General features: G+C 40.2%; 6 protein-coding genes and 2 long non-coding RNA genes across 8 annotated transcripts; 4 read left to right on the top strand and 4 right to left on the bottom strand.

Moving 5' to 3' along the window:
• The first annotated feature begins 1,912 nt into the window (after nucleotides 1-1,912).
• Nucleotides 1,913-3,836, top strand: LOC124271441 (acetylcholine receptor subunit alpha-like). Its single transcript, XM_046706593.1, has one exon. It carries the CDS (start codon nucleotides 2,035-2,037, stop codon nucleotides 3,190-3,192), a length of 1,158 nt encoding a protein of 385 aa, XP_046562549.1. The 5' UTR covers nucleotides 1,913-2,034; the 3' UTR covers nucleotides 3,193-3,836.
• Nucleotides 3,837-7,123: 3,287 nt separating this feature from the next.
• Nucleotides 7,124-16,194, top strand: LOC124271440. The gene is made up of 3 exons (XR_006897037.1): nucleotides 7,124-7,292; nucleotides 8,578-8,585; nucleotides 16,184-16,194. It is a non-coding gene; the product is annotated as an uncharacterized LOC124271440 (long non-coding RNA).
• A 2,742-nt stretch (nucleotides 16,195-18,936) lies between these two features.
• On the bottom strand, nucleotides 18,937-20,106 carry LOC124271432 (neuronal acetylcholine receptor subunit alpha-7-like). Its single transcript, XM_046706585.1, has one exon. The coding sequence runs from the start codon at nucleotides 20,104-20,106 to the stop codon at nucleotides 18,937-18,939; it is 1,170 nt and encodes a 389-aa protein (XP_046562541.1).
• A 3,929-nt stretch (nucleotides 20,107-24,035) lies between these two features.
• LOC124271439 (acetylcholine receptor subunit alpha-1-A-like) lies at nucleotides 24,036-25,622 on the bottom strand. Its single transcript, XM_046706592.1, has one exon. It carries the CDS (start codon nucleotides 25,424-25,426, stop codon nucleotides 24,269-24,271), a length of 1,158 nt encoding a protein of 385 aa, XP_046562548.1. The 5' UTR covers nucleotides 25,427-25,622; the 3' UTR covers nucleotides 24,036-24,268.
• An 11,565-nt stretch (nucleotides 25,623-37,187) lies between these two features.
• On the top strand, nucleotides 37,188-39,903 carry LOC124271438. Its single transcript, XR_006897036.1, has 2 exons — nucleotides 37,188-37,217; nucleotides 39,188-39,903. It is a non-coding gene; the product is annotated as an uncharacterized LOC124271438 (long non-coding RNA).
• Nucleotides 39,904-46,185: 6,282 nt separating this feature from the next.
• On the bottom strand, nucleotides 46,186-46,662 carry LOC124271431 (extensin-like). The gene has a single exon (XM_046706584.1). The coding sequence runs from the start codon at nucleotides 46,660-46,662 to the stop codon at nucleotides 46,186-46,188; it is 477 nt and encodes a 158-aa protein (XP_046562540.1).
• A 2,224-nt stretch (nucleotides 46,663-48,886) lies between these two features.
• On the bottom strand, nucleotides 48,887-92,487 carry LOC124271430 (ARF GTPase-activating protein GIT2-like). The gene is made up of 18 exons (XM_046706583.1): nucleotides 92,111-92,487; nucleotides 86,500-86,633; nucleotides 82,689-82,801; nucleotides 82,036-82,135; nucleotides 81,494-81,580; nucleotides 80,409-80,539; nucleotides 77,548-77,642; nucleotides 71,985-72,088; nucleotides 68,011-68,196; nucleotides 67,168-67,291; nucleotides 60,123-60,280; nucleotides 55,104-55,181; nucleotides 54,587-54,799; nucleotides 54,046-54,114; nucleotides 53,365-53,477; nucleotides 52,854-53,060; nucleotides 51,754-51,817; nucleotides 48,887-50,025 (listed from the first exon to the last, which is right to left on the bottom strand). The coding sequence occupies exons 1-18, from the start codon at nucleotides 92,160-92,162 to the stop codon at nucleotides 49,828-49,830; spliced, it is 2,226 nt and encodes a 741-aa protein (XP_046562539.1). The 5' UTR covers nucleotides 92,163-92,487; the 3' UTR covers nucleotides 48,887-49,827.
• Nucleotides 92,488-92,683: 196 nt separating this feature from the next.
• On the top strand, nucleotides 92,684-115,350 carry LOC124271429 (ankyrin repeat domain-containing protein 13D-like). The gene is given in 14 exon segments (XM_046706581.1): nucleotides 92,684-92,862; nucleotides 93,439-93,574; nucleotides 98,570-98,694; nucleotides 100,355-100,400; nucleotides 103,773-103,826; nucleotides 105,133-105,222; nucleotides 105,669-105,856; nucleotides 106,687-106,845; nucleotides 108,728-109,004; nucleotides 109,789-109,844; nucleotides 109,846-109,948; nucleotides 110,758-110,855; nucleotides 112,385-112,464; nucleotides 113,183-115,350. Coding segments are annotated over 14 exon segments (1,722 nt in total). The 5' UTR covers nucleotides 92,684-92,766; the 3' UTR covers nucleotides 113,397-115,350.
• Nucleotides 115,351-117,966: the final 2,616 nt, after the last annotated feature.

Genomic DNA, 117,966 nt, shown 5'->3' with positions numbered 1-117,966 from the left:
AATTAAACCAACAATTGGCTTACACCTACTTGGGTTGTCTGTACAGATTTGAAGAGGTTATATTAAGACGATGTCGTATTGGCCATTTTAGTGGTGGTGGTTGAATTGGGTTTAACGTCGTGCTTGAGAATATTTCGCTCATATGACGATGCGTGTGTATGTGTATGTGCGGATGCTTGTACTAGCCCAGACTGAAGCTGGTTTTATAGTGCTAGCCCACTGAGATACAATGCCGCAGTGAAGCATGAATACCCCACTCAGACACATTATACTGACTCCGAGCCGACCAGTCCTTGTTGTACCCATTAATGCCGAGCGCCAGGCAGGGACCAACAAGTACCATATTTTAACGTCTTGTGGTATGACGCGTTCGGGGATCGAACCCGCGACCTTCCGCTCTCCGGGCTGACGCTCTAACCACTACACCACGGAGGCGGTCATTGACCATTCTAGATATACACATATACACAACAGGATCCTCCATTCTGTATTCCTTGTGATAAAGGAATCCTTTCAAGCATGTTCTTCTTGAATGTATTGATATTTCCATCACAAGGGATCGATTTTTTCCTCGTTTAATTATAGAGTTTGTAAAAGAAATTGAATTATTTGATAAATTTTGAAATGTATTGTAATTAGACGGCGATTTTAAGTTGGTAAAATAATTAACTAATTATAACTATGATTATTAGTGGCTATACCTTCAAAGGGGGTTGAAGTAGCGTAAAATAATTGTCCCCTGAGAGTCCCATTTCATTCAAAGTAGTGTTCATTCTCTGAATTTTAATAGTAGCACATTTGTTCTTTTGAAGTAGTTAGTTAGCTAGTTTGCCAAACAATTGCCAACACCTAAAGGTATGATGTAAATCCAGCTAGGGTGCATGCACGTAGAAAAGTACCGTAAGTCCCCATGGACATTAGCATGGTGATCTACCTTCAGTTGTTGGCGATCCATAGCCCGTTTATTACCTTATCTGTGATACTCTAGTATATTTACTGTCCATCGTCAACGGGATTTTAAATTTATTGATCTTAAATATGATAATTGATAGTTCTCGTCACGATATGGCTGAAATATTGCCGATGTGACAATAATATTAACTCATTCACTCATTTCAGAATAGACGTATTATTTCCCTCTATATGATAGTTATCACACAGGTGTTCAGCAGCGTCAGATACACCAGGTGAAGTCAACCTGACTGATATTGCCCTACACCTACAACAGAAAATACATGTCATAGAAACAGTAAGACGTATTGTGTCTAACTTCTGAAATCAACTGACAGACTTCTATAAATAATACTGGGCGACATTCAGCTGTGTCAATGACAAATGAGACAACACTGATTTAATACAGATACCCTTGTAAGCACGACAATACCTCGTGTATATTAATATTGTATTGTAGATCGATGGCCTCTATTACTGAACCGCTTTGTCTTTCTCGGAGACTTGATTGTTTGGTTTGTCTGTTTTTCAGCATTGTTCTACACACAAATGTACTGCGACAGTGTCTAAATGGTCCCAGAACAAAGGTAAATGTATTGCAGAGAGACAAAAGGTTCAAATAACGAATTCGTTGTGATCTATTATTACATAGTATGAACAAGTGAGGCATCGATTGTTCCTACACAGGCTGTGTCCCCAGGCCTTTGTAAATCTCTCCCATGCGTAACGTTATAAAACAAAGATAACAACCTCATTGTGCCCTTCAGACGTATATACAGAAGTCATGTCCCAGGACAATGGTCACACATCTCGAGGGTATTTATTCACAGCCAGTGTTTCGTTGGTTTAGTAATATCTCTTGAAACCTTTAACTCAAACAGGATAAAACAATTACGTTGTGGAACCATGGTCACCTTCAGAAGTTGCCGTTGCTCCATCAATCGCTTGTCTGGGTATTTCCTCAATGCAGAGTGATACAGATCATTTCGACTGCTTATTCGTTACTGTCTGGGTGTAGTCTCACGTCTGGAATTGACTTACATCACATTTCTTGAGGCAACCAACGCGTTGATTCGTTCAAGGATGTGGTGGGTTTATCTGATGCTGACACTGAGTGTATGTAACGGGGCATCCATTCACGATGCGAGACGTTTACAAAGTTCCCTGTTTTCAAACTACACATCCGAGCTCAGACCACTGACCAACCAGAGTGAAACAGTTAAGGTGTCTGCCACTGTTTACCTGTTAGATATAACTGACTTTGACGATGTGAAACAACAGTTTATCTGTAATGCTATATTCTACGTCAAATGGAAGGATGAGTTCTTGGTCTGGAATCCTGAGGACTTTGGTGGCATCAAATATTTCACGTTCAACAATGGCTATAAGGCATGGTTTCCGAGCATAACGGTGACCAACACACTGGAAAAGCGAGACGTTTTCAAGAAAGATACTCAGCGCATGACAGTTTTCAGTAACGGGACCGTGCTGTGGTTTCCGTCCGCCATCTTGAAGACGTCTTGTCCACTCAATATCCACATGTTCCCCTTTGACGTCCAGGAATGTTCCATATACCTTATGGCCGTGCATTACACGGTCGAAGAAGTGGAATTTGTGACTGGAAGTGATAAAGTCTACGTTGATCGATTTCAAAGAAGTGACCAGTGGGATTTACTGGACACCAGTTTATCATCAATCAGGACTGGTGATGTGGACAAGTGGCGTATTACCCTCAGATTTCAGCGTCGACCGTTGTTCTACGTCCTCAACGTCCTCGTCCCCATGGTCATTCTGTCCATTCTCAACGTTGCCGTTTTTGCTGTCCCTGTTGAATCTGGTGAAAAACTCTCCTTTGCCGTCACAGTGCTTTTGTCACTGGTCGTCTTCATGACGTTTGCAAGTGAACGCATCCCGAAGACGTCGACAGGGATATCCATGTTGACGGTGTATCTAACGACGGTGACAGCTTCTAGTGCCGTCAACGTCATAATGACCATTGTTGTTCTCATCCTTCACAACAAACCGAATACGGAAGAGATTCCAAGGTGTTTTCAGAAACTTGTTTCCTTAGTTCGTAAGGTATCTTGCAGGAGGATTTATGTCTTGGACGCCACGACCACAGAGAGGTCCATGGAATGGAAGGATGTTGCTGATGCACTGGAGTATTTCTTCCTGAGAGTGTTTCTGGTCATTGTGATTGTCTACACTTCCGGATTCTTCATCAAACTTTTTCGACGGTAAATATATCCAATGTAACTTAGGGTTACAGTTAAATAACTTAAATTTTCCAAATTTAATTATTATGCTGGTGCGATATAGGTTATCATAATGGTTGTTTGATAATGATCATTTGGAATTGGAACACAAGATGGGATAAGATGGGAAAGTTGCCACTTTTGGATCAGCAGCGCATACTACCGTGTTGATTTGTGTAACATTGGTTCACTCGATGAAGCAGACTGCTATAAGTCTCCCAACGGCGGTATCAGGAAGTTTGTCTCACTCCTTTTGGAGCGCTTGGATTAGTTCAGACAAAACTGTCAGCTGCCGGTGAAGTTGATGCACACGTTTTCGGCTTCGGGTCAATGTACCCTGTTGACAAAAATAATTACCCGCAGAATAAATCAACCGTCCTTGAAAGTATAAAAGTCAGGAATGACACCCTGTGCATGTTTGTTGTTCTACAGTGTACGGCACATGTAAACGAAAAGATGTGTTTCTGTGTTCCGTTTTTCAGATACCAACATTTTTTACAAAGGATGCTTGACACTCCTCCATTGCTACTAACACTTGTATTGGTGTTAATACTTCATGATACCTACTTAAGAGTGTATATTTTCTAAAGTAGAAAGTCAAACATGAAAGGAAAATTACTTGCTGGTCTGTATTGGGCAAGAAACATATGTGGATATATGATGGTATTAAAACATATGTGGATAGTTGATGGTATTAAAACATATGTGGATATTTGATGGTATTAAAACATATGTGGATATTTGGTGGTATTAACGGCAACAGTTTCCCATCAAGGTTCTGTATCGTATTCAGATACTTTTGATAAGGCCTCTGATGTATGTCTGTGAATATTTCTAATCGGTCAATCATCTTCAATACTATGCACACTTATGTATTTATGATTGTGATTTATGAATTACCTGAGTTTGATCACCTCCACTTTGTCATGCATTGCCTCAGTGTGCATGATCGTTTTCTGATTGACAAGCAATTACTATAATGCTTTACTATAAGCCAGATTCCCCATGGTCCCTAGTATGGTGATCTACCTTCAGTTGTTGGCAATCTATAGCCTGTTTTTACATGGTCTTGTCTTCTATTTAACATGTTTTAGATTTAATTACTAGTTTTAAATGGATATCTGGGATAAACTTGTAGTTTTACTGTTCTTCGTCAACAGGTTTTAATTTCTAATTTTATTGATATATGATATAATTATTCATTTTTCTCGTCAGATATGATATTCCTACAATCGACAGAGGCTGAAGGGATGGTGTAAATCCAGCTAGGGTCCATGCAGATAGCAAAGGCACTGTAAGTCCCCATGGTTCGTAGTATGGTGGTCTACCTTTAGTTGTTGGCGATCTTTTTTTATTGATTAAATTCTTGTTTATATTGTAATTCATTAGTTTCTGATTTTTGTTTAACGTTGCCAGTGTTAGGTCAACTTGTGGCCTCACTTATTTCCAAGGAGGAGAAGAAAAAAGACGAGAAGGAGATATATATTGTAGCTCAATGCCAGCAGCAGAAAGGAAAGGTTTGGCTCTTAGTCCCAGAGGCGGAACAAGAGAAGACTTCTTGTACAAATCCTGATAGAGGGGATTGAACGCATAGTCATATGCAGGATTTGTTTCGTTAGAATATAGTTTTGTTATATACTGTAAAGTTGATTTTATAGGGCGTTGATATATTAAGAAATGGCTCATCAGCCTCGACGTAGAGACTGTCAACAAGTGAAGATCTAAAGGACCCCAGACAAAGTCTTAGACCTTGGTGATGGAAAGAATCTATAAGTTTTAGGTTGCTTTGACAGGCTCCACCATATACGATGGAGCCATAATCTAGTTTCAAACGGATGACTGATTTGTATAAGTGTAGGTGGGTAGTATGATCCCCTCCCCACTTTGAATTAGAAACGACTTTCAACAAGTCAAGTGCCCTCAGGCACTTAATTATTAGGTATTTGAAATGCTGAGGTTAAGTTAAATGGGCGTCGAAAATCAGACCCGAAAACCTGGTCTCTTTGACAGCTTTGATGGGAGTGCCGTTTAAAAATAGTTCTGGGTCTTTACGAGGTTTATATTTACGGCAGAAATATATACAATTAGTTTTTGATGTTTTGATTTAAAGCCGTTTTCAATTGACCATTTATGAATTTTATTCAGACAAAGTTGGAACTGTCTCTATTGTATGCATATTTTTAGGAAGGAAATGTTTAGATCATCCACGAAAAGTGAAAAATTAACTGACTCATTTAAAACCTTAGAAAGGCTGTCTATATTAATACTAAATAATGTTACAGACAAAATACTGCCTTGTGGGACACACTGATCCTGACTAATGATCGGACTTGAAATTCCTTGTCTGTTGAAAATCCTTGAAAATGCCGTCTCGTAGAAAATTGAAACTACATGTTGTTAAGACACTGTGGCATTCTTAACAAAAGATTCTAATCTTACTATCAATAGGGGATCTAGTCAAATTGGCCGAAGGACAAAAGTGCCAAGTCAAATGGGCCGATGGAAAAAATGTCAAAAGGGACTTATTCTTAGTCATATGGACCGAGCAGAAAGGGGTAAACAAATGTCTTTCATTTTTTATTGATATATAGCAGTAAAACATAATATCATAACAATAACAAAATGGTAATTGCCAAGCACGTCTTTGCATTTAATTACAGTACATATAGTTCATAATATAAAGTTCTTAAGCACTAAAGTTTAGGTTCATTCCAGCATGTCTTTGCATTTGATGGCAGATTCATTGTTCATAATTTAAAGCACTAAGGTATCTGATCATTCCAGACCTGGTATATCCGGTTCAGGTACTACACTACTTTCAGTTTCTCACACGTTCATTCAAACACAGTTGGGGCATACACTCTTGAACACATCGTCAGAAACGCAGTTGGGCTCAGTTGTCCTTCTCTAAACAGCCGCCAAGCAGCGAGGATTTCCGACTGGTCAGCTGATGCAGACTTCACAAATCGGGTGAGCTTGCCATCATGGAGGAGCTGGGCGTGGAAAGACTGGCTTCTTTGTGAAGAGCGGGAATCAACTTGTACAGGCCCAATTGTTGATGTCCTGACATTCTTTCGGCGATGGCAACCTAAAATTTAAAAATATTTGTTACATATTATATATAGTTTGTTCGATTTGACATTTGAGTATTGATTTGATTCAATATTATATTATACACATATATATAATTTTATTTTAATCCTTTTCGATTTAATGACAGTTACACACACAACTTTATATGTAACTATATATACCTTCAACATTGTTGTTGGTGCGGACTGACTGGTTGAAGACTGACCAACTGATCACTGTGAAGATGGACGGATCCATCCACTGTCGATCCATGTAGTCACAGACCTCAACCAGCTTCTACGACAACGCCCTCATCTTCATCTGGCGGAAGGCCGGTCTGATGTGTACCCCTGGAAGGAAGGCCAAAGCGTCGTTCTCGCGATACGCTCTCTGCTTAATAATATGATTATGTGAATATGAAGAGAATATGAAGGAAAGATGACTATGAAAAGAATGTGACTATATGAACATGATGAATATATGAATAAATGAATGCCCCATCTACAAACCACTGCTGTGCTATAGATAACTGAGCTAATTGCCGGTCAGTAGCAAACAAGAGATGCATCTCTCCCTTCACCCTGACGTCAGCGCACACGAACCCTTCAGGCAGGAAGCTCTCGACAAGCTGCAATCCATAAAATACACATATAAATACAAATAAGATGTGAAGCTACAGAAAGGTTAGGCTATAGCCATCAATATAGTTAAAGAAGCTTTATCCATTGACAGTTTTACAAATACCATAACCTTTTCTGTTCTTTATGAAATAACAATTCTGTTATATACCAAGATGACATTTACACATCAAGTAAGCTTTAATTATGCATAATCAGGAGGAACCCGAATGTCAAAGATTCAGACCTTTTTCCAACAATCCAGATTGCTAATTGACAAAAAAATGAAAAAAACATTAATAAGATATTGGAATAAATCTTTTATGGTTTTTAGTTTATTGTATTGAATAACCACTTCTCCTTGCCGGATACTGATAATTACGGCTAAAATCTGTTTGTTTTGTTTGTAAAGCAACTGTTACTGCATTTTAAAATTTTTCTTTTTTTATTTTGACTGTAACTTTTCCGAAATCTTAGTTTACAAACTTTCATCCATTCACAATAAATAACGAATGTATAGGCCACATAACAATCAATTATTACTTTCACTTTTCAAAATAAGGTAGCTTGTTTTAGGACAGAAAAGCACCTGTTTTAAATATAGGCAATTATCCTAATTAAATTACATGGTAATTTCAATGATGTTTTCGTTTTTGAAATGTTAAATGCTTGCTCTACCAAATTATAAAGGTTATTTTTTGGAAAGAGTTTAGCATTTCATTTCAGACAAAGTTATTTGGTAAAAATACAGGGTGGTGCTTATTTTATGCACGGGTGTATATTTTGTGGTACTTAGTTTATTTAATTCATTAACTTAAATCAAATAATTAAATGTAATGATAGAAAAGATATGTAAAAAAATGACCTCAAATGGCCTAAGTTTCTCTCTACACCTGGTGGCGATACCAGACAGCTTCAACGTCGCCCACCATCTATGACATCTACGACCGCTTGGGGAAGATCGACGCCCTTGCGGAGCAAACCTCAACGATGTTGTTGGCTCGTATGGTGCAAACCACGACTATGCTAGTCGGCATCATGTCTAGGGTGGACAACGACAAACTCCCGGGAGAAAATAGAAAATGTCGAGGAGGAGCAAGAAACAACCCGTCTTGATATCCGGAAGGTGGGACCGGGCCTGGAAGCACAGCACACCGGCCCACATACCGGTCGACAGACAGGCCGACGAGAAGACAGAAACGGCCAAACCAGTATATAATTTATTGAGACTCTCTTTCGTGCCTTCAGGCTATTAACATCTTTCTTGGAAACATCCACTTTTAATTGAGATTATTGAACTATAATGATCTTGTAACTGGCCAATACGACATCGTCTTCTGTTGGTTACCCAGCCATGTTGGTATTTCTGGCAAAACAATGGCTAATTTTGCTGCAAAGGCAGCACTCAACAAATCTGTGACACCACTTCGTATTCCATATACCGATTGTAAAGCCGTTATTAGATCTTATATCCGTGATCTAATGCAAAAGAAGTGGGACACTCAAGTAGGTATAAATAAATTACATGATATAAAACCCTATATTGGTAACACCTACTTGGGTTGTCAGTCCAGATTTGAAAAAGTCATTTTAAGACGATGCCGCATTGGCCATTCTCGATACACACATGAATACCTGTTAAAAGGTGAGGATCCTCCGTTTTGCGCCCCGTGTGATGAGAGATAGTATTGTTAATTTTCATTTAATCATCAAAATTTTAAAAGAAATAGAATTATTAGATAAATGTTGAGGAATGGTTTGTAAATAGATGAATATTTTATTATTGGTAGTTTAGATTAGTAACTGAGTTTGCTAGTGGCTGTATTCTCAAAGGGGTTGAAGTATTGTAAAATTATTGTCCTCCTGAGAGGGTAAGTAAGTCCCAATACATTCAAAGTAAATTTAAACCTACTACTATACTGAGTCAAAAAAGAAACTTCACATTCTTTCATCAGGGCACTATAAAAGAACAAGAGATGGTAAGATGGTTAAATTGGTATTATTTCATTGCTGAGATCTGTGTGATGTACTCGATACACTGACAGTGCCATAATCAGTTCCATTAGGCTACACCGCCGTTCCAAAACATGGGTATACAGAATGTCAAGTCACAAGAATAAAAATGCGAAATTTCTCAGTTCAGTATCGTGTATGGCCGCCCCGCGCATTCACCACTGCCAAACACCGTCTCCTCATCGACTGCCTGATGCTTGTGAACACGTGGTTGGGGATTCTGCGCCATTGCTCTTGCAATTATTAACATTATTGACAAAGTTCACTATTTGTTACGAGGGAGGACTGCAAAGAGAGGAACAGCCAGGTGTACGCGTGCACAAGTGCCGACAAAGTTATTGAATCATTTACCTGTGCTGTGCTGTCTCCACCCTTTCTCGCACAAGAATAGGTTTTCTCTCGAGAATAGCTCCAGTGCTTCGTCCACTAAATCGTGGCCATTTCGGCATTGGTCCTGTGCGCGTACAAAGAGACCTCTATGTGAGTACAACCTCCAGCCTGGACATCTGGATGGAGAAAGTGAGTGAGTTGGGTTTTACGCCGCACTCATCAATATCCCAGCTATATGGCAGCGTTCTGTAAATAATCAAGTCTGGATCAGACAATCCAGTGATCTGCGCAATTGGGAACTGATGACATGTGTCAACCAAGCCAGGGAGCCTGACCACCTGATCCCGTTAGTCGCCTCTTACGACAAGAATGGGTTACTGAAGGTTCGACCGCCTCCGTGGTGTAGTGGTTAGAGCGTCCGCCCGGAGAGCGGAAGGTCGCGGGTTCGATCCCCGAACGCGTCATACCAAAAGACGTTAAAATATGGAACTTGTTGGTCCCTGCCTGGCGCTCGGCATTAGTGGTTACAACATGGACTGGTCGGCTCGGAGTCAGTATAATGTGTCTGAGTGGGGTATTCATGCTTCACTGCAGCATGGTATCTCAGTGGGCTAGCACTATCAAACCAGCTTCAGTCTGGCTAGTACAAGCAGCCGCACATACACACGCATGCACGTCGTCATATGAGCGAAATATTCTCAAGCACGACGTAAAACCCAATTTCACCTCACCTCACTGAAGGTTCATTTTAGCCCGGACCATCACGGTTTCAAGTCTAATTGTATACATTTCAGCCGTAAATATGTACCTCATAAAGACACAGAACTATTTTTAAATGGCACTCCCATTAAAGTTGTCAAAGAGGCCAGGTTTTCGGGTCTGATTTTCGACGCCCATTTAACTTAACCTCAGCATATCAAATACCTAATAATTAAGTGCCTGAGGGCACTTGACTTGTTGAAAGTCGTTTCTAATTCAAAGTGGGGAGGGGATCAAACTACCCACCTACACTTATACAGATCATTCATCCGTTTGAAACTAGATTACGGCTACATCGTATATGGTGGAGCCTGTAAAAGCATCTGTCCACCACCAAGTTCTAAGGCTATGTCTTGAGTTAGAAGTTAGAAAATATATCTCCTACCTGCATTCTTTCTTCTCCTCCTTGGCAATTCGTGAGGCCACAAACACTGGCACCGTTTAAAAAATCAGAAACTAATGAAGTACAATATAAACAAGAATTTAATAAATTAAAAAGTAAACTATTAAATAAGACCTAAGAAATAAGGTCGCGAGCTTTCTCCAATAACACATCCTGAATGACTGATACACTAATACAGTGGAATTGTAGAGGACTTGGGAAGAATTATAATCAGATTCTTTTGTTGATACAGGACTTTAAACCGTCAACATTGTGTCTCCAGGAGACATATCTGAAACAAACTGATGTTTTTAACTTACGACAATACAGTTGTTACCATTCATTTTTTCCCCAGGGGGACAAAACGACTGGAGGATCTGGTATCCTGGTCAGACAGGACATGATTCATAGCGCCGTTCAGCAGAGATATCAGAAACAACAGGAAAAGTCAAGAATTAGTTTTGATTCAAATAACGGTGAAGACTATAATGAAGTTTTTCATTACATGAGCTTCATACAGCTCTTGAGCAAGCTCATGATACTGCAGCGGGTGATGACACTATTCATTATCAGCTGTTGAAACACTTGCCTGAATCATGTCTAGAGACACTTTTAGATATATTTGACAAAATATGGACGTCTGGACATTTTCTTCCTTCGTGGCGTAATGCAATTATAGTGCCCATACCAAAACCTGGCTGGGATCTCACAGATCCATCAAGTTACAGACCGATTTCTTTAACCAGCTGCGTCTGTAAAACCATGGAACGAATGGTAAATAACAGATTAATTTGGTATCTGGAAACCAATAACCTCATTACAAATATTCAATGTGGTTTTCGGAAGAATAGAAGTGCTATTGATCATTTAGTACGGTTAGAATCCTTTGTAAAAAATGCTATTATAACCAAACAACACGCAGTATCAATATTCTTTGATCTTGAGAAAGCATATGTTACTACTTGGAAGCATGGAATTTTAAAGGATATGCATGATTTTGGTTTGCGAGGTCGTTTGCCTCTTTTTATATCGCAGTTTTTAACTGACAGGCAATTTCAAGTCCGAGTGGGTTCAACCCTGTCTGACCATTACAATCAAGATCAGGGTGTCCCACAAAGCAATATATTGTCTGTCACGCTATTTAGGATTAAAATAAATAGTCTTTCAAAGGTTTTAAATGATTCAATCGATGGATCCCTTTTCGTGGATGATTTTAATATTTCTTGTCGTGGTAAAAATATGCGAACTATTGGGAGACAATTACAACTTTGTCTCAACAAAAGTCATAGATGGTGTCTGGAAAACTGCTTTAAATTTTCGAAATCCAAAACCAACTGTATATATTTTTGTAGGAAATACAAACTCCATAAAGATCCTGAATTATCATTAAATGGCACACCCATCAAAGTTGTCAAGGAAGCTAAATTCCTTGGTCTCATCTTTGACTCGCATTTAACCTTTCTGCCACATATCAAACATCTAAAAGCCAAATGCCTGTAGGCACTCGACTTGTTGAAAGTCGTTTCCAGTTCAAAGTGGGGAGGGGACCAAACCACCCTCCTTCATTTGTATAGATCACTGGTCTATCGTATATGGTGGGGCCTGTAAAACCAACCTCAAACTACTTGTTTCTATCCATCACCAGGGTCTAAGACTTTGTCTTGGGTCGTTCAGAACCTCTCCCATTGACAGTCTCTACATTGAGGCCGATGGGCCATCTTTAAAACTTCGCCGTATCAAATTGTCTTTACAATATATCACGAAGTTACATTCAAATGAATCCAATCCTGCTCACAACTGCGTTTTTCATCCTCTTTATGAGGATTTGTACAATAAAAAAACTTCACTTGTTCCACCTCTTGGGATAAGAACCCAACAATATATTTCTGCTGCTAGCATTGAGTTGGAGAATATATCTCCTTCCCGTCTTCTTTCTTCTCCTCCTTGCCAATTGGTTAGGCAATATAAACAAGAATATAATCAATTAAAAGGTAAATATAATACATATAAATGCTTATTTACAGATGGGTCCAAGGATGGTGGCGCGGTGGCTTGTCATTGGATCCAGAACAATATCTTCTCGTTTACCGCATAACAGTCCTATTTTTACAGCTGAAGCAAACGCCATATTAACAGCCTTATTAACAGATATATTAAAAAACACCCTAAATACGAACAATATATAATATCTTCAGACTCTCTTTCTTGACTTCAGGCTATTAAAAATCTTTCGTTTAATAGAAATTATTGAATTATATAATGATCTTGCTACTGGCCAATGTGACATCGTCTTTTGTTGGTTGCCTAGTCATGTTGGAATCTCTGGTAACACAATGGCTAATTTTTCTGCTAAGGCAGCACTGTGACACCACTGCTTATCCTATACTCTGATTACAAATCTAGCATTAGAACCTTCATCTATGATCTGATGCAGAAGAAGTGGGACAACCAAGTAGGTATCAATAAATTACATGAAATAAAACCCTATATTGGTTACACCTACTAGGGTTGTCAGTCCAGATTTGAAGAGGTCATCATGTGACGATGTCGCATTGGCCACACAATATATACACATGAATATTTGTTAAAAGGCGAAGATCCTCCATTTTGCATCCCTTGTGATGAGAGAATCACGGTCAAGCATGTCCTGCTTGACTGTATTGATTTTTCCATCACAAGGGATAAGTATTTCAATGTCAAAACATTGAAAGATCTTTTTTACAATGTCAATAATCATTTAATACTTGAATTTTAAAGGAAATAGAATTATTAGATAAATTTTGAATAACATGTTTTGTAAATAGAGAAATGGTATTTTAAACATGGTAGTATGAATTTGCAACTGCGATTGTTAGTGTCTGTACCCTCAAAGGGGGTTAAAGTATCGTAAAATTATTGTCCCCCTGAGAGGGTACGTAAGTTCCAAAACTTTCAAAGTTAAATTTAAGCTTACCAGATTTTTAATCGTAGTATATTTGTTCCTTTAAAATTCAGCTAAACTTTCCTACAATCGCCAGCGGCTGAAGGGATGGTGTAAATCCAGCTAGGGCCCATGCAAGTAGCAAAGGTACTGTAAGTCCCCATGGTCCCTGGTATGGTGATCTACCTTCAGTTGTTGGCGATCTATAGCCTATATCTATATTGTGTTGTCCCCTATAGTTAGAAATGTTTTAGATTTAATTACTAGTTTTACATGTATATCTGAGATATTCTAGTTGTTTTACTGTCTTTCGATGATAGGTTTTTACGTTATTCATTTACTGATTTTCCTATTGATATCAACTGTTCTCCTCACGATATGGCTGCAATATTGCCGATGTGACGTTAAATTTAAAATCACTCACTCACTGTCCTTCGTTGACAGGTTTTCATAATTTAGCTTCAATTATTCTTCAACTATAATTTAATTTGGTCACCATATGACTGAAATATTGCCAAAGTGACTTTAAATTTTAACTCACTCACTCACTCACTCCATACTCTGATTACAAAGCTATCATTAGACCGTACATTTGTGATCTGATGCAAAAAGTGGAACACCCAGGTAGGTATCGATAAACTACATGAAATTAAACCAACCATCGGTTACACCTACGTTGGTTGTCAGTCCAGATTTGAGGAGGTCATTATTACGAATACTTATGAAAAGATGAGGATCCTCCGTTTTGTATCCCTTGTGATGTAGGAAACACAGTGAAGTATGTCGTGCTTGACTGGTTTGATTTTTTCATCACAAGGGATAAATATTTCAATGTCAAAACATTGAAGGATCTTTTTATAGTGTTAATTGTCATTCTATTATTGATTTTTTAAAGGAAATAGAGTTATTGGATGAATTTTGATTAAAATGGTGGAAATGGATAAATATTTTATAATTAGTAGTTTAAACTAACAACTGAGATTGTTAGTGGCTGTATCCTCAAAGGGGTTAAAGCATTGTAAAATAACTGTCTTCCTGAAAGGGTACGTAAGTCTCAAAACATTCAAAGTTAATTTAAATCTATTGCTATTTTTTAATCGTAGTGTTTATGTTATTTTTATTTATGGTTAGATTATCTCAAATTCCTAACAGGTGAAGCGATGGTGCAGCCAGGGTCGATGCAGGAAGCAAATGTACTTAAGTCCCCATGGTCCATATGGTCCCTAATATCTACCTTCAGTTGTCGGCAATATAGAACCTGTTATTATATTGTATTGTCTTCTAGAATTAAAATATTTTAGATTTACATACTAGTTTTATAGTCATATCTGTGATATTCTGGTTGTTATTACTGTCCTTCGATGACAGGCATTTTATAATTTACATGTGTTTATGGTAAATTTAAAACTTGTTTCAGTCGCGATATGGCTGAAATACTGAAGATGTGACTGTAAATCTTAACTCACTCACTCAGTGTTCATGGTTCCACAACGTGACTTCCGTGTTATTCACAGTCTCCAGTCCCATGTGACATATGTCCACAAGCTACATTGTACAGTACCAATCGATGTCATCTCCATTACAACTTTGCTGTGCCATTCCCCAGTGAACATAAACAATTTGATGAGTAGTTACCTGATGTCGGATAAAATGATTTAATTCCAAGGGCATTCTTGTATCAGATCAGTCTTATATCTGATATGTTGTAACATATTTCGGTTAAAACGTACATAGAGTATGTTCTTAGCTGGTATTATATATGCTTACAATCATTGTGTCCCTAGTATGGTGATCAGCCTTCAGTTGCTGGTGATCTATAGCCCGTTTTTTTGTTGTATTGTTGTCTATAGTGACATCTTTTTATGATAACGTACTAGTTTTAAATTCAGAGCTGTGATACTTTAGTAGTTTTACTGTCCTTTGATGACAGATTTTTATGTTATAAATTTATTGATTTTAATGTTGATATAAATTGTTCTCGTCACGATAGGGCTGAAATATAGCCGATGTGACGTTAAATATTAACTCACTCACTCACTTATAATCACTGTTACACAATAATTCACTTCAAAATGTAAATAACTGTTTTCGACTTAATCTTTGACAGATATTCACCATCGTGCAAATCCGGTGGTGTATTTGTAGTAGTTGACAACGTAATAGGATGTCTAATCAATATGTATTTACTACCCGGTTGTGGGGTTGTGTTTACAATTCAATCACCGCCGATTGATTCACATTTGGAACACATTAACGCATAAAAAGTTTGTCATTGATTTTTGTGGTAGCAGAACGCTCACATGTTCCACCATTAGCGACGAGGTGTTTACGATTCAGAAACGCTGGGGATCATTACTGTTTGAAAGTCACTTATAAACACCTGCTCGTCATATTCAAGAGTGGATCAGACAAATTATATGGCCGATAGTTCAACCAACCATCCACATTCGTTCATCTTCGAAGACGCACAATCACCCATATTACCATATCAATCAGCCAAGTGATATCGTTGTACACAGAACCCTTAAATGTATTATTGTGTGTGCCCTTCAGTGACGATTATCTTGGAAACTGGTCTTGGTGTCATCCTTAACATAAGAAAATGCAACGAGAAGTGGTGCATAACATCCTCCTTATTTACATGGCATTTCTTCGTATCCACAATCTGCGGAATATAATGCATTTAGTTGGTAGCCCGGTCATAAGCGGCAGATTTTGGACAACCTTTGTCTGAATGAATATTTAATTCTAAGGGTGATTGCAATGATTCACTATAGATCCCTGAGGTACTGTACATTGGCTGTCGGCCATGCTGAACGAGCTGTGCAACTTTGTCTTTTCTCTTGGTTTCTATTCTATGCATTTATGAACCAATGCGTATCAGATGACCTTGGATATATACTCAAACAAAATTAGAAACTTGATAATGAAGTTATTGTTGATTATTATGAGGAGGTTTGTGATTTGTAGTTTGTTGTTGTCCCATATGCACGGCAATGACATAAGGACTGTCTTGACAACCGACGGGAAAGATGTGGTCATGAAGCCTGATAAACGACAATCACGTGCATCGTGTCACGCGATCACCTCAGCCACTCATTGGAAGACCAGTACAGCTTGTTCGGCTTGACCTGATCAAGTGAATACTAATGCATTGCGTGACTATGTGGCCTTGTGGTTAAAGTGCTCGCTCGTCACGCTGAAGATTCGTGTTCGATTCCCACATGGGCAAATGTATTAAGCTCATTTCTGTTGTCCCCCGCCGTGATGTTGCTGGAATATTGCTAAAAGCGGCGAAAAACCAAACTCACTCACTCACTCTCTCACTCACTATTGCAACCGTCCTAGGGGTCACACTCGTCGTGTACTTCATCTCTTCAAACAGTCATATCAGAGTGAAGTTCGCCGAGGGGGTTGCATTTTTTTTTCAATACAATGATGCCATAATCAACTTTTTGTCGTTTGCGCGGATGATAGCATCTATTTTCGCCATTTTAATGCTGGTTTGTGTACATGAAATAATTACACAGCGCAAACACGCATCTTCGGAAACATAAATACATGTTAACGTTCGAAAGTGTCAACTTGCATGAAAATGTCATGGAGAAAAAGTGATTCAAAATATGCATAAAACTAGCGTTTTGCATCTTCAGGGCAATTTAACTGCTATTCAGCACAGATACGAAATCATGGTACTGGTCACTAATCGCCAGAGGGCGTTGTTTCAGCAAAATAATGCCAGGCCTCACACAGTACATGCCACTATTCAGTATCTTCAGAATGAGAACATTACAGTACTTCATAGGGGGGTGCAGGGGTGAAACTCGGATGAAAATGACATGTGCACCCACCCTTTTCTCAATAGTATGCAAACACACACACAGATATTGAAGAGAGCGCCCAGTTGGGAACGGACGCCTTCACTTCAACTTTTTCATAAGCTATATATGTTAACAGACATTTAATCTTTTATACTGTGAAATTTGGTTGCAGCTGATGTGTTATCTTACTTTTAAATTAGCAGATTTAATGCTTGAAAATACCCCTATGCGTTTCTTTCTTGAGGGAATATCTGTAAGTATAAGTCTACCTGTACAGAGTAAAACTTGTATCTACTGACTCTGTGTTTTCAGTTCAGTTCAGTCTACTCCATCACACATTACCTACGCTGCGGCAGTTACTCGCTCTGTGGCAGTGTCCTCTACTGCGTGTCAGACTGACTTGACCGGGTCAAGTCAGAGAAACCTAGTTCGTCAGCTTCAACCATTAAACCTACAGCCACAGTCACTCAATCTACGTCTGGTTCTCAGACTGATGAAACTGAATCCGAGACATCATCGCAAACGTCTGTTTTGCAACCAGCCGTGTTGATGTAAATCCAGCTAGAGCCCATGCAGGAAGCAAATGTACTGTTAGTCCCCTTGGTCCTTAGTATGGTGATCTACTTTCAGTTGTTGGCAGTATATAGCCTGTTTTTATATTGTATTGTCATCTATAGTTACACTGTTTTAGATCTAATTACTAGTTTTAAATTCGAATCTGTGATAATCTAGTTATTTTACTGTCCTTCGTTGACAGGTTTTTACAATTTACCATTAATTACTATTTATAAAGTTAATTGTTCTCGTCACGATATGACTGAAATATTGCCAATGTGACGATAAATGTTAACTCACTCACTCACTCTTCATCTTTGTGTACCTGTGAAGGCCCGGGTTAGAATATTGCTCTTTAGTAACCCATGCTTGTCGTAAGAGGCGACTACGGGATCGGATGGTTAGGCTCGCTGACTTGGTTGACATATGTCATCACCGGTTCTCAATTACGCAGGTCGATGCTCATGCTGCTGATCACTGGATTGTCTGGTCAAAACTCGATTATTTACAGACCGCCGCCATATAGCTGGAATATTGCTGAGCGCGGCGTAAAACTAAACTCACTCATTCTTTGTGGGTACCCCTTATTTATTTCTGAACATGTCAGAGTAATACTTTACTGGTTCCCACTTTTGCATGCATCAAACCGGTTACTGAATTTTTCATATTACACTTCTCTAATTTACTAGTCGTATCATGTAAAACAATTGCTACAAAGGTGGATTTGTCTGGATGCCTTGATAGATTTACCTGGAAACGTTTTGTAATGTCATCAAGCAACGATAAATGGATACATCTGTCCAAATTCTCCAAGCCATTTATTATCCATGAGTAAATTGTGGTTGCATGCAAAAAAGGATCTTGTCCACTTTTATGTTTGAATTACATTTAGACCAACTGTATCATATATCCGATTAGTTTAACTCAAGGTGCATTTTGTAATGTCTTTAAGGAACCGTTAAAAGAGATATGTGTTCAAAATGTTGTCAAACAATGTATCATCCATGACTAAACTGTGGTTGTTTGGGGAAGAAATCAAGCAGACGTTTATGTACGTATTTTATTTCATCAACTGCATCATACAGACAGGATGCAGATCAACATGTTACGTGAAAAATGAAACAGGTTACAAAATAGTTAAATGAAAGAATTTGAAATTATTGAAAAAGGAAACATAGTTTTAATTTTCAAAACGATTACCATTTCTTACCTTAAAGTCCAAGGTAGAAATTTTAGAGTATAATTAAAATATCGGCCAATCTCAGAACACCGTTAGTGCGACAAAGAACGAGAATGTGTATATAACCAAAATAAAAAGAAACACTCTCAGACAAAAATATTCCAGTGCATCAGCAACATCCTTCCAGTCAAGCGAGCTCTCTTTGAAGGTCATGTCAAAGGGATAAATCTTCCTGCAAGATACCTTAAGAGCTAAGGAAACAAGCTTCTGTAAACACCTTGGAATCTCTTCTTCATTCGGTTTCGGTTTGTTGTGAAAGACCAGAACAACAATGGTCAACATGACGTTGATGGCACTAGAAGCTGTCACCGTCGTTAGATACACCGTCAACATAGCCATCCCTGTCGACGTCTTCGGGATGAGTTCACTTGCAAACGTCATGAAGACGACTAGAGACAAAAGCACTGTGACGGCAAAGGAGAGCTTTTCACCAGATTCAACAGGGACAGCAAAGACGGCCATGTTGAGAATAGACAGGATGACGATGGGGATGAGGACGTTGAGGACGTAGAACAACGATCGACGCTGAAATCTGAGGGTAATAAGCCACTTGTCCACATTACCAGTCCTGATTGATGATAAACTGGTGTCCAGTAATTCCCACTGGTCGCTTCTTTGAAATCGATCAACATGGACGTTATCACTTCCAGTCACAAATTCCACTTCTTTGACCTTGTAATGCACGGCCATAAGGTATATGGAACATTCCTGTACGTCAAAGGGGAAAGTGCGGACATTGAGTGGACAAGACGTCTTCAGGATGGCGGACGGTAACCACAGCACGGTGCCGTTACTGAAAACTGTCATGCGCTGAGTATCTCCCTTGAAAATGTCTCGCTTTTCCAGTGTGTTGGTGACCGTAATGCTCGGAAACCATGCCTTATAGCCATTGTTGAACGTGAAATATTTGATCCCACCAAAGTCCTCAGGATCCCAGACCAAGAACTCATCCTTCCAGTCTATAGTGAACAGAGCATTACATATGAACTGTTGTTTCACATCGTCAAAGTCTGTTATATCTAACAGGTTAACAATGGCGGACACCTTGACTGTTTCGCTCTGGTTGTTCAGTGGCCTATGCTCAGGTGTGTAGTTTGAAAACAGGTAACTTTGTAAACGTCTCGCATCGTGAATGGATGCCCCGTTAGAGACACTCAGTGTCAGCATCAGCACCAGACAAACCCACCACATCCTCCATCAAAATACAGCGATGCTTGCCAATCCTTAGCTTGAGACTCCACACACACCAAGACAGTCCAATGACGTCAGCAAATACCCACACGGGTCAAATGCAAACGTTTCTGAAAGTGTTTCTTTTTCCCACTATGTGACTTCCGAGTTATTCACAGTCTCCAGTCCCATGGGACATATGTCCACAAGCTACATTGTTCAGAACCAATCGATATCATCTCCATTTCATCTTTGTTATGCCATTAACGTTTGATGAGTGGTAAGTCACTACTGTGACTACCTGATGTCGCTTAAAATATGAGTATGCATTGATACCAGAAGCACCATTTGCAAACCAAACCAATGATCTATTCAAGTTAAAACGTACAGAAGGTATGTTATTTTTTGTCAGCTCAATTGGTCTAATGGTGTATTTGTAGTATCTGAGGACATAATTGGATGTATTTAGATTCTACCCATTGGTGGGGTTGTGTTCACAATTCAGTCATCGCAGATTGATTCGCGGTTTGGAACACATTAACGTTTTAAAACATTGTCATTGATCTTTTAGATGGCAAACATCATTACTAGATGTTACTGTTTCACTGATGCGAGAGCGGAAGGCTCACAGGTTACCCCATTGGCGAGTGTTTACGATTCGGGAACGTAGGTTGCCATCACTGTTAGTTAGTGATTTTGAACACCCGCTTGTGATACTCAAGTTTGTTTCAGACAAATCATAGGGCTAATGGTGCAACTTATGATTTACACTCGTCCATATTCGAAGACACACAATCACCTATATCAAACAGCCAAGTGATTATTCAAAACAACACCGTGATATCGCTGTACACAGAACCTTGAAATGTATCCTGTAAGCATGTTAAGGACAATTGTATGAAAACTGATATTGGTGTAATACTTAACATAAGAAAATACGCCTTAGACGTATTCTCGTTATTTACATGCCATCAGCAATCTCCAAAATATAATACATTAAGTCGGTGACTGTGTCATGGCAAGCGATTTCGTTCATTTGCAAGAATGAATATTTGATGCCAAGGGCAGTTTACAATAACTAACTACTAATCCCCGCTGTATTGTACCATCACTGTCGGCCATGCTAAACAAAATGTGCAACTTTGTCTTTTCTCTTGATTTTTATTCTATGTATTTATGAACTAATGCGTGTCAGATGACCTTGGATATATGATCAACAAAATTAGAAACTTGACTGACACATTACTGCCAATATGTGTGTGTGGGAGGTAATTCTTTTTTAGTTTCTTGTTGTGCCATACGCCCATCAATTATATGTGGGCTGTTTGAACATGGTCTTGGCGGCAGACGTGAAAAATCTGGTCATAAAGCGTGCATTTACGTGCATCGAGCCATGTCCCAATTCACAACTTAGCAACGTCAGCGTAAGCTCAATGCTGGATAATTTACTCCAGCAGTTGCACGAGCCCTCAGCTGTAGTAATCACACAACAGAACAGGCGGATTTCGGGGTCGGGAATCAAATCCGAGTCTTCGGCGTGACGAGCGACCGCTTTAACCACTAGGCTACACTACCGCCGTTGGAAGAGAGAACTTGGGCAAGCACTCGTCGACCAATGGCGATGTCTTGCGGTAAGAGTGCTTCCGACAAGTTCTTCAGACCATGAGTAGACCGTCCAAGAGGTCACACTCGTCGTTTACTCCCTCATTGGTACACATGTGAAGTTTGTGGGGGGTGCCTTTGAACGTCATACATTATTTGTTTCAATAAAATGACGCCGCCATCCACGTTTCATCGTCTGTATTGTTGCCTGGAAGATAGTATCTATTTTAATAATAATGCACACACTACGTCCATTGTGGGATTCAGTTTAACAGCTGTCAGGTGGGTGAGTATAAAGCAGTGTATAAAATATAGTTTGAACTTCGTGTTGAACTTCGTTTTCTTTCTCGTTTTCTTTTCAACATCTGTTGATTTTTTTCATTGTTTTAGTTTTTGGGACTGGCTGTGTTTGTTCAGGACGGGTCTATTTTTTGGACAGCCAATCCTTGGACAGACCACATTTCAAAACTATTTTATACACTGATATAAGCGATGGACCTGAGATTAAAGAGAAGAAAGTTCCATCCTCAACTAGCTGGTGTCTAGCTAGGTGCGCCGTGGCACAACGACCAACACCTACACTACTACCACAATGCCGTGACCTGTCACATGGTGCTCCCAGTAAATATGTAGGTATAACTCTATCTGGACAGAGTAAAACTGTTATCTACTGATTCCATGTTGAGAGATCTTACAGAGCCTTGTACACTAAACTATTGCACATGGGCGGATCCAGGAATTTTGAATGGATGGGGTTCAGGGGGGTTCGAACCCCCTGAACCCCCCATTGGCTCCACCACTGTTATATATGAGAGTATGCGAACAATCATTAAAAATGTTGTAATTTTTTTCTTTGTGTCATGTCTAAGTAAACTTAGGGTCAGTATTATTTGTTACATTGCTATACTGAGTCTAACAAAACCTTGTGGAAGGTGCGTGAGGTAACCTTTTCAATTGACCAATCAGAACACAGCTTACCAAATCGCGAAAGTTGACATTCGCACATACCTTTTGAACTTTTACCTCGAAAAAGTTTTGTACCCGAACGATTCCGAATGCTATTTTCCGTACGATCGCTTCCGAGTGATGCACATGGAGCACACCACAAACGTGAGTAAACAGTCGCTGAAAATGGCATTTTGTCAGTATTCAAGGATGTCAGCTTGCGGAAATATTAGCTTATTATAACCATGTCAACAGAAACCCAAAAAGAGCATATTCCGCAGGTCATATATCTGTGTTTTATGCGGGTTTTCATTTGTTGTGAGATCAGTGTTGGCGACCGCGGAAGAGTCACTCTTCTACCCAGAGTTCCATGCGGCAAGCTGAGAAAATATCCAAACACATGTAACACTATTTCGATTTGCGTAGCGATTCTTTGTTTACATAGGTTGTACGGCTTCACGTGCTGTCATCGAAGCTGATGGAGAGCAAACGATGCAGCCAGTTTGATATCTAAATATGTACTGTCATAAACCTTACTGTCGTAGTTGTAGAAAAATATATATGTAACAATGTAAAACATAATGAAGAGAGCGCCGTAAAGCTTTCGTGAGTCCATTCTCTTCTTATTAATAATATGCGCGTTTGATTACAAACAAGAGAAAAGTCCGGTCACGTGATATGCAAATTAGCCTTTGGCAGTGATGTTATGTTAAGTCATCGCTGTGCCGGAGTGTGGGGAAGAGTAAATCCATTTTGAAAGTCCCGCCGAACCCTAAATAGTAGCCGTTGTCTGATTGGTTAAATCCGTTCCGTCGTCTCTCGTTTGATTGGATGGTCATAGGTCGCTCAAAGGTTTCCTGACGCGACCTTCCATAAGGTTTTGTTAGACTCAGTACAGCAGTGTAACGAATAATACTGAGCCTAAGTTTACTTAAACTGTCTTTGGGTCCAACAAATGCCATGTACTCCCGTTACTTTTTTATGATCATGGTCGGTACCCGTTATTCATTTCTGAACACGTCAGAGTAATACATTACTGGTTCCAACTTTTCCATGCATGAAAGTCCTTGTTTTGATACAAATGCTAAGACTATTACAGTGTCCGAAAGTTGCCTAACGATGTATCATCAATGATTAAATTGTTTGCGGAAGAAATCAAGCAGACTTTTTTGTACAATTTTATTTCGACCAGCCGCATCATAAACACTGTATACAGATCATCATGTTACGTGAAATATTGAATGAGTGCCTGAGTTAAAATTTAACGTCACATCGGCAATATTTTAGCCATATCGTGACGAGAACAATTAATTTTATGCATAGTAATTAATGGTAAATTGTAAAAAATACTGTCAACGAAGGACAGTAAAATAAGTAGATTATCACAGATTCGAATTTAAAACAAGTAATTAGATCTAAAACAGTTTAACTATAGATGACAATACAATATAAAAACAGGCTATATATTGCCAACAACTGCGTGAAATATTGAAACAGCTTGTTACAAAAGAGTAAAATGAAAGATTCTGTAATTATTGAAAAAGGAAAAATAGTTATAATGTCCAAGACCATTACCATTTCTTACCTGAATGTCAAAGGTAGAATGTTTAGAGTTTAGTTAAAATATCTGCCAATCTCAGAACACCGTTAGTCCGACGAAGAACATGGTTGTGTATATGATCAAAATAACCAGAAGCACTCTCAGACAGAAATATTCCAGTGCATCCGCAACATCCTTCCAGCCCACCGACCTGTCAATGGTCGTGGGGTCCAAGGGATAAATCTTCCTGCAAGATACCTTACGAGCTAAGGAAACAAGTTTCTGTAAACACCTTGGAATCTCTTCTTTATTCGGTTTGTTGTGAAGGATGAGAACAACAATGATCAACATGACGTTGACGGCACTAGAAGCTGTCACCGTCGTTAGATACCCCGTCAACATGGATATCCCTGTCGACGTCTTCGGGATGAGTTCACTTACAAACGTCATGAAGACGATCAGTGACAAAAGCACTGTGACGGCAAAGGAGAGCTTTTCACCAGATTCAACAGGGACAGCAAAGACGGCCATGTTGAGAATGGACAGGATGACGATGGGGATAAGGACGTTGAGGACGTAGAACAACGGTCGACGCTGAAATCTGAGGGTAATACGCCACTTGTCCACATCACCAGTCCTGATTGATGATAAACTGGTGTCCAGTAAATCCCACTGGTCGCTTCTTTGAAATCGATCAACGTGGACTTTATCACTTCCAGTCACAAATTCCACTTCTTTGGCCGTGTAATGCACGGCCATAAGGTATATGGAACATTCCTGGACGTCAAAGGGGAAAGTGCGGACATTGAGTGGACAAGACGTCTTCAAGATGGCGGACGGAAACCACAGCACGGTCCCGTTGCTGAAAACTGTCATGCGCTGAGTATCTTCCTTGAAAACGTCTCGCTTTTCCAGTGTGTTGGTCACCGTTAGGCTCGGAAACCATGCCTTGTAGCCATTGTTGAACGTGAAATATTTGATCCCACCAAAGTCCTCAGGATCCCAGACCAAGAACTCATCCTTCCAGTCTATAATGAACAGAGCATTACATATGAACTGTTGTTTCACATCGTCAAAGTCAATTATGTCTAACAGGTTAACACTGGCTGACACCTTGACTGTTTCGCTCTGGTTGTTCAGTGGCCTGTGCTCAGATGTGTAGTTTGAGAACAGGTAACTTTGTAAACGTCTCGCATCGTGAATGGATGCCCCGTTACATACACTCAGTGTCAGTGTCAGACAAACCCACCACATCCTCCATCAAATAACCGCAATGGTTGCCTCACGTAATCTGATGTAAGCCAGTCTCTATACCGAGACTCTTCACACGCCCATGTAATGCTTGAGCAGTCGACGTGACCTGTATCTCTCCGCAATGAGGTCAGGAACTACCCACACAAGCGAGCGATGGGGCCACTGCGAACGTTATTCATAAATGTTCGTTAAAAGCTGGATCGAGTTACATGTGATATGTGTCTGCTTAGTATACTGCATTCCATGCGGAACCAGTCGATATCGCCGCCATTTCAGTTTTATTATGTCCTGTCCTGAATGTTGGTGAACGTTTGCGTGGTGATATGTAATTACTGTTGTCCTCTGATGGGATGTTCGTGTAATGACGGTGTATTTGCTTCCCGAGGCTTTGTTTGTACATTTAGTCACCGCATATTGATTCACGGCCTGGAACACATTAACGTACTTTCACTGATAAAATATCAGAAAGCTCTACGTTATCCCATTTGTGACAAGGTGTTTACATTTCGCCAACATTACGCAAAAGTTATAAAACTTATTAAGTTTTGGGGTGGCGAACTCCATAGATGATGACTTCCACTGGTTGGCGACGTGGTGTTTATGATTTACAAACGCCGGGTTTCGCCACTTTTCGATAGTGATTAATACTCACCTGCTTGCGACATTCCAGTCTGGATCGGACAAATCATATTACTAATATTGTAATCAACGATCAACCCGACTTCAAAGACACACCATAACCCATGTCAAAAAGGGAGTGATTATGAAAAAAAGAAAAAGATATCGTTGTACACAAAACCCTAAAATATATTCTTGTCACCGTGATATCAGTGTACACAGAACCCTCAAGTATATACTTGTCACCATGATATCGGTGTACACAGAACCCTCAAGTATATACTTGTCACCGTGATATCGGTGTACACAGAACCCTCAAGTATATACTTGTCACCATGATATCGGTGTACACAGAACCCTCAAGTATATACTTGTCACCGTGATATCGGTGTACACAGAACCCTCAAGTATATACTTGTCACCATGATATCTGTGTACCCAAACCCTCAAGTATATACTTGTCACCATGATATCGGTGTACACATAACCCTCAAGTATATACTTGTCACCATGATATCGGTGTACACAGAACCCTCAAGTATATACTTGTCACCATGATATCTGTGTACCAAAACCCTCAAGTATATACTTGTCACCATGATATCGGTGTACACAGAACCCTCAAGTATATACTTGTCACCATGATATCGGTGTACACAGAACCCTCAAGTATATACTTGTCACCATGATATCGGTGTACACAGAACCCTCAAGTATATACTTGTCACCATGATATCTGTGTACCCAAACCCACAAGTATATACTTGTCACCATGATATCTGTGTACCCAAACCCTCAAGTATATACTTGTCACCATGATATGGGTGTACACAGAACCCTCAAGTATATACTTGTCACCATGATATCGGTGTACACATAACCCTCAAGTATATACTTGTCACCATGATATCGGTGTACACAGAACCCTCAAGTATATACTTGTCACCATGATATCGGTGTACACATAACCCTCAAGTATATACTTGTCACCATGATATCGGTGTACACATAACCCTCAAGTATATACTTGTCACCATGATATCGGTGTACACAGAACCCTCAAGTATATACTTGTCACCATGATATCGGTGTACCCAAACCCTCAAGTATATACTTGTCACCATGATATCGGTGTACACAGAACCCTCAAGTATATACTTGTCACCATGATATCGGTGTACACATAACCCTCAAGTATATACTTGTCACCATGATATCGGTGTACACATAACCCTCAAGTATATACTTGTCACCATGATATCGGTGTACACATAACCCTCAAGTATATACTTGTCACCATGATATCGGTGTACACAGAACCCTCAAGTATATACTTGTCACCATGATATCGGTGTACACAGAACCCTCAAGTATATACTTGTCACCATGATATCGGTGTACACAAACCCTCAAGTATATACTTGTCACCATGATATCGGTGTACACAGAACCCTCAAGTATATACTTGTCACCATGATATGGGTATCGAGAACCCTCAAGTACACCATGATATGGTGTACACAGACCCTCAAGTATATACTTGTCACCATGATATTGGTGTACACAGAACCCTCAATTATATACTTGTCACCATGATATCGGTGTACACATAACCCTCAAGTATATACTTGTCACCATGATATCGGTGTACGGAGAACCCTCAAGTATATACTTGTCACCATGATATCGGTGTACACATAACCCTCAACATATACTTGTCACCATGATATCGGTGTACACATAACCCTCAACATATACTTGTCACCATGATATCGGTGTACACATAACCCTCAAGTATATACTTGTCACCATGATATCGGTGTACACATAACCCTCAACATATACTTGTCACCATGATATCGGTGTACACAGAACCCTCAACATATACTTGTCACCATGATATCGGTGTACACAGAACCCTCAACATATACTTGTCACCATGATATCGGTGTACACAGAACCCTCAACATATCCTTGTCACCATGATATCGGTGTACACAGAACCCTCAACATATACTTGTCACCATGATATCGGTGTACATAGAACCCTCAACATATCCTTGTCACCATGATATCGGTGTACACAGAACCCTCAACATATACTTGTCACCATGATATCGGTGTACACATAACCCTCAACATATACTTGTCACCATGATATCGGTGTACACATAACCCTCAACATATACTTGTCACCATGATATCGGTGTACACATAACCCTCAAGTATATACTTGTCACCATGATATCGGTGTACACATAACCCTCAAGTATATACTTGTCACCATGATATCGGTGTACACATAACCCTCAAGTATATACTTGTCACCATGATATCGGTGTACACAGAACCCTCAGCATATACTTGTCACCGTGATATTGTTGTACACTCAACACCATGAACACAATCTGTTTCATTGGGCAATGTAGCCGTGGTGTGTTCTCTCATGGACAAATACTGGTGAGATATGTATTGTGGATATGTCCCGAACAGAGTGAGTGAGTGGGTGAGTTAAAATTTAACGTCACACCGGCAATATTTCAGCCATATTGTGACGAAAAATGTTTTACATAAACAATAAATTTAAGTTACTAAAAATCTGTCATCAAAGAACTTAAAATAACTAGAATATCACAATTACAACTAAAGCTAGTGTGGAAAGTTAAAACTGATAGCACTATTTGGACAACACAATATAAAAACAGGCTATAGATCGCCAACAACTGAAGGTTGATCACCATACTAGGGACCATGGGGACTTACAGTACCTTTGCTACCTGCATGGACCCTTGTTGGATTTACACCATCCCTTCAGTCCTTGGCGATTGCAGGAAAATTTAGCCAAAATTAAAATCACAAAAATACTACGTTTAAAAAATCCCTGTAAATTTAAATTTTCTCTCCGGAGGACAATATTTTTACGCTACGTCAACCCCCTTTGAGGGTACAGCCACTAACAATCTAAGTTACCAATCGAAACTGCCAATCATTAAAATACATCTATTTACAAAACATATTATTAAAAATTCATCTATTAAATTGTCCCGAACAGATCGGATATGTCGCTGTTAGTAACAATGCCGCAACGATGGCAAACATCCTCTGTGAGTTCCGAGAAAGTGAGTGAGTGCATTTAGTTTTACGCTGCACTCAGCAATATTCCAGCTATATGGTGGCGGTCTGTAAATAATCAAGTCTGGACCAGATAATCCAGTGATCAACAACATGAACGTCGATCTACGCAATTGGGATACAATGACATGTGTCAACCCAGCCAGCGAGCCTGGTCCCCGATCCCATTAGTCGCTTCTTACGACAAGCATGGGTTACTGAAGATCAATTCCAACCTGGAACTTCACGGGTCGAGTTCCGAGATAAATAAGTGGTTCGTCTTTGACTGTGGTTTGTGCTTTTTATGTTGCCAGTCAAATGTTATAAATGTCATATATTCTGCGTGTAATATTTTGGGTCTGTTTACAAAAATAATAAAACAATACGTAATTAAAACAATACGAATACATGTTGCCCGAAGATTTATTCTTTTGCCGTAAATACCTGAATGGTCGAACAGACGCAAGTGTTGCTGTTGATGACGCTGGACTCTGGATGCTGGGGTTCAGTTGTAACCCCGAATCAGACTGCAGACTGTATTTGTATGCAAGCTTTTGAACTAGAAAGATTCCCACTGACCATCGATCGCCACATAAACATGATCAAATACTGGGTAAAGCTGGTGAAAACTGAAAACTGCAGCCTTAATAGCGCTGATCCAACAGCGAAGAATGAACCCCTCAGCTGGGCGAAGGAGACAGAACGCATATTGGAATACAACGGTTTCGGGTTCATCTTATAACCTGTACTATTTTCTGAATTCATTCCTCTTTTAAGACAAGTGATCTACCTTCAGTTGTTGGCGACCTATAGCCATTTTTGATATTGTATTGTCCTTATTTGAAATGCAATTTTAAAGGGAGATGCTAGTGTTATGTCTTGATACTGTGATATTCTAGTTGGTTTACTGTCCTTCGATGACAGGTTTTTATGTTCTCAAGTTATCGTTTTTAATAGTGATATGAAATAAATTGTTCTCGTCATGATATGGCTGAGATATTACCGATGTGACGTTAAATATTAACTCACTCACTCACCTTTAAGACAAAGAGTGAGTGAGTGAGTTTAGTTTTACGCCGCTTTTAGCAATATTCCAGCAATATCAGGGCGAGGGACACCAGAAATAGGCTTCACACATTGTACCCATGTGGGGAATCGAACCCGGGTCTTCGGCGTGACGAGCGAACGCTTTAACCACTAGGCTAGCCCGCCGCCCGTTAAGACAAAGACTTCAGGACAATTATATAGCACTATGGCAAAGTCAATTACGGCAATCTGCTGGTACAAGGAATGTACAATGTTACAAAAGTTGAAGATTATCTGATCAAAGTTGGAAATAGTAAGCAAGGAAGAGTCGTAAGTAAACTCCGTCTTTCATCGCACACTCTACACATTGAGATAGGGAGATACGGCAGCAGTCGAGCAGAGCGGACTCGGGGAAGATGCATAACATGTAACAGCGGTGAAATAGAAGACGCCGCTTTTAGCAATATTCCAGCAATATCACGGAGGGGGACACCAAAAATGGGCTTCACTCATTGTACCCATGTGGGGATTCGAACCCGGGTCTTCGGCGTGACGAGCCAACGCTTTAACCACTAGACTACCCCACCGCCCCGAAGCATGAATACCCCACTCAGACACATTATACTGACTCCGAGCCGACCAGTCCTTGTTGTTCCCAATAATGCCGAGCGCCAGGCAGGGACCAACAAGTACCATATTTTAACGTCTTTTGGTATGACGCGGTCGGGGATCGAACCCGCGACCTTCCGCTCTCCGGGCGGACGCTCTAACCACTACACCACGGAGGCGGTCGCGGTGAAATAGAGGTGAGGTGAGGTGAAATTGGGTTTAACGACGTGCTTGAGAATATTTCGCTCATATGACGACGTGCATGCGTGTGTATGTGTATGTGCGGCTGCTTGTACTAGCCCAGACTGAAGCTGGTTTTATAGTGCTAGCCAACAGAGATACCATGCCGCAGTGAAGCAAGAATACCCCACTCAGACACATTATACTGACTCCGATCCGACCAGTCCTTGTTGTACCCATTAATGCCGAGCGCCAGACAGGGACCAACAAGTACCATATTTTAACGTCTTTTGGTATGACGCGGTCGGGGATCGAACCCGCGACCTTCCGCTCTCCGGGCGGACGCTCTAACCACTACACCACGGAGGCGGTCGCGGTGAAATAGAAGAGGATATTACTTCATTATAGAATGTTCAGTTTACAGTGATCCCAGAATTAAATAGTTAAAGGAATACTAATTTTAACCACCTTCAGTTTACAAATTTCTACCATTAATTTCTAATAATAACGTTAAAGAATTAAGAAACTTAGCAGCATATGTGTATGTTTATGTACTAGAGTATTCAAGGTAACCATGGTTACCTACTAAAATGGTTTGAAAATTGTTGGAAAGATAGAGCCCAGTGAGTTGTAATTAATGGACATTTATCAAATCCTAGACCAGTATAAGCAGGCGTCCCTCAAGGATCAGTCTTGGGACCCCTAATGTTTATAATATAATGACTGACTAATGTTTATAAATATAAACATGATATTGTAGATGATATTGATAGTGATATTAGCCATTTTCGCAGATAACACGTCTCTATAGGCTGTTACTTATATCCCCGACATAGCTGAAGACTGTTTAAATAATGACCCATTAAGAATTTCAAATTGGGCAAAAATTGAAGGTTTCATTTAATCCCAACAAAACGAAATCGAACAGTTTAGTAGAAAACTAAACAGAAGCATCAAACCTGATCTTATAACGAACGGTGTGATAATTCAAGACGTAGAACATCACAAGCATCTTGGCTTGACCCTTCAAAATACAATTAACTGTTACTGGGATACTCACATAAACTCTATGATTAAGAAAGTTAGTCCATTGATTAACTGCTTAAGAAGTTTGAAATGTCGCCCAACGCGTAAAAGTTTAGAATTACAATGTATCTATAAATCTTTCATGTTACCGATTTTTGTATTATTGCGGCCACATTTGGGACTCAGGAACAATCCATCTTACTAGAAAAATTTAATCTAGACGCATTGCGATCAATATGTGGTGCAGTTTGAAGAACAAGTCACAACATGATATATGTAGAAACTAACCAAAAACCGCTGAAAGAACGTAGATATATTTCTAAGCTGACAACATTTTATAAAATGAAGAATAATCTCTCGCCTCAATATCTCTTACCTACAATACCCAATACTAATGATTAGAAACTTAGTGGAAATTCATCACTGCGAACAGTTGAACGGCAATATATGCCAGATCACTTTTATCTGATACAATAAAACTATGGAATTCACTAAGTCCTGAAATTCAAAACAGTGATACTTTTTCCCGATTCAAAAATTGGTTGTGTAGACTTAATAAGAAAACTATTATCTTTGACCTTAACTTTGGCTCCAGAATATACCATATTATCCATTCTCGCCTCAGGCTCCCTTGTAGTGATTTGAATGCCTATAGGTTTGATAGACATATCATCGGGAGCGCCTCGTGCTCATCCAATCGAAAGGCTGTACGTTATTTTTTCACATACAATAAATACATGAAATTACGACAAAAAATATCTATTCAAAGGGATTTAGTATCAACATGGTATTAACGTGGATGTGCATCGCTCACTAGCAATGATCTACACAAATTATTGAAATCTATTCATGTTTACATAATACAATCTGATCAATTTGATGTTTCATAAATACTTCAATATGGATTGCCAAACAAACAAATCGATATTTATGCATTATCCTTAACTTGATTGCTGATAAATAAGAATTGTATCATGATTGTGTCATCTGTTTCTGTATTTACTGGTATATGTATTTGTATAGGCCTTAAAAATATGTTGTGGTTCCGATTACCCGACCGACCCTTGAATTCTGGTGCCGACCCTAATTTGTTTTTAAGCGGAATGATTATAAAATGAGCTTTCAGATGACATTGTTTTTTTCTGGCACCAACAGATATCGGTCATTCTGATAGAGAAAGTCGATATGATGACCGCAATCTTGATTGAATAAACAATTACACATTGATAAATGTGTTATTAGGTTGTACTTTACTTCTAATAAAATCTGTAAAAAAAATAATTCCGACCTACCTACCCTAAATTTTAGAGGTGTAATCGGAACCACAGCATTTTTTTTGTTTGGCCAATTATGGGAGAGGCCTTCAAATGAGCTCCTCGATCGGAGCTTGTTGGCCAACCCATTCATGATCTTTATGTTTTCATGAATAAAAGTATGTTCAAATCACATCATATGTTTAGGAAGCCTTCCAGCGACGATATTATTAATCTGCAGAATAAGCTTAATATTTGTTACATCCTCGCTATAATGACAGGATACCAAAACATCATGTACATGGCCAGAGGCCATTTATTATGGCTTGTGTCAGTAAAAGTTTCTCTCTGTCTGTCTTTAACGGTAGGGGTACAAAAGGTTAAAACATTCCTTGTTATTGCTTAAATTCTTGTCAAGCACATTGTTGAATACATGTACTAATCGGAGATCTAGCATAATCTTGATTTTGATTTAAAATATATAATTCCATTTAACAAAATAGACTAAAATAATTCACCCGTACTACGTTTTCTTTGACAAAAATTATGCCAAGACCTTTCACTGAACTTAACATTAATACTAACGGTTCTTTGGATGAGGCAACTGTTCAACGGTAAACTTCAAAGTAAGCGCACCTGCTTGTCGGCTCTCGTAATTGACAGTTATTGACAGATATTGGCATGTTTGCCTGCACGTGCACAGACAGTAAGATGGACAGTCAGGTGACTATGAGATTACGTATAGCGGTAGTGACCATTGTCCGAGATATTGATTGACCTGTGACTGATCGCGGTGTTGACGGTGATGACCGCTAGCCTGGACAGGCTACCATAGCTGGATGCTTCGTAATTCTAACGTAAATATTACACGGACAGGCTGTTTGATGTTGTTTCAATGAAGTTCATTAGCTGGTTTTAATTACTGTTTGGATACATGATATAGCTGATGGATTGATTGCAGACTGTTGAGCACTTTGAATGGACAAACGGGTTTACTAAGGAAGTTCTTTAGCGGATGGGGTTTTTCTTCGCAATCGACACTTTGATTTGAAGAAAAGAAACTACGGTCGCATTTGTCAGAACTGTACCGGTGTTCCATCTGGGAACTTTGATAGATGCGAACGATTAGGTGCATCTAACTTACTTTGAAGACATGTAGTGTCAGATATAATTAAATCAGTTGGAACTGTTCAATATGCTCACTTTAAAAATACAGCATACTACATATATTTTGTTCTATATATTTAGGTGTGTGTGTAGGGGGGCGAGGCGAGGCCATGAAACTAGACGTTTTTCACCATGAGTACTATTTATTCAATTGTTTTTGTGCGTATTTCTTGGTGGTAGTTAAAATAAATATTAAAAGTTAAAACATTCTGTAATTAGTTAATTCAAAGTCTGGATTGTCTAGTGGAGACTCTAACATTTACAGAACCCACCATGTACCTGGAATATTCCTGAGTGCGGCGTTAAACAACCAACCAACCAACAAACAAGTTCATTCCAAACACTCCACTCTGTTACCATAATAGCCGGGGCCCCGCTTCACAAAGCTCTCGTAAGCCTAAGATCTCGTAACTTTTCTCGCAGCATTTGAACCTTCTATACTGTAACACAGAATGAATACTTCGAGAAAAGTAACGAGATTTTAGGCTTACGAGAGCTTTGTGAAACGGGGCCCAGGTTCATGTGTTACGTCATTCGTGATGGTCGTTGTCTGACACGCCCACCTGACACTGGTAAGATAATGACATCCACTTGAAAAGCTGGTTTACATAATTTGCTAATACGGCGTCGAAGTTTACCGTGCAGGATAAAGGGTGATTTCCTTTCACTGTTATATTAATTACATCAGTTTAAGGATAACAATGCAGGACTACATCCACGTAACGTCAATCTTACGCCCTCACCCTGGACACGAAAATCATAAACGTCTTGTTGGTTTGGGTAAAGGCATGAGTAGATTCCAACCCGTTCCAGATATTTCAGATCGTTCTAAATATCAGTTGTTGTGACTTTGTATTAGCATAAAGAAACTACTTTAATAGCCAGCTTATTCATATAAAGCCAAAGGTATTCGAATTCGTTTTGAAAGTGCTTTTCTGCAAAATAACAATATCCATTAAAGTTGTTTTTAAGTGAGACAGTTCTCACAAACGTCGACTGAATATTGTTCAACGCCGCACCAGTCATATTCAGCTATTCGCGGCTACACACGAGTAGAAAACATGCTGCTTAACATTTATATAACCTTAGTATCCACAAGGGAGGTACATCGTACTGCATGTTTGGAGATGGTCGTGTACAAATGGGATGTGATTTGAGCAAGGCAAAGGGTGTATATTAAGCTATTTTCAAGTAAATATTTTTAAAAAAGTAAACGAGGAGTAAAAGAATTCCGTTTTATCAAACATTGCACAAAGCGTTCGAATCACATCCGAAGCCGACTGAAAACCACTCGGACCCACAGCTTCTGTTTTCTGCAGGTCATTATGGCCGACAACTCTTTCATTCCCAATTACTGACACCCCCTGTCTGAACATTCTGATTCAGACTTTTCAGAAGACTTGGATCTTGACATGGATGTTGATTTTGTTGTAAATAAAGACTAGTCACTCACTGGAGTTTAATTAAACTCTTTAACTCAGTTTGTTAGTTTGCAGGGATTTCCTTATATTGTAGCTGGCCCGTGAAGATCCGGGTTAGAATTGATCTTCAATAACCCACGCTTGTCGTAAGAGGCGACTAACGGGATTGGGTGGTCAGGCTCGCTGACTTGGTTGACACATGTCATCGTATCCCAGTTGTGTAGACCGATGCTTGTGCTGTTGATCACTGGATTGTCTTATCCAGACTCGATTATTTACAGACCGCTGCCACATAGCTGGAATATTGCAGAGTGTGGCGTAAAACTAAACTCACACTCACTCACAATCTTGTAGCTAAAATATAGGGCCTACACATTCTGATCAGGACCCACAACTTTTTATGGTTCTGGCTAGCTATTCTCGTTCGTAGTCCTACGAACTTCTTAAGCCCATTCTTAACACACTGGCTACGATCAAAGTTAAGAATTCTTAGGGCTACGAACGTTTCGAGAATAAGAGCCCTGGGTCCCTAGGGCCTGCAGCATTTCAGGGTTAAGGGCAAACACTGATTGCACAGATAGTGTTTGTGTTGAGAAAACTGCACGGGAGAATGTCAATCATTCTTGAAGCTTTGCTTCTTCCCAAATAAAATCATTCATTGTATACAATTCTAAACAACCTCAGAAAGGGATATTGTGTTAATTCATTCTCACGACAATCGGGAGAAAACAACGTGTATAAATATTTAATTTGTTTATTATGAAGTGAGACTTAACATGAGTGAGAGCCAGCCCAAGTCGCATCATTTCCAAAACAGCCAGTCAGCTTTGTCCCTTCGTTAATTTTTGACACTGAATATTTCTATCATCTGGTGAGTATTATACAACGTATGGATTTTAAGTCCTTCATATCATACAAAAGTTCGTAATTTTGTCAATCAATATTTAGATAACCGCTACATGTCCATCCAAGTTCATAAGGATCACCGTATCGATCCTTTGGCACCTCCTGTGTCACGTGACCCATTGATCAGGACAACGATGCCGTACTTGCGGTAACCACTAACTTGATGCATGACGGGAACAGTATGCCTCGTACTATAACATTTGTTAAAAACAGAGCATCTTTTCTTTCAAAAAGTATGACACCTGAGATGTGTGGTGTGGATTCGGATGTTTGCGAAGAATACCGAGAAATGGCGAAAAGGTTACGGAAGATTGGAGATGAAATATGGAAAACACGTGACGGAAAAAAGATGAAAATACTTCAAAGAAGTTCTTTTCGATGTGGATTTTCTGTGGGACATGTACTTTTCACGTGTGCTTGTATATTACATTGCCTTTGATCCATGCGAGGGAGCTGTGTGTGAGAGTTCTAGTGGTAAGTTGTGGATATTTTACTCCGGAATACTGGTACGGTTGTGGGTGGGAGAACTGGTGGGTGCTGAAGTAGAAAACCAGTCCTAAAAGTTTGTTATTTAAGATATGAGCGACATTTGGTTAAATATTCTTAAATCCCGAAACAATAAATATTTAAACTATTGAATAGATATAGCCGATATTCAATTCGGATCAGTTAGCTGATATAAGGACATGTATAAACAATGGTGTCCTCTCATTCTGCCTACAGCTAAAACAACACATGCAAGTCATGGTTTGTTGGTCACAACTGTGTAGACAGAATGAGAAAGCGATAGATAGTACTTGATCCTACCTCCCCACAAGAAAACATGGAAGAATTTGTTTTGGTTTTTTTTTTGTCTTTTTTTTTTTTTAGTGTGTCTTCGGTTTTTTGTTTGAGTTGAAAGACCACATTAAGTGGATTATTGTTTTTGCCTTTCAAGCCAAATATAATATTTTCATGAGAGAACTTGATATTCCCTTCGGATAACATGTGAAGCCAACTGGATACTTCCTTTCATATGTCTGTAGGCAGAATGAGATGTAGGCAGAATGAGATGTAGGCAGAGTGAGATGCAGGCTAAAAGTGAGAGTATTAATGCCCGAAAAAATTCTTGACTTGACTCATTTTTATTTTCACAATAGAAAAATTCAACTTTGACTCAAAATGTGCATGATTTTTTTACACTTCTATGTTTAGATTTTCTATCGGGGAAGAGGTGTAAATTTCCACAGAAATCAAAGGGTTTTGGACACAAAATAAAATAACATGTAAAAACAAAATGTGATGAGAAACAGGAATATTCTTTATGTGGCCTACTGTAATGATGTCTGGTCAAGGAGGGAATCTGATGCTGATTGTTTCTGAAGTCCAGTTTCTTTTAAATGATTAGAAACTGAAACATTATTTATTTTTTTCATAATGGTTCTGCAACCTGTATCGGATATTTCTAAAAGATGCAGGTAGTTGTTTACAAATCCCGTTATTCACACATTAAAAAGTGGAGATAGAAACATCAGAGTCTACAAATCTGTTAACGTTAAGCTTTCAATTTCTGAAATCCTGATATTTACATATCCCATATTGTAAAGATTGTCAATAAAGGAAATCCATTTGTTGCGAAAAGTGTTTGCCATATATTGTGCATTATTCATTAAATGTCTAAAGGACATGTCCTTAATGTATTCTAATGTTCATTAGGATCGATATTTCAGGGCAGTACTCCCGCTACCCCATATCACATCAATAACCATGCATTCTTTCCTATTTATTTTTCAAATCTGATTTAACTGCGCTGAAATCGTTCGAATATTTCAATATTTTCAAAGCCCAACCCTGCAGAACAGGATGACAGTAATATTACTGTGACCAAGATATTTTCTGGATTTTTGCTTCTTATTCTTTCCCGCACAATAAGAGGCGACTAACGGGATCGGGTGGTCAAACTCGCTGACTTCCCAATTGTGCAGATCGATGCTCATGCTGTTGATCACTGGATTGTCTGGTCCAGACTCGATTATTTACAGACCGCCGCCATATCGCTGGAATATTGCTGAGTGTGGCATAAAACTAAACTCAGGTGAAGTCACTTCATCTGATGAAGGGATCTGTAATGATCCCCAAACGTTGTGTGGGAAAGAATACAGAAGCAAAAATCCATAAAATATCTTGGTAATCTGTAACAACTTCTAAACGCCTCTAAAAGACATAATATTACTGCGGTTTGATGTTGCTCTCGTTTCAAAATATCATGGTCGAAGAAACTTTAAATCAAGATCAATGTCAATTTGAAACTTTTCAACAACAAAATATATAATAATTCTTGCACTTTTTGTATGTAAAGCAGTTTAATATTTCATCGAAATTATGACGCATATGTATAAAGGTACAATGTATACAGAAACATCGGTTAGACTACATAGTACAGATATCTTTTCAATCTCTTCCAGACTAGATGGATAAAGGCTTAACAGAACATCGTTGGTTGGGAAGACTGATAACACGGGTATTGCCAGTTCGACCACAGGTGACAAAAGTATCATGTTAACAGGGGACATGGCTGTCGTACTGGACATGATGGGCAGATTCAAGCAGGAAATCTTATATATTTCGTACTCAAGGCCGAGTAGGAGTTAGCTTTGTGCTGTGAAGATTCGCAACACTAAATGGCTTGGTGGACCAGTGTGCGAAATACGCATTGTGTCGGAAAGCGCACATCGCCAAATCATCATCATCGAAAACACGAGATCAAACCCCCGTTGGGGTTCAGCGAGGCTATTTAACTTCTTCGCGTCGGAATACACATATTTATTATTAGCCCAAACATTAGGACTTTTAAACATTTTTCATTGTCAGTTTTGTATCGTGTATAAAAAGGAGAAAACTTGACTGAGGTCGGAGTTGTGTCAGTTGCCTTAAACTGGAATTCATCAATATGAACTCACTCACTGCTGTTGTTTATTTTCTCGGACTTCCAAGTGATGGTTGCGTGACACGCACGTGAATAACGGACATTTGTGAACGCTTTCCTCCACCCAGCCGCACGAGGTTTACATGCAGCATGCATGTCACTTGTGACGTTTTTTTCACAGCCGTGCCGGAATCAGAGAAACAAATGTGGAGATAAAATGTGTGCGTATCGGAAATATACGTCAGCTAATTGTAATAATTGTTGTTAGTTCTTGTGCTGGTGCGTTTGTTATTCAGAGTGAGTGAGTTTGGTTTTACGCCGCTTTCAGCAATATTCCAGCAATATCACGGCGGTGGACACCAGAAATGGGCTTCACACATTGTACCCATGTAAGGAGTCGAACCCAGTATTCGACCTGACGAGCGAACGCTGTAACCACTAGGCTACCCACTGTCCTTGTTTTTCAGGTCTAAGCGGAACAATATATTCATGGACACTTGGTAACAATCTTTCTTGGCCGTCACAGTTGTACATGTAGTTTGACATACATTATTATACCCCACATCCTTCTTTACATTATGGGAAAATACTAACGCAGGTGAATTGTATATGTATTTATTCCTCTAGAATACACATACTACATACAGGTGGTACAGTTGAGCAGCCATGTTGTGCCTTAGATGTGTTACATATATCTGTCTCAAATATGCATGCAAAGTAATTCAAAGGCTGCAAGCTTCTCAAGACTCTACAGGATCCGCTGACACCAGGCTAGTGGTGTTCGTGTGACTCAATAAGACTATATGTGATTTCCCAAATGAGTAAAAATAAGATCGGAGAGTGTCATAAAATCCTTTGCAATAACTGACCATTTACGAAAATTATTTTTACAAAGAAACAAAATCGCTGTAAAAAAGGTGTTTTCCCAATGGGATCCAACTAATTGTTTTAAGTGGAGGGGGTGGAATATTTTTTTTAATAAGACCATGATTTATTTAAACGTATTACGTTTGACCCGCATTGTAGGAACAGAATTAATTCCCTTACAGATAAATGCCTAAAACAGGCAACTATCCATGTTGGAAAATATAACTCACCTGAAAATTTATCAAAAATGGTAATCTCAAACCAAAATGCCCCAACCCCCCCTCCTAAATGGTTACACTCTTAACAGGTAAATGGTGTGCAAATGGTCTAGATATGACGTAATTGCTTCAGAAACGATTGTTACGCATGATATGCCGTGTAAAGGTTAGTGAACGTTCAGTACGGTCAGATACTGCTTGTTTGCCCTATCGGAGTTGGGTTTCATACCCTTGGAATATTAGAAACATAAAAAAACTATTTGAGTGTATTTTGTTTGGTCCAACGGTAAATGTGTGTCTGAAGGCCTGACTATTGAGAAACACGACATTCGTCAACACTCGGCTCTTTCCATAAACCACAGTCGACATTCTTATTTTAATTGCCCATCTTTAGCTGCAAGACCGGAATGACACGAGTGGTCACGAATGTATACGATTGTTTGTCATAAGTATAAACATATAAGAAAATTAAGAAAGCAACTTCATTTGAACTTGTTACTAAAACAACGTATGAACCATACAACTGATTAGTACATTTGGTTAAAATACCGTCGTTATTGACAAGCTCTGTGAATTAAATCAAATTCAAAGAATTTGAATGACGGTGGTGTCCATTCACGGCTACGTGCAACAACTAATTATTTTTAACAAAAACGTATACCATCTCTACATATTTAGACGAATTTGACGTTTGTGTGAAAGTATGTACAAAGTGGATGAGGTGAGATTAACTGATGTGGAAGGTGAAAACATGCAGCGACGCCCATAGAGATATTACATGGAAGTTCAGATTCGATCGAGGACAGAAATCGCTGGCTATTACTATCAGCGTATCATCCAACAAGACCCGGCTGATTGATGTTAACTTTGAAAAGCCTCCCCGCAAACAGGCGTGGTGATCTCAATCAGGTCAACGTCAGTAAAAAATACAATGTATTGTGTGAGCTACATTAAAACGTGACGTCATGAGAAGTTATTACATAGATTATTATTCAATATTATTTTTACTATTATTATACAATGCTGAGCTATGGGGTATTGTTTTTAGGAGGGTATATTTGTTAGATTACTAAATTACTATTGAACGTAAAAAATACATAATGTTACTGTTATCACTTCCTCGTGTTGAGTAATACCTAGTGGTGATTCATTCAACTATTTCCTCAAATGACAAGATGTACACACAATCATTAATGGTGAAACAATTAATGTGCTTGATGTGCTTCAAGTTTTGGGAGTTTTTTTAGTTTTACGCCGCACTCAGCAATATTCCATCTATATGGCGGAAGTCTGTAAATAAAGAATCTGGACCAGACAATCTGATCAACAGCATGAGCATCGATATACGTATTTGGGAAACGATGACATCTGTCAACCGAGTCAGTGAGTCTGACCTCCCGATCACGTTAGTCGCCTCTTACAAGCATGGGGTGCAGAAGACCAGGGTCTTCACGGGTCTGATTTGTTTCAGTGAGTGATTGAGTTTAGTTTTACGCCGCTTTTGGCAACATTCCAGCAATATCACGGCGGGGGGCACCAGAAATGGGCCTCATACATTGTACCCATGTGGGGAATCGAACCCGGGACTTTGGCGTGACGATCGAACGCTTTAACCACTAGGCTACCTCACCGCCCCGATTTGTTTCAGAGCAACATCGGCTAACATTGACTATTTACTTTACAACAAATACCGATGGCATGGAGAGCCTGTAGGTTGTGATACAGTGTTATAACGTTAGAAGTGGGCACCAGCACACTGAGACACGGACAGTGGACCTCGTACTTCTACATACATATTTACATAGAGATGCTCATGTTATTGTGGCGCATGAAAACTCCACACTTACGGCAACAAATCAACAAACAACTTATTGAAAACAACAACAAAACAATCCAATGTGTACAACCACAATACAGAGACTGTTGAAAGCGGTTCATCATTCATAGGCGCAGTTGAGCTGTAAGTTCCCACTTTCAGCTTTAACGTTTCGCGAAGACGTCCCTCGTACCACCATGCAATTCGTAGGTAAGGTACAGTTTCACAAACGAGCAAGTGGTTTGGTTTCCCCCGATGCTCTCACTCTGGGCGTTTCAAGGTGACAGCCCTCGCATCTACATGAAGTTCGTATGCAAGGTTTGGCTTCACGACCAAGCTGTTTGTTATATACCGACTTGCTATTGTTTTACATAGAAACATAAGTCTGCGTTGGGCATTCATATATAGTATATGCTCATATCTACATTTCTGTTGCAGATACCCAAGAATACGTTGTTTGCTAACAACCGTTATACATTCTTTGGCTTCCTCTCAAATATATGCGGTTAAGGAACAGCAGATGTGTACATGAAATACATGACATTATATTAATGTGATTAAAGAAACAAACAGTTTTTGTGTGTGTTGGGAACTGAATATATTTTTCAGAAAGACACCAAAACGTATTTTTACTCAAAACATGTTTATCGATCAATGTATTTTGGGAGAGTAAAAATTGTGTCCTATTGTTGGCAATTACAGATAGAATTTGACTTTGTACAGGGTCTTAGGTAAGGCTATTTTCCCCCTTGTATATAGTGGTAATCGGATAAGGTAAGATGTTAGTGACAGGTGAAGTCACTGGCGGTGATTACAGTGCACAAACACCCTGGGACTTCCCATTGCACCTTCTCAATTCACAATCGTGCACTGATTAATACGCACGTTCTGCACGGGAATACGAGGTAGACTCGACAACGCCTGCCATGCTCGGATGTGTTAGCACATGCTTCTTGGGTCGCGACTAAACTTCATGAATTTCGTGCAATGATCTGCACGTGCTCCACGAGGATTTGGGACGAGGACTTGCCTAACGTAAACACAAACATATACTGAAAGTCGTTGACATTATCGACACGCTGAGATCAAGAGAAACGTTCAAGTTCATGCAGAATCTGTTTAGGTGGGAAAGTCTATCTAAGACAGGGTGATCGATGACACTATTGGTTCTACCAATAGCTACATTCTCAATCAAGATGCACACCTTGCAAGGAATCGAGCTGCACTTAGAAAAAGAACATGACATATTAAAATGTTATGCTTGTTTTATTTAGTTTACACATCAATTCAACAAAATCATATTCTCTACAGTAACTTGAACAACACAGTAGAAATATACAGGGAAACGGGACAAAATATAACAAACATGCTATCTTCATGCTGTTGCTTTCACGCCTTAGATTCTAACTGAGGCATAGTATTATCTAGCTTCACCAACACAAGAGTTACACAACATCCTACAGTGTTCAAACTTGCACTTAGCTAAACGACTATAAACATCACAGACCAAAAATGGTAAGACACTCCATAAAGCTGACAATCTGCATTAAACTGGAAAATATGTCACATAATGTTTCTATCTTTTAATGGCTAAGGCAATTTGTCTTTTCAAAATAGATATAAATATATCAGGGATGGCAACATGAAATCTATTTTCACCTGAAAACTTATTGGTTATCAACAGGTGGGTGGGGTGTGTTTCAGAATTGATCAATATGTAATAAGATCAGCAGAAATCCGCAAATCAGCTGAAAATTGCCATCCCTGATGAATACATATTCAAAGCTTAAATATGCAAGCATCTTTAACTAGAATTGTTTTTCTTTGTTTGTTTTTAAATAATGTTGCAAATATATATCTCAAATATGGTAGAACCCCTATGTTTTGACATGTTTCTCAAAACTATCAGTACACTTGCAGGTAGTCAGTCAGGTGTATCCCTATAAACACAGTAACAATTTGATTTGTTGAGTGACAGTGAAGCTACATACACCATGCAGTCCGCTACTGACATCACAAGATATGACATTGCACTTGACACATGCACAATATCAAGAAATACACAAGCAGGGGAGTGAAATGGATCACACTTGACCGACTGAGATTACCTCCCTTTGCTCCACAATATCTCAAACAAGTTTAGTCTTCAACATAAAATCTAGGCAACAGTAGTGAGTGTGTGTTTTTTTACACCGCTTTTAGCAATATTCCCGCAACATTATGGCGGGGAACACCAGAAATGGGCTTCACATTGTACCCATGTGGGGAATCGAAGCCGGGTCTCTGGTGTGACAAGCGAATGCTTTACACCACTAGGTTACTCCACCATCCTTACAGTAATGCGAAGACACTGATAGTTATTTACACTGATGATCTACTCGTCATCAAATATATCTTTCTAATGTAGTTGTATCCCGAATTAAAGAAACTGTGATTTTGATTACATGAACTGAAAAACAACATTATTAATGTCAATTGTTTGCACTGGTTATGAAATGAAGATGGCTATTTCGATGATTGAAATCAAATTCCTGTGACCTTAAAAAACAATCTGTGACAATATGTTATAAACAAGCTCCAAACCTGAAGAAAGAAAAAATATACAATCTTCTTGGAATGAAACTTTTGTTATAAAAGCGATTGAAATAGGCATACTGAGACTTCCATGATTTCTCAATGTAAAACATGTTTCGTACCTTTGTAAATGATAAGATTTTGAGGTACCTGTTACCTGACGAATATTTTCCAGGTTATTCATAAATCTCACATATATTTTGAATGTATAATTATTATGAAATCAATACTTGTCAATTTCACGTCATTTTCATGTCAGTTTCAGTGTGATCCATGTCCCCTCCCACCATGTATGACTTCCAATATTATAAATACAAAGCACATTACATGTAGATTTGCACTAGGTGTCTACTGAGTATCACAAACTACAGGCAGGTGCTTGCTGTGCACTCCAGCAGTTGCAAGCAAATCATCATCGTTGAATGGATTTAGCTCAATATTGAAGGATGGGAGGAAACTGATCATTATGAACATGGTATATACAATGGCTAACTCCGCAAATACAAGATTGTAAACGAAGGTGACGACAGTTTCATCTTATGATCACATTCAGTACCAGTCTCATTATGGTGGGTGTGGGGAGGGGTGGACATGTTTAGGCAGATTCTCTGGTGGGGAGGGGTGGACATGTTTAGGCAGATTCTCTGGTGGGGAGGGGTGGACATGTTTAGGCCAATTCCTGGTGGGTGTGGGGAGGGGTGGACATGTTTAGGCCGATTCTCTGGTGGGGAGGGGTGGACATGTGGACATGTTTGTGGGAGGGGTGGACATGTTTAGGCCGATTCTCTGGTGGGAGGGGTGGACATGTTTAGGCCGATTCCCTGGTGGGTGTGGGTGGGAGGGGTGGACATGTTTAGGCCCGATTCCCTGGTGGGTGTGGGGAGGGGTGGACATGTTTAGGCCGATTCCTGGTGGGTGTGGGGAGGGGTGGACATGTTTAGGCTGATTCCTGGTGGGTGTGGGGAGGGGTGGACATGTTTAGGCTGATTCCCTGGTGGTGTGGGGAGGGGGTGGACATGTTTAGGCGATTCCCTGGTGGATGTGGGAGAGGGGTGGACATGTTTAGGCCGATTCCCTGGTGGGTGTGGGGAGGGGGTGGACATGTTTAGGCCGATTCCCTGGTGGGTGTGGGGAGGCATGGACATGTTTAGGCCCGATTCCTGGTGGGTGTGGGAGAGGGGTGGACAAGTTTAGGCTGATTCCCTGGTGGATGTGGGGAGGGGTGGACATGTTTAGGCAGATTCCTGGTGGGTGTGGGAGGGGGTGGACAAGTTTAGGCTGATTCCCTGGTGGGTGTGGGGAGGGGTGGACATGTTTAGAGCAGATTCTCTGGTGGGAGGGGTGGACATGTTTAGGCCGATTCCCTGGTGGATGTGGGGAGGGGTTGGACATGTTTAGGCGATTCCTGGTGGGTGTGGGGAGGGTGGACATGTTTAGGCAGATTCCCTGGTGGGTGTGGGGAGGAGGGGTGGACATGTTTAGGGAGGGGGTGGACATGTTTAGGCGATTCCCTGGTGGGTGTGGGGAGGGGGTGGACATGTTTAGGCCGATTCCCTGGTGGATGTGGGAGGGGTGGACATGTTTAGGCTGATTCCCTGGTGGGTGTGGGAGGGGTGGACATGTCTAGGCTGATTCCCTGGTGGGTGTGGGGAGGGGTGGACATGTTTAGGCCGATTCCCTGGTGGGTGTGGGGAGGGTGGACATGTCTAGGCGATTCCCTGGTGGATGTGGGGAGGGGGTGGACATGTTTAGAGCTGATTCCCTGGTGGGTGTGGGGAGGGTGGACATGTTTAGGCCGATTCCCTGGTGGGTGTGGGGAGGGGTGGACAAGTTTAGGCTGATTCCCTGGTGGGTGTGGGGAGGGGTGGACATGTTTAAGGCTGATTCCCTGGTGGGTGTGGGGGAGGGTGGACATGTTTAGGCAGATTCCTGGTGGTGGGTGTGGGGAGGGGTGGACATGTTTAGGCAGATTCCCTGGTGGGTGTGGGGAGGGGTGGACATGTTTAGGCTGATTCCCTGGTGGATGTGGGGAGGGGTGGACATGTTTAGGCAGATTCCCTGGTGGGTGTGGGGAGGGGTGGACATGTTTAGGCAGATTCCCTGGTATGTAAAGGTGTGATATGATGTCTTTTGACAGTAATACAACATTCATATTAGTTAATGTTACTAATGGAAAATTATACTTAATGTCAGTTATTATGACTGTTTTAATGATATAACTGACATCAAACTTCATCCTAGTGATCTCCAAACTGTAACTCTACACTAGTGCTAAACCTTTAAATCATATTACAGACTCAAACTGTCATCAACTGTTTTTCTTCTGAACACACACAATAACATGTCAACCAAAACTTGAGAACTTGAGCCAGGCACAAACATATCCTCGTCACTAGAAAGGAACAAGTTTCCATCATTAGACGAGAACATGTTCCAGCCTTGTTATCATATCAAGTCCTCCTCAGCAGACAAGAACATGTTCCCATCTATAAACACAATGTCCCTATCAACAGAGAAGAACATTTCCAATCATAAGATATGAACCTGTCCCCCTCATAAGATATGGACATGTCCCCCTCATAAGATATGAACCTGTCCCCCTCATAAGATATGGACAGGTCCCCCTCATAAGATATGGACATGTCCCCCACATAAGATATGGACATGTCCCCCTCATAAGATATGGACATGTCCCCCTCATAAGATATGGACATGTCCCCCTCATAAGATATGGACAGGTCCCCCTCATAAGATATGGACATGTCCCCCTCATAAGATATGGACATGTCCCCCTCACAAGATATGGACATGTCCCCCACATAAGATATGGACATGTCCCCCTCATAAGATATGGACATGTCCCCCTCATAAGATATGGACAGGTCCCCCTCATAAGATATGGACAGGTCCCCCTCATAAGATATGGACAGGTCCCCCTCATAAGATATGGACAGGTCCCCCTCATAAGATATGGACATGTCCCCCTCATAAGATATGGACATGTCCCCCTCATAAGATATGGACATGTCCCCCTCATAAGATATGGACATGTCCCCCTCACAAGATATGGACATGTCCCCCACATAAGATATGAACTGGTTCCCCTTATAAGATATGGACTGGTCCCCTCATAAGATATGAACATGTCCCTATCATAAGATATGGACATGTCCCTATGAAAAGATATATGTTCTCATTATCTTTTGAACCTGTTCAGTCCTCAGGCTCAAACACATCCTCACCAGACAAGAAAATGTCCCAGTGGTCAGACAAGAACACATTCTCATCATCAGACAACAGCACTTCCCTATCATATAAGGATATCAAACAAGAACATGTCCACAACAGTCAAGACCATGCCCCTATCAGACATGACAATGTCCCCTAAACTCTGCCCATTACTTAAACCTCACCCTTCATCAGGGATCTCAGGGACAAGCAGACACTATACAGGAAGAGACAACAGCTGGTGAATTTTAACGCCAGATTTTGTACACTTTAAAACGCATGTGGTATATGCATAGAGATATAGTACAAGATTTCTAAGTACAAATAAATACAAAATTGGCACAACATTAAAGATGAGACTTAGCACTGTTGCAGGGTTTCCCACATGTAATATCCCTCCAGGCAGTGTCCAAATCCCAACACACCCCAATGCTACACGAGGAAGATGCCTGCAGTGTTGAGGATAGGGTTCTTTCTCGCTAGTATGACAAGTTTTGTCACATCTCAAGGTTTCCAGCAATACCCCATGGTACACAAATTGACTGGTATGTTTAAGCTAATGTTTCTTTATTAGGTTTACCATGGAATTGTTTAAGAAAATAGAATTGAGCAACATATCTTAACTGGCTATTTCGGTCCAGAAATGGACTTCAGCATGATACAGAATTTCAAATTACACCATTGTTTGCAACTTCATTTGATCATTTTCTATGAACGCTAAGAATGTTGATATGTGCACTTTACACAACGCATTGTATATCGTTCTATAGTGCAGCTTGTCATACAAGAAAAGGTGACTTCTTTGGACTGTAAATGAACCCAGAAACTTTGAACAGGTGGATCAGAGATTAATGAATGGTATCTCCAGGTTGAGGAGTATCCACAAACAAGCAATTTTCTCATCAATTTCCGACCAAACCTTCTCATATGTCACGCAGCTAAACTGGACAACATAATGCAGTTTAACTGTCAGCTGGTGTTAGTAATGTAGAATGCTTCAATGACATGACGTGAATTCTCAACGTTGTGTATCACCACACATGAAACTGATGAAAGCAACAAAGTCCTCTGCATGCAATGTAGGATTCTAAAATCTGCCAATGGTACTCATGACAGTCAAGTAATTGTGCATGACACTCAACTGTGCACAAATGTGACCTCCAGAGTCCTGTCCATCAAAACCTTCATGCATATCACTGGGTGAGATGGATGTACCATGCTGTCCATCTGGAACTCATCATGCTCGGTAGAAAGGATGCCTTACATCCTGATGAACACCAGCTCGCTAAATCCACCAGTCTCACCATGCACCTTCAGTCTCTACCTCTATCACAAGTCGCACAATAGGTACCTCACTAACAAGTCATGCATGCCATTTTACAAGTTGCAAGTCCAGTTTCGTGTAGCTTTGAGAAATCAACCTGGGTGATAGTCATCTATTCAACAGAGGCCAAAAACCAAGTCTGTGTGCATGTCTCACTGAAAGAGTGTCACCAGTTGTTTAGCCGCTTTAGCAATGTCATATGCGAACTGTATGATTAGCTGTGTTTTGTGAGCTGCCTCCACTTCCGAGTCCTGATCTTGCTGAGCGCACTTCCGGCACTCTTCCTGAAGCCGAGCGGCACTCATGGTGAGGAGTTGTAAGGCTGCATTCACTGTGTCAGGCCTCACAGGCTGGAACAAAAGACCATAGTCACATACTAATGGATCTGCCAGGAAGGAAGATCATCTCAACAACATAAACATAAAACAGGCTGAATTACACAGGCAGTGTTCGAAATTAATGTCCATCCTTAGGCCCGAAGCTGACTGAAACCACTCGGACCCACAGCTTTTGTTTTCTGCAGGTCATTATGGCCGACAGTCCCAATAACTAAGAGTATTATTTTTCAGAAAATATCATTCAGTAATTTCTAGCCTTTATCTCAACCAGCAGCTGTTGTCTGTAAGTGAAATGACTATCATTTTCGAGGAAGCAATTTGGATTACTGAGATATGATCTTTTAACCTCAAACAAGTTATCCAATGCATTGCAAAGACTAGTCAGTCACTAGAGTTAAATTAAACTCTTTAACTCAGTTTGTTAGTTGGCACATTTATTGTTTGCTGGGACTTACTGATATTGTAGCTAAAATAATGCCCCCAAATTGCTTAACGATGGGCCATTATCATGCCCGTTGTTAGGTGACGTCATAAGGACCTCAGCTCTTGATGTTCAACCACCTACGGTTCGTTTGAACTTGGGTTCAATATTGACGATATATCTGACTCACATTCGTCACATGTACCTGTGCCATTATGCACTTCCTTGCCGGTGCCAACCTTAACAATTGTACCATAAATTACAACATGTAGCAATAAAAACATCAACTGGAACTCTAACGTTGTTCAGCATTGAAAAAAATGGCGGCTGGTAGTATGGGCAAAGGTCAAGGTCGAATGTCGTCACTCGCAATAGTGACGTCATCTTGTTTGTTCTGTGACGTTTCCATGTTTGTAAAAAGTGTGTCAGTGACCTCCGTCGTTTGTTGTTAGCAGTAAATGCTTCAAAACCAATACTGTTGTTTGCTTTTATCTTATTAAAAATTCTATCCATTTTAGCTAAAATAACGGTAACGCTATTTTTCAGGGCATTATCCTTCCTCAGGCAGTTAATGAAAGACCTCAGGCTTCTGCAACTGATAATGCCCTGAAAAAATGTGTTACCCTTATAATACCCAAGTAGAAGGTCGTGTCAGCTAACCTTTGAGCGACCTATGACCGCCAATCAAACGTGAAGCGGTCGAACGGATTTAACCAATCAGACAACGGCTACTATTTAAGGTTCGGCGGGACTTACAAAATGTTTTTTTTAATATATATTCTCTTCCCCGGTCGCTGACACTGATCTCTCAACAAACGAAAATCTGCATAAAACACAGATATTTGGCCTGCAGTATATACACTTAGGGGTTTCTGATGACATGGTTACTATTAGCTTATATTTTCGCAAACTGACATCCTAGAATATTGACAAAAACACTAATTTCAGAGACTGTTTATTCATTGTTGTGAATAATGGCGTCCTCCACGTGTATCACTCAGAAGCAATCGTGTGGAACATAGCATTCGGAATCATTCGAGTTTTCGAGGTAAAGATTCAAACTGTATGTGCAAATGTTAACTTTCACAATTTGGTAAGCTCTGTTCTGATTAGTCAATTCAAAAGGTTAGCTGATGCAACCTTTTACTAGGGTTTGTTAGACTCAGTATAGCAGTGTACAAATGATACTGAGCCTAAGTTTACTTAAGACTGTTTACCAGCCCTGAACCACCCAAATGGAACTGAAGTGTCAGGTCAAGCCCTGATGAGTGGGTTGAAGGAGCTGTGGTTCCTCCATGTAGGTCCACACAGACACTCACCTGTGGAAATAGTTCCGCCATGTCCACAACAGCAGAATATATCTTCTCAGAGCATGGTCCATAGCTGAAATAATAGAATCGACAGTTGGGTAATACAATATGTCACTGCATACCAGCTTTCAAAGATATGTTTAAGTGATGTAAAAGGTAGGCAATGCCTCTGTGGTAAGATAAATGGAGCATGGGTATAGGGCTGTCGGAACAAGCAGTTTAACTATGATTACGTTGGAGTCTAACCCCAGATCTATAGTGTAGTTTTGTTGACCAGAAAATGATAAAAGTATCACCACAGCACTGTTATTCATGAGGTACTTCCTAAACTGGAATACATGCAAAATCAGAAGCAGACCCATCCCAACTATTTCCTGAATGCCCAAAAAGATTTCCATCAGCAACATTCATCATGAACCATTAATTTTGACTTGATGAGATTAACCCCATCTTGTGACAGCTGAAATTAACTCATTCATTACAAAGAACAACTTTGGAAGACAAAGGCTATCCCTCTGCTTCCTCATAAACAAAGCAATTCCAACATCAAGAACACTTGGCCAACAAGGTACAACTTTGAAACAGAAAATACAATGCCTCTAGATACCATCAGCTTAATGAATTTGACCTTAATATAAGCCATGAATTGACTGTTGATCACATATCAGTGTAAGAATACTTAGGCCCAGTATTATTTGTTACACTGCTATACTGTAGTCATAAAACAGTCGTACTGGCAGTGTAACATATAATACTGAGCCTAAGTCTACTTAGACTGGATTACGTATTGAATGTTTCTTCAAACTGCAATTATGAATGTTCAAGATAGTGTGTGAGCACAAGCTGTTTGGGACATTACCTTCTGGAGTGACCTTGACCTGCCCCATCATCCAATCACATGTGAGGACATTACATTTTTCAATTTGTCAGAAAAAAGATGACTCCATACCATACAAACTATACTTCCTGAACAAAACTACCAACAAGGGAACGGCCTTCAAAGTATGATCAAAGTGACATCATGGTCCTGCATAGCTTCATTTATATATTAAGCTCTCCACGTCTTTAGAGCACGAAGATTAAGATGGAAGCAAGCAACAGGTACTTACCACTCGGAATTGTTTGCTTGCGCTGTTAATAATAATTCCTGGATTTTCTTGGTTATTTTTTCTGTCTTCTTTACAACATCTTCCTGCGATGGAAGTTCGGACAGATCTTCCTTCGACAGTGTGACTGAAGCGAATGCTGTAGCTTTTGGTGTGGCACCTTGTGACGACATGGAATCGGTCATCTCGGAACACGGTCGGGAGGAGGCACTGCAACAAAACATTGACCAATTGTAGTATTCACTTCAGCACTTTTTCAGTTTTGTATGTTTATTATTCATCATTATATGTAAGCTATATCACAGAAACCTGTATGTTACTGAATTTGGACTAGGTAACTCAGTGGTTGATATTATAATGACCAACATGTGACAGCTAGATATTTTTAGTCTCCTCTTATGGCAAGTTGTCATGGTTACTTCAGACGAGGAATCATGTTATCGGATTTCACTCTTAACATATGGCCATCACTCTGTTATGTCATATTTCAGATCTCTCAGCCCTGCACACTCACCAAGCTACATCCTCATCATTTGGCATATCATAGTCGGGATCTGGGACGATGTTGGCGTTAGCGACATCTGGATCAATAGGTTCACTCGGTAATGACAGCTCCATGTCACCCAGCTGTAAACACAAACTCATGATTAGTACCACACATGCTGCTTGCTCAGCATACTGACTGACACACCTTACACAATTCTTCATTGAACGCTTCAATGAACATAATTTATATACAATTCAAGACACCTGTATGAAAATACATAATTATTAGGCCTTATTTTCTTATTTAAGATAAATCTCAAATCAATTATGAATTAGATTAATCAGAATCTTTTCTTCATGAAAATTTGAGTCAAATATGAAGTGAGGTATCACTGGGTTCTCATTCAGCTGACATGAAGAGACAATCCAGAAAAGGATCATAATTTCTTAAAGATAAACCTTAAACAAAATTGTGATTCATTATCTCTAATTTGTATAAAATGACAAATCCATGTTGGGCCAAATATTTACTGGGTTTACTCCCAAACATGTTATCTCCTGCAAAACATGACAACACTGTTTCATTGACTTAGTATACAGAATACTGATTAACCAGTTACTTGATGAACTGCTCTGCCACTCCAGAATAATGCCCAGAAGATGATGATCCAGGGTATCTGCAGTGTTGAGATACAGTAGACTCACTTACCCTCTCTCCATCATAACGGATGTTGGCTTCAGACAGACAGGTTTGGAGTTGATCTTCTCTTGACTGACTCTGAGAAAAATATGCACAGTTTATTATAAGGTGAGTGAGTGAGTGAGTTTAGTTTTACGCCACTCTCCAGCTATATGGCGGTGGTCTGTAAATAATCAAGACTGGACCAGACAATCCAGTGACAAACAGCATGAGCATCAATCTAAGCAATTGGGATACGATGACATGTGTCAACCAAGTCAGTGAGGCTGACCACCCGATCCCGTTTGTCGCCTCTTACAACAAGCATGGGTTGCTGAAGATCAATTCTGACCCGTACCTTCACGGGTCTGCATGGCTATGGTGCTGACAGACAGCAAAGCACAATTCGGGATGAAGCAGGATTTGAACTCATGGTTTCTGGCATGCCCAAGGGATGCAACTCTGGACAAAGCATTTTGTTTATGTAAACTCTGGTGCCAATTCAGTAATATCAAAGTATATCAATATTATCATCACACGGCAAGATGTCTAAATGTGAGACAAAACCCACCTTTTGTAATGAGGTTCTGGGCTCAAACATTGACTGTGGTCGCATATCCCGCACAGGCCGTTGTGGCACTTTCTCATCCAGTGAGTCATATTCGGGGTTACCAGAGTTACTCCCCTTGCTGGCCTCGTAGCCGTTCTGCAAAACCTGAGCTTCGTTCCTCCGTTGCATGTTGATGCTCTTTAGGGCACTGTTCTCCTTAATCAAGCTGTCAATCTGTCAACAAGTACATGTTCACTCATGTTTGATAAGGGTTAAGGTGAAATATTAAACATGAGTTTGACCTTAGCCTTTTACCAAAACCTATTCAAAGCAGAACTCCATACTGAAGAAGGTATATCTTTAGATAAAAACGATAAAACATTTTGAGAAAAGTACCCATGAAGTTTTGACCTTGACCTTGAAACATTTTCCTGACATGGGCAAAACATGCACCAGACACATAAGGAAGAACTTCATAAATGAATATCTTTTGCAGTCCGATAACACCTTTAAAAATCCTGTTCCTACGGGCTGCTACTAGTGCAGTCAGGTACTGGCCGGCCGCCACGGTGCCTCCGTCACGTTCTGTGCCTCTACATAATATAGATGTGGTGCTCTGTAATATAGACTCAACCAGTCAACCACTGCTTCGAGGACACGATCCTTACCGAGTCCAGGTACTGCCACATAACCATACTGCATTTTCAAGGAAGACATATAGTGAATGTCAAACTTTGCACACTGAACAAACAGTAGGTTTAACTCATTCTACCATAATATCAAGTGGAATAAACGTACACTACTCAGCTAACATCTGACTGGCTCAGAAACAATACCTCCTTCACATAGATTGGGAGGGGTTGCCAAGTCTCCACACGGAGTGTTATTGTGTTGGAAGTAAAAGAACTGATTTAATGGAGAGAACCATTTTCCTAGTTGAGAAAAGGCTAATACATGTAGTAAGAATGGCATGGGTAGAGTTGGTTTTCAATATGAATTATGAAATCATAAAAAATTGCATAAAAAACAAACCCTTGCCATTTTTATCCATAAGACGAAGGTATCAATAATTTGTAACTTTGCTAATTTCAATCAACAGGAGTCCCTGAAACTGAAATCTACCATCCAAACATCTCTTAGGTTCTTCAGCATAGTGCCTAAGTGAATTTGAGATAGGAAAATGACAAAATTTGAGCTCTCTTCCTAAAACTCCATGTAGTATCTGAATCAAATTTTTGTGATTTCTACTCAGAATATACTGATACACATCCCATTCTAAGAACTGCAGTCTAAGAAATCTGTACTTTCCAATACAAGTTGATATTTGATTTGAAACCAGCATTTGACAAGCAACAAACTGCATCACTGTGGTACAATGACATACAATTAGCCAGGTAATAGATGTCATACAATTAGCCAGGTAACAGATCACAACTTGTTTGTAGTCTTCTACTATGGGGGCACTGGAAAGCTATTCTCACATGGAATCAGTACAGGGTGATTTGTTTGTTGCTTAACGCTTACTCAGCAATATTCCAGCTGTATGGTGGCAGTCTGTAAATAATCCAGTCTGGACAGACAATCCAGTGATCAACATCGATCCATGCAATTGTCATACAATGACATGTGTCAACCAAGTCAGCAAACCTGACCACCCAATCCTGTTAGTCATCTCTTATAACATGCATGGGTTACTGAAAAACGTTTCTAACCTGGATCTTCATGGGTTTTGCTACAGGGTGAAATAAATGTCTTAGACATTACTGATTTAAGAGACATTTTCATGCATCATGTACATTCTATGTTAAACACTTTTTTCATGCAAAAGCATTATCATGTTATCTGACTTCCTAAATCTATCCATCATGCCTGACCAGAAAATGACATGCTTGCCTCATCTTAGCAATTATATGTTCAGGTCTTCTGTGTGTCTATTTCTAACTGGTTGATGAAAGATGGAATGACTAACTGTATTCTGGCACTGAAACGGAAAACATACACATGGCATCTTACCCGTTATCTTCCATCATGTCAGTTTGTGTTTTAGATGCAGACTCAACAAGGCTTGCTATTCTAAACTGATACTTGTAACAATCACACGTGCCAGTTTTAGATAATTCCAAGTGAAAGTGAAAAAAGTGCATCAGGGAACAGTCTTAGCTTGGCCCTATTTTCAAAAGTTGCTGTGGTGCAATTTGAGCTCTGAATAAGCAACGGGTAGCTTATATCACTTCAAGAGGAAGATTCATCACCCATCTGGGTGACAAATAGATCCACACATTGTGAAACTCCCTGGATATAATCTGTCACTTTGAAAAGTTCAGTGAATCAGGAGTAACACCTTTTAACTCACTACTGAAGTATTTACAATGCATTGTTGCAAGGGAGCTTATTGTGGGTGCAAAACACAGAGTAACAGAACAGTAAAGGTTGACAATTCTGTTGAGGAGCAAGACTACTGTAATGATGGTCATGGTGATGAAAGCTGAATATCAGGAAGCATCTTCACATCTAGATATTAGGATTGACAACCACAATCAAAACTCCATTTTGTGAACAGCATTGAGAGCATTCAACTCAAGGCAAACACAAAACATCCTGCTACTCCTTCTGAAGTGAATGGGGTGATGGGGTAGCCTAGTGGTTAAAGCGCTGACTGCCCCAGGTTCGAATCACCACATGGGTACAATGTGTTAAGCCCATTTCTGGTGTCCCCCGCCGTGATGTTGCTGGAATATTGCTAAAAGCGGCGTAAAACCAGTCAGTCAGTCTGAAGTGAATGATGTGAGTGAAGGTTGTAAACTGCCAGTCAGCAGTATTTTTACTGTCATCTATCAGTAACTGAATCTGTACCAGGCAAACATGTCATGCATTGACATGCAGTCAGAAGAGCTAGCCCTCCTGATCCCCTCACAACCAACCACAGGGATCTGGAGATGTGGACCCAGCTTGTAAACACTGACTTTCTCCTTGTAGAGAACATAACAAAAGATTTCCATGCAAACTTCTAACAACAAATCCTCTGTAGCAAGAGGTGTAATGCCTAACAAGCAACCACAAACTCAACTGAGACGGTCAAACCAAAAGCACTCATTAAAACATTCTGTAATGCTAGAACTTCATGCAGTGAAAGTGAAAATTTGATTAGAGATCAAGTTGGTTGGGTTACTTCTCACAGGTCATATGTGTGTATCACCATGGATGGTGAAGCCAGCAAGCCTGGTTATCATGACAACAGGCCAAAATGAAAAACAGAGTATTGGGACACACACTCAAAAACTCATAGTACATAAATGAGTGGGTGGAATCAGGGATTAAAAGTTTGGTGTAATGCTGCTATCAGCAAGGGAGGGTGAGGTTACCAGTAGTCTCCAATGGAAGGGGATGAGAGTGAGCTGGAGGAGGGCAACCAGGAAATAACAGGAACCTGTGACAGACAACTTAAAGTTGTATTCTCTACAATGACAGTTTTCTTGTCACACATTAATGTGAACTTCAGGGTGAGGGTTAAGGTCTCCTGTACAATGACAGTTTTCTTGTCACACATTAATGTGAACTTCAGGGTGAGGGTTAAGGTCTCCTGTACAATGACAGTTTTCTTGTCACACATTAATGTGAACTTCAGGGTGAGGGTTAAGGTCTCCTGTACAATGACAGTTTCTTGTCACACATCAATGTGAACTTCAGGGTGAGGGTTAAGGTCTCCTGTACAATGACAGTTTTCTTGTCACACATTAATGTGAACTTCAGGTGGAGGGTTAAGGTATCCTGTACAATGACAGTTTTCTTGTCACACATTAATGTGAACTTCAGGGTGAGGGTTAAAGGTCTCCTGTACAATGAGAGTTTTCTTGTCACACATTAATGTGAACTTCAGGGTGAGGGTTAAGGTCTCCTCCAGTTTTCTTGACAGTTTTCTGGGGTTAGGTCTCCTGTCACACATCAATGTGAACTTCAGGGTGAGGGTTAAGGTCTCCTGTACAATGACAGTTTTCTTGTCACACATTAATGTGAACTTCAGGGTGAAGGTTAAGGTCTCCTGTACAATGACAGTTTTCTTGTCACACATCAATGTGAACTTCAGGGTGAGGGTTAAGGTCTCCTGTACAATGACAGTTTTCTTGTCACACATTAATGTGAACTTCAGGGTGAGGGTTAAGGTCTCCTGTACAATGACAGTTTTCTTGTCACACATTAATGTGAACTTCAGGGTGAGGGTTAAGGTCTCCTGTACAATGACAGTTTTCTTGTCACACATTAATGTGAACTTCAGGGTGAGGGTTAAGGTCTCCTGTACAATGACAGTTTTTCTTGTCACACATTAATGTGAACTTCAGGGGGTGAGGGGGTGGGTAAAGTGTAAGGTCTCCTCTACAATGACAGTTTTCTTGTCACACATTAATGTGAACTTCAGGGTGAGGGTTAAGGTCTCCTGTACAATGACAGTTTTCTTGTCACACATCAATGTGAACTTCAGGGTGAGGGTTAAGGTCTCCTGTACAATGACAGTTTTCTTGTCACACATTAATGTGAACTTCAGGGTGAGGGTTAAGGTCTCCTGTACAATGACAGTTTTCTTGTCACACATTAATGTGAACTTCAGGGTGAGGGTTAAGGTCTCCTGTACAATGACAGTTTTCTTGTCAACTGCTATTTTCTCCCAACCGCCTGCTCCCTCTACAGCTCCAAGATGAGCAGTGCACACATTAATATGAACTTCAGGGGGAGGGTTAAGGTGTTCTGGGGTTCTCTACCACTGAGCTCCACATGCTGAGCTTGCTCACCTCAGTAAAGGAGATAATGGACATGGGAGTTTGTCGCCTCAGTGTCGAGTCCTACGACAAATGAAATAAACAGGTGCATCATGTACAAACAGAAAAGAACTAAAGTTGAGAGAAGATAAAAAAATTATGAAAATACAGAAAAGAAAACTGAACTGATATTACATCATGTCAAACGACATAAGACAGAAAATTAAATGATGAAAATAATTTACATTAACATGACAAAGAAATTATCGCGACTTATGCAACAGCATCACAAAATGGACATGACAGTGGAGGCAAAAAGACATACAACAGTAGCACAGTGGAAAAGATATAATTATATGATATCCATGGAGAAGAAGTTTGTACAATGTTATTAATTCCTCATAATTATGAGAAAATGCTCCCATAACTTTGAAACGACATGAGGACATATATGATAGCTATTCAACTAAAAGTCACTTTCAACAAGTTTAACAAATATACACCTTAAGGTCAAACACAAAAGGAATCATCAATGCAATTAAAGGTTGATGACAAAATGTACTATTAGTGGTAAATATGTCAGCATTGCATATGTTAATGATACCAACGGTTACTGACATATGTCTTGTCCTGAAAGTTACTGAAGTTACTGAAAACTACAGATATTATATCAGGCTATATTTGTGATGTTTTGAACATCAGAACACTGCCACTTTCTTTACCTAGGTATTCCCCGTGCAGGCTGCTGAGATAAAGCCCAGTATAAATGGTGTATATCTTTAAGCATAAATGAAACAAGTACTCACATCGGCTGGCTTATCTCTCCTCATCTCCTCTCGCATACTCTTAATGCTTATAGTATCAATACTGCTGTAGTCCTCGTCCGATGCCACGCTGTCGTACAGAGGCTCGTCGTCACTGAACGCGCTAACTCCTTTCGATAGGCGGGCATGTAGGTACTTGTCTGTAAAAAATGAATACCAATAAATCAAGTGAGTCAAATTGTAGTCTGTTGACACAGTATTTCATCCATATGAGCAGGACCAACAATAAGTGGTACCAACACTAAGTTAAACACTTTGTACCCTTGTCAGGAGATTCGAACTCAGGTCTCATGTTAGTATCCCGACACCACTCAACCACTACTTTGTGGTTAAAAGAGCCTCTAATTTTGAGACTGCTAAAACACACACACAAAAACACCCCTACAGAACAAAATGTAAAAAAGTAACCGATTTGGACATCCATACCTATCCACTTCACAAGCTCAAGCCACCAAAGTCAACTCAGAAAGATATACTTCACAAACAGTGAGTAGCTAAATCCTCCTGAAGAATAATATTGAACTTGTTCATATACAAACAAAATAATACTCAATACCAAATGCTGTAGGTAGATTAAAATATATTCAAGGACATTGACGAACCATATCTAAACCTGACATAGAGACAGTAAGCAAAGCTCGCATAATTACCTGTTCATTTCATATGCAAGCTCAGCCTTCACTCCAAGAAAAGGTATACATGTCACAGCTGGTAGATTGACAGCGTCACAAGCATTACGACAACCAACCCTAACACTCCTGTAGCATTCACATAATCAGCATTCCTAATGATAACCTTTAAATGTTGTCTTACACCACAACCTGCAGTGTCCCACAATGTATATGGGGAAATCACTGGTGCAGAACAGGCAGTTCCCCATACAGGCAACTGTGAGGTGAGCATCCGAGACGGGGGCAGTCTAGTCCCACATTAAACCTGAATGCATCCGACAATAGTCTACTTAATGGAGGAGTCTGTGTTTTCTCAATCCAGACACATGCTGCAGGCATAGTCTATTTAGGGTCAGTTTGATGATGTGTTACTCCAGCTGTTTGTACATGGATTAGCCATGGGTAAAGACACATAGTGTCTAAACACAGTGTAGGTCACTCGCTATCAAGCACATTAAAGGCAGATGGGGTTTATTTGAAAAGCAGTCTTAGTCAAAATGATTAAAAAAAATAAAAAAATAATAAAAAGACAGAACAACAACAACAAAAAAACCACCCCATAATTCTGTTCCTCCTACATCTGGTAAATTTTCAAATTCAAAAGTCATACAAAATCTAAATTGCAACCCTAACATCCCATTCAGGTTGTCATATCTTTTGATCAAATCAACCCTCTTTCAATCAAACACTAAGTGGCTCGGTGGTCACCTGTGCAAAATATGTACTGTATTATGTTGGAAAGCACATGTAAATCTCCAAATCATCATCATCATCATCATGATCATCAAATTTATTCATCTGAATACACGACATCACTTCATGTGAACTATCAAAAAGGTCTATGAACATGAAGGCCACAAGTCCAGAGAGACAATGTCTCCGACTACACTATTTATGTCTGTATCTAAACTGGAATGAACACCAACTGGAACAAAGTCCCTCGTTAACTCAGTGGACCTTTCCCAGATTCACCTGTGTCCACATAGTTTAGCATTAATACATATGTCATGAGGTCTCTTTCATAAAGTCCAAAGTATTGCTTTTGAGATGTAAGAATGAGTGAGTGAGTTTGGTTTTACACCGTTTTTAGCAATATTCCAGCAATATCAGAGTGGAGGACATCAGAAATGGGCTTCACACATTGTGCAGATTTGGGGAATCGAACCCGGGTCTTCGGCATAACAAGCCAATGCTTTAACCACTAGGCTACCCCATCACCCCAGAGATGTAACAAAACCTCAAAGCATTGTTGGGGTGTTGTGAAACACAGGATCATTAGTCAGGGGTGGAAATAACTTTAAAATTGATAGTGTACTCCGGTACAGTGGCATATGTAAAATCACTTGCCCTGATAATTTTTCCACTATGCCGGCCGTTTTCTTGTTAATTTTTTAAATAAACAACATAATTAACATTGGAATATCAACTGGACGCCGGTACAGTGTGATATACAAATTTGGGCGTCGGGCAATGGGTTATTTCCACCCCTGTTAGTATATGTGTTCAGCAATATTCTAGCTCTTAGACAGCGGTCTGTATGTTATGAATACTGGTCAAGGCAAACAACATAATGTTTAAGTTGAACATGGTCACTGAGTCTGATGAACAATCCCTTAGGTCAACTTGTACATCAAGCATTGGCTGTTGGGAACCAGTTCAAACTAAAAAATCTCAGTGAGAACCAGTTCAAACAAAAATCTCAGTGAGTGAGTGAGTGAGTGAGTGAGTGAGTGAGTGAGTGAGTGAGTGAGTGAGTGAGTGAGTGAGTGAGTGAGTGAGTGAGTGAGTGAGTGAGTGAGTGAGTGAGTGAGTGAGTGAGTGAGTGAGTGAGCAGTGAACACCAGGAATGGGCTTCACACACTGTAGGTAATCCAACCATGGTCTTCGGCATAACGAGCGAATGCTTTAACCACCAGGCTACCCCACCGCCCCAGAGATTTCAAGATAAAACTGTCCTAATCCAAAATACAGAAACATCAGAAAGCATCATTTCTTATCCACAACAACGGATTACCATCCTCTGTATTCTCAATCTACCTGAAACATCCAGCTTCTAAGATTAGATGTGAACATTCTTGGAGCTGCATTCAGAAGCTGGTGCAGTGACCAAGGACAAGTTCTTGTGGATCCACAGCTTGTTGCCTCATCAGATGGTGTGTATATTCATGTCAGCCAGCCCACAGTAAGCAGGACCTGCCTGTTTAACTAAGGAGTCCCGCTCCCCTGTGATTATTTACCTACTGACTATATACCTACAACAGCTGGAAGAAGCACTCAGTAGCTGTCACATGTGTGAACTACTGAGGCATATTTGATTTAGTTTCTAATTCCACAAGTCTTGTTTCTTAGTTTACAGAATATTGTGTGAAAGTTTGGATAAAAATTAAAATTCTGTGTTTTAGGACATTCTTGGAATACCTTGTCATGTGAAACAAACAAAAAAAGATATTTTCACAATGTGCATTTACTGGGATGCAGGGAATTTGTCCTGCTACTGAGTAAATTATTTTGCCCAATTAAATCAAACTGTCATAATGCTGGTTCAATCATACTGTCCTGATACTGGGTAAATCAGATTGTCCTGACACAGGGTGAATCACACTGCCCTGATACCAGGTAAATTATACTGTTCTGATACTGGGTAAATCATACTGCCCTGATACCAGGTAAATCAAACTGTCCCAATGCTGGTTGAATCATACTGTCATGATACTGGCAAAATCAAACTGTCCTAATACTGGGTAAATCATACTGCCCTGATACAGGGTAAATCAATCATACTGCAATGATACAGGGTGAATCATACTCTCCTGATACTGGGTAAATTATACTGTCCTCATACCAGGTAAATCAAACTGTCCCAAAGCTGGTTGAATCTCACTGTCCTGATACTGGGTAAATCATACTGTCCTGATACTGGATAAATCATACTGTCGTGATACAGGGTAAATCATACTGTCCTGAAACTCGGTAAATTAAACTGTCCTGATACTGGGTAAATCACTCTGTCCTGATACTGGGTAAATCACACTGTCCTGATACTGGGTAAATCAGATTGTCCTGATACAGTGTAAATCCGAATGTTACGATACTGGGTTAATCAAAATGTCATGAAACTGGACATATCATACTGTCCTGATATTGAGTAAATCATACTGACCTGATACTGGGTAAATCATACTGTCCTGATACCAGATAAATCAAACTCCCCCAATGCTGGTTGAATCATACTGTCCTGATACTGGGTAAATCATACTGACCTGATACAGGGTAAATCATACGGTCCTGATACTGGGTAAATCACAATGTCCTGATACTGGGTAAATCACACTATCCTGATACTGGGTAAATCATACTGTCCTGATACAGGTTAATCATACTCACCAGATAAATCAAACTCCCCTGATACTGGGTAAATCAGAATGTCCTGATACTGATCATAATGGGTCATAAAATCAAAACTTGGTGTCATGAAACTGGAAATCAAATGATACTGGGTAAATCATACTGTCCTGATACTGATAAATCATGAGTTGATACTGGGTAAATCATACTGACCTGATACTGGGTAAATCATACTGACCTGATACTGGGTAAATCATACTGTCCTGATACCAGATAAATCAAACTCCCCCAATGCTGGTTGAATCATACTGTCCTGATACTGGGTAAATCATAATGTCCTGATACTGGGTAAATCATACTGACTGACTGATACTTGGTAAATCATACTGTCGTGATACAGGTAAATCATACTGTCCTGATACAGGGTAAATCATACTGTCCTGATACTGGGTAAATCATAATGTCCTGATACTGGGTAAATCATACTGACCTGACACTGGGTAAATCATAATGTCCTGATACTGGGTAAATCATACTGACCTGATACTGGGTAAATCATACTGTCCTGATACCAGATAAATCAAACTCTCCCAATGCTGGCTGAATCATACTGTTCTGATACTGGGTAAATCATACTGTGATAATACAGGGTGAATCATACTGTCATGATACAGGGTAAATCATACTGTCCTGTTATGAGGTAAACTAAACTGACCTGATACTGGGTAAATCATACTGCCCTGATACAGGGTAATAAAAATGTCATGATACTGGGCAAATCAAAAGGTCTCGACACTGGGTAAATCAAAATGTCATGATACTGGGTAAATCAAAATGTCATGATACTGGGTAATTCATGTTGTCCTGATAGCAGATAAATCAAACTCTCCAAATGCTGATTGAATCACACTCTCCTGATACTGGGTAAATCACACTGTAGTGACACTGGTTAAACCACACAGTCCCAATACTGGGTAAATCATACTATAACTATAAGCTTTTCTGGTTTGTTGACATCCCTTCCTGCACAATACAAAACCAGCCCTTCCAGCTGTATGCACTGTCTGTTACATAACCATGGCCCTGCACTGCAGCTAATATCATGCATAATATTGTCAAGTTGAAGAAATGGATGCTTTGCCTTAAACACTAATACAAATACCAAGGGTTGGTTTAGTACATATGTAAGTAGAACAACCATATTAATGATCAATCCAGTAACCTTGACCTTCAAAAAATGTCGCACTCAAGCATACTATTTATCTCCATCCTATAGATGAACTGAACTCAACAGCATCCAATTACAATGAACACTTATTGAGTTATCTTGAATGAGTGAGTGAGTGAGTGAGTTTAGTTTTACGCTGCACTCAACACTATTCCAGCTATATGGCAGTGGTCTCTGAATAATTAAGCCTGGACCAGACAATCCAGTGATCAACAGTATGAGCATCAATCTACGTAATTGGGATAACATGACGTGTCAACAAAGGCAGCGAGCCTTAATCCCTTCAGTTGTTTCTTAGGACAAGCATGGGTTGCTGAAGATGAATTCTAATCCATATGTTAAAGGGTTCATTTGGTATGGATTAAGGGAAAATAGATGTGCTTTGCTATGGTTATACTATAAGTAGGTACAAGAATAGTTCAGGGCACAAGTGTACATCATTAACAGTGTTCATGAATAGTGTCTGACCCTCTGACAAATCCGGCAGATTCGGCAAAGGTCTGATAGAACTGTACAACCCATCGGCCCCAGTGTCTGACTGTATATTTCACGATGACTTTGACTGAAGTTGTTATAAGTGACATGTGACACTTGTTTGCTGTTTATAAATCTTATGTTTGTTAATAATTTCAATGCCAATTATAAGAAATGTTAAATCTGAAATGTGTGTTTAATTTTATTCTTTGGGTCCTGTGAATTTTCAACGGGTCAGACAGACATCTGAAGCTTACAGGACCCAATGTCCTGTTACTGTGAAACACCATTCACGAACACTGCATTAACATGCAATTTACCACAATCATGGACCTGAGAGTGCATTATTATACTTCAGGGCATAAATGTGATTTTTCCGCAGTTCTGGGTACAAGTGTGCATTATTACAGTTCACTATACCGATTCCTGGCATATATTGACATAATTACAGTTCAGGGGAAAGTGTGTACAGTAATCGGGCGTAAGTGTGTATGGTTATAAATTCAAAGCATATGTGATCATTGTTATAATTCAGGGCATAATTGTTCATGATTCCAGTGCAGGGCATAAGTTTTCCTTACAACATTGAAGGGCATGAATGTGAATGATTACAGATCATAGTATATTACATGTATTTGTGTGTGTTATTATGATTCAGGGTATCATTGTGCATTATTTTATTTTATTGGGCATGTGTGTGCATTATTTTAGTTGAGAGAATACAAGTGAATTATCACAATTCTGGGCATAAATGTGGTAAATCACATGTATGCCCTGAATTATAATAATGCAATGCCCAACCTCCCCACTACTCAGAATAGTCTGACGGCTCCGAGAATTAGAATGATGTGTGAGCAGTGGTCACGTGGGGAGCGTGCTGCATGCCTCGCATGGATTGTGATAAGTAGTCCATTAGCGAGAGCAGCACGGAATACACACGCGATGGGACAAGACAGGCCAAGGGAAAAAGTCATTTACAGTCATTCCACTCAGTGTCGAAGCAAGAGAGACAGGTGTAAGCCGTGAGATAAGTTTAAAAATTATGTACATTCAGATACTGACGTGTTATTCCACAATCTTCTTCAATAGTCCAGCTATATCAAAATGCCACAGAAACACCTGTGACAGATAAACCCAGGGTTAACACCACCAGCAATGGTCAATGCTGCTGGATTGGGACAACACTGTGTCATCCAGGTCACATGACCAGACCCCCTTGACATAGCGTGTACAATCTGCAAAGGGACTGGGAACTGATATCGCCCCTCCAGTTATCAACTGTATGTTAGTTCACAACACATATGCTTACCTGGTTCTTTGGGAGTGTGAACAGGGGAGGCAATTCCTGTCTGTCTCCGCCGAGCATCATTCAAGATGTCTATGATCAACGTGGCAAACTCCCTGGCATTGAAACGAGCTAGTTTTTGTCTTCCCTGGAAAGAACAGATAACTTCTATTAGAATGAATGCAAGCACACCAGCCCATGTCAGACAAAGAACTGAAGGACTGGTAGTATGAAGAGTCACTAGGCCCTGCTGGCTAGCTCCTGTAACAGAAAACTAGTTCTTGTCTCCAGAATATCAGGAATGTCTGTTGACTACACACTGTACACACAGGCCTTATGGGATAAAATATCGATAGTCACAAATATAAGTAGCAACTAATTCATGTTCAACAAAACGAAGATGGTTGGATTGTTGATTAAAGTCACACTCAGCTGTATTCCAGCTATATGGCGGTGGTCTGTAAATAATCGAGTCTGGACTAGAAAATCCAGTAATCAACAACATGAGCATCGATCTACGCATTTTGGATAGATGACATGTGTTAACCAAGTCAGCGAGCCTGGCCACCCGATCCCATTAGTTGCCTCTTACAACAAGCTTGGGTTACTGAAGACCAATTCTAACCAGGATCTTCACGGGTCCAACAAAGCAAGTACATTATAGTGCTGAACCTTGTAAAAAACTTCCATGTGTTCCAACACTATCGACAAAAAAGGAAACACTTGGGACCACGACTTCTGTCGAGCTTGATCATCAATTAAACTTACAGCAATTTGTTGAAAATAAAACTTAACACCAACTGAGTGAGTCAAATATGTCACAGAAGCATTTCAGCCATATGCAAAAGAATGGGATCAAGCACTGACCTGATTTCGTGTTGTGGAGAGGTCAGGGTTCACAGGTAGAAATGGCACAGTTTGTCTGTCACTTAGTAATGTTGTGTTGTCATGCGTCGCCAGCCAAACTGCAGGAGAAAACAACAAGTTGTATAGTTTCTTATCGTGCCTATGAAATAACGTTTGCATCAGTGAGCTATATCTGAACAAGTTTGGAAATTTTAATATAAATTGTATATTTATATACTTATCCTATCTCACGACTTGCACCTCTCTCTCTTGCTTCGACTTTTAGTGGAACGACTGTAAACTTTTTGCCATAGGCCTCCTTGTCCATTCGCCCGTGCACTCATGCTGCTCTCCTTTATTAGCTTCCTAGTTCCTAATAAAGCTTGCAGCATGCTCCACTAATTGCCCACATGACTCCCTTAAATGATCATTCTCATCTTGGAGCCAACGTTGTAATCTGAGTAGTGGGGAGGCCGGGCGGGCATCCATCGCGACTTGCACTTATCCCACGGTTGGACGGCGGGCCGCAGATTACCCTTCTGTCTGGAGAGTGCCAATAGCTGGTCTTGGAGCTGTGTGGACTGATGACAACCGTAGATAGCGATGTACAAGGGAGGCCTGTTACGCATGCACACAACTCCTATGCTTGTAGTGGGTTCTCCGGAACCCCTTGGCTTACTAAGCACAACGACTCCCAAGGAGATGGGTGCTCCTGAGCGATGTGGTGTTAGGCCGCAACCTTGTACAAGACAAGGGACGCAACTTGGCAAGTAAGCCTCGCCTCGCCACGATTTACAAGGTACCCCCGTAATTAAAGTCGTGCTACTAGAATCGGGCCAGCCCCTGCTTCAAGAAGGCCCCCCAGACACCGACCGAGGCGGGTGAAAGAGAAACACAACTCGGCATCTCCAAGGTTAATCGTTCAGTTCCGGGCAGCATCAAATTGACCCTCACTCCTTTGCCTAAGCTTAGTCAAAGGATGTGCCCGGCAACTTTGGAGGCAGAATGCAACGAAATCCACTGGAATTCGGGAGAATCACACTTCACTGACGTAATTGCTCCGTGGAGTAGAGGTCAGTAAGGGTGAATGTCGAACACCTCTGCATCGTCATACTGATTGTGCCTCAGGTCCTTAGGGCCACGCTAGGTGGCCGTATTCCGATGCCTTGGTATGGAAGCCAAGTGAAGTAGTTCTTAAACCCATATAATGAGAACAAAAGGTTGAGATCCAGTTCAACTTTTATTCAGTATATACAAGGAAGTAGTAACCCGAATGCAGAACCGTCCCTCATCTGTGTTGTTGGGCCGATGTAAGCTGCTGAGCTAGTACAAGAGGTCCGAACTGGTGTAGTCCCTGGCCATCCGTGACAGACAGGTCTCGCAGGTAATGTGAAGAGAAGACTGTATCAGAATGCCAGAAGCAACCTTCCATGATAGCGGTCAAGGAGCAGTTGCTATGGAGGGCCATCACCGAGGCTAGTGCAGGATCGTGGCAAGCATCCAGAAGGCCAATGTGGTCCGGGAAACCTCAGTTCTTGAAGCGGTCGACAAAGGTATAAAGAGGTGCTTCCGTAGCCATCAATGATCCTTGGAGGCAGCAAGGTAAAGGTGTAGAGCCCTAACAGGGCAGAGTGTCAAATCTTCATTATCATCAGGCCCAAGAATGGTGGACAACGGGGGAATGGTAAACATCCGGTCCGGTTGCCCTGGCAGTTGGTTTTTCGCAATGAAGTCCCAGCGGAGACCCAGGAAAGCCTTGCCATGCTTCTTCCGCTCGAACAGCACCCGATTGACATCAAGCGCATGCAGTTCAGAGCAGTGGTAGCCAAAGCTACCAGGAAGAATGTCTTGAATGTCACTTGTTCGGAAGTCCTTGTTTTCTAAAGGTTCATAATCTGTAGAAATCATATGACGAAGGACGACTGACAGATCCCAGGCCGGAGGTCTGAACTTCCTGGACTGGTCAGAGAGTCTATAGGAGCGTAGTAGACTCTGCAACTCAGGAACAGTGGAAATATTCGTGCCCGTGGTGGTAGCCAAAACCGAGTTGATGGCAGCTAAGTAGGTAGCTAACGTAGTACCCTTGAATTTCTTAGTAGTGCGGAGATGCTGGAGAAACTCAGCAACGACCTGAGCCAAGGTGGAAGAGGGAGATGCAATTCCCCTAACCTTGCAATAGTCTTCAAACTTCTTCCACCTTGTTGTCGTACAAGGAACAGGTTGAAGTACGATGCGCTGAAGTGATAGCTGTGGCTACTCGGCGAGAGGAGCCCTTAGCTATGAGAGACCTCTGAAGATGCACCAAACGTGTAGATTGAGGGTTTGAGGTGACCCATGGCGCAGTTCCGAGTGAGGGTGAAGAAGTAGGTCGTCCTGGTTGGGAAGCGGTACTGGGTTTGGCTCTGCCAGGCTTCATAGATTGTCGAACCAACTTCTCGCTGGCCAGAAGGGTGCGACCAAAAGCAGTAGTATGTTGCTGGTGGCCAATAGTTTCTGTATTACTTTTGGTAGTGGAGCTGGAGGGGGGAACGCGTAGGCATTGAGACACTCCCATGATATTGCCAACGCGTCGAGTTCCCACGCCAAGGAGTCTGGGATTGGTGATAGGAACTTTGGAAGTTGGTTGTTGAACCTTGTGGCGAACAGATCTATTTGAGTCTGTGACAATGGGTAGATCATCGGCTGAAAGATTTGGGGCAGTAACTTCCACTCTGTCGGGGACGGTCGGTTGGATCGGGACAAGGCATCAGCAATCACATTTTTACCCCGGGAATGTGTCTGGCTCTGGCTACGATGTTGAGTGAGTCGATGAGATGGAAGAACCTGATCACCCATTGTAGCAGATTCGCCGAGCCTGTCGAGCCTAGATGATTTATATACCAAACCACTGTCGAATTGTCTGATTGGATCAACAGACTGGCTGATTGAAGCTCTGTTGCCCAATGTGAGATGGCTTGAATTACCGCCTTGAATTCCAGCTCGTTTATATGAAGTACCCGTTCGTCGGATGACCACAGCCCGGCCACTTGGTGGTCGAGGAAGTGAGCTCCCCAACCCATGAGGGATGCATCGACGAATAGGTGATGAGTCGGTGCAAAGGGCATCATAGAGACTCCGGCGCAAACATTCCGTTCGTCGAGCCACCATTGAAGGACTGGACGAAGCGGTTCTGGAAGGCAAATTAGTTCCTTGGGGTTGTCGGCCTGAAGGTATGGGCGTAAAAATGGCTGTATCAGCCAAAGTTGGAGCTGGCCTCTGTACGTTAAGGCTTGAGCTGACGTCAGAAGGCCCAGTAGCTCCTGCCACTGTCGTAAGGTTCTCGCCTGAGACAGTGCTGGAGGAATGCATAGCTGAGTCTTTATCCACCTGTCGTGAGGGATGAACATCATCCCCTGACGAGTGTCGAACAGTGCTCCGATGAATTGGAGTTTCTGAGTCAGTATTAGCTCTGATTTCGCGATGTTCAACAGCCACCCTACCTGTCTGAGCAGCTTGGTGGTGAACTGTAGCTGGCGAAGCAATACGATCAGATCCTGTTCAGCCTGGATGCAATCGTCTATGTAGCTTTCGAAGGTGATCCCTTGAAAGTGGAGGGCTTGGTAATTCGGGTAAAAAGCCACGGGGCCTTTCCATTGGTAGTGATTCCCATTGAACACGAGCGAAGGTACTTCCGGTGTTCTAGATGTATCCGATCATGAAGATAAGCATCCTGAAGATCTAGGCTGATGAGGAAGTCTCCCTTCTTCAGGATGGTGCGTAAATGGTTGATCGACACCATCCTGAAGTGAGGGCGGTGGAAGCAGGAATCGGGCATTGAACAAGTTCATATTGAAGATGAGCCGAGTTTGTTGGAATGTTTCTTTGGAACCAAGAAGATGGGGGAGTAGAATCCTGGAGTGACGGGCAATGGACCTAGGAGCTCTATCGCGAGTTTGTCTAATAGCGTACCTATTGTGGATTGCAGAGTCTGAAGCTGGTCCACAGGTTCCGCCTACCGGAGTGTTGTAAATCGGAACGACTGGAGGCGGGAGGTCCCAGTCGTGCGATTGTCTCAAGCCGTCACTGCTTCCCGGCGCTGGTCCCTGGGCCAGAGTTGGTCCTGGGGGGGTTAACGGGAGGAACCACCACGTCCAGATCTGTTTCCTCTGTCACGGCCTTGAGTGGATGCGCCACGAAAAAGATTGCGTAAATCCGGATTGGTAGGGGGTGAACTGTGCAGTTCGACGCTGTTTTAATGAGTCCTGGAGCTGTGACTTCTGTATCTCTAACAGTTCAATCGAGACTTGAAAGTGGGTTTCTTTATCAACTTTATTAGATACTTCTTGGATGCTACCATTGAAGAGGGAGTCTGTAAACCATGGCTGGCAAAACAGTTCTGTTTTAAATCACTCCTCCCATGAAGAGATGTTAAGGGGTCCATGTCGGCGAACAGCAAGAGTGAAGCCCAAAAAATGAGACAACTGATTCAGGATAATTTAGAACTGGACCAGAGATAAAATCATGTATCCTCGGATGTAAGCGTCTTGATGAGAGTAAGTATGCTCCAGAGCAGTGTTAACAATGTCGACTGCTGCAATCACGCAACTAATAGATGGCTGAATCCATGTGAGCTAACTCTCGGTCCTCAATAAGGTAGGGCGAAGCAGCTCGTTTGCCACACAGGGTTCCAATATCCTCATCAACTATTGGAGCCGTAGAGATTTTTGTTTGGCCGTGGACATGAGAGGTAGAAGGATTATATCTGGGAGCAGAGAATCCGTCCTTAATTTGTTTCAGGCTCTTGAAACCATCATTTAGTGTACTGGATAATTTCAGAATACAAGGTCGAGGTGGTAGGGTGATGGTAGACCAATCCCAGTTCTTAAGAGTATAAGAGTGATCCAGCTCATCTGCTGAAGTACTCAAGGGAAGATGGAGCTTCTCAACAATCCAAAGGAGTACCTGAGGTGTCTCAACTGCTGCAAAGCTACCCCCAGGGCTAGATAACTCAGAGTGAGCGGGAGATGCAGGCATGGCAATTTGGACTGGATCAATCTCAGGAGGTGGACCAGATGAAGAGCCAGGAGCTACCAAAGCCGGATGGGCTGGAGTAGAAGGCTGTATTTGGCTCCAGGCTGAGGTTATGGCCCTGATCATCATATTTAGATGCGGAGTCGCTGTAGGAGTGGGATTGCTATCAGGTTCCCATGACTCAGCGATGATTCTAGAGTGAGTCGAAGGATTCTCAGAGCGTGTAGGCGGAACATCTTAAGAGACTGTAGGCCTATTAGTGGTATCAGAACAATGATCACCCGAACGTCGGTGAGAGGATCTGTATCGAGATCTTGACGTGGTAAGTACCGAAGTAGGTTGGTAAGCTGGTGATCTGGATTCCCTAGTATGGCTAGGTGATCCGGTATGATATGAACAACTAATCCGGGTCACTGTAGTTCTAGTTGGTGATCTGGTTCTGAATGGAGCTCTGGTTCGACCATCTGAATAGGATCGGCCATGAGATGAGGATCTGTACTGTGATCCCGATTGGTCAATGGCTCTGTAAGGTGATCTAGATCGTATAGGTGACCTGGGTTGGTAAGATGATCTGGATTTGTAAAGTGATCTGGATCGATTCGATGCACTAACTGGAAACTGTGATCGTGATCTGGATCTATAAGGTGATTTGGATCGAACAGGTGATCTGGTTTGCAGTTGCGATCTGGCTTGATTTGGTGATCTGGATCAGTTAGGTAATCTACTTTGATGTTGTGATCTGGATCGGTTCGGTGATCTGGATTGGTCTGGCGATCTACATCGATGTTGTGATCTGGATCGGAGGTGACCTAGATCGGTCTGGTGATCTGATTCGAAGTTGTGATCTGGATCCATTCGGTGATCTGGATCGATTAGGTGATCTGGATCGGTCCAATGATCTACTTCGATGTTGTGATCTGGATCGATTAGGTGATCTGGATCGGTCCGATGATCTACTTCGATGTTGTGATCTGGATCGGTTCGGTGATCTGGATCGGCTAGGTGATCTGGATCTGTCCGGTGATCTGATTCGAAGTTGTGAGCTAGACCCGTTTGGTGATCTGGATCGGTTAGGTGATGTGGATCATAGTTGTGCTCTGGATCATGACTGTGATCTGGATTGATCCGGTGATCTTAATCGGCACAGTGATCTAGATAGGGCTTGTGATGGTGATCTGGATCGTGAAGGTGATCTAGATCGTTGTGGTGATCTAGAAAGATGTGGTGATCTGGATCGGCGATTAGGTGACGAAACCTGAAGTGTTGATTCATGATGAACGTCCCCCGGCGATGCTGTTGTAGCCAGCTCCGTCCAGTTCAATGAACTGTGGGGAGACAGTTGGCTGGTTGAACGCAGTTGGCCAGGCTCCAAACAAACTGAGACAGTCGATGGGATATGTACTGATGATCTGGATGATGATACTGTTGATCTAAGGTCCCCTGGTAGTGTAGATGGGACAGGCAACGAAGAATTATTGATTACAACCACCCGCGAGTAATCTGACACTATGGAAGGAGTTGATTGATGTGTACGTAATAGGTGCCGAACGTACTCAGATAAGTAAGAATCTGATGAGGCATCCATAAAATCCTCTTGAACCACAGACGTCGCTCTCTTGCGTGAAGGTACGATTTTCTGTCGCTGTAACTTGATACGCTTGGCGGGAGTGGGATCAGATTCTGTTGACTTCCTGTCCGTATCCGCGATTCTCCGGGGGCAAACATGAAGGTAGGCCTTTAAATCCTCATCTTTTAGTGAATTACACTTGCCACATCGTTTGTTCCAGTTACATTGTCCAATACAGTCACTGCAAGACGAGTGATGGCCGAGGGACGAATAATTCGTCTTGCATTGAGCACAAACTTTCCTTTTCTTGACTGATTATCCCCATGATGTTAGGGTGAAATAATGTCCCTAATATACAGCACGTCAACACAGTCGTGCGACAAGAAAGAGAATGATCATTCAAGGTAGTCACGTGGGCAATTAGTGGAGCATGCTGCAAGCTTTATTAGGAACTAGGAAGCTAATTAAGGAGAGCAGTATGGAGTGCACGGACGAATGGACAAGGAGGCCTATGGAAAAAAGTTTACAGTCGTTCCACTAAAAGTTGAAGCAAGAGAGAGAGGTGCAAGTCGTGAGATAGGATAAGTTTAAAAAAATTATATTACACAAAGAATGTTAAAGATTTGTAAAGGGGTGTGTGTGTGTGTCACAACTATGACATACATATTAGACAATTACTGCTTTAAGCTGCTATCTTTGGAATGGTAACCAAACAACAGAGAATACATTTAACAGTCAATTCAAACATGATATGGAGAAGGAAGTGATAAAGCAGTGATATGGAGAAGGGAGTGATATGGAGAAGAGAGTGATATGAAGAAGAGAGTGATATGGAGAAGAGAGTGATATGGAGAAGGGAGTGATACAGAGGAGAGAGTGATATGGAGAAGGGAGTGATACAGAGGAGAGAGTGATACTGAGAAGGGAGTGATATGGAGACTGAAATGATATAGAGAAGGAAGTGATATGGAGAAGCGATTGATACACGAGAAGAGAAGTGATGATATGGAGAAGGGAGAAGGATATGGAGAAGGGAGTGATACAGAGGAGAGATGGGATACTGAGAATATGGGAGTGGATATGGAGACTGAAGTGATATAGAGAAGGAAGTGATATGGAGAAGAGAGTGATATGGAGAAGAGAGTGATATGGAGAAGGGAGTGATATGGAGAAGGGAGTGATACAGAGGAGAGAGTGATACTGAGAAGGGAGTGATATGGAGACTGAAATGATATAGAGAAGGAAGTGATATGGAGAAGCGATTGATACGGAGAAGAGAGTGATATGGAGAAGGGAGTGATATGGAGAAGGGAGTGATACAGAGGAGAGAGTGATACTGAGAAGGGAGTGAAATGGAGACTGAAGTGATATAGAGAAGGGAGAGATATGGAGAAGCGAGTGATACGGAGAAGAGAGGGATATGGAGAAGGGAGTGATATGGAGAAGGGAGTGATATGGAGAAGCTAGGACACAGAGGAGAGAGGATACTGAAAAGGGTGTGGAGACTGGAATGAAGTGATATGGAGAAGAGAGTGATATGGAGAAGAGGACATGATATGGAGAAGGAGGAGGAGAAGAGAGTGAGAGAGGAGTGATATGGAGACCGAAGACATAGAGAGAAGGAAGGATATGGAAGAAGCCGAAGTGAGATGGAGAAGAGAATGACATGGAGAAGAGAGTGATATGGAGAAGGAGTAACACAGAGGAGAGAAGGATAATGAGAAGGAGTGAAATGGAGGAGAGAGAGGACATGGAGAAGGGAGTGACATGGAGAAGAGAGGATATGGAGAAGGAGGATATGGAGACTGAAATGATATAGAGAAGGAGAGTGATATGGAGAAGGGGAGATACTGAGGAGATGATGGAGAAGGGAGGATACTGAGAGAGAAGATGATGACAGAGAAGGAGGAATTATGGAGAAGGATGATATGAGAAGAAGGAAGTGATATGGAGACTGGATAGGAGAGGAGTGATATGAGAAGGACATGGAGAAGGAGAGATAAGGAGGATAGGAGGACACGGAGGAGAGAAGTGACATGAGAAGGACAGATGGAAGAGTGAGAAGGAGAACTGAGAGATGGAGACAGAGAGGACATGGAGAAAGAGTGAGGAGAAGACAGTGACAGAGGAGAGAGTGACACTGAGAAGGAGTGATATGGACATGGAGAATGGACAACTGGAGAGAGAGGATAGGGGAGAAGGAGTGACATGGAGAAGGACAGATGAGACAGGAGAGTGTCACGGAGAAGGAGGGATATGGAGAAGGGAGTGACACTGGAGAAGGAGATGGACAAGGAGGAGAAGAGAGATATATGGAGAAGAGAGGAGAGAAGGATACAGAGAGACATGGAGAAAGGAGATATGGAGAGGAGACAGGGAGTGACACGGAGAAGGAGATATGGAGAAGGAGACAGGTTACCATGAACATTTTTCTCTAGCCATCAGCATTTACTTTCATTCTTGCTGTAGATGTTTAATGTCACCTTAGCAATATTCAAACTACTCAACAGCATGGTCTAAACGAGACAGTGGGTACAAATGAAATTAAAAACACCATAAATACCACCTAGTAAATTTAGCCACCTCACTAACTCATAATTCATGTGGGGCCTATTCTAACAATGACTAGGAATGGGAATAGACCATCTGCATCAGCGTAAGTTACAAACAGAAAATAATTTTGTCTTTACTACATTCAAATTTCTAAGTCTTGATGGGAGCTAGACATACAAGAACACACAAATTACTGACACTAAACTATTGGGTGAACAGTGAGCTTCCAGGACAGAGTTACTCCCCCTCAGTTACAAAAGTTCAAGGTAACATGTTTCAGCAATGAATTAAAACTGTCAAGAATTGACACACAGTTTTCAAACACAAGTCAGCACAGAAATACATCATAATTCATAAATACTGATAACTTCTGAAGCAGAACAGTGCATGAAATAAGATTTAGTTTCAGATTTTAGTTTGGAACTTACCTGGTTTCTTTCCGCACACATAAAAAGCTAATCTATCCGTCAGTTCATACTGAATCTCGACTAGTCGGTCTGCAAGATCATTGTGACCTTCAGCTCTGAAATGGTAGACATAGAAATTAGGAATACAACAAGCACTGGATATACAGTTTTACATACAGGCAACCGCGGTAACAGACAAATATACACCAGAAGTATATTCATGCCACATTACCATAGTTACTAATCATGACACAGCTGTGACTAGTGAGTGGTTGTTGTGTACTGCCTCACTCACTCACATTTCATTACAGACCCGTGAAGGCCCCAGTTAGAACTGATCTTCAGCAACCCATGCTTGTCATAAGAGGCTACTAACGGGATCAGGTGGTAAGGCTTGCTGACTTGGTTGACACATGTCATCGTATCCCAATTGTGTAGATCGATGTTCATGCTGTTGATCACTAGATTGTCTGGTCCAGACTCGATTTTTTTCAGACCGCCACCATATAGCTGGAATATTGCTGAGTACGGCGTAAAACTAAACTCACTCACTCGCTCACATTTGGTTTAAACATACTTTTATTTCGCCAAAGCAGAAACCTGGATAGGCGAACAAGCCTAGTGGCTTATATAAACACCGCTCCAGTACATTGTTCAAAATTAATAGCTGGATACATAAATGAAATAATTTGACAACAAAAGAATAATACAAATAACAAATATATGATTGAGTAACAAATATGTTCGTTCTAGTGTTGGTTATGCCTAGCAACGAAATGGGCTGCCGCAGAAAATCACGTTATATAAAATTTGTCTTACACTGAATATATATGTTGAGGGGATAGTTACTGGAGGCGGTTACTTTTAGAAATGAACTGGTGTAATGAGTTAAGAATGTCACTATTAGTTGACATATGTTATATTTTGGATTACACTTTCTTAGTTAAGTACAAATTCTAGTACTTTTTTGAGTTGAGCCCCATCCGGGATTCGAACTCACACCTTCAGAGTCAGGCACCTAATCGCCAGCACACAAAGTCAGCCGCCTAACCCGCTCAGCTACCGCGACTTCCTTGTGGAAGTTAGGCGGCTGACTTTGTGTGCAGGCGATTAGGTGCCTGACTCTGAGGGTGTGAGTTCGAATCCCGGATGGGGCTTTACTAAAAAAGTACTAGAATTTGTACTTTACTAAGAAAGTGTAATCCCAAATATAACATATGTTACATTTGACCACTTTCTCAATGGCATTGTGTAATCACTATTAGTTAAGTTATTCAATGCGCTGTTACCGTATAAAGTAGTTTTAACATCATATCCTTGAATATAAAAATACACAGTTGTTCTTGAGTTTTGAGAGTTCCGACATGTAAACAGGTAGTGAATAACGTCTTCGTTATAATAACCACATGAGGACCTGGGTGTGTCCGATATATGCTGATTATATGTGTCTGCGTTTAGATCACTACAGCCGAGCGATAATGAATGATTTGACAAAATCTAGTTCCAAAATTCAAATCAAAGTAATTGATTCAGGGAAATAGCGTTAACAGCTCCAACGGGCAATAAATTCCACGACATAATCGCGCTAGGTAAAAATGATTGAGAATATCTTTGCGTTCTACAATTAATAGTTTGAATGGAAGTACTATTTCTAAGATTATAGTTGCTTTGTTCGAGTACTCTACCTGGTACAAGATCGTTCAAATTATCAGGAGTCAGACGATGATACATTTTATATAAAGTTATGAGTTTAGAGTGATGTCGTCTTTCTTTCAGTGTTCTATAATTAGTTTCCCTGTATATTTTATCGTGACTGGTGCCACGAACCGCACCGCTTATAGTTCTTAAGGCGTCTAAATGTAAATTTTCCAGTAAAATCAGTGTTCACGAATAATAGCGTCTGCTGACAAATATAGTTCTTAACTGAAGTTGTTTTATGTGACATGTGCTTGTTTGCTGTTTATAAATCTTATGTTTGTTAATAATTTCAATAAATGTAAAATTTTCCAGTAAAATCGAAACTTACTGTTCAATCGTACAATTATCCCATATATGACAGCAGTAATCAAAAAGTGGTAAGATAAAGGAGTTGTATAAAGTATTAAGCTTTTCCGAGATAAACAATATTTCAAACTTCTCAGACAATTGATCATTGGACTAATTTTCTTTATCATGTGACCTATATCATATGAACTTTCCAAGAACAATCGCTTCGAAACTGTTGAACTCAATCATTTCTGCAATTCTCAGCACCATCCACTGCCTTTCCTTCCATGACAGCCCTCTCACAAACACAATTATATCAGTGTTTCAGAGGGAGGCATTTCTCCCTAATGACAAATCTTCTCCCTAATGACAGCCTTCCAGAAAACCTAATCAAATCAGTAATTAAGTGGCAGACATTTCCTCCCTACAACAGCCTTCTCAGGGCCCTAATCCAATCAGGATTGACTATGCAGATTCTGCTTCTTTTAACCTTAAGTTGTGCTTGCTTCCATTTGTTATGTAACATCTGAATTGTACAGAGTTGTATGTATGTAAATAAATGTACAAAAATATATATCTGAATTCGTTGTGTATGTCTATAGACCGATAGACCTCACGAGCTGATCACCCAGGCATATAATCCGGATTATCTGGATTAGTTGAGAAGAAAAAACATAATTAAAAGTGGCTTAACACTACTGGTCAAATGCACATGAAGCAGACCTAATGTTTCCCCCACATAGCTAGAAGGTCTGCTTGATGTGCATAAACCAGTATGTCACAGCCTTATCAAATCAGTGTTTTAAAGATAGTCATTTCTTCTCAATGGCAGTCTCCAAAGAAACCCTATAGAAAGCGTGTTTTAGAGGGAGACATTTGTCCTGTATGCTTCTCACCTGGCGTAATCAATGGGTGTCTTCCCGCCCAGGTCCAGCGCCCCGGGGTCAGCTCCGTACACCACCAGCAGCTCCACCTGGGAGGCCTGGTTCGCCTGAGCTGCTATGTGGAGGGGGCAGTTACCCTTCTCCTGAAACAACAACAGCTTCGTGTTGTTTACATGGATGTTGTTTGTATTTTTATGCTGTGCATGGTTGACTAAGCAATCTAAGGATGAAAGTACACTACATTGAGCTGCTGCTTCAACTGGTCCTCCAATCAAAGATTCAGCCAAATCCTAGCCTGAATAGCATCCCACCATGAACTGTTTTCAGTGAGCATGTGATAAGAGACTTCATACCACTTTGAACAATGTCACAGTCACGTGAAACCACGCGAGTTTGATGTTGGAAGAAAGCCATATACATTCAAACCCACAGCCACAGTATCTCAAATACAGCCAGGCCGCGTTAATCCGAACACTTCTGTTTTTCATCAAAAACGTTCAGATAGTGAAACGTACAGACTACTGAAATGAACCATTATATACACAACTACAGTAGAAGTAAGTACAGCAAGTAAGCATGACAGGTATTACTAAAACTAACAAAAAAGGTGAGCTTGATTGATTAAAATCACAAACTAACGACATGTTCAACTCAGAAGTGTCACCTCACTTATCAATTACCATTGAAGTTTACCGATGAAGATCAGTGCTAATCAATGGTGCTCGCGAGGTAAGTGGATTATCCAAACCTTTTTGATGTACCGACTGATTAATGAAGCAAAACCAAGTCTAATTAGCTAATCCGTAACCGCTAATTAACGTCCAGATCCGAGAGTGAAGCACCAGATTAATGGATCAACAGTTAATGATTTTACATAGTAAACAAGATTGGTTACAGCTAGCTACCGTTTGGATATCGTGGGAATCGGATTATCGGGGTCCAGACTAACACGGCCTGACTGTAAGCATTATATTTACGTGGAATCTTGGATGTGAACACACATCTATTGCAACTAAACATGGCTAAGGGACACAACTACTGTAGCTTAAACCAGCCATGCACCAGATGGAACTTAAACAGAGTTGTCAGGTACATACCAAGTGAAAATAGTTAGGATCCGCTCCTTTTGATAACAGTCTGAGACACGTCTCCACATTATTTGTTCGAACACTCGAATGCAACTCCTGAAAAACATCACAAGACAATGAGTATTATGACAACTGTCAAATAAGACAGAGCATAATTCTGACAAGTCCAAACATTCAATCAATGGCATGTCATTGTTGACAGAATGTGAAAATAATTTTCAATCAGATCACTTTTGTGGGCAAAATGACATGCAGGTGTAAAGTTATGTATGGTGAATGTTTATTCAGCTTATGAAAATACAGGAATTATCTCCCTTGAACCCTTGATTATCTCCCTTATGCCAACCTGGAACATTGCACTTGGCAATACAATAACATAATGAAACTAATGAAAATTGCAAACAGTTTATTGCAAGACATTTTTCATCTTGAAAATGTTAGTCAGATTTGCAAGTTCAGGTCTCCATAAGATGTAGACAGTACAACAGAAGACGTCTGCCATAGATCTGCCATTACAGTCATCTGTGCACACTGATTGATAATGAACTTACTTTGCTGACATCATCAATGGAGCTGATGTCGCTGTCTTTATGCTTGTTAACAAATGACAAGAACTGGTATTTGGCACGTATGAAGTCAGATTTGTTGGGGCTGCAAATAAAACAAATGAATTCATTTGCAGCTGGAACTCGCATCCAAAAACTGAAAGAACAGGCCATCAGATACTCTCTGGGAATAAACAATGGAGACAGTAGCAGGGATTTACATGGAGTCCTGTATTTGAGGGGCCCTGGGACTCATACTCTTAACTTTCAGGGGTCCTGGACAAGAAATTGGGGTCCGAGACACTTGAATATTATCATTAATACTGTTATTGTATTTTGTATCACGATCATCACATTGTTACAGTAATTAAATTGCAAATAATACTATAACCAGCTGGAAGCAAACTCAGTGATAACTTATTGGTACTTGATGGGAATTCTTACAAAAAAGTATTTGAACTTTTTCTGAGTCCCTGTGGACGCGATAATAACTTTGGTTGCGTCCATTGTCAATTTTTATGAGTATAGGACGGAGGAATTCGCGTTCTGTAAATCCCTGCATTAGTGACAGATTTTACTAAAATGACTGGATATTTGTACTGATTTTAAAACAATGGCTCTCTGAAATCTACGCCTGACATATTTGTGTCTGATCTTACTGTAATGGTTCTCTGGGGTTGGGTTTCCGACGGCCATGTTTGTTCTGTGATGGGTCCAACAGTGCATGTTCCCATATATTATTGGCTCCCTGCTTTGCAAGTTGATATACCATCTGGGGAAAAAGGAAGAATTAATCAGATTTAAACCTTAGAAGTCAGTGAACGTTGTTAATCTAGTAAATAATCAAACAAGTACTACAGTGCCAGAAAGGAAAGCACAAGCCACCTGGACTGATCAACAGACTCATTTCATGAAGTGATCATAGCTGTAAGTCGTGTTATAGCATAGGAGTTGCGAGAGTCGTAGCACTACGACCACTTCGTGCAATGGGACCCAGTTTTGTCAATGTTAAGGTATCGTAGTGGTTAGTTGAATTTTGAAACATTTTGGGCTTGTCTTGTTATATGTTATCACTATTCTCAAAGTAGACATTCTTGGTTTATATCCACCCTGAAGTCTGGCTGAAGCCATCAGTATACCATGACACACAGCCAAGCCAGGAAGCCGTGAAGCTTCACCACCTCATTCAATCTAGTGATTTCTTAGGGCATTTAAGCAGAACCACCCAAAAATACATTGATATATTGTCTGTTATCAATATATCAACCAAAAAGACAAACAACCCACTAATACCTTAGCTGGCCCAAAAGATTTATGTCTAATATTATTATGGAAAAACATTTTAAATATACAGTGTCTTTAATACTGTGCTAAGTACAGTGTACTCTGTCAATACCGGCATCAGTCGGGACCAAGTAAAAATGCCGGTTTTGACAGAGTGCCGGTTTAGCTAGGTTCGCTTATGACGCCTGCGCACACGGAAGTTCGCTGTCGTACTGTCACTTTAGCATTAACAAGATGTTTGAATAAGAAACAAGGCAGTGTCTGAATGCACATTCATGTTGTTTAAATCAAATAAAAATCTCTTATTAAATTTCAACTGATCATATATTATCGGCAGAATTAAAATTATAAACTATTTTTCGCAATGTTATTGCAAACAACGATTCTTGTTTATGCTTCGGCAGCGGGTCTACAATAGCATTGTCAAAGAGCAAAGTAACGATGTTTCAAACATGGAGGAATGTATTAAATAAATTGAAATCAACAATAACATTCATAAAAGTTGTCAAACGTGTTACATATAAAATTACTATTTCCATACTTTTGTGCGATCATGCAATGTAAGTCAAGTCACTGACAAGTTACATCTCGGCTTTCACACGATGCTTAATGTGAAAATATATGCATGAAGCATTTTTGTCATAGGCCATAACCTAGCACGATATGTCCAATACGTTCCATAATTTACGATATAGGTAGCGATGTCTTTCTTAATATGTTCAGAATAGCATTATTTTACCCAAAACCTTCGTCTTAATCTAAAAGTTTCCGTTTACGAGGGCGGTATCCATTTCCATAATATGATTGGCTGCTTAGGTCACGTGTCTGATTTTGACCAATCACGACCCTTATAAGCAGAGTGTAGTGAAAAAAGCGTCGTTAGAAACCAATCTTTATCCAATAAAATCGCTTCTTACAAATGTGAAAATACTCTCGGCAAGAGTACAGTGATATTGTTGATGTTCAGAGCTTTCGAACGATACCCGCCATCAAACGATTAGCCTCTATGTAAGTGACACGTGCCACTCACTAATTAACAAGAAACTGATTGGCACTTCCCGTTTCTGAATAATCTCGGGAGTCAATACCCGCGAATCAACAAAATGTAAACACTTGCTTGTTTATACAGTCAAACTGCCCACTACATGTATTAATTACTCTGGGTAAGTGTTACGTACCACTCACTGATTAACAGGATGCTGATTAACACTTCCCGTTTCTGAATAATCTCGGGAGTCACAGCGAATTGTGTTGTTACATCATTTGGACCTAATCTCATCAAAGGGTTACGCCGTCTTTCATGTGCCGGTTTTTTACAGATTCGTTTTCATAACAACTTGTTCGTTGGGACTGAAAAACAATGCCGATATCCTGAATAGACAGATGCCGATGTTTACAGAAGTTTCTAAATGATAATAACGTGCATTTCTGCCGGGACTGAAACTTTGTGCCGATGTAGACAGAGTGCCGGTGTTTACAGAGGCCGGTATTGACAGAGTCCACTGTAACTTGTACATTTGCTGAACTGAACATGCTGACATTGAATTGAACAAACTCATAAATTCTACATGAGTAAAGCCAATACCAGGTTTCATTTGAAGCATTTTTCCTGATTCATACTATGTACCATAATAATGTAACCCAAATAAAGCTAAAGCATGTTCTACAAAATTATGAAAAGATATGCATATGATTTGAACATGTTTAATAAAAACATACCAATATATTTTCTAAGCCATATTATCTCACCTAAATTTAGGTCACCTAATTTGGTCACAAATTAGTACTTGCCTGTTTTTTCACAATTTTTTTTCAAGATCATGAAAAATGTCAATTTTTCTTAATTACGTGAAAAGATGTTATGGCTGTTTTAAGAATATTTTTCTTTATACTCAAAATATTTTTTTTGTTTAAAATTGAATGAGTCAGATGTTATGAAAGGCAGGAACTTTATAAAACACAGACGGATATACTTTTATAGTTGCAAGTTTCAAGTGAACACGATCAGCTCCATGAGTCAAAGCAATAATTGGTCAAGCCTTACAACAAATGTGGAACGGAAAACATGGCTGCAGGAGTAAGGTGAGGTGAGGTGAAATTGGGTTTAACGTCGTGCTTGAGAATATTGCAGGAGTAAGGGATTAACATGATAAATGTGTTTTCTGACTTTATATTTCTGAATAAAAATAAGAATAGATTAACATCTAGTCCCTGAAATGAACATATTTTACAGAAAATGGTTCCTAAGTTCTATTAATAAACTACAATAAAAAGGAGCCCCGAGACTTTCTTCATGAAACAGTGGTAATCTAGACTTGCATGGGCTGCATTAGGAATATTTGTTTTAGGATCTGTAGGATAGACTAAAATAAGAACAGACATCAGGGATTGGTTCACACTTAACATATCATAGTAAATGACACCAGTTGTCAACTCCCACCAAGACAAGTCCCACCCAACATGCACTTGTAATTCTAACAGGTTTAAGTTACATGAAAATATTTGCTGTATTGTAAACACATGTTTGTCATCAGATCCTTGTTAAATAAAACTGAAAGACAAATAAATAAACAGTTTACATGTTGAAAGTTTCATTGCAATATTTCTATACATATCATGTATGATTTTCTTCCATATATATGGAAACTTGATCATGGAAGTTTTATAATAGGTTGAAACATGTTTAAGAAAAGTTAGCAAATGAAAATATTTTGAAACCACACTTTGATTAACAATCTTGCCCTTTCATTTATAATCTGGGATCTTGAAATCTTGCCATTTTTTATGATTATTACATGAAAACATCCTGGAAATAACCATAATATCTATACAAGTCATTTACATGTCAGAGTTTCTCAAAGACCAGGATTCCTTCATCAGAGATTAATCATGCTCTGACCTTCTGCTAAAAGTCCTCAGTTAAATGCAAGAGCTGACTTCATCACGTCAGAACAAGAACTGTCCATTATAATTTTCAAATTTAAAAAAGACAAATACATTAATCAATTTCAGCATGAATTCTTTGAAACATCAAAAACCTAAGAAGAAAAATGTTGAACAAATTAAAAGAAACAGAACTTAATAATCAATGTTTGTTCGTATTAGTTTTGAAAGTTTAAAATCCAATCTGAAATTGACATGTAGAAATTGAAATTGACAAATGAAACGTGAAATAGGCATCCTTACAGCATGCTGTGTCGGGCTCCACTGCCCTTTCTTGAGAGACTTGACTTGTGAAATGTGACGTCCCAGGCTGCGATGTACACTACAGCACTCATCACATATCAACACTCCCCGGTTGATGGACGCCCACACTGGATCTGAAAATATGGCCACGGAACATTAGTGCTGTAATTACAAGATGCCACATTCAGCATGTTCAGTCTTCATATCCTATGTAAGTGAGTGAGGTTAGTTTTACGCCACCTTTAACAATATTCCAGCAATATCTCGGCGGTTTACACCAGAAATGGGCTTCTCACATTGTACTCATGTGGGGAATCAAACCCAGATCCTCAGTGTGACGAGCGAACACTTTAACCACCAGCTAATTAGGCTACCACCACCCCTCATACCCTAAGCAGCAAGCCTACGATCTGGGTAGTTCCTGTTATAAAGTATCAAAGATATCAAATCTACCCATTGATTTAGCCCAAACTGTACTCAAACATGTCACTACCATCAGCATGACGTGCTGATACATACGATAAAATATTGTTTTCAATAAGGACATGGCTGACTTGTAAAATCCAAAATCCAAGGGGAACACATTTTGGGCCCAGTGATGGAGAGGGAGTGATAAGGGTTGTGATATACATACTCCAAATGAAATGGACAACCTGTGGTTGATAGTATGAGCAACATAATCACCAGGTTACAATGACAGCTAGACAACCCAATAATCTCTAGTCATCTTGAAGGTCATATATGAGCTATTGGAGAAAATTCTGACCTAGTTCAGAACAGTGGAAATTCAGAGTTAGAAAAATTAATGTCAAGGTACAGGGTGAAGCTTGAGTTTCCAAAGTATGACCTTTCCCTTCTATCATGATAAATATATATCACATTAAAATGGAGACATAATACACAAGTGAGTGAGTGAGTGAGTGAGTGAGAGTGATTTACAGTAACATATTCAGTATTTCAGAAATATCGTGACTAAAACAAGTTTTAAATTTACCATAAACACATGTAAATTATAAAATGCCTGTCAGCGAAGGACAGTAATAACAACCAGAATATCACAGATATGACTATAAAACTAGTATGTAAATCTAAAATAGTGTGCGTGCATGTGTGCGTGTGTGAGAGAGAGTCTGGTTTCACGTCACTATTCCAGCAATATCACAGGAAGGAACACCAGATAGGGGCTTCACACATCGTACCCATGTGAGGAATTGAACCCGGGTCTTCGGCGTGACAAGCAAATGCTTTAACCACTAGGCTACCCCACCGCCCCTCATAATACATGAAACAATAGAGGATGATCACAACCTGTGATAGCCAAAACTATACAAAAGAGAAACAGGGCATACTTCACTAGAGGTTATTGGACATGCTGTATCTTGTGGTGCTTGTTGTCAGAAATGGTTTAACATTAAGGTGGAAGGAACCGACACATTTCCAGTTTTCTGTTTTTGCATAATGCTACACTTCATATTAGAGCTTTATGATGGTGGACTCTGATTACTAAAATCTAGGCAGGACTGTCTAGTGACCTTCATCATGTAAATGCATCCACACAAAAAAGATAGTAGTAGTAGTAGCAGTTGTAGTATAAGATATTTCTATAGCACACATATCCATGCAACTAGTGCATGCTCAAGGCACTGGCATTTTTTCCCTCCATCACTGGATGTCGATCTCAATGGCACATCGTATTATCAATTTCAACTCCCTTGGGAACATACAACTTTAGCAGCCATTAGGCGCACCGAGTTATTGCAGTTTTCCCATCCTTACAAGGTACCCATACACAGCTGGGTGGACTGGGACACATAGTGACAGTACTTTGTCCAGGTTTACTGCACGTTGCTGTACCCTCAACTAGGTGTTTGCACGTATTCATGTGGCCACCATCTGGTCATATACCAATGGATTCATGGGTTCTTTTAAGTGTACAGGGTTGTGTACTGTACACTTGGGGTTGTGACAACACTGGAAGAGTCTGCACACAAATTTGACTCCAAGGTTTTTACAACCGATCACAGGTGATGATATGTCACTTCTTACCATGCTTACCATGAAGGAGCAGCACCGTTTTGAGTTTCAATTGGACCCAGGAAACATATGATGGTCGTACAAGGAGACATAATGGACACGATGGTTAGACTTTGTGACTCGTTCCTGACCGTGTGGATCTATGCTCATAACATCAACCCTTTGATCCCTACCCAGCATCCCCATGGATTTTACATTATCACTCACTGTCAGACTTATAATCAATCAAATCAGAGATTCTAACCAATCACAGGATCCTGGTATGTGTAAGGGATACAATTCTATGTGAAACTTTAGATGACCCCATGTATTCTACATTTCATTTTATGTAACAAATGTTATATTTGGGATTACACTTTCTCAATAAAGTACAGAGTGTAGTACTTTTGTTGGGTTGAGTCCATCCAGGAATCGAACCCACACTCTCAGAGGACTGGCTGACTGAGTTTGGTTTTACGCCGCTTTTAGCAATATTCCTGCAACATCACGGCCGGGGACACCAGAAATGGGCTTCACACATTGTGCCCATGTGGGGATTCGAACCCGGGTCTTCGCCGTGATGAGCCAACGCTTTAACCATTAGGCTGCCCCAACGCCCCTAATCTCAGAGGAAGGCACCTAATTGCCAGCACACAAAGTCAGACGCCTAACCCGCTCAGCAACCGACTTCCACGAGTGCACTTGACATTGCATTTTTTTACATTTGACCAATGTAATATACGTGCAAACACCTAGGGTACAATGTGTGAAGCCCATTTCTGGTGTCCCCTGTAGTGAATTTGCTGGAATATTGCTCAAAGCAGCACAAAACTAAACTCACTGACTCACTCTTTTTTTATAAAGATCTTGATGTTGAATGTGGGCATCAGGAAGAGCATGATAAGGTACACTGATAATTATAATTATGATTTTTAGTCAGTCTGAATCGTAACAATGTGTTGTTGACTGACTATTCCCATCATCCTGACTGTCAGCCCTTAGCAGAGAGTGATCAAGTTAATGCTGTTTAGAACCTTCTTTCTGTCATACCATGGAATGTCAGCCCTGGTAAGTTGGGTTGAGAGGAAAATCAGAAAAAATGTTGCTCTTAGATGAATACCACCATTCCCGGCAGATCGAAGGTCTCTGCACATTGATAATTTCAGTGCCTAGCACATGGTAGATGGTGCTCAGCAAACCATTTCTCACACCCTTAGTTGTCACCATGGTGACATATACAACAGCTGAATGCAACAACATCCATACAGCACCGCAACATGTGCAACACTGCTGACAAGTGCAATATGTCACATCTGTTGTTGTTGTAATGTCAAGCAGGAAATAGACATAACTCATTAAATAAATATTTCCTTCATTGTAAAACATGTGCCTCATTATGAAACTAGGCAAATGATATCAAAACTCATCATGATCACAGCATTGACATTTTTCCATTTAAAGTTTCTGTTTTTAGGAAATATTTACCTTTCTGTTTCAGTGGAAACAGGAAATTATGCTATCCATGATGCCCATTTTATCATGTGTAGCCTGATCTGTGGTAACATATATTTCCCAAAACCAAGGAACTAATAATTTCTTGCTTCCTTATCAGTGCTTAAGATTAGGAATGGTGGGGTACCCTAGCCATTAATGTGTAACACCCAACACTAAGATGTGATCATATGAAGAGGAGTCAGGATGCCTCATGCCATCATATGTCTTTCATTGGATGAGTGAGTGAGTGAGTGAGTGAGTGAGAGTGAGTGAGTGAGTTTTACACCACTTTATGCAATATTCCAGCAATATCACAGCTTCACACATTGTTCCCATGTGGGGAATCGAACCCGGGTCTTTGGCATGACCGAGTGAATGCTTCAACCACAAGGCTATCCCACCGCCTCTACACGTACAGACAGAGTAAGCAAAAACGCCTACTAACAGAAACATTTCACGTGTTGGATCATCTTTCCCAGACATCACTGAAAAATATTCCTTATTAAATGTTATAAATATATATTACCATCTGTCATAAAAAAAGCAGAGGGGTGGAAATGGGTCATTATCAAAACCATGCTTTTGACAGATTACATGATGACATGTCCAGAAAACATGACATGTTGTGTTTTAGGCCTTTTAGAAACTTGAACAAGTTCCATGACTCTCTGCCTGTATACCATCCTCGATAATCTTCAGGGTATACGTTACGATAAATTTCCACTAGTACCCTGGATGCATCTATGGCTTGGCCCGATAATTTTATTACCTCCCTTTAATGACTCCGCATTCTCACAGTAGCCAATCAGCTAAGCCGCCGTTACAAGCGAGCTTGCCAGTGTCAACGAAGATAGCGGTCACAGCCACGAAGGTTTGTTTGCAGTGTGACTCAGATTTTGGGGGAAATCAAACAGACAAATTGACAGCTCTGAAGCCTTAAAAAATATATGCACGAACTCTTTCTACCTCTGCAACAATTATGTTGCCAAGTTTAATCGGTTAGTAAAAGAAGCGTAAGTGAATTGTGATTGGTACGCTCAACTTTCCAATGTAGAAACCTGATTGGATAAAAAGCCAGCCAAGGGAGGCAATAAAATCATGGGTCCAAGCCGTAGATGCATCCAGGAAATAGTGGAGATTTATCGTAGGATGCCTGTATAGTAATAGTATCATCTGCTGCTGAAGGGAACCCTTCACATTCCTGTTTTAAATATGTTACTTCTTCAAACAACATTTTCAGTCTAAATAGATGTATATTGTTTTCGAATTAGTCAATATAAATATTTCCTTGATTTAGTTTTAATATGCACTCAGTCTCAAGCACACAAACATCTGAAAGAGCACCCTCAATGACAGCATTGGAATTGAAGTGTTTCCTGGCATCATTGAGTTTTTCTGCTTTAAAGTATTTAAATCTGATCCTTTACACCTTTCCTTTCCATTATGAGGGTTATGACAAGAACTCAACTTCAGAAATGTTTGTCTTTGCTCATTCTGATGCTGAAATGTTCACTGAGTTCCTGAGCATGATGTATATATATCAATATGTAATAATAATAATTGAGAATACACTAACCGAATGAACCATCAAGCTTGAACTGAAATTCATGGTAACATTTTTTATCATGTTAATAGATATATGAAAAAAGGGAATTATCAAAGCAAGGTCTCACTCAAATAACCATGTTTATGTCATGAAAGTAACATGCGAAAGAGTTTGGTTGGATGCATCGTGTAACTAAAACTGTCAAATAAAAAATATAGGTGAATGGCATATGCTGAAGCTGGAAAACTCATCATTCCATTACCAAAAACACAAACTATATACAAACGTTCTGTATTACTTTGCATTAATAATACTATCAAAATTTGGCAATCTTTGCTCAACAAGCTAAAGCTGAAATATATCAAAGGTCAAGCCAATAAAACACACAAACAATGCACCTATTCCATCTGCACATCTTGTATGACTCAAAGAGGAACATGGTTCCAAGTTAAAGTTCCAAATGTGAGATGAAATGGTGAACGAGTGTGGGTAATCTTACTTATCAGATAAAGCAGCTGCAATGGCATTTTAATAACATTTCTGAATCTTGGCCATTACCTGATGCACCGCAGTCGGCACAGGCGGTAGAATACATGGTTCCTCTCGACATGACGACGGTCTGGGAGACACGCAAGCGGTCCCGAGTGAAATTTGAGATGTACGTACGACCCGACCCCCAGGAAATGGGGAGATGTCAAGAGTTCAACAGAGAGCTTCTGTCAGATTCTTTCAGAAGACGTGCACAAAAATGCCATCACAACCTGCGTATGGCAATTCGAGCGGTTAATATTGCACAGTTATGAACACAAAATCATTGTCAGCTGATTCTTTGCAAAATTGTAGCTTCATAAGGTGTCGATTTTGTCCAAATCGTTCCAATTCCTTGTGTTATCATTCCAAATTTACATCGAAGGCAGGACTAGGCCTAGACTGAGTCATCAATGAATCTACTAGTCGTAAAAACATAATTCCTTTAAGATGTCGCTTTGATATCATTCCTTTCACATTTCATTAAAGAGTTTATCGCCCCACAATGTCTATCATTTGTTTCTGTTATCAATGACAAAATATCGTAAACGTCTGCGTCTCTTTTGCGACTGCCGTAAAGTAGGTCACTTCCGAAATTGCAAATGAGTCAGAATGAAGTAGAATGCATTTCCTAGTTTTGGGTGTCGGCGAGCGTAATGATCTGTCAAAATACTTCTGACTGAAGCATGACCTCTAAGACATTATCTGAAGAGTTCCCCATACACTGGCTTGTATGGCACAATGATTATGAAAACCTTGACCGCGAGTTAGCAAAGAAAACGGTTAGTAATTAGGACTAGGCCTAGATGGCGTGTGAAAAAATTATCATGATGAACAGCGTTCACTGTTGTTGTCTAAGATTATGTTGTTTGGTTATATCCTCATAGTGGTTAGATTCAGTACAGGTGTCTAGTAAACATCCTTCAAACGGATAGTAAATGTGTTAATTTAATTTTGTTCACTTTTACCTCTTTGAAATTATCTTTTGTTTGCGAACAGAGGTGGGTTAACTTGCGTATAAAAACAATGAATTTGTCTCAAGATATGTATGTAAAGGATAATTAAGAATCATATTCACTTGTATTTTTTCTGTGACCTGACAATGGTTATTTCATGCTTCCCCTCCTCTACACCACCCAACATCAATAATTATGTTCAGAAGCATCAAAAGTCCAAACTTCCTTGAATGAGGTACAGGCATGTCTCTACTTTGGTGCATACAAATAGTTTTGGTTTATGGTTGATTGTTATTATTAGCAAACATTATATGCCAATGTTTATTTACAATTCAAACAATGGATCTGCAGGTGTACATGGTGTGAACATGGTAAAATCTGAGTAAATTATCATTTTTGCAGCATGATAAGGAGTTGTTGGACCCTAGGGGTAGAGCTCCTCTGCAGCTAGCAGTGACCCTAGGGCACATTGAAAGTGCTCGTGTTTTGCTGAGACATGGAGCTGACGCCAATTCTGAAAATCTCAAATACTGGTCAGGTATGTATTTAAAAACAGAACACAGACCTCGGAATGAGCACACCGTATGTTTATAACTCATACATGTTTATAACTCATTTTTGTCAGTACTACACTGACTTTCTATGAACATTCTTATTGAGCAGAGACAATAGTTCTGCATTAATCAACAAATAGGCTTACAAGATGTTTTAAGAGGTGATGCAACGGCATTTTATGTTTTCCTGTAGGCAAGGTTTGTCACAAATTGTTTTAGTGTTTAAGAAAAATGTTCAGTTTTGATAAAGATAAGTAACATTTTAAAAAATTGTCGAAGCTACTAGATCTCTAACAAGAAAATTACCTTTAGGATGAAATCTGTACTTGAATTATTAAGCATGGAATAATGTAATGCAAGGTACAGTCAGGACGTGTTAAAGCCAGGCCATGTGATGACCACTTTAAAAAACTATAGCCTACATTGTAAGGATCAGTCAAAATGAATTGATCTGCAGTAGCTGAAAACCCTGCTGTGTCCTTATCTCCCACTTGTGCAACCATCACAAGTGTTAATTCTTTTGTTTTCAAAGTAAATTGAAATGTAAATTGACTGACTTGTTAATAAACTTGCAACCATGTTACAGCCATATTTTTAGACCAAACATAGCATGTTCAAAAGTGCTACATGTAAGGATGACCTTTGAAACTGTCATTTTCCTGTTAGTCATCCATTTCAGCATAAATATGATGTAAGCCAGGCAATATTGTATTTGGGACACCTTAATCATATTTATGCAGAGGCCCAGATAACTTGCGGTAAAATACGCATAGAAAATTTCCAATTACGCATTGAAAAATAATTGTTGCGTACCAATTACGCATTTAAAATGTTAGATACGCAAAATGTTTAAAACAAATGCGTACGGAATATATTTATAAAAATCGCTTGCGTAATGAAAAAGACATGGATTGCTATCAAGTTGTACTGTTAGTATAGGACTGGTGTTGTACTGTCAGTATAGGATGAGGGATTTTTAATGAAAGCAGTGGGTAACGGAAAATGAAATACCCACTCAACATTCATAATACCCACTCCCAAAAAATACAGTGGGTACGGTACCCACATGAGCTAAATCTTATCTGGAGCTCTGTTTATGCATTTATGAAGCCAAAAGTCTTGTCTGTACAAATCTATGCACTACACATGTTGTCTTCCAGATTTACTAACAAATTTACAAGGTCATTTAAAAATTTAACGATGATCCATGGTAGAACTGGTCGCTTGCTACCAATGTTTGTCGTAAGAGGAGAATGATGGGTTCAGGTGGTCATGCTCACTGAATTGGTTGATGTGTTTCATTTTAATCCCAACTGCCAAGATCAATGTTTATGATGCAAATTACTGTTAAGTTCAGCATTAAGCAGCAAACGAACGAAGAATACAAGATTTTATCAATATTTCACATGACATTCTTCTATACCAGAACTGTGATAACTGTTTAAAGTAGATTCTTTGGGACTTTTTGGTATATCAGTCAATGGATTAGAAAATGAATCAATCTGAAACCCTGAATCCTTATAATAACAAGGTTTGATCATGTCTTGTTAAAAAAGTGATATTAGGACAGTACATGAACACCATTGTCTCTTTTAGTAGCACTGTAGAATCTATCGTGTCAGTGGAGGCTGACTGACTTCTGCATTTCCGCTACTTTACTGTTTCAACAGGAGTTTCGACCCTGAAGACAGGGTTACGACCCATGAAGAACATTGATCTTCAGTAACCTAGTGCTTGTCATAAGAGGCGACTAACGGCACTAGGTGGTCAGGCTCGCTGACTTGGTTGACACGTCATCGGTTCCCAATTGCGTAGATCGATGCTCATGCTGTTGATCACTGGATTGTCTGGTCCAGAACTGATTATTTACAGACCGCCGTCATATAGCTGGAATAGTGCTGAGTGTGGCGTAAAACTAATCTCACTCACTCAATAGGAGTTTCAGTACATGTGGTAGTACCTTTAGCAGTTTAGCAAGCAAGTGATCAGCAATTGGATAGGACATGGTATTAGAGTTGAGGTTGCATATATATATACAGGGATTAACAAAAAAGAAAACAGTGAGGCCACAAATGTAGCCTGATAAAATGATGATAGTGATGTACATGAACAATGATGATAGAGATGATTGATGGCTGTGTGTGATTCTAGTTGATGAACGTTTTATAGGCTGATGGAAAGGTATTACCTTGGCTTGGATTTGTCTTTTGATGTCACTGCTGTCATCACTAAATCACCTTTGCATATTTTGTTTTGTTGCATTTTTCCCCCCGAACTTTGATACTTGAAAGGCTAATCTTAACTATATAACACCGATATACACAGATGTTGATCACTATCTCGCTGAAGGTACCAGCACATTTACTGGAATATATATTTCATTGAGAGAATAAATTGGTTGAAATCTATACTAGATTTGTGTTCATTACTATTGCTGAAGCTGTGAATCAACTCCTGTTGTCTAAACCTGTGTTGTCTGAACTACTGTTGTCTGAACCTGTGTTGTCTGAACTACCGTTGTCTAAACCTGTGTTGTCTGAACTACTGTTGTCTAAACCTGTGTTGTCTGAACTACTGTTGTCTAAACCTGTGTTGTCTGCACTACTGTTGTCTAAACCTGTGTTGTCTGCACTACTGTTGTCTAAACCTGTGTTGTCTGAACTACTGTTGTCTAAACCTGTGTTGTGTGAACTACTGTTGTCTAAACCTGTGTTGTCTGAACTACTGTTGTCTAAACCTGTGTTGTGTGAACTACTGTTGTCTAAACCTGTGATGTCTGAACTGCTGTTGCCTAAACCTGTCTTGTCTGAACTACTGTTGTCTAAACCTATGTTGTCTGAACACTTTTGCCTAAACCTGTCTTGTCTGAACTGCTGTTGTCTGAACTACTGTTGTCTGAACTGCTGTTGTCTAAACCTGTGTTGTGTGAACTACTTTTGTCTAAACCTGTGTTGTGAACTACTGTTGTCTAGACCTGTGATGTCTGAACTACCGTTGTCTAAACCTGTGTTGTGTGAACTACTGTTGTCTAAACCTATGTTGTCTGAACTACTTTTTGTCTAAACCTGTGTTGTGTGAACTACTGTTGTCTAAACCTGTGTTGTGTGAACTACTGTTGTCTAAACCTGTGATGTCTGAACTGCTGTTGTCTAAACCTGTCTTGTCTGAACTACTGTTGTCTAAACCTATGTTGTCTGAACTACTTTTGTCTAAACCTGTGTTGTCTGAACTGCTGTTGTCTGAACTATAGTTTGGCATGAAATGCATGTTGACCCGTTTTTTTGTAAATATCTCTTCATCCAATGACCCAATCGATCTCAAACTGTGCAAGTGGATGTTTTGTCAGACAACCTAATCACATTGTAAATCACCGATTTTATGCATTTGTATTAAAGAATCTGTCTATGTAACTGTCAACAAAATAAACAGCAGACCGCAGACTGCTTGCAGAGGGAGGGAGCCAATGACCTGTAACAGTGGCAGTGTTGGGTCATAAAGGTAAATGCACGTGCAGTTCATGATAGTTACCTGTGCACTGCACAGTGATAGACCGCTTGGATCATTCACATTGACTACTTCTAGCTGTCATCATGAAAGTTTATTCAGATGATGCTAAGCGTTTAATTAGAAATGTGTTGAATTTTTTTAAAAAGAGAGCAAGCGTAGCAAACCCGATTTATAAGGTGTCGGATTACATGAAGCGTACAACTTTTGCTCCTGGCATGAAAAGAACATCGTGCTAAAAATTGTGAAAAATAAACCAACAACCAATAAACAAAACCTTGTACAAAAAGGTAGGCATCCAAAGTTAGATTCTTTTGACATCAGGGTCATCAGAGATGTCATTCGCCGGCTATTTGCTAGAAATGAACACCTCTTCATACCTGTCACGTGCATAGCTGACCTACATTGACGAACGATGACCTTTATGACCCAACACTGCCACTGTTACAGGTCATTGGCTCCCTCCCTCTGCAAGCAGTTTGCGTTCTGCTGTTTATTTTGTTGACAGTTACATAGACAGATTCTTTAATACAAATGCATAAAATCGGTGATTTACAATGTGATTAGGTTGTCTGACAAAACATCCACTTGCACAGTTTGAGATCGATTGGGTCATTGGATGAAGAGATATTTACAAAAAAACGGGTCCACGTGCATTTCATGCCAAACTATACTGTTGTCTGAACTGCTGTAGTCTAAACCTGTGTTGTCTGCACTACTGTTGTCTAAACCTGTGATGTCTACACTACTGTTGTCTAAACCTGTGTTGTCTGAACTGCTGTAGTCTAAACCTGTGTTGTCTGCACTACTGTTGTCTAAACCTGTGTTGTCTGCACTACTGTTGTCTAAACCTGTGATGTCTGAACTGCTGTTGTCTAAACCTGTGTTGTCTGCACTACTGTTGTCTAAACCTGTGATGTCTGAACTGCTGTTGTCTAAACCTGTGTTGTGTGAACTACTTTTGACTAAACCTGTGTTGTGTGAACTACTGTTGTCTAAACCTGTGATGTCTGAACTGCTGTTGCCTAAACCTGTGTTGTGTGAACTACTGAACTACTGTTGTCTAAACCTGTCTTGTCTTAACTACTGTTGTCTAAACCTATGTTGTCTGAACACTTTTGCCTAAACCTGTCTTGTCTGAACTGCTGTTGTCTGAACTACTGTTGTCTGAAATGCTGTTGTCTAAACCTGTGTTGTCTGAACTGCTGTTGTCTAAACCTGTGTTGTCCGAACTACTGTTGTCTGAACCTGTGTTGTCAGAACTGCTGTTGTCTGAACCTGTGTTGTCTGTACTACTGTTGTCTGAACTACTTTTGTCTAAACTGCTGTTGTCTGAACCTGTATTGTCAGAACTGCTGTTGTCTGAACTACTGTTGTCTGAACTACTTTTGTCTGAACTACTTTTGTCTAAACTGCTGTTGTCTGAACTACTTTGTCTAAACCTGTGTTGTCTGAACTGCTGTTGTGTGTTTTAGTTCTCCATGAGTCAGTGAGCACAGGTGACCCTGAGCTGGTTCAGATGATTCTCCAGCACAGGGACTACCAGAGGTACACAAAGAGGACTGTTGGTGTACCTGAGCTGCTGCAGAAACTCAAGGAGGTGAGTTCCCATGGGCATCCAATCACCTCTAGTTGGTCCGGTAGTTGTAGATTGGGTGGCCAGAACAACTGTTTAGGATTGCAGGCCATTATTTATGAGGAGGATGTTGACTACTGGTGTGCATAGACATAATGATATTTTGTACCTACACAGCTGCGAATTTCCCAGACATAGCTGTTTACTGATACCAAGAACTAATTATGTTTCCAAATAACCAGAACCTGTGAAGATCCAGATTAGAATTGGTCTTCAGCAACCCATGCTTGTCGTAAGAGGCAAATAAAGGGATCGGGTTGTCAGACGCACTGACTTGGTTGACACATGTAATCATATCCCAACTGCATAGATCAATGCTCATGCTGTTAATCACTGGATTGTCTGGTCCAGAACTGATTATTTACAGATCGCCTCCTTATAGCTGGACTATAGCTAAGTGTGGCGTTAAACACCAAATATACCAACAAAACAAATCCAGATAACCAGGACATATGCTTCAGTTGTACCAGATAGTCCAACTCTAATCACTTCACTTATGCTTTCACACTGGTGCTGGCACATGGAAATTAACAGTGCTAATGCGCTGGACCACACCCAGATGCTGTGTCTGTGAAAATCCTCTTATCATGTCACTATGATTCAAGTTATAGTGTCAGTTCCCGGAGAGAGACTAGAAATCAATAAACCTACCAGCTGACAGACATAGAAACTAATCCCCTGATAGGCTTAGGAAATGTTTGACCTTCCACCATGTTCAAACAATATTATAAATGCTGCCATATTGTGTCAATAATTTTTATCATGAATCTGCGTTATATGAGATGAACCATTTTTGACTATTGATTTATTTATATGTTTGTAATTTGAAAATTGCTGGTAATTTTATCCATCTATGGATTCAATTTTGTCACTTTCCTTTTATAGTTTATATATTAGCTGATTTTTTATCTTTGTTTTTTTTAAAAATGTTTTTTTATGTTTGAAATGTGTGATTTTCCGTCATGCTCCATTGAAATTGTTGAAGATATGTATACATGAAGTTGTATACATGGGCCTTCGTATGTCAGAATTTGTATTCTTTTGTGACTGTTTTGGAAATTTAAAAATTTTCGGAAATGATACAAGATGTATTGAGAAAATATTGCAATTTGACATAAGTTTGCATTTGGCTGATTTAAATAAGGCTTTCAAGACTTTTATTTGTTTTGTAATAAGGTAAAAAAATTGGCAGAAAGAGTCACTTATTAAAACTTTACACAAGGTAAATTTGTTTTCTGAAAATTTTGATAATGATGAAGTTTTGTGTTTCACTAAAACATGATCACGGTTGTCAGGTGACCATGATCGAACGGTGTGTCATGGCGTGGGAGGAAATCTGAAGTGTAGGAGTTAAGATCCATGGGTATAGTGCTGAAAGTGATACTGGGACATCTGAACTTGCCTTATTCAACACATAAAAACTCAATTATTTACGTACCTGGGTCCCAGTCCACAAAGCGTTCGTAAGCCTATGGTAAACTATAGAGTTATGACTGGTCGTAATGTTACAAACGCTCCATTGCAGGGATCAAACTGGTATCATTGTAAGGATCACTTCTAAGCATGTGGATTGGTTGGTTAAATATGTTTTCTCTTAATAATAATTGCTATCCATATTTTTCAGTCCCCCGACTTCTACGTTGAAATGAAGTGGGAGTTTGCCAGCTGGGGTAAGTGACATCTCAATCTCAGAATGTAATGACTCTGTATGTGCCCCTTATGTATGAATATAGGGATGTAAACGCCTTTCTAACTAGACCGTGAAGATGAGTTTCAGAACGCATGCTTGTCATAAGAGGCAACTAATGGGATTGTGTGGTCAGACTCGCTGACTTGGTTGACACATGTCATCATATCCCAATTGCGTAGATCGGTGCTCATGCTGTTGATCACTGGAGTGTCTAATACAGTGTGATTTATGTCACAAGCATGTTGATGAATGATTATTTACAGACTGCTAGTGAGGCTTAAAACAGCAAACAAATGTTCTTTATGATAATAGTTTTCGTCACACAATACCTGTCATAAGTAGCTCCCCATTTTCAAGATCAGCTCAAAACCTGTGCAGACTGTATGAACTGAGAGGCAGAGTAGGTCCCCATAGTCTGTCTGACCTGGTTATCTACAAACCACAGAGTGATGTCACTTTATATCAAAGATTGCTTCAGATTGTGATACTTCATCAACATGTAGCACATGTTATATTTGGGATTACACTTTCTCAATAAAGTACAGATTCAACCCAACAAAAGTACGTTGGGTTGAGTCCCACCTGGGATTCAAACCCACAACCTCAGGGACTCAACCCAACAAAAGTACTAGAATCTGTACTTTACTTAGAAAGTGTAATCCCAAATATAACGTGTTACATTTGACCAATTTCTAAATGGCATTGTGTATTTCATTTATCAACATGTTTGTGAGAAATTTATCAACATGGTCACTTTGGTCCTTTTCCATTACTCCATAACATGCTGAAACTTCCATCTTGTCAGTTCTTCCCCAAGGAAGTAATAGATCTTCTCTCCTAATTTCAGGCAACTGGATTCTTTTTTATATATTCCTCCTTGGGGTACTTATTTTAAATGTCCATTTAAAATCCCTACGACAGTTGTAACAATATTTGAATAAAATATTTACAAAACAAAAACTACGTTTTGTCTTGTGAGACCACCCTTACAGGGCCCTACGGCCCCCTACAGCCAAGAGCAGGTAACTCTAGACTATAACCTCGTACCTCACTTTCACCGGCTAGACGTCAGTCCACTTCGACGAAGTTAAATTTCCCTAAGCGACTATGAGTGTTTCAGAAATAGCTACTGTATGTATGGTTCTTGTTTTTCCCTGCATGGGCGATTTGGAGATTTGTTCTGAATATTTTCATTCATCTTTTTGGTTGTAACTTGGTACCTGTCACTGTCGGCTCGCCAGGTGCGTGTCAAGATGGCGGACAGGTCCCTTCGCTATCCTCATTGTTCATTGGCTTCCCATGTGGTTTGCAATGTTTAGTGTGGTTATAGTGTTTTATTTGTATGTTATTACATGTGGGGCGTTGTTTACGCTGCTAGCATTTTCTTTATATATGCTATCAGTCGTAATTGTTAGTTATGTTGCAGTGTGTCTTACTTGTTATTATCAACTTCATGCTTACATTATCGCATTAGTTGTGGTCGCCCATGCGTGTTTTTTCATATATATATGTATGTATGGGTAGGTTACTGCACGGTTTTTATCACTTGTTGCAGTTTAAATCCTGTACTTCGTGCCTCGCTGCTATACCCGTGAGGGACACTCACGAGGTGTGCTTGCGATGCCTGATGGAGGCTGATCATGAGGAGACGGGTTTTCCAGCGTGTGCTATTTTTACCCCTAAGACTATTAAGTCCAGGCGGGTGGATAGGCTGTTTTACAGCAATTTGCTTCGGTCGGGGGGTGATATCTGGGTCCACTATTTCACAATCTGTCGGCTCTTTCCCTCCAGCTGTTATCGTGGAAGACGGCTTTTCTTGTGGCGGTAACTTCAGGCAGGCGGGTAGGCGATATTCACGCAATGTCGGCCGATCCCGCGCTCACTGTTTTTCACCAAGACAGAGTTAGCATACGGCTGCCTGATACTTACCGCCCTAAGAAAGATAGTCCCTTTCATGTGACAGCGCCTATTGAGCTCCCGGCTTTCACTCAGCCTTCCCTGTCCGGTACCTCTCTATGACGTGCTCACATCTTAGATGTCCGTAAGACCCTTAAGGCTTATATCAAGCGAACAAGGGGTATCTGTAAGGATAACCAATTGTTTTGTTGTTATGGCGGGGTCAAGGCTGGTCTTCCGGCGACCAAGCAAACCATATCTAGGTGGCTTGTCTCTGCCATACATATGAGCTATACTCACACAGGTCGTATCCCGCCTGTAGGTTTGAAAGCTCATTCGGTTAGGGCAGTTGCTACATCGAAAGCTTACGCTGCAGCCCTGCCCATTGAGGAGATCTGCTCCGCGGCTATTTGGAGCCGACCGAGTATGTTCATCTGTCATTACCAACTTGAAAGACTCTCCAGTGAACGTGCTCGGTTCGGTCAGTCAGTTCTCTCCAGTGGGCATGGTTCCACCTCTTGAGCTTTCGAGGATTTTATGACATGAACCATTATCTGCCGATTTTAACTGGTGTTGGGTTTTTAAAAACTTTTACCTATTCCCTTGGTGACGGGTTTTTATGTGGTGATGGTTTTTATCCCCATGTCTTTTGCATTACTCCGTTCTGCTCTAGACTTATTTGCCTTGGAAACCTTTGCTTAATAGAAGTATTACGGCATTTTGTTTCTTGGGGCTTATTGCGGGATTCCCTTATCTTCACTTCCGATTGATTACGTGAGGGAGGGGGGGTTTATCTCGGCTGTTTACATTAGCGAGGTTTCGCATTGTAATTATAATGTGTTCGACCCTGACCCTGGCTCATGCCCCCGCCTGATTGGCTATGGTGGACACGTGACCGGGTAAGTGAGCTTTTTCCTGCTATTTTTAGAGTGGTGTGTGTGTGTGTGTGTGTGTGTGTGTGTGTGTGTGTTATGTGACAGAATGCCACTCCTTAGCTCCGTCTTTAGGAGTCTGTCTTATGCTTATAAGTACCCCAAGGAGGAATATATAAAAAAGAATCGATCTAACCTGTAGAGGTTTCAGATTCTTTGAATATATTCCTCCTTGGGGTACGGCTCCGCCCACCCCCACATTCTGTCTGATTTCGTTCAGCATGGAAAGTGAGGTACGAGGTTATAGTCTAGAGTTACCTGCTCTTGGCTGTAGGGGCCGTTAGGGCCCTGTAAGGGTGGTCTCACAAAACGTAGTTTTTGTTTTGTAAATATTTTATTCAAATATTGTTACAACTGTCGTAGGGATTTTAGATGGACATTTAAATGGTTATAAGTACCCCAAGGAGGAATATATTCAAAGAATCTGAAACCTCTACAGGTTAGTTCGAATTTAATATATATTTTTTTCTTAGTTACTATTTGACTATGTGAACCATGCTGATATTTTGGTTTGTTTGTTCCAGTCCCCCTGATCTCTCGCATGTGCCCTAGTGACACATACAGGGTGTGGAAGAGTGGTAAGTCACAGTCATGGTACCTGTTTGTTTTAACCAGACCTAGATCACCTTCGTGGTGTAGTGGTTAAAGCGTCCGCCCAGAGGCGGAAGGTCGCGGGTTCGATCCCCAGCCATGTCATTCCAAAAGACGTTAAAATATGGTACTTGTTGGTCCCTGCCTGGCTCTCGGCATTACTGGGTACAACAAGGACTGGTCGGCTCGGAGTCAGTATAATGTGTCTGAGTGGTGTGTTCATGCTTAACTGCGGCATGGTATCTTAGTGAGCTAGCACTATAAAACCAGCTTAAGTCTGGGCTAGTCAAGCAGCCACATATACCCACACATGCACATCGTCATATGAGCGAAATATTCTTAAGTTTGACGTTAAACCCCATTTCACCTCACCTTTAACCAGACCTAGTTTTAGTGCATCAACTTCAGCTGCCTCAACATTTCTGTGGATCCAACAAGAGAAGATATAATGCAGTTATTTATGATTATCTGGATGGGCACCTTGTGAACTACCGGTAATATGCACTCTAAAACTTTAAACCCCATGTCTGAAATGACAGTTACAGTCAAGAGCACTCTGAAGCAAAAGAATCAATACATTTCAGCAGCTATAATTCCTGTTCAAATCATCTTTGTAGTCATGTTAACTCATTAGTCAAATCAATAATGATGACTTACATCTTCTTGCTAAGCATTCAGTGACCTCACCTAGGAAATCTTCCCCTCCACATAAACATGTTTTAATGAGAAGGAAAACTAAGTTCTATGGATAGTCAACTTCTTTGTTGCAATGAGTGCGACGTTTCGGTGTAGGTACTAACTCCGTTATCAAGCAAGTGATACAACAATTTGAAGCAAGGAGAATATATACATTGCTGCATTGTGAGAACATTGGATATTTGATAAGTATATAATATCCTATGTACATCAACCTTGTTAATTGTATATACTCAGCAATGTATAATTCTCCTTGTTTCAAACTTCTAAAATGCCTCTCAAAGAAATTAATGTTTTATTTAATATCCTGTACTTGAAGCCGGTGGGGTAGCCTAATGGTTAAGGTATTTGCTCGTCACGATTAAGACCCGGGTTTGATTCCCCACATGGGCACAATGTGTGAAGCCCATTTCTGGGGACCCCGCCATAATATTACATGAATATTGCTAAAATAGGTGTGAAACTAAGCTCACTCACTCACTCACTTTACTTGAAGCAAATGCATCATAATGACACACTGTCTGTGATTCTTAACAGGAATCAATCATCTAATAAATCTGTTTTGTAAATATGTGTGTTGAATCTTGTGTGTTTCAGGTTCCAATGTCCGTATCGACACCACACTGTTGGGCTTCGACAACATGAACTGGCAGCGGGGCAGCCGAAGCTACATATTCAAGGGGGGAGGTATGTAACACCATGGGACAGAAAGGGTTGTGGGTGATGTAAGCTTGCAGGGACATGATCAGACTTCACATGAGGATGGGTGCAATGTGTGAAGCCCATTTCTGGTGTCCCCTGCCGTGATATTGCTGGAATATTGCTAAAAGCGGCGTAAAACCATACTCCCTCACTCACATGAGGAAATATGGCTGGGCAAAAATACTGCATTTTAACATTGTTTGTCCATTGTGTTTTTGTTACAAAATACATAGGTAATGTCAATAAAGGGTTTTTTTTAACAGAAGTAGCATTTGGGTGAATGTATAAAAGAATATGCCACAGTTGTCAAGTGATTTAGAGATTGCATTTTTCTTGTTAGCTTATTATTTCTTCAGATGAATGTTTCGTGTTTTGTTGTATGAAAATGGGATGTAGTGACTATCAATATCACCAGTGTTTGCTGACTACAGGGGACAGAGCGACTGTGATGGAGATAGATCACGATCAGCGCGAGGTGTACAGCGAGACGATGAAGATCTCTCCGTCCATGCCTGACTCCTCTATCATGAGACCCTCGGAGGCTGCCATCGCTGCCAGACTCACTTCCCCCATAGTCACCACCTACATAGATACTGAGAAAATCTCATTTGAGAGGTCAGTATCTTTCATACACATACAATAACTTTATAACAGACTCACTTCCCCCATAGTCACCACCTACATAGATACTGAGAAAATCTCATTTGAGAGGTCAGTATCTTTCATACACATACTATAACATTATAACAGAGTTACCTCCCCCATAGTCACCACCTACATAGATACTGAGAAAATCTCATTTGAGAGGTCAGTATCTTTCATACACATACTATAACATTATAACAGAGTTACCTCCCCCATAGTCACCACCTACATAGATACTGATAAAATCTCATTTGAGAGGTCAGTATCTTTCATACACATACTATAACATTATAACAGAGTTACCTCCCCCATAGTCACCACCTACATAGATACTGATAAAATCTCATTTACTATAGAGGTCAGGGTGGATCTTTCATACAGCCGATACTATAACTCACACTTACCGTGTCCAACAGAGTAATTTTTTTATAATGTTTATGGTAAACATATGAATATGATATAGTGTTATAGTAGCATCAAGCACATGGGATTGTTCCAATAGTAGATATTTGTGTTTTAGTTATCCATGGAGAAGTTGAAACATCTGTAAGAGTTATGAATTCAGTCATCACAATATATTTCAGTTTCAGTCTTTCAGATGATGATGATGATGATTAGTGAGTGAGTGAGTTAATATTGAAAGTCACATTGGCAGTATTTCGGCCATATTGTGACTATGAGTGTTGTATATCAAAAATAAACTCAGGCAAAATAAATGATGATGTGGAATCTGCATTAAACCTCTATATTTATCTCTATCAGGTAACAGTAAGGTATGTGTGCCACTGACCTACTTTCTTCCAGGTGTTCAGTGCAAGCAACGTGGAACTGGTCACTAAAACACGTACAGAGCACCTCACGCAACAAGACAAGGAGAAATCAAAACGCAACAATAAAACGCCCTTGGAGTCCTTTCTTGGAGTAGCGGAGGAGCACACCAAAACCCAGGCTGCAACAAATGGGGTAAATGTAATGCCCAGTGCCAGTTTGGCAAGTTTATCTATTTTTTTAGGGCGGTTATAGTTTAACTCTCCAGAACACTAGAAGTTGTACCATGATCACAATAGTTTATGTGGTGTTTTGCGTCTTTGTTAATCTTTATACCACAAGGTGAGGCAGAAGGCTGATAGCATAAAGCATAATGCAGGACACATAAAACCACATATACCTGAAGTGATACCGCTACAATGAGTTTATCTTACCAAATAAATATAAAATTGATTTGATTGATGGTGTATGAGGAATTTATTCAATCGCTCAGAAATATATTTCAATCCCTGGCAGTTAACATTGTATTTTATCCTGGTCACACAAACATTCTGATATGTGGGTAAGATAAAGCAACTTGTATAGTCTTCTGGATGTCTCCTATCCTGTAATTAGAGTGTTTAACTCTTTCTGAGAAATGGAATTTTGATGGGTATGATATTGAGAACCTCTTACAGATTCTCAGACTGGCTTGAAAATGTAGAAATATTTTTTTATATTATATTTAGCTCACCTGAACTGAGTGTCATGTGAGCTTTTGTCATGATACCACCTGCTGTGGCATCAATGGGGCATTTTCAGCCTCAGTTCACATGGTCTTCTGAAGCTTGAATATAAGTGAGTGAGTGAGTTGGGTTTTACCCTGCTTTTAGCAATATCTCAGACAGGGACACCAGAAATGGGCTTCACACATTGTACCCATGTAGGTAATCAAACCCGGGCCTTCGGCGTGACGAGCGAACGCTTTAACCCTTTGGCTACCTCACCACGGTAATATAACCCAGTAAACACAGGGCTAAATATGTCAACAATACTAACTACATGGAGTAACTCATTGACAAGACTCTGTAGACAGCAATACCCTGCCCCCGGTTTACCACCAGTTTGAAAAGTGCTGGTAGTTATCAATGGTCACATCACATCATATTAGTGAAATGTGGGAGGAAAATCCCAAGTGGATCAGGATGTAGAAATTACCTACTGTAGCAGGAAACCAACAAGAATGGGTGCGATGCTGTCCCACTAATCTACATGGTCTAATGTGAGTGTTTAAAATACCCACCTCCCTGACCTGATGATGTTTTTTGCTTGACCAGTCATCTTTTCAAACATGCAGGTCTGATGGTCTGAATGATATTCTTAGCAAATATGGTTAATAAAATAAAGGCTATGATCTTCTGTCTTAACAAAGTGGCTGTAAACTTGCAATAGTTATTCTAAACCGATCAACGATTCATGATCAGCGGATGATGCTTTATGGCAATTGTATTGACTTTAACTATTATTGTTCAGTCCAGTGTTAAAACATTGGAAACTAGATCTTTCCTGTTGATTTTCCTTGCTGGTCAAGCTGCCTGGGGGAAATATCTGTCTACATTTGTTTGTTTGTTTGATGCCACTTGGGGATGTGGGTTAGCCTTGTGGGTAAAGCACTGGCTTGTCACGCCGAAGACCCAGGTTCGATTCTCCACATGTGCGCAATGTGTGAAGCCCATTTCTGGTGTCCCCCACTGTAAAACCATACTCTCTCACTCACTTTAATGCCACGCGCAGCAATATTCCAACTATATGGGTTGTAAATAATCAAGTCTGGACCAGACAAGCCAGTGATCAACAGCATGAATACAATGACATGTGTCAACCAGGACAGCAAGCCCGACCACCCGATCCCGTTAGTTGCCTCTTACGACTAGCATAGGTTGCTCAATTCTAACCTGGATCTTCATGGGTTTTTTGAACACTACTAATGAAGAGGCCGCAAGATTGTATATTTTGAAATGGACTCGGCACCTGAACAGAATACCAGGAGCTTTACAGGATACAAGAGTACTAATCATCGTTTCCTTCTGTTCCACAGATATCATCAGTGTCTTATAATCCCTGTTCCATCACACCAGAGGAATATTTCAATAAAATGATCGACCTTGAGGAACGTGACATCGGTCGCCCAATCGAACAGGCAACAAAGACCCAGAAGTTCAAGGCCACCTTGTGGTTGTGCGAGACATTCCCTCTATCCCTGCAGGAACAAGTGGTGCCCATTATAGATCTGATGGCAGCTAGCAATGCCCACTTTAAGAAGCTTCGAGACTTCATCACTCTGCAGATACCAGCTGGCTTCCCAGCAAAGATTGGTAAGACAGGAACTGAATCACTATGTATGTCGCCATAAGGGTCAGATAGGGTAGTCCAGAGGTTAGTGGGTTTTTTCTTGACAGGCTACAGACATTGCTTTGATATCATGGTGGGTTTGTGACCATGGGGAAAAGTATTAGGTTTGAGGGTTTTCCTTTTCAAAAGTACCAGTAGTGGTGTGTGGCCCTGTGCATAGACTTGACTCGTGTGGGTTTCTAGAACTTCAGTCTTGTCCCACAACGACGCACACGTGACTCGTGGTCTCACCCTAGGCAAGTGAGTTTGTTCATAAATTTCCTCTATTCACCCAGCAGTGAATGGGTACCCGGTGTGATAAGTCATATGACTGTTAACCTTCTAGCACCTCACAGGCTGCTTTTGTTATCTGGGGTAAAAATGTGTTAGCGCCTTCAGCATACACAAGTGTGAGGAAACCAGTGCTTTATTAATACCCATAATGAATATCTGATGAATTGATCAATACAAGCATATCAACTATAATATATACAACAAAACTAGCTCCTTTGACCACATGATCTCTGTTATATCATAACCACAATTACTGCTGTGGGAGCTCTCACATAATAAAATGAAGTCTTTAGTAAGTAAATTTATTCCTAAGAAATTATCTTCAATAAAGACAGTTTTGAAATGTTTTGTTGGAAAGGAAACTAACTTATTACAGTTTATTTGGAAGCTCAACAAGCATATGGTTATAGCAGAGATGTTGGCTGTCTAATCTTAATACACTTTACCACTGTTTACCATTATGTATTATTTCAGAGATTCCACTGTTCCATGTCCTGAATGCCAGAATAACATTCGGCAACATCTTTGCAGATGGAGTCATCGGTGGAGGGTGTGTCCTGCATCCAAGATGAGGAAAGTGCGTGTGTTGTAGACGATAACTGTTTTACCCCACCGCCAGGGTACGGTCGTCTAGGTGAGCACATAATACTGTTGACGAGTTCACTGACTATTGTAGGGACAATATGGCCCATAAGTAGGTCACAGCACTTCGTTAAACCTTAGTACTTCCGGTGACAAACGTTTCATACCTTTTCAAATGGTGTCATGGTTGTCAATTAACAGTAAGAAACCAATAATCTGTGCAGGAATAAAGAATTTCCGATCTTACCATCCCCAAATTAGCCAACTATTATGACTGTCAATGGTTGTGACAGACAAGCATGGTTGTACACTTGGTTCGGTCTAGTAAAGTCAACGCGAGCCAAGAACCAGCTTAGTATAGGAAGTATCACCTTACGAGACTTCCAGGCCCTATTAATCACCTTAGGATACACCACATTATAACATGTGTGAACATAGTAGTATCTACTTGGTTAGTTGTTCATCTGTTTTCAGTCTGTTGAGGGAGAGGACCAGTGAAGATCCGGGTTAGAATATTGATCTTCAGTAGCCCATGCTTGTCGTAAGAGGCGACTAACGGGATCGGTTGGTCAGGCTCGCTGACTTGGTTGACACATGTCATCGGTTCCTAATTGCGTATATCGATGCTCATGCTGTTGATCACTGGATTGTCTGGTCAAGACTCGATTATTTACAGACCGCTGCCATATAGCTGGAATATTGCTGAGTGCAGCGTAAAACTAAACTCACTCACTGAAGGGGGAGAGGGAAACTGCCTTCCATTGACCAAACATATTCATTTCTTGTGAGATTGTTTTACGAAAAAAATGTTTCAGTTACTAAATGTAAGATGAGTGGTAACCATGGTAACTATATCTTTAGGTGACGCCCACCATTCAAGACTGAGAGATGAAGATGATGAACTCCTTCAGTTTGCAATACAGCAGAGCTTGATGGAGGCAGGCACAGAGAATGATCAGGTATGCTGACTCCTTAAGACCATGGCCTGCAGATGTATCAGGGGCACTACTTGTCCTTTAGACCATGGTCTGTAGATGTATCAGGGGCACTGCTAGTCCCATAGACCATGGTCTGTAGATGTAGCAGGAGCACTACTAGTCCTTTAGACTGTGGTCTGCAGATGTATCAGGGGCACTGCTCGTCCTTTAGACCGTGGTCTGCAGATGTATCAAGGGCACTGATAGTCCTTTAGACCATGGTCTGCAGATGCATCAGGGGCAGTGTTCACGAATAGCGTCTGACCATCTGACAAATCCGGCAGATTCGCCAACGGTCAGACAGAAGTCTACAACCCGCCGGCCCCAGTGTCTGACTGTATATTTCACAATGACTTTGACTGAAGTTGTTTTATATGACATGTGACACTTGTTTGCTGTTTATAAATCTTATGTTTGTTAATAATTTCAATGTCAATTATAAGAAATATTAAATCTAAAATGTGTGTTTAATTTTATTCCCTGTGTCCTGTGCATTTTCAATGGGTCAGAGAGACATTTGAAACTTACAGGACCCAATGTCCTGTGACTTTGAAACACCATTCGTGAACACTGATCAGGGGCACTGCTAGTCCTTTAGACCGTTGTCTGCAGATGTATCAAGGGCACTGCTAGTCCTTTAGACCATGGTCTGCAGATGTATCAGGGGCACTGCTAGTCCTTTAGACCATGGTCTGCAGATGTATCAAAGGCACTGATAGTCCTTTAGACCGTGGTCTGCGGATGTATCAGGGGCACTGCTCTTCCTTTAGCCCATGGTCTGCAGATGTATCAAGGGCACTGATAGTCCTTTAGACCATGGTCTGCAGATGTATCAGGGGCACTGCTAGTCCTTTAGACCATGGTCTGCAGATGTATCAAAGGCACTGATAGTCCTTTAGACCTTGGTCTGCAGATGTATCAGGGGCACTTGTAGTCCTTTAGACTGGTCTGCAGATGTATCAGGGGCACTGCTCTTCCTTTAGACCATGGTCTGCAGATGTATCAGGGGCACTGATAGTACTTTAGACCATGGTCTGCAGATGTATCAGGGGCACTGCTAGTACTTTAGACCGTGGTCTGTAGATGTATCAGGGGCACTGCTAGTCCTTTAGACCATGATCTGTAGATGTATCAGGGCACTGCTAGTACTTTAGACCGTGATCTGTAGATGTATCAGGGGCACTGCTAGTACTTTAGACCATGGTCTGTAGATGTATCAGGGGCACTGCTAGTCCTTTAGACCGTGGTCTGTAGATGTATCAGGGGCACTGCTAGTACTTTAGACCGTGGTCTGTAGATGTATCAGGGGCACTGATAGTACTTTAGACCGTGGTCTGTAGATGTATCAAAGGCACTGCTAGTCCTTTAGGTCTGCAGATGTATTGTTATCATTTGGCTAAGAGTAGGATCCTAGTGGTTCGTCCACAGACACACACTCAGTGAGTTACTGATGAAATACTAGTCATATCAGTGTTAAACTCAGCTTACTCACTCCCTGACTCTTATCCAAGGTGACATTCTGGGAGGCCCTGAACAAGACAACTCCCCCAACAGGTCCAGCTCGGGAGGAGGAGGAACGCCTGCTACAGAGGTAAGCACTGCCTATAGGGATGAACTGATTCATCCAGCTCGACCAACTGTCCATAGGCAGGAGTGCTTTAATGGTCAGTTGGAATTGTTAACATTTATGGTGGCCCGTGGTACTGGAACACCATGATAGATGATAAACACTATTGCCATACTATTGATGTTGTAGTAATGAATGTCCTCAATGTCTTCAATGTCCTGAGTGTTTTTGTAATTACTGTTTAATGTTGCATGAACAATGTCGCAGTTACCTGTGGCGATTTGAATGGACATCAGCACGTCTCTTCCAACAAAATTCAGATATTAATCAAAACAAATGTGAAAGCAAATGCAGGATTGTAAGTCTATTTATTATTACATTGGTGCGGTGGGGTAGCCTAGTGGTTAAAGTGTTCGCTCATCATGCCGAAGACCCAGATTTTATTCCCCACATGGGTACAATCTGTGAAGCCTGTTTCTGGTGTCCCCGCTGTGATATTGCTGTAATATTGATAAAAGCAGCGTAAAACTCAACTCACTCAATATTATTACTTAATTATTGCTACATTAAAACTGCCTTCAGTAGTCACCCTCTCATAAGACATGATGTCCCAATGGCACACAATCATAATGCTCTTGGGTTCACTGAAATTACATTTGGGGCACTGTAAACATCTGCTAGTAAGTTAGAATGACATATATATAGCACAGTGTAGGTAATGATACACGTTTTCCCTCTGCAGAGCGATAGCGGAGAGCCTGAGACAGAATTCTGGGCTTGAACCCAGTGGCCCTGTGGAAATTAGTCAGCCTCGTTCCTCACTGAATGATGAAGAAGTGCAGCTGCGTCTGGCCCTGGAATTGTCACAGAAGGAATCGGAAGAGTCCGTCAGACGTCGAAAAGAAGAAGAAGAGCAGTTAGAAGCAATCATAAAATTATCCCTTACCGACAAATGATGGGTGTTAGATCCACACTTTTACCTAGTCCAACTTCCTAGCAGAATAAAGGGGACAGCTTCATAGACAAACGAGCTTATCAGAGCAGTTTCTGGAATAGTTGTTGCCAGTTATGGTGCCCAAATTTGTGTGAATTGAGTTATAAATTTGTGACTTGTTCATGGCTTTTCATGATTTGTCCACTGATTTTGAACGCTGTGTTTTAGAGATGTAGGAGAGTTCCCAATTACAATTTAAACAGATCTTCTTCTTCCACAGAAGTGTATGTATGGAAATTTGACATATGCATGAATGAGTCTGCACATTTTATTTTGTACAATTTTTGTTACATCTGAGACAACAGCGTTTGTAATATTAAGTGTCTTTATGCAGAGATTGATATTGCCGCTATGGCTAATATTTATAGTCAATAACTGGATGTTGTTTGTGGACAATTTGAGCTTGACAAACGATAAATGATCCTTAAATAAAATAGCTTACTTTCTGTTTTTTGAGTTGAAACATCCAAGATAAATGAACAATTGTTAGAGATAAACATTGGAGGTGATGAGAGTAAATCGGTTCGATGAGAGTGGATCAGTTCAAAGCCAGTCTTGGTGGCTAAACTGTCAAGGGAGACAACCCATGGCAAAGCCAGTCTTGAGCAAGTAGTCTGTGAGAGGTAATCATTGTCCTCCCGGTTCGTTTCAAGATGTGACAAATGACTAACACAAGACAGAAGATGTTTTAATGCCTTTTTTATCACACAGCTAGGTGATGGTATCAATGGTGTATCATATGTATATTCTGAGTACATTATCAACAGATTTGTTATCTTTTCACACGTGCCATGGAATTTCCTTTGTCAATAATGAGGATTTTCCATTTGCAGAATTGCTGGAACTCTGACCTGTACCTTATTAGTAGTTGGTTTCTCATTAGGGAGCCAGTCACATGCTCTCTTGCATATCATTGTCTGGTAGGTTGACCATCAGTTTTCTCTAAATCCATTTGCAATCGTTTCCCTTTTTTGGCAGGCGATACATGTACCTGGGAATGTATTTGGCAGGTGATAGAAGTAACTGTGAATGAACTTGGTTATATAATCTCATGGTGTTGGTTATATAATCTCATGGTGTATTTTGCTATTTACAACACCACAGGTTGACAAGCCTGTGTACTCTGCTATAGCACATCTATAGCAGGTTGTCACATTTGATCTGACACTGTCACCTGTCAATCATCATCACCTGTCATTTGTCCCATTGACATGGTTTTTTAGGTGATGATGGAAACAATCATTATAAACTGCTCCTATCATGATGGACATAAGGAAGTAAATACTTTTTCATAAAACTTAAAATTAAAAATTCTGTTGGCACATGCACCATTGTCATATGCCAAATAGGGAAACGATTGCATTTACTGTTCTATGAAAATGCACAAAATCTAGTAATTAAGATTCTAACTCTCTACATACTTTGTGTGGTATAGATAAACCAATTCTGGCAGTGGTGATATGTCTGCATATAGGTGATTGGCGGTTATAGGTTTTGTTGGTTTTGTTCCTGTTTTTGCAAGGGTACTGATATTACCATCATGATTATTTGCAGATTCATTTCTGGTTGAAAGTTTACAATATAACCTAATGTATTGGCACAGAGTTGAAAGAGCTCACATGTATTCTACTTAAAGAGATGTATATGTAAAATCATTTTTAAAACTGGAAATATTCCAAAGGCTGGACCAATTTATTCTAGTTTATTTACAGAAAAGACAATCTTTAATTTTAGAAGTACCAAATCTGTTACAATGCATAGTTTATTTTAGAGAATTTTTAGGAATATCTGACAAGAATCATGTAATAAGCTTTCTTTCAGAATTTCTTAAATACTTTGCCATTTAATAAGTGATTTTTATTTCTATGACATCCGTTGGAAAATAGGGGTTAAACTATATGCTCTTATCATGGTACAGTACGTATTGCGGTACTAGGCCTTCGGTTCGGTTTGATCTGTTTCTGTTCAGTTTATGAGATATGATCATAATGCAGAAAATTTACAAGAAGAGCCAAACCTAACATTGTTTGATAACATGGATTAAAAATAACCATAATCTTTGTTATTTGAATGAACAAGACTGTCATATTATGACTAGATAGAAATGACGGTACGAAAAACGAAAATACCGATTTTTGGATTGCATTACAGTATACCGAACCGAAGGCAAAATTACCGCAGTATACCGTTTCACCTCTATTGCAAAAGTCTTGGGGACCCAGTCATTGGCACAATTCTCCGTGAAGAGTTACCTCCCTTAAACAAGCCAGAAACATTTGTTGAAGTTATTTAACCATATTCGACCTGATCATGTCTAGGTTTACAGGCAATGTATCCATGTTTGTGGGTTCCACCTAAGTGGTAAACGGCAATGATTTACATCACTTCAGGCTTTCCTGCCACATTGTGTTAAACCACACTAGGGGCGGTGGGGTAGCGTTACAGCGTTTGCTCGTCAGGCTGAAGACCCGGGTTCAATTCCCCACATGTGAAGCCCATTTCTGGTGTCCCCTCTGTGATATTGCTGGAATATTGCTAAAAGCAGCATAAAACTAAACTCACTCACTGTTAAACCACACTCACTGGCATTAATATCAACAGCCAGGATTTTCTTCATTTCTTGATACATTAAAATATGGTACTTGTTGGTCCCTGCCTGGTGCTCGTCATTTATGGGTACAACAAGGACTGGTCGGCTCGGAGTCAGTATAATGTGTCTGAGTGTGATATTCATGCTTAACGGCTTCATGGTATCTAAATGAGCTAGCACTATAAATCATCTTAAGTCTGGGCTAGTACAAGCAGCCACACATACACACGCATGCACGTCTTCATATGAGCGAAATATTCTCAAGTACGATGTAAACCCTCATGTCACCTCACCTCATATCTTGATATGAGGATTTTTAGAGAGGAATTTTGCTAGAAGACAGAAAACTATAAAATGATAAGTCCTTTCTTGAATCATGATGCCTCCGTTCATGCAAAGACAGATTTTCTGTTACAGTCTGGGCTTTCTGACATTCATAACACAAACTGAGATCTTATTACAAAAATCAAAAGCCAACAACTTTACATGGTAGGGTCTGTAAAATACTGGATAAGTTAGGTCTAGCCTTTCATGACTCGATACGTTTGTAGCTTTACAGATGTTAATGATTTGTTTGTTTCATATGACAAGATGTTGATAGTTTGAATTATCCAAACATAGCTGGAATGCAATCCTTATAGATGTACATTTCAGAGTCGTGTCAATGTCCTTGTCAAATGTGTATGCAAGTTTTCATAACAAATTGCTTGCTTTTGTGTACCGTAAGTATTGAAGCCTTTCAGTTGCATATCAAAACATAATGCAAAACACTGTGTATATATTCAAAACAATACACTGTATAGTATCAGTTGTTTTAAGTTGATGTGAAATTTTGTGACATATCTGGAGATACTCATGCAGTATCCCCTTGAATAAGGAAATGGTATGATCCATTCTTTAGAATGGATGATTCCATTCATTCATGAGGGGTATGTGTTTTTCTGTGTGAATTGTTAGTAATCTCCTTGGTTGTCATGTTGATTTCTGTTTAACAGCTAAAAAACTTATTTTTTATGTTTTCATTTATTCCAAATAAGGATCATGATAATATTCAGTTATTAATTATCTTTTTGAATGGTGTACAATTGTAGTTTTATTAGTTTTATGAACAGCAGCTATATTTCATTCACTCTTGCACTTGATTAATCATTATGATTTTGTGAAAAAGATATCAAAACAGAGTTTCCATATGTTTATGCTATTCTATTCCTCTAAAAATATTTAGGAATACGTTTCTCCTTTCTCCAATTTGTTTTAATCGTCTCTTTCATGAAATATTCCTTTGACCATTAAAGGAATGTTTATGTGTATGGAAGATGACTCCCTGTGTAACAAATTTAGTAATAAATTTAGTAAACTGGATTTTCATGTAAACAAAAGACACGTCCTAGGACAAAATGGCTCCTGTAACATGTAGCACTTAGTATACAATGTCAATGAGTATACTAAGTATAAAAAGTCTGTACACTAGAATACCATCTTTGGATCTTCCTGAGTCTGTGGTGAAGCCCATTTCTGGTGTCCCCACCGTAATATTTCTAGAATATTGCTAAAAGTGGCATAAAACTAAACTCACTCACACTCCAAAGTCTGAGACATAATGGAGGCCATTTGGCAAGGATGAAAGAAATTAGAATCAAAGGAGATCTCACAGACCGGCATCTGGATTCTTGCCTCTGTAGGTCTAGTGGAATAGGTTCTCGACAGCTCCTTTTGGCATCTTCATATGTTACAAGGGACATTTCTTCAGACTTAGTCTTTATTCCAGATATATGGCAATTTGGCAATTTCAGTGGGACTGTGATGATAAGTAAATAGTAATTCTTGCGTTCTGTCCTTCTCTGTTTTTGCTAATAGTTTGACTCATCACAAATGATAAACAGTGATGTTGCAATGTTTTGTAGTGGTCACATGTATTTATTCATTCTTAGTTATCCCACTT

The sequence above is a fragment of the Haliotis rubra genome, unplaced genomic scaffold (assembly GCF_003918875.1).
Source record: "Haliotis rubra isolate DU_JTF1 unplaced genomic scaffold, ASM391887v1 Scf160, whole genome shotgun sequence".
NCBI lineage: Eukaryota > Metazoa > Mollusca > Gastropoda > Lepetellida > Haliotidae > Haliotis > Haliotis rubra.
The sequence above is the reverse complement of the archived record's forward strand: the minus strand, read 5'-3'. Positions and strand labels throughout refer to the sequence as shown.

Bases quoted from the DNA above. Each gene is read 5' to 3' on its own strand.
- LOC124271430 (XM_046706583.1), bottom strand. From the start codon at position 92,162: ATGTCGAGAGGAACCATGTATTCTACCGCCTGTGCCGACTGCGGTGCA. The intron at 86,634-92,110 runs GTAATGGCCAAG...CCATATTTTCAG, and splicing joins TGCCGACTGCGGTGCATCAG to ATCCAGTGTGGGCGTCCATC. The intron at 68,197-71,984 runs GTAGGCGGAACC...ATATTAAAATTT, and splicing joins TTCCGATTTACAACACTCCG to CCAAACTTGTTCAGATATAG.
- LOC124271439 (XM_046706592.1), bottom strand. From the start codon at position 25,426: ATGTGGTGGGTTTGTCTGACACTGACACTGAGTGTATGTAACGGGGCA.
- LOC124271441 (XM_046706593.1), top strand. From the start codon at position 2,035: ATGTGGTGGGTTTATCTGATGCTGACACTGAGTGTATGTAACGGGGCA.
- LOC124271431 (XM_046706584.1), bottom strand. From the start codon at position 46,662: ATGTCCACCCCCTCCCCACACCCACCAGGGAATCGCCTAAACATGTCC.
- LOC124271432 (XM_046706585.1), bottom strand. From the start codon at position 20,106: ATGTGGTGGGTTTGTCTGGTGCTGATGCTGACACTGAGTGTCTCTAAC.